This window comes from Melospiza melodia, chromosome 5, assembly GCF_035770615.1.
Source record: "Melospiza melodia melodia isolate bMelMel2 chromosome 5, bMelMel2.pri, whole genome shotgun sequence".
Classification (NCBI taxonomy): Eukaryota; Metazoa; Chordata; class Aves; order Passeriformes; family Passerellidae; genus Melospiza; species Melospiza melodia.
Window position 1 is genome coordinate 5,846,044 of NC_086198.1, and position 144,179 is coordinate 5,990,222.

Genomic DNA, 144,179 nt, shown 5'->3' on the forward strand with positions numbered 1-144,179 from the left:
AGATGACCGGCGCAGCTCCTTGCTTCAGTCCTTTTCCTTCACTGCCATGAGATGGGAAATAGAGGGCTTTGGGCCCCAAACATAGTAACAGTGCATCACAGAGGGCTCTTCTGCGCTCCAGAAATATCTCTGCTGGTACAGTTTGCATTCCAAGACTTTGTGGTCAGAGACATTTCCCTTCTCTCTGTCATTGTTTCCGGTGAATCTCACTTTGGGCCATTGGATCCTTTGGACCCCGCACGCTTAACGAATTTTTTAACCCAAATTTTTGATGCCTAAGAATATGGGAAATTTACATGAAAGGACAGATTTTCATTAGAATAATAAAACCCCAAGCAAATAAACAGTCACAATCTAATGCTAATCCATTTACCACCTTGTATTTATGCTTGTCATCTTGGTATTTATGATTATACTATGGCACCTTGTGAAACACTTACCTTAGGGACTTACAGTAAAGCAGAGGAAGTATTTTGTTAGCACAAGAGATTTCGTTAAGTAAGAACATGAGGTCATTTTGACAGTGATTTGAATTTCAAATGCACACCAAGAGACAAAACTGAGTACAGATTTTTAGTCAAACTGTAGGCTTTTTCTGATGAATATGCTTCAATTATTTTCAAACAAAAATCCCTACTTCTCCTGCTGGAAATCATCAGAGAACAGAAATTCAAAAAGCATCAGACAAATATTCAAACATGTTCAAAGTGACATTTTTAGCTCTAAAATATTTTATGTGGGAAATACACGTAGTTGGGTTGGCCTTCCAAACACCAAATTAGAGTTAGCAGAGCTTATTCATTTGAATCCATTTGGCCCTCTGGAGCATCCTCAAAACATATTGTGTACTTCAGAAATCTTTATAATGACTCTGTCCATTTTCATAGTACACTAATACTGACTTATAATTTTTAAATTAAATTATGCAAAAAAGCACTTTGACTTAAATGTGATGGAACTTGGCTGTTGTGAGATATTCTTTCAACTACTGAACCCAAATTTAAGAAAATTCAGGGCTAACAAAATCACAAGGCTATAATCTGAAGAAAATGATGGCCATTTCCTGGTATACTTTGGCCAGATAAATCACCTTTTACTGTAATTGCCAAGAACTATCGGAATACACAAGCTTATCTGGCTTGATATTACACAGGGCTCTTGGAAATGGAACTAACCACATTTTGTCGAGCTCTATTCTTTCTTTATCTCTTAGAATTTTATGCTTTCTCCTCCTTGTGTAGAAGGCACCTCCATGCCTTTTATAAAGTTTTGGGTAACATGCCATTGAGGTAATTACAAGAAGGGAACTATGATGGACATTATTCAGCTATCAGGCAGTATACTACCATTACTGCAATTTGTTGGAAGTTAGCCAAAATCCACATGCTCTAAGATGCCTAGAAATCCTTGTACAAAGTGTATAGTCCGTAATTGTATTTCTTCACCTTGAATTTCTTATGAGAAAGCAATCGGTTTAAATTACTTTCAAAAGGTCATTTTGGCTTATATTTTTCCACCTTGAATTTCTTATTATAAACAGTTTAAATTACTTTGGAAAAGTTTTTTTGGGTGGTGTTTCTTCAACTTTCAAACATTATTCTTCTTTACAGTTATGTTAACTAATTGATATATATATCAACCACTTTCACTTTCATTAATGACCACTCTAGTCTTCCCATCCCAAAAATAAAAATAAACTGATAAAAAATTAAATGTTTTGGAAATTATGCCTCTGATGATTGCACACTGCCAAATCTGCCTGATCTTTATTTTTGTCTGATTATGTAGCTTTATGGGTGCCTGAGTAGAACACCTAGACAGCTAATGAGTCAACATTTCTGAAAACAAACAAGATTTTCTTCACATACTAAATCTGTTTTCTCTTGAGACTTTAGAAGTGTAAAACATTTTAATTTCGCACACTGATAACACATTTTCTCAAGTATATTTTTATGCATGTAGTTTAGAAGGAAATTACTGATTTAGGGAAGTCGGTTGTGAATTCTAAGGATTACAGTTCCCCATTGTTGAATATTTTTTGTCATCAAGCCAAAAAACCATAGACATCAATTTTTTATAAGCTAGCATAAAGAATATTTCACTTCATAGAGACAACATATGTGACAGTGTTATGGTCTGTGAAGCTATCTTCATAAAGTTTGACAGCAGAAAGTAAAAAGTTACAGAACAAATTTGAGGGAAAAAAAGCACGGAGGGTTTTTTTTAAAGTAAGTGTCTTGTCAGTTTCTTAGTGTTTTGTATAACTTTATGTTATAGATTGAGGTGACATAGTCATTATAATAACACTAATATTGTTCAATATTAAAATACATGTTTTTTTATGTACTGAATGGATTTGAGCTCTATATATCACAGGAAAATATTGAGAAACAATAATTTCATCAAAAAACCTAAAGCAAACTTCTGCAGTGTAGAGAAAGAACTTGAAATCTCAGGTCAATAAATAAAGCTCTGAAGCTGAAAAAATGATCACTGTAGCAAAGATGCATCATCTTTTTCAAACATTCTCAAGTCATGAATCTAGACAAGTAATGGAGGTTTAATAATAAACCTTCCCCATAAGTTTGAGGGACACTTATACAACAGATAAGCCAATTCCTCTCATTACCACTGGCTTACAGAATATATGTTCTCCTGACGTTGCCAAAACTCCTCCTGTCCTGCAAAAAGATTATGAGTTGTTTAGGATAAGATGGAAAGAGACTGATTTTTCTCTGATTTCTTCAGTAATCTTTTCTTTGATGAGGTTCTTGAATATCTGTCTCTCCAAAAGACCCAACTTTTCCTTGGGCTTCCTGATTTGGGAAGTTAATTGATAGAAAACTAATTGGAGAAAGGTTTTTTTTTCTTTTCCTTTTCTTTAACTAGACCCTCAAAACGAAAAATAACTGGAACTAGAAGGAATAGATGGAATTTTGCACTGATGATGGTAAATACTGCTTTCAGATGAAACAGATTAGGTCATCACAGATTTTTCTCTTAGTTCTGTGATAAAAAGGTTTCTAGTGGGACAGGAGATTGAAGATGATATAGAAGGGATTTTAACTGTGTCCAGAGTTCTGATGGTAAAAGCTAAAGTAGGATTCTGTTTAAAATGGTCATAAGCAGAATGAGGAAGTTTGCTTCAATTTTCTGGTACCTTGCAGTTCATCCAGAACCCAATCCTCCAGATGGGAAGAAGTGGATATACTCATTCACTAGAATTTTTTTTCTGTTGAAGGAATATTTCTGTTGTCACAGAGATGATTTCATGATTCTTTGCAAGGAAATAATCCTGTCAAAGTATAAAATCGGAAGCAAAAGTTAAAAAAAATAATATCTCTTAGCAGGGACAAATATCAATTAAAGTATAACTCTTTGAGGAGTCATATTAATTGTATCATCTCAAAATAATTTTTTTATGTAGTAGTTTAGGAAAATAACACATCACTTACATATGTTTATGAAATACTGAATATTTATTTTCACTTTTAGTCATAAATTTTTCAAATAGTATGACTTCAATTAACTTAAACTGAAATGCAGCAGTCAGAAGGAAAAACAAATTTTCTAAAAAAAAAAAGTTCTTGAATTAGCAAATTTATTCGAAACTATGGATTAAAACAAGTAATCAGATATGTAATCATTCATTTAAACTGTCCACAGCATTTCTTTTGGTTAGCCACTTCTCTCTGTAAGAACAGAAGTGTCTATAAAAATAAAGGTGTCTACTATTTCAAGTAAACTTTTTGACCTTTCCTCATTATTCCTACTACAAATAACAATTTTTATTAAAAAGAAACCTATGTGAAACATATAGACATTATTTTCAAAGTGCAGTCATTTTTAAAACAGCTCTATAAGCTTTATTTTAATGTCCTTAATTCTATTAGAAAGGGCAGAAGCAGTAAAAGCTAAAGTGAACATTTCCATGGATTAAAGATCATCTTTCCTATACTCACATGACATTGTAAATTAATCAAATAATCTTGTTTCTTTTCCTTTTATTCTCATTCATGTTTGTTTTTTATTCTTTTATTTTTTAGCTGGACATACTTAAAGAAAATATCCTCAGTACTCTCCACATCAGTTAAAGGGACACAGGTGAACACTGCAAAAATTTTATATTAAAGGTTGGACTAGACTGTATGTTTTGGCCTTGATATTAGAGGTTTTTCTCTTTATGGTACCCTTGTGGAATAAATACCAAACAGTAAACCACGATAAAGGTTACTTGGATGCAAGCAAAAAGCAATTGAGAAATCCTCCTTTAACTATTGCAGCCTACTGAGTAACCCAGTGAAGTGTTAAGATTTCTTTCATGTCATAGTGACATGAATTAAAAGGAAGGAAGGCAAAACAGAAATGTTGCAACTGCAAGAATCACGTTTCAATTTTTTTGTGTGTGTATGTTTTAATTTGCTTACTTTATCTAGACGTTGAGAAGATTTCAGGAAAGCTGCAGTTTGTATCAGTGCTGAGTTTTGCCTGGTGATCTACAGTGGCATAGGAAACCATACTGCACAGAGATCTCTCACACTTTGGGTGCACAATGCTCTGTTACCTGTGCTAAACCCTCTACATTTACAAGTGATTTCACAAATCCAATTTTCATTGTCTCAGTTGTTTTGGCAATATTTAATTCTGATCATCTGACATAATGGAAAACGTACAAAGCCCAAGCAGGTGGGCAACACCTGCATGTAAACATAAGCCATTGCTTCTTCCATTTATATTGACAGCAATTGTTAGAAAAATAGTTTCAAAAGCTTCTTATTGGAAAAACTGAGCATTCTTATTGAGCATCCTGAGAGTTTTGAAAGAAAAAAGAAGATGCACATTTAGTCATTCCTGCTTAATAATATCTTCATCCTGTGATCCACATGCTTTGTAAATAATGTGGGCATTTGGGTCAAAGGAAAAGATGGAAAAAGAAGATATTAGTTTTATTAAGATTACTTTTTATTCTTAATTACATACAAAGTACAGAACAACAATTCATATGTGGACCTCAAATTGCCTAGAAATAGCACACCTCAGCTACGGCTGCTGACAATGTACAAAAAAAGTCACTGTAAAGAAATTATCTAACAAATTGCATTTGGTCACATTCTAATGTCTGACTCAATCCAAAACAGAGGTACATTATAAAGAGACGAGTTGTAACCTATTCATATAGCACCAGTAGGTTGGCTCCAAAAGCAACAGCATTCTTCACAGAGAACTGCTATTCCAACTTTAACTACCTTCAGTGAAGAGAATGTGTGGCAGATAACTGCATGATTTTATTAGTGAGAAGGAATGAATTGTTGCCTTAGGTTTTTGTAAAAATCCAGAAAATCCACAATAACTGACTGATTTGATGGAGAATTTTGTTTCTGGGGAAGAGAAGTCAAGTAAAGAACTGATAAAATGAAGAAGTAGTTCTTGCATACAGTGGAAGTTTTATGGAGATTCTGAGAGTTGGTTTACTGTTTTTTAAATTCTGATCCCAGTAGTTGAACCACTTTGTGCAGAAGTTTTGAATTGCTTTTCTGACAAGCTCCTGTGAGCTCTTGAGTGTTTGTTTTTCTGAAAGTTTAAAAATGCTAAATGACACACTGTTTTGAAGTGTAACATCATAAAGACTGAGATCCTATCTCTAAATAAAAATTGCTAGAGGTGAGCAAGAGGGGAACTATCTATGTGTTCATTGAAGTTCAAAGGTGTTTTATGTTTAACTCCATGCACTTTGTGAGCTTTAAGAAGCAGCAATAAAGTGGGAAGTTTCTGTGTCACTGTCAGCAGACTTTTAGGTTAACTGTTTTCTTTTTACACTCTCTTGGAGAATGTCAAACCCTACTTTACAGTGTTTTATAAGTATTAAATATTATTGTTTTGATGATAGGGTCTGTTGTATTCTCTTTCCAAAAGTTATATGAGAATCTCTGAGTTCATTTTATTTGGACACTGCAAACAACAGTCCTTGCATTTATATCATGTTTTTTTCAAAGCATAATGCTCTTGTACATGTACTAGTCAAAACTAAATGTGAGATTGTAAGAAAAAGAAAATGTGATCGTTTATCAAATTACATCAGAATCCCTTAATCTCTTTCCTTCCTTTTATTTGCTGTGTAGTAAACCCTTAATTTTACATAGTATGTGGGAGTAACTAGTTATATTGAAGGACCATATGCCTAAGGACAGTATCATATAGAATTTACTCTCCATTGCAGTCTCATACATATTTTCCACCCTTTTGAAGATGCAAGGAAAATAATCTGTACAGAGGGTTGGGAGGGTAATTTGTTTCCCACCCTGACTAAAGTGTATAGATTTCTTTTTTCTCTGTACACTAGTTGTGTGTAATGTTTGACAGTTTTGCTAGTATTCTCGTGATGAGATTCTTTATTCTTATTATTATGTTTCTTATTTCAAACCAGAAGTTTTGATTTACACACCAACAAACATTGCAATGTAAAAAGAGAAATATTTCAGGCTGTCACTGATCATTCATAGACATCTTTTATGAAAAATTCTTTCTTTAGGATTTTTCCTCTTGAGAAGCTGAGACGCCTCAGGAACAAAATGCAAACATTGATTATCTGCTGCTGTGGAATGCAACAAGTGGATCTTTGATTGGCCCATGCTGAATGCTTCTAATTAATGGCCAATCACAGCCAAGCTGGCTCAGGGAGAGAGTCTGAGACACAAGCCTTTGTTATCATTCTTTCCTTTTCTTTTCTTAGCTAGCCTTCTGATGAAATCCATTCTTCTATTCTTCTAGTATAGTTTTAATATAATATGTATCATAAAATAATGTCAGCCATCTGAAACGGAGTCAAATCCTCGTCTCTTCCCTCAACCTGAGACCCCTGTGAATGCCGTCACAGTGATCTTCAACTAAGAACACTTAGAGTGATTTTTAATTTCACTGAAATTGCTATTTTATATTTGAATAAATGAAGATGACTCTTGATTTATTTTTTTTTAATCCAGAACAAACCGGCATCCCTTCTGAGGAACAGCTGTTTTTAATAATAAGACAAAAAAATCATAAATAAGCTGAGTTGAAAGGGACCCACAAGGATCGAGTCCAACTCCTCATCCTTCACAGGACCATCTCCAAGAGTCACACCATATGCCCAAGAGTGTTGTTCAAACATTTCTTGAACTCTGCCAGGCTTAGTGCTGTGACCTTTACCTTGGGGAGCGTTATCCAGTGCCCAACCCTCTGGGTGAAGAACCTTTTTCTAATATCCAACTTAAACCTCCCCTGACACAGCTTCAGGCCATTCCCTTTTGTTCTGTCACTGGTCACCACAGAGATCAGTGCCTGCCCCTCTTCTTCTCCTCACAAAGAAGCTGTAGAGTGCACTGTGGTCTCCCCTCAGTCTCCCCTTCCCTAGACTGAACAGACCAAGTGACCTCAGCTGCTCCTCATATGGCTTCCCTTCAGGGCATTTCACCATCCTCATGCCCCTTCTTTGGACACTCTCTAATATCTTTATAACCTTCTTGTATTTTGGTGTCCAAAACTGCACACAATATTCGAGGTGAGGCTTACCAGAGCAGAGTAGGAAAATTGCCTCCCTTGACCAGCCTTGGTTGGCCCTCCTGGCTGCCAGGACACACTCCTGAATCATATACAACTTTCCTTTGAGCAGTTGAGAAAAATCTGTAAAATGTATTGAATTAATTTAGACACAAGTAAAAGTCAAAATATTTACTAGCGGCATAAACTCAAAGCTAATCAGAGAGAATTGCAACTTGCAAATGTTTTTCACTTCCTTTAGGAGGATACTGACTACTCACTTACTAAAATGCATAACACCTGGAACTTTGGATTTCAGGTATGATTTGTACAAGACTTTGTTTAATGGTGTGGTCACAGAATGATCAGAGGAATCCATAGCGTTAGTTGGTTATTTAGCACAAGATAAACAGCCTTTGGGTCCCAGGCAGTAGGTACCTGACCATGTGCATGTCAACAGATCACTGCAGAATGCAGACATCTTAGGAACGAAAGTTACGCACCAAATCTTCATTATGTTTTGATGATCTTCCCCTCAATATGCCCACAAGTACATTAGACATAGTGTGGCTGGGAACTTTGGATCTCATATCAAAATCCTGTCAAATATTTCCCCAATTATTTTTCCTCCATGTCATCCTCAAAGCACACCCATTGGGTAGATTACTCTTTGTGGATTGAAGAAATGCATTAAAAACGGAATATGATCTCACCCCCTGAAAATGAATGCATTCTGGATAATTTATGTAAGGTAGAGGACTGGCAGCTTCTACTTTTGCAGAGACTTGTAACAAAGGGCTACTTCAGCTTCAGGGTGTAGGGAAGGTTTATAATGCTGTTTGAAAACAGGCCTTTCCTGGAATACCATGTAAGGGAACTAAGTCATGCAAAGCAATAGCTTCAGTGACTTAAGATTCTCTTTGGTAGCTCATATTGGATAATTTATAAGACACTGATATCATCTTAATATATTAACATTTTTATGTCCTTATCTTAAACAGTTCAACTTCTAAGTTATGGGACAGGAAAAAACTTGATGCAATAGACACTATGCTTAGAAAACTTGTCCTTGCACTAAAGAAGAATGAATGGAAAACATGTGGAGCAGAACATCATGTGACTTGACTGAAATAATTTTAGTGAATCTAGAGAACTTGCTAAAACCCAAAAACCCTTAATTTAAAAAGGACAAATGCAAAATGCTACATACAAAAAAAAAAAAAATAAATCACATATATAAAATAAGTAATAAATGAAAAGGCAGAAGATGAGACAATACAGCAAGCTATTTAAGTCAAGTCAATATTGGTTTGTGGTTGCATGACATTTCAAACTGAAAGGTAATTTACTATAAAAGACAGAGGAGAACCAACTCTGTTAAGAGTTAGTAAGTTTACTGAAATACAGTCTGGTTTGGAGGTGAGAGGCAGACAAGCTTCAGGGATTCCACCAGAGAAGTGTGACACTAATTTTAACACTTTAAAACTTGAGGTGTGAAGAAAGAACAGATTTCTTTTCATCTTTAAAGGTTAGGTCTGCAGAGAAATATGTGGTAACACTTGCCGTGTAGTGGAAATGCTGAATAACTTTTTTGCTACCAGTGAAAAAAGAGGAAATAATTTTGTTGTTTTTTTAAGATGAAGGTGTGGTTTTTATTTGGATTTGGTGTAGTTTTTCTTGTTTAAAAATGGTTAAGTTTGATTAGAAAAAAAATTATTTTATTATGATTCAAAAGAGGTAAAAAAATGTATTTCAACAAATATTTTTCCAGAAACTTAGCAAACATCTTTGACAGATATATTTTTATTTCTACATGTTCTTCTGTTGGTTTTCTTTTTTTTTTCTCCATAAGAATAGTAGATTAACCAGCTATTTGTCAGTAACATCAAAGTTAAAAATCATCTCAAATCAATAATTTTTGTTGATTACAAATGGCAGTCTAGGCACTGAAGAAAGATGTAAATATTTCTTTGGGCATTGTTTAGAAAAGGACTCATTCTTCTCCCTGTATCATTTAATAATGTAACGAATGAAGAAATAAAAATTCACAGTATATATTTTATATACATTGTGGGATTTTACTGGCAGTGGAAATCACTATATTTGAGGGTACTCAAAGTCAAGATACTTACCTGGAATAATCTACGAACTGGAGTATATTTCATGAAAATGACATCCTTATCAGTGTTTTGAAACACAACAGATTTCAATGTGAGGCGTTTCAATGTCATCTGTGTGCCATTTGGATAGTCTTATCCGGGCAGTTATGTGCATATTGTGCAAGAACATAATCTCGCTGAATGTATCAAGTGGCAGTTCCAGGAGCTGAGTGTATCCGCACCAGAGACGGACTATCAATTTTGATTCACCGTGACAGGATGTGCAATAAAGTGCAGTTTGCTTGCAAACAGGATGTAGTTTGGATGTAAGCCTGGAAGTTCTTTGTCCTTGAGTCCGTGATCAAACACATGTCAAATAGCTCAGCGTTTCTTCAAGCAAATTTTCAGGCTGTAGCCCGAAGGAAACAACTAGCTTGAGGGTCAGTATTATACGATCTTTCTGATATGTCAGTTGGATGAATGGAAAGTTATGTGCAAAAAAGACTGACAGCAACACAGGACTCGTAAAAGTCTGGTGAAGAAATAATGTGTGGGGAAAGGATGATGTCACTGAGAGAGCTTTTTAACAAAATTATTAAAGAATAAAAGAACAGAGGAGCAAACAGCTTTAAATTTTAAAAAAATGAGTTTTGTGATTTTGGGAGGAAAATGAAGGCACAGGAGACCTCAGTGTGATTCAGACGCTAAGCAAACAATCAAATTATATGTTTTTCAATTCATTATTTCACACTGCATGGAAAGATTTGCTACTTTTCTTCAGAGTCCTTGAGTACCTTAGGATTCCCACTCATTGCTGGCCATTACTGCAGCAGTGCTTATAGTAGTATTTTACTTAAAGATCTGTACTCGTATAGCTGGTAAAGCTCACCATTCTAAGAAAATCAGATATTTCAGGTAAATAAGCTCCTTGCACTGAAAGAAATATGTATTTACCCGCTTTTCTCATTTTGCTGGAATTCTTGCCAAGAAGAGCAAGCAACAAGACCGTTTTATGCAGCTTCAAATAAACCCTTAGATGACAACATTATACAAATATTTGATAAGGAATGTTTTTCTGTGTTTTTGGAATAGTGATCCCCCTTTCTTTTTCAGCATTCAGAAGCCATAGATGTAGCTTTTAGGTATGCAAATATCAAACTGTCTTTCTTTAGAATCTTTTTACTGAGAATCGCAAAGAAAACAAACAATCCAATGGAAAAGTCTAGTAACTTTATATTATTTTTTTCCTTAAATCTCCTCCAAAAGACTTCTACAAAAGAAAACAATTAAAATGTCACAGAATCTTTTTTACCATGTTTTTTAGTTGTTGTTTTATTTGTCCCTGCACAAAATCCAGAAAACTGCCCAGAGCTTTCACCATGCTCATGTTGATTATGGGGCTCTAATCCTTTAACAAAAAAGAATGAAGAGGGGAGAAAATTGATACAGATATGTTCAGGGCAGCCTCCAACTCTATCTAAACATAAATGTGAGACTTCCCTGCAACAAGAACTGTGGGATAAAGCAAGAAAGAGGTGAGGAGGAGAGAAGAACCTTCACAGAAACTAGCTATACATACCTTCATATAAGAGTATTTGCAGTGTAGAAACTGGGGAACAGGACATGTAAAATCAAAAATAGACTAGGAAAAGATATTATGTTTCACATCTGCATTTTCTGCTTCCGATTCACAATTTCACATTTGGTAGACAATTCTAATATTGAGATCAGTGTACCATTGATGTATACAACGCAAAGTGTTTGTTCCCATAGTATAAAAATTTATATCAGCAGATCCACCAACCTCCGTGAATATTCCTATGAAATCCAGTCCCTTTACTTGGATAAATCACACACACACACACACACACACACACACACACACATATATATATATATATATATATATATATATATATATATATATATAATAGTATCATTGTATCTCTGATGGAAAATCAATGTTTTGGGACCAGCTTTGCATAGATATCTGGCACTAAAAATCCTTTGTAATGTGAGTTCTTTACATCATTTCTCAAAATATGAAATCGTCAAGTTGCTGAAAAACATTCATATTTTTGGAGAAAAGGGCAAATATATGTTTTTAAAATGTGTTTCATTAACAAATCAACATAGTGTAACTTTTTTTAAAATCTCCAAAAGTCAATTTCAAATGTATACCAAATATTCAATGGTTCTAAAAATATCACACCACTTTCACTTAGATTTATTTTGGTACCAGATGTTTGGGGTGTTATAGACACTGCATACTAGTGGACATTTTTGTCAAGCTTTCTTAGCTACCACATTGGGGTCTTTTTCATCTTTTTCTCTGCCTTCAATCTTGCATTGTTTTGCTAAATTTATTCTTTCAATGTGGTTAAACAAATTTACATAAATTGTCATAAACAGACAAAGCTGGCTTATATGTGGATCTATATCACCTAAGAATATGACTTAAATATTTTTTAAAACTAGAACATCTATCTATCTATCTATCTATCTATCTATCTATCTATCTATCTATCTATCTATCTATCTATCTATCTATATCTATATCTATATCTATATCTATATCTATATCTATATCTATATCTATATCTATATCTATCTGTATATATATATGTATTATAATAGGTCATAGACCACTTGAGTCTTCTTATGGATTTTCTTTCCCATAACTATAATTTAGTTTTTAAAATCCTGTGATATCACATTAAATAAATCATTGAGTCTTTATTACTTCAGGGTTTTTTTCTAGTTTCTGGGGCCATTCTGGACAACACACTTTCATTCCATTATTTAATTCCCACATTTAAAACTGTAACTGTAAATAATAACAGTATTTCCTATGGGTCTTTACATAAATCTGCATGTTTTTCTGAAAATTTAGGCATGTAGGAGCAGTACGATAGAGATATAAATAATTTTTTAGTAATATGCATTAAGAAAAATAGAAGTGCCAACATCCAGGTCAAGGAGAATTATTGCCTTGATTCCACTGAAAAATTAAAAAAAATTAAATACTGGTCTGTCCAGACAATATGAAATAAAATTGAGAAAAGAAAATAAAGAAATGCAACAGGAGCAATATTCATTGTACAGGTTTGGAGGAAATTTTTGTACACTCCTTTCAGGAGGCTTTCCTGGCAAAGAGTGGATAAATGCAAAGCTTTATAAGCATCAAGTAGATAAAAAAATAGTGAAAGGCATTCAGAGTACATAGAATTACATTTTTTCCTGTCTCTCACACCGGTACTTTTATAAATCCTATGGAGGAGGTTCAGAGTTTTCTGGTAATCACCTGAAGTAGCAAGGGCTGCACAGAACCTTCTGTGAACTCATTACCTCCTGCTGAAGTTCTTACAGGATAAAACCTATGTTTAGGACTACCTTGTGGACCCACTACACTCTCCATTTCTGGCAGTTTTAAGAAAGCTTGCATTAATAACTTCAACATAGAAAAGTCTAGGTTTAAGATAATCCACAGTAAAAAAATGTAAATATCTTTGCTTTTAAAAACATGTATAGTTGATTTTTAGAAGTAGGATGCATGCTTAAAATGATTGACAAATGTTTTGATGGAAGAACAGCTTGTTGAGTGTCAAAATTAAAATTCTGCTGATGCTGTTTGCTCAGTTCATGGATGTGACCTTTATACTGTTCCTGCTGTCTTCTAAACTTGCTTATTCTTTCTAAGGCCAAAAGTTATATGCATTTACATAAAATGCACAGTTATATAATTAGGTACTTTACGAATCCAAGCAATGCTGATACCAGAAGTCAACTGCAAGCCAGAAGAAACAGTGTTTTGTTCTATTATACAATAGTATTTTCTATTTATTTCTGTCATAACTTTAGGGTTTCTAGAGGCACTCTTATTCAACTGATAGTCTATAAAGTCTTACTTTCTTGTCTTTCCATTTTTAAATGAAGTAGTGTTTCTGTTTCTTCCTATGTGTCCCTATTTTAAATAGTTTTCATTTGTATTAGCATTTTTAAACGTGGTTAATCTTTTTGGCTCATAACACATATAATGTAAGTTTCAAAAGTAAATTAGCATATTTCATCTGCTGTAATGGACTTGAACATGTACTAAGTTTGCCATGATCAACTAAAAATATTTTATCTTTTTGTTATTCTCATATTTTTCTACAAATTAGTATATTCTTATAATTTAAAATGTCTAATCTCTTTAGGAATCAATTTTGTTTCAAACATGAACATGAATATTTGTTCAATCAAGTTTTTCCTGATATATATAAAAGCATTTTCTGTTTCTGCTGCTGTCAGGAGTGGGGATGTATTTTCCATTCTTTTTAAGCTTTGCTACCAGCATATTTGAAATCAACTCATATATCAATCACCACCCAAAATCTTAGGGAAAAAAATGACCTGGCAAATCCCAAACATTGCTTTGTACTTACCTACCTATGTATTTCTATATGTATCAATGGATTGATCTCTATTTGCTAGTTTTCATTAAAAGAATTTTTAGTAAACATAGGCAGAATAGGATGACAGAACACAGACTGAAATAAAGCTGAGTTTTCATATTCTTCTTTATATCAGGGACAAATACTGAACTTCAGACTGGGAAGTTCTTTGTCTTTGAAAGTTTAGATGGGTGTTTTTCTCTTTTTTTTTTTTTTTCCTTCTGATTCATACGGAAGGCAAAAATTATCAATATCTAGTATCTGGACCTGTGTATTGCATGTTTTACCTCTGACATCTTAGTCTTAGGGACACAACAGGTATTGTTCTGAAATCCAAATAGACAACTTAAACAATGTTGAAGCTTCTTGCTGGCATCTTTTACTAAGTGCGAGTTTTGTGTTATCCTTCTTATTTTTCATCACACTATTAAGTGTCAGCAGTGTCCTAGCAGAGTTTTTCATCTGTCCACTGATAATTTGCCAGGTAATGATGGTCTTCCAAAGAACACTCTTTTTGCCCTCATAGAGGATTGTTAGCAACTCTCATGAATATTTGTTTTGAAGTGAGGAAGTTGTATCACTGAAGTGTCTCTGGCGTAGTTGCAGGCTGAAAGGAAGATGAGAAGTTCAAAGATGATGATTAGTTTTAGCACTTTAGTTAATAAGATTGCATATGAAGATAAACATAGACTTTACTCTTAAAACATCATGAAATTTATAGGGTAAAAGGAAATAAAGAAGAAAAATTTTATTGCTAAACAATTATCAATAGTGCATTACTGCAACCTAAGTCTGAATGAATTGCTCTTAGGGAAAAAAATCAAACAAACAAAGGCTGACATGCTGTGTCCATTTGTAACAATCAATATAGTGAACAAACACGTGGAGCGCAGAATGGTGCCCACAGCTAGAATCTTTATTTGCATTTAAGCAGATTAAAATGTGGAGTTTCCTTACATGTAAACAGATTAATATTTGAAAACATAGATACTCTATTAAAATACATTTTGTAGCTGAGAATTTGGTAGCGTGTTATTAGCATTTGGGCATATTTGTTATTCAAGAGGGCTCTTGATTTACAAAATTATTTTCTATGATCTACAATCTACAGATTGTTCTTGAGATAATTTAAAATCAAAAGGTGGAGATGTTCCTATATATAGGATAATCTTGGCTGATAGTTTCCTTGATATAATATGTGAAGATTTATGGATATAAGATTTAATCTTTATATATTATAGGAAGATTATTTTTTCTGTATAAAACAGGAAGATTTTTATTTAGCAAACAAACATTATGGAAAATATTTCTATATTTTTTTCTCAATTGAAAATACCAAAACCATTTGGAGATGGAGAAAACATTTAAAAGCTCAGAAGAATAACATCTTGACATATATCAAAAGTTTGTTTTTCAGTACCTTTTTGAAGGAGTCAAAGGTTGATTTAGGGACCACTTAAGCAAACTGGACATATAGAGGACCACAGCTGGAGTGGTGGTTTGGCTTTTGTGCTGTTGAACTAGATGGTTGATGTCATTGCAAGTCTGTTCTCTATTCACTTGGAAATATCATGGGGATCTTCAATTTCACTGAAGACCGTAGAAGGCATAAATGCCATATGTGTCTTAAAGAAGGGAAAAAAAGGAGTATCTGGGAAACTATAGGCTTCGTCAATTATTAAATTGTCTTTCTCTTCACCAGTGAGTTTTTTCACTTTTGTTCTTCCTATTCTGAGCCCCATCCCACTGGGGTGGGGGAGTGAATGCATGGCCAAGTTAAGCTACAAGATGCTTGGTGGGCTGGGAGGTTTATGGAGTCCAACACAAGAAAATGCTACCTTCAGCTTCCTGACATATGAAAAAAATGAAGAAGAAACTAACATACTGAAATGTAAAGTTTGCCTTTGTTAAAATTAACAGGGATAAACTGACAGAAAGATAACCAGTGTCACCATTTAGGTCGCAACTTTTGTAACAGGATTTAAAATAGACTTCTGGAATATACTGGCTCAAAATTCTTAACACTATTTGGTCATATTCAAACTGTTGTGCCATCTCCTTATAGATTATTGGCTTGCTCACACTTTAGGGACTGTGTAATGTTCTGTGCCTCTATCTCAGGGAAAATATGACAGAACTGGAAAAGACAAAAGATGTAAGTGAGGTTCCAAAATAATGGAAGACTTTCCATGCAAGAATGGAAAGAGTAAGCTAGGACTCTGCAATGTGAAGCAGTGAAGCAGGTGTGACTTCCAGGATGTTTATAAAACAGGACCATGGTGGAGAGAGAGGCTACAGAGCAATCATTCACCAGAAATAGGTGACAGAATAATAACACACAAAAGTAGCAAACAAAAAAAAAAGTGGTTTATCACTAAGTAGGTGATAGACATACAGACGTCCTTATTAAAGTGTGGTGAGTTTGTAAAATGCTTGCCTGGGTTCAAGCAGAATCCATAAGAAGTTAACAGGCAAACAGAAAATCAAATTTTCAAGCCAAAAACCTGAGCTGGAAATAATTTGAAGCAGTAGTTGGAAAGAGGTATAATATATATAAAAGGAAAATGTTTATTTATAGAATATATAAAGCAGAGATTTTTAATGATTAATCTTTAATTTTACTTTTATGACTGCTATTAGAGAGCCCTGAACTCCTTCTAGCTTTTTGTGTTAAGTGGTCTAAAAAACTATGAGAATATTTGCATCTGTTTCCATGAAGACTTGAAAGTAAACTTTTTGTTTAAAGCAATGCAGAATTTAGCTTGAATGATCTCATTCAGGGCTGAAGTAGCCTGACTATTCCAATTTGATTTGAACCGACAGAAACTTATTTAATTCACCTTGAAACAAGAACTTAATAGCTATGACTGAAACTAAGTTTCCATAAGAAATATATTTGCTATATCCATATACCTAGTAAAGTTTATAGAAGTAGATATGTAACCCAAGCTCAAAGTAGTGTTAAGAAAGATGTACTTTCAGAGGCTTGGTTAATCAGCTCTTGCCTGAATAATTGAAAGGGAATAAAGGCAAGCACAGTGCTCCAGAGGTTATTATTGCTGCAGGAGGTGGGAACCTAAGTAATGATATGTAAAGTGAGAGTAAAATTAATTTCAACTAATTCTAACTCAAATTCTACTAGACAACAATAGGTCAAAAAAGGAAGTGCTCATTAAATTTCAGCAAAGTTTGCTCTTAATTAGTTTAAGTAAAAAAAGTACATTTTGCCTTAGTGTACATATAAAACTTGCCATTTGATATATAAAATGCAAGCCACAAATAACATAAAAAACAAATGTGATAAAATTTTCTGGTGACTGCGTTAATTCAGAACAGCCCCATCATCAGAAGGAACATACAGAAAAGGAGTAAAAGCTAATTTTAAACTTAACATAAGCAAAAGAAGTGACAAATGTTAGTCAGCAGGACTCCATGTTGTAGCTTGCTGAACCAGATGTCTCAGAGTTTTCCAAAACACTGAGAATAAACCAGTAACTTCTTACCTAAAATTTTCCATGGATCATATAGATAGCTATTTTACATCCAAAAACAAACCAGCATTTGCGAAGCTCTAATTTTTTGTAGGCAAAACAGTTGAAGTTGAAGTCCAAATCTCCAAATTATTTCATTAAAATCTCGGCTGTAACACAGAAATGCTACTGTGGTATGGCACTTTTGCAAAATGAGGCTGTGAACACTTACTCTATTGACAACTGCAGAGAAAGCAGACTCAGGGAACACTGACATAGGCCAAGGTTTAAATTTATTAGCAGCTAGTTATTACTGCAGCAAGAAAGCACTGCTTCATGCCATTTATAAAATAGATACAAAACTACTCCAACAGCACCACAGTGAATTCTATCAAGCACAAAGGTGTCCAAGTCAGTGGACATGGTGGTAGTTTTAGGCATTATATGAGCAAGAGCCCACATGTTGCTAATGAGATCCACACATGTCACTGTTTCTCCAAGTTTACTTCATAGTAAACAGATTATGTGGCTGAAGACAAGTCTGCCTTCTCCAAAAAAAAAAAAATAAAGAAAATGTTGTTATATGGAATCATCAAGTATGCTGCTAGGAAAAATAAAGACATATGATAAATAGGAATTAAAAAAAATAACTTAAAGTGTCAGTTATTTTCAGTAAGAATTACATCCCTAAATCTCTCTTCATTTGCATGACTCTTCAAAAGATATAAAGACTTTACAGATGGTCTAAAGTTTCAGGTAATGTAATGTCCATTGCAGAAGTCACCACCTATATTATTTCTTACATAGGAAATAAGTCAAATAACCTGATGTTATTATACATATTTGTTTGACAGTAAAAGATTAAACATTATTAGAGCATTGAAATTCCATTATTCTATTACTCCTTTACATACTTGACCTAGGGGAAAGGTTTTCTTCTGCTGTTTTTTTTTTTTTTTTTATATGGGTTTTTTTTTGGTTTTTTGAAGTTTTTTTAAATTTTTAGTATCTGAAATGTTATACTGCTGTCATTAATAGACTGCGTTCATTGGCCATCTTCTCAAAATGAGCGAGGTAGTGCACTGTGAAATGCACCAGGTAATTTCACCCTTCAGGATATTCTTCCCTTCTTTCAGAGGGGTTTTATGTCCTGATCCATTACCTTCAATCTTAGGACTAACCTAAATTAAGAGCTTACTCCCTGTATAATTAATGGAAAGAGGCTGAAAAATATATAAACAGTGAGATGCATTTCAGATGTCTATTAACTCTTAGAGGCATTTATCAATGTCTAGCAAAGAGAGGAAAGGAGCTAATGGTGTCTTTTTATCCTAATATAGATGCCCTGGATAATTGTCTGGGCGGGATGACCAAGTCCTTCCTTTACTTTCAAGACAAGCCAAAAAGTTAGACATTAATTAAAGGTACCCAATTCTCATCAGATAGGTTCACTGCATATCTATCACATCAAGGAGAAATGCAATTATTTAAATATACGGAACAAATATTATTTAAACTCATGGACAAAATTATTAATGCTTTTCCTGGCTGTACTTTAATACTTGCTTGAAGTGTCTTTAAACTCTATTTGGAGGGGCAATATATATACATTATTTTCTTGTGAATATAGGCTTTTGCTCTCCCCACCTCTAGACAATCTAATTTAAAAAGTTAAAGAGACTTAATACTAAGATCTGTGGAAATTACATACTTAATCTGTGTATAGTAAGTGGTAGGACTATAGTATATGGGTCTGTGCTGAACAAGATTCTGTGCATTCTTACAGAACTTGACTTCTCATCACCAGTAAGGACAATTATGTAGCTCTGCTAAGGAGAGGATATTCTAAATATGTATCAAGTTTAATTTATAAGCATTTTCATGTATGCTTAAAATAGACAAAATAATTGGAATGGCATTTGTATAAACAAGAATGAGAATGAAGCCTTAGAAGGAAGTATTTATGGAATATAATATAGCAGGAAAAGAAGTGAAGTTTCAATATACATTCTATGATGGTTATTTCAGACCATTAAAAATGAAGATTATATAGATTCATTTTTTTCTCAACAAATATTAAAAGGTTAGTTTTAGCTCTATATTAAAAACAAAACTTTCTTGTCTTTACAAGAGAATCCTAATCCATGTTTCTGCTTTCTTTGACCAAAACTCCCATGTTCAAACAGCCAGTAAATTTAGAGTTAAATCTCTTCTGGAATGTGAAGTCGAGATTCAAATCCTTAATTTTGTGTATAAACTCTCTTGTTCTACTTGTCTCATCCTGTATACATATGGTTTGGGAGTTTGGAAGTAAGATTATAACCATCACTGTTACCACAGTCTGTTTCTGCTATTTAAATGTTTTAAATCTTTAAACTAACAACAGCTTTAAAAAGAAGGAACTTTTTCAGGATGAAGATCTCTTCAATTTATGAAATCTGTATTTCTAACTCATCCGGTTTGCAGTAATTGTCAGTCTGCCAAAATGCTATATATTCATGCACGTACACGTATATATACATTTCTATGTGCTGCATAAATATACACATGTGCCTACACACGTGTGCAGCCACACAAACATATAAATATATACACACTGAAAAGTCTTGTGACCTTTCTGGATTTCTGCACCAGCAAAGAGGCATTAGGCAGCTGCTGAATGTTAGCTTATTTTATGCCCTAAGCTTTAGTGATAAAGCTGGAATAAAAATAAGCAGACTATTCTACATTTCAGTCATGAGTTTTAGTTGGCATTAATTAAATCAGCTTCCAGACAGCACATTATTTAGGGAACCTCCCCATTTGAATAATTATTCTATGTTTGTAAAACACATTAGTTCTGGTAGAAAGCCAAATTCAAAAAGAGGAGATACAGACCAGGTAAGTGTCACTCTTAAGTGCTCCTAATTGTTTTGCAGTAATTATTGGGAGCTTTTATTATGCAAGTGTTAATAGTAGTGCAGCTTTCTTCATTAAGAAGCAGTACCAACATGCTTCCAGAATGAACATGTCTCTTACACTAACAAATCTCCTAACAAAAACATGACAAATATGTGGAAGTGTCCAGAAACGGTGTTGAGTCAATAAGTCTTCCTTTTCCTGCAAAACTTCAAAGTAAATGATTTTTCATTTAGTAAAGCTAGAAAGTAATTTTCTCTAAAGCTTGTTTTGTTTATCACAGATACAATAAACTTTTGTGTATTTTTTTTTTTGGTTTACTAGTTAGTAAAACATTGTGTGGAAACTGCAAAATATTGAGGCTTGGTATATTCTGTTTGACAGACACGTTTCCATAATAATGGAACTCCCTTCATTTCCAGTTTGAGACTTAGAAAATAAAAAAAAAAAAAAACCTTCTTGCATGCTCTTTTATTTCTGAAATTAATCTTCATTCTGAAAAAGTATAGAGAATACAAAATATATTCAACTGGGTTTTGTTATCAGGAACATGACTTCTACCACCCTGTGAAATCCTCATTAAAACAGCTTGCCAACACACTGAAAAGATACGTGTTAAATTATTTCTCTCCCAACTATTAGTTCAGGATTCCTACACAGGAAAAAAAAAGTACTTTTAGGATCAAGAAGTTACAACTGAAATTGTTGGATGCATGCAGACCTTTCCCACCTGTAGATAATCAGTGAAAAAATTTGGTCTCAGCTTTCTGAGTGTTAAGATTTGGTAGGGTATGGTGAATCCATTGGCCTAGGCATAATCTATTTCAGCAATCTGGGGAATGCAATTCTTTTGAGCAACGAGAAGAAAACAGCTTTGTTTCTTTAAATCATTGGTGTGTTCTAGTGTTTCAGAAATGATAAGATATTTTAAAAATGGTAGAATCCTCCAATGCTGCAAGTTATTAAACCATTGCCACTTACCAAAACAAGGCTATGACTCAGCAAATAGATTAGCACAAAGAAGAGAACACAATATTGCTAGAAAATCTTTACTAAGTTTCAAGAGAATAGTGATTATTCAAATTCAATAACTTTTGAGCATAATTTGAATGAGTTATACCTAAGTTAAGATAGTATTAGTGTTCAGTGATTTTCTGTATTCAGTAAAAGAGAGGAAAATGTGGCAGCCTAATGACTCGTCAGCATCTAGAGGGACTCATTTTCATGAGTTCCAGACAGGATATTCAAAATTCAAGAATTTAAATCATGCTTAAATCAACACAAGATGATCAAGCTACTTTTAATTTCTAGCAAAAGTCCTCATATCATTTAGCAGACATGTTTTAATTTGTTTAACTGGTATTTACATTCAGGTTTTTTTCTTCATTATCCTTTCTCGAATAAATCTTGGTTTAAGGCAGTAGGGATTGGCAAGTTCACTGGGAAAAGTTGCTGTGTAATACTGCACAAGTGCAGAAAGACTGCCAAAACATGTATTTCCTTAAAGCTGTATTACTCTACTTCAGAACTGTCTAGACTTCAACCTGTGTTGGTTTTGCACCCTCTGTTTTTTGGTAGCAAGTGGGCCACAGAGGCGGCTCCTGTGAGAAGTTGCTGGAAGCTTCCACCATGCCTGGCAGAGCCAATTCCTGTTGGCTCCTGAAGATGGACATGCTGCTGGCCAAAGCTGGGCCAATGAGAGAGGCTGGTAACGCCTCTCTGATAACATATTTTAAGAAGGAAATCAAAACAAAGTGCAGGTGGTTTTTTATTGTCAGACAAGAGGAGGAGGTGAGAACATGCGAGGGAAACAACAGAAGCACCAAGATCAGTGGAGAAGGAGGGGAGGAGCTGTCCCAGGTGCCACAGCCACGATTCCTCTGCAGGCCGTGGTGAGACCAAGGTGAAGCAGCTGCGCCCCTCAGCCCTTGGGGATCCATGGGGAATGCAGAGATCCACCCACAGCCCACGGGGAGGTGTTCCTGCTGGAGAGGGTGGATGCCTGGAGGAGGCTGTGATCCAGTGGGAGCCCTGGTGGAGAGACAGGGCCCTGCTTCCCGGCTGGAGCCGCCTGTCCTTGGAGCACTGCGCCCCGTGAAGAGGGACCCACACCACAGCAGCTTCAGGAGGACTCTGTGCCCGTGGGAGGGGCTCACATTGCAGCACTTTTGGGGGGACTCCTGCTGGGGAGAGTGCACCCACTCTGGAGAGGTTCGTGGAGAACTGTTTCCTGTGGGAGGGACCCCATGGTGTAGCAGGGGGAGGACTCCTCTCCCTGTGCAGGGGAAGAATGCCTGGGGTGATGAACTGAGCAAACCTCCATGCCCTGTCTCCCTGCACTGTTGGTGGGAAGGAGGAAGGGATTGGGGAAAAAAGGTGTTTTTAAGGGCTTATGTTACTTCTCATTATGCTCTGATTTTTTTTAAGTAATAAATTCACTTTGTACTTTGAAGCTGAGCTCGTTTTGCCCTTGGGTTGTTTTCTCCCAGTCCTTATCTCACTTCATAAAGCATTCATGATATTTTTCTCTCCTCTGCTCAGTGGTGGCAGGGGAGCCGTGGTGAGCAGCTTTCATGGGTGCCTGGAGTTTGGTCAGTGTCAAACCATGGAACAACCCAAAGAACCTGGTCTGTAACCCTTCTCATCCAGTTCTGTAGCTCTTCCCACGGAGACTCTTTTCTCCAGGCATACGCTTCTGTCTGCTGCATGCTAAGAGGCTCTTTGCAAGCCGTGTACGTACGCACAGAAAAAAAACACAGCAATACATGTGTCTGATGTGCACAGGAGATAGGTGCAGTGCCAGGTTAAGCATTAATGTACTTATCAGTTCTGAGACTCTTGTATGATCTCTGCTGGCCAGCAAGTGGTCATTCATACCAGGAGTGTCACCTCCTGTAATCCTGGAAAGCCTGACCTTTGATCTTGCTGATTCATTGTGTTTGAGTTGCCTGCTTTTTCCTTAAGGGGATATATTTTCCACATCTGTGTTTTTCCCTTGTGGTTCCCTGAGCTGCCAACTATTGTCATTGCAACAATTTCTCTTCTGCCTGTGTTATTACTTATTTCATGTGGCTCCTGTTCATGTACTCCCAAAGCTTAGCAGCCACCTTCTTGTTAAGACTCGGCCAAGGTCACCCAGCTATGCTGCACCAGAGGAGCTCTGGGGTCAGAGAGCTTGACTCAGAGTCTGTGGGTTGTGCTCTATCTGTAGTGTAAGTTATCTAACTGCTTGCATTATAACAACATTTCAAGTAGCTTACAAATCAGCTGTCTTAAATTAAAACTCTGTAAATATTTCATTCTGTCGTCTTTATCAGATATGACAAAGAATTTTATTTATAGGCTATAGTCCTGAATTATTATTCTGTCTCTGAGAAAGGGAAACCCTTATGATGTCTGGAATATGTATGCATGTGTGTATATATATATATTTTTTTTTTTTTTTTTTTTAACAAATCTTTCTGATTTTGGAGGAGGGATTCAGTTACTTTCCTGACATCTAAAGGATCCTAAAATTATATGTTAGTAGCACATCTTAAATGTAAACGAATTTTAAGACTTTGGAAGTGTTACAGGACAGCACAATTGCTGTATTTCGTGAGCATTTTGAGCTTTACTGAGGGGGATGGGAAGGCACAAGGAGCATGCCACATTTTGTAACAATACTTGCTTTTCCTGATGGTGATTTCTAGACCTGATTGATCTAGACCATGTCTCTCATAAGAGGAGGGGAAAGATTCCTAATGAAGACTGTGAAGAGAATCAACTGTTTCCTACCCTTGAGGTCAATGTATAGGTGTAAAAAACCAGGTGCCTAGAAGAAAATAAAGAAATAACAGTAGATTGGTCAGCTCGATATTGGAATATGGAATAGAGAGGCAGGCTGGAGTGTGAAAATTAAAATGAAGAGAGAAGTAAACTTGGAACAGAATGGGAACAGCAGCACTAAATCAAAAGTACAAGTTCATGCAACAAGAACATTCTACTTCCAGAATGAGAAATCCTGTAAGTATTTATACCATGACAAAACATTGGACCTAATGTCCAGTTGGACTGTCTTCAGACATTTTTTCCTCTCTATGATATAATTCTTCAATGGGATTTAGCATGTGTCAGGCTGTGATTACATATGCTTGTTTGTTTTCAGTGAGCACCAAACTTCCAGCCAAAGTTTTTTGTTTTATTCTGAAAATAAATGCCTCTCTGTGACATTGGTGTAAGTCTGGCACTTGTTTCCATTCTGTCATAACAGACTGCACAGATTTCCATTTCAGCCCTTGGCAAAAGAATCTGTATGCCCAGTTCTCACTGATCTGAATGCATGTCAGGCATTTAGAGATGTTTCATGGGCTGAGAAAGTTTAGAAAGGAGAATGACAGATTTGTTTCTTTCCTTTTTGAATAGTGTTTTCCTTTTTTTTTCTGTGATGAACTTAGTAATGAGAAGTCTGTGTTGGTACTTATAACTTCTAATTATATTGTGTAAAACCAGCGTACAACATAGAAATATCTTCATGAAGGAGGAAGAAGGATATCTGTAGTAGTGGGAAAGATATATACCATTTATTGTTCAAAGAGCACTTTTCAAGTAGAAATTTGATTTTTCTCTCTTGGCATGGTGTAGAAATATATGAACAGGATTTGTCTTGGTAGAAAATTGGATTGTGCTGCAGAGGTGCATTGCAATGATGGCACATGGGCAGTCAGTCATTCTACAGCCAGTGTAAAACAAATGAAGGCCAGCAACAACTGAACAAAATCCTGGAATGTGTACAGCCTTTGTCTCAGCACAGCCACCGTTATGGGTCTGCACAACTAAATGTCTATAGTCTCACAATTCCATCACAAGAATTAAGTCTCAGCCAAAACACTTTACTTCAATTCAGCCCAAGCCTCCAAGGGGCCAGTTGCCTTGGGTAGATGAAGCTGTTATCTAGGGTAAGAAAACAGCAGGAATTAAATATTGTATCTGTCTTTTGTGTTTGTCTTCCAGAAAACTGACTTAACCTCCTTGTCACGGTGATGAGCTGAACTACACTGACTGAGGTGCAAGAGGAAACATTAATAATAATGTAGTGCCTGGCAGGGTCATGAGCCTGGTCTTAACCCCAAAAAAGAGCAAACAATGAACTCAATACTAGCAGTCCTTGACTGTAAACAGATATTCTGATGTTGGTAATTCAAGTATGTTCTCATCAGATCTGTCTATAAAATTCCAGCTCTAATTTGAGGTTGTCTGTTCATTTGTCAGACACCTAAATTTACATCTTCATAAATACTTTAAAAATTAATTCTCCTAACAATTCTCACACTGCACTTCCTGACTGCTGTAATCATTCAATAATGTCTTTCTGAGCATCTAATGAAAAGATTAGGACACTTTCCTTTCAATCTCTGTAAGTCACAGATTGGTCTCAATTTTTTTTAGTGCTCTAGATTTTATTAAATAATTTGGAGCAAAAGGTCTTGTAAAAGTAATAAAATAAAAATCCTATGCTGAGTTTTTTTATAATGAAATCATACACAAAGAAAAGCTGTACATTTCATCAGAGTATTTTAAAAAAATTTCTTAATGAAAAAAAGAACATTATGATTGGTGCATTTGGGAACAGTTTTTATTATTCATTTAAGAAGACAGCATTAGATTTATTAATGTCTCTAGAAAGAGTGACAAAAACATTTCCAGGTTTACTCTTCTCAGGTTCTGCTCAGCTCAAGTAATACAATTCAGTTATGACCAAAAAACCCAAACAAAAACTAAAAAAACCACCCAATATAAAGAACATTTTAAATTTTTCACAGAAGTGCAGAGTAAATATAAGAGAAGAAAAAGTACAGGACAGCTTTTTTTTTCCCTATGGAACAGAAATATCTCCATTGTCTAAATTTTGGGGTGAAAATATCAATTTTATTTTAATTGTATTAATCTATTTTTTTCAGTTTGGGGGATCTTTAAAAGGCTAAAAGTAAAATAATATATGATGAGAACTATATTTATAAAACTGAAATTTACAACCACAGTACACTTTTGCATACTTTTTCTGTAAGAAGCAATATCAGGATGGTTATATGGGTCGCTTTGGATCTGTTTCAGCTCTGTGACTTCAGCTTGTGACTTCTGATTCATGAATGAATATATTTATTAATCCAATTATAGATCATGGAGAGCTGCTGCTCGGCAACTCCAAAAAAATTTATTTTTTCCCTGCAGATATGTATGTATGAGATAAAGATATATAATGTTCATACAGATCTATAGTGGATTATGCAGAATTATTGCTCTGTAAGAGAAGAATTGTAGCAATAGATTTTTCATGTTCTGAATATTACAAGTTTCTTTGTCCCCTCAATTTTTTTCCTGTTGTTCAATTCCCACTAGAATCTGCTTATACTTAGCCCAAAGCTTCCCCCTGTCCATGACTGCCTGTTGTTTATTCCACATTTATTTTTCTATGGAACATGTAGTAGGAAAATGCTTTTGTGTTGAATTACACAACATGCAGTAATCACCATGTAACAAGATCTTTTTTTTTTTAATGAAAGAAAATTTTGTCTTGGTAATTTCAATCCTATGTGATAAGTATTCATTCTTTTAAAAGAGTAATTTCTTGATGTCACTGAATAATGCCTGTGGCTATAACATTCTCTGACCTTGAAACCAGTCATGCCCACTAAAAAGGTTACCACAGTCCTGTAAAAGGCCTGTTCCTTTGACAGGTCAAATACATCACCTTGAAAGTCTGATTTGAAATGAATAAATAAATAAAATTTATTAAGTCAACCATTCAAAATTTTAAAAGCAGTTTCTTAGTTTTAAAAAAAAATCCAAAGAGTATTGAAATCCTAATGATCCATGGATTCCCAGTTCTTTCAAAAATTTTGGTTCAGATGTAAAGCTCTTTTTTTTTCCTAGAATACCAAGTCAGAAATGCCTCTTTCAGTATTATCAGACTGACATCATTTTGGTTTGTTGCAGTTAGATATTCTTTGATCATGAAGGCTCTTATTGCATTATTAAACAAAAGTACTGGAGCCCTGAGGTGGGGACATGGGAAATTCAACTGGAAGCAGTTTCCGTAACTCCTACTTGATTAAGTTATTTCTGAACAATTTGTTAAAGCCCATTAAATGGAAACATTTGGGCATCACATACTTGTGTGATGTCTGACTTGGTTAATTGTGTCTTCAGGCCTCAAAGGTTTAGCTCAGTGCAAGCGCGGTGCTCCTCTGATGAATGAGTCAAAAGCAAAAGTGTAGGAAAAGGAATTCTGACTCTCTGCCTGCCATGTCCTTTGCTCCCACACTTCTTGCTGTGTATCAGTCAGCGACAAGTTGTTTCTCAAAGCCTTTCCGTGTCCAAGAGGTCTCAATCAGCATTTTGTGATGAATGTCCCTGTCAATTTGATGCCCACAGCCATCTTATCAAAACCAGTCATGCATGCATAAGCCAAATGCAGGATGATGGCAATAATTTGAAATCACAACAAGAGCCTATAGGCTTTTTTTGCAGTTAAAGAAAATTAAAGTAAATCATTACTATTTTTCTTCAATATTAATTAGAGAAATACAGTTATCAAAGTTCACAGAATGTATAGGTATGTGTGTATATTAGCTATTGGATAAAGTGTTGTATCTGTAAAATAAAATAAAAAAAAAGCAGCCTATCTTCATATGGGCAACTTAAAAAAATGTTGGTATCTGTGTGAGACGGCTATATATTTTCATGTAGCTAAAAAAAAAAAAATCTCATTATTTTAGTTGGTTTTGCAACAGACACTTTGGCACTGACAAACATGAAGGCTTAAGAGGGAATTGAAAGCACCAAGGCTGAGGTGTCAGAAAATAATTGCTTCATAAAACTAAAGTTTATTTCTCAGAGGTCCCAGCTTTTCTTAAAACAGACCTATCCTTGATTGCTACAGGGGACTTAATCTTTTAAGTTTTGCTTTATGTACAAATAGAGGTGATCTGCAGATTGCGCCTTTCACCTATGAGAGACTATAAAAAGGTGGGGGGAAAAAAATAAAGGCAATGTGTTTACCCTTAAGAAGTCATGAGCAAGACCACTAAAAATCTTTACATTGAATTAATGTAGCTGAGTTGTTAGTATATATAGCTTTATGGTTTGTATTAAAATAATCAATAACTTTGAGAAAAGCCGTGAGGAGAATAAATAAGTGCACTAAATGCCATATTATTTAGGCTGTGTAAGAAACACTGTGAACATTTGGGTCGGTTACCAGTGTATGTAAATATGTCCTGGAGTGCTGCTTCACCAAATATATGCTTTGGTACTTTTGTCTTGTTTTGTTTGTTTTTGTTTAGGGGATTTTATTTTATTTTATTTTATTTTATTTTATTTTATTTTATTTTATTTTATTTTATTTTATTTTATTTTATTTTATTTTATTTTATTTTAATTTATTTCATTTCATTTCATTTCATTTCATTTCATTATTTCATTTATTTAATTGTTATTGTTTCTATGTATAGATTGTGAGTTTTAGTACTTCATAGAAAAAGGTTATTATTTGACCTAGGTGACATTTGGTAGCAATGGATATATTCAATTTTTCCAGGGAATGAATGACTGGGTAGATACATCAGCTTAACCTCCAGTGAACCATTGCAAACTGTTCTCCTATAACTCTAAATTAATTTCTGAAATTTAATGCACAGTGCCTGAAGTTCTAGTCTGCTTTCACACTTTCTTTTACAGGAATAGCAGTTTTAAACTTTGCATATATTAAAGGTAGCAATTGTCATATCAGAATATTATTTTTGCCAGTTAGGTTTTGAGGATTTTGACTCAAAAAATCTAAAAGGCACCTAAAATTGACTGAGGGTAAGTGTGATTTGAAAGTGAACTAATAATAATTTCTGAACAATTTGAATACAGTCTTTAAATGAATATTGTACATGAACGTGAATATTCCTAAATCAGCAAATCTGAAATTAGCAGTTATTTTAAATATATTTCTTCCATAGTATAAGTTAGGCTTTCAAAATCCTTAACAACCAATTTCTCTGAAATTGACAGGTGTAAAATTGTGCAAAACACTCCTGAACTGTACATAAACAAACCCAAAATTAAGTAAATCATAACAGAAACATTAGCTAAATAGTTTGCTAGAAAAGGGGATCTAACTCAGCAGTAGGAAAAGTGCCTCTGGCAACAGACAAGTTAAAACTCCCTAAACTAATTTTTATCCTATATTTTGAAGCAGAAGCAGATACAGCAAGAATCTTTTCTCCAGGTTTACTAGTCAGAGGATTGATCCTATTTTTTATCAAAAAATAGAATGAAATTATGATGACAGTAAATAATTGAATCACACAATGAATCTGTGTGAGGTTAATTTAAAAGTAGCAAAGAATAAACCTGGTTGTTTTGAGGCAAAAATATTTATATCTAGGAGTGTGCTGCAGGTAACTCTCTCTAATTAACACCTCACATCAAACATGGACAAGATGGCACACAAGCAACCATTTGGGACCTATGTTAGATCCTCAGAAAAAGCTTTCTATCCTGGCAACTAATCACAGAGGTGAAGAGAGTGGGAAAAACACTTATACTGAAATTAGTCACACCAGTGAAACCTTTACAATTGAATCAGCAGTCAAGGAAAAAAAATGTAGATGGACTAGAAAAATGAACACATTTGTTTTCTAGTCATAAAGCAGATATCAGAGTACTAGATGATCTGCAGAGTATTTAATTGCTGTTGTGGTGAGCATCTATCACACATTAGTGCTGTTATGGATGTTGCTTAGGGTTTCATTCTAGTCAAATCACATAGTTGTACTTGTATGAGTTGTACTGAAATAGATGACATTACTCACCTGACTAAGCTTAGCAATATTTTACCCATTAGCTCTTAATTTGTGGGTTAAATTTCTTTTCATAAATAGTTTATAGGCATCGTGTTGCTTCTTGCACATTCATTTCCTTTATCAGAAATCGTCTTTGTGTTGGTTTATACTGAAAGCAAGTGGCCATTATAATTATTATTTGCATTTATGAAAAAATTACTAAGTAGCACTAATTCTGGTTTCCATGGTTAGAGGTTGTCAATAAATTTTAAACATGAGAACAACTGACCTTGGAGAAAAAGCATGGCTGTAAAGTATATTAAAAATTATGGTTATTTTGAACCATTTATGATTATCATTTCCATGGGTAGTGTGAAAGAGTTGATTTTCAGATTGGATGAATTTTTTCTCTTATATGCATATTTTCTTTAATAACAAAATTTCAATGCTAGCATTGTGAGTCAAGGTTCACTAACTGATTTTACTTTTATGCCTCTGTGGTTTGGTTTTTTCCTCCACTAAACTGTATTTTCTCCTAAAATAAAATGTAGCATAACTGACTGTTCCCTGGTATAAATAAAATAACTGTGTTTTCATTATGTGCACAGACACATTTTATATGATTGTTTTTAATATGTTTTCTCATTAAGTTGCAGATGACACCAAGTTGGGCAGGAGTGTTGTTCTGCTGGACAGTGGGAATAGTCTGCAGGGGGATCTGAACAGGCCGGAACAATGGGCTGAGGACAACTGTATGAGCTTTAATAAGGCGAAATGAGGACTCCTGAACTTGGATTTCAACAATCCCATGCAGCACTACAGGCTGGGGAAGGATGGTTTGAGGTTGTTCAATGGAAAAAAACTTGGGGGCGCTGGTCAACAGCCAGCTGGATGTGAGCCAGCGTGTGCCCAGGTGGCCAAGAAGGACAGTGTATCAAGAATTGAGTGGCCAGCAGGACCAGGGCAGTGATTGTCCCTCTGCACTCAGCGCTGGGGAGGCTATGCCCCAAGTATTTTGAATCCGTCACTTCAAAAAGGACATTGAAGTGCTGGAGAATGTCTAGGGAAGGGCAACAAAGCTGGTGAAGGATGTAAAGAGTATCACAGAATCATAGAATATTTGGAGGGAACCCACAAGGATCAAGTCCAAACCCTAGCCCTTCAACAGGACAGCCCAATACCCTGCAATGTGCCTCAGAGCATTGTCCAAACATTTGAACTCTGTCAAGCTCGGTGCTGTGACCATTTCCCTGGGGAAACTCTTTCTAACACCCAACCACCCTGTGTCTGAAGAACCTTTTCCTAATATCCCAACTTAACTTCCCCTACCAAGCTTCATGCTGTTCCCTTGGGTCTCCTTGGGTCGTTGCTCACCACAGAGAAATGTGCTTGTCCTGCTTCCTCTCATGAGGAAGTTGGATATCTCCAACTGCCCACCATCCCTTTTACAAATTCATCACTGTGCCCTCTTCATGTACTCCTCAAAATTTCTCATCTTTCTTCTGTGTACTGTGAGCAGTGGCTGAGGCAGTGAATCTGTGAGCCTGGAGAAGAGGAGGCTCAGAGAGGACCCTTCTGCTCTCTACAATTGCCTGAAAGGAGGTTGTAACAATGTGGGAATCAGTCTCTTCTACCGTGTCTCATGTGAAAGGCTGAGAGAAAATGGTCTTAAATTGCACCAGAGAGGTTCAGAATAGATATTAGAAAAAAAAAATTTCTCTGGAAGAGTGGGTAAGCATTGGAATAAATTGCTCAGGGAGGTTGTGCAGTCAGTCTCTGTAAGTGTTCAAGAGGCATCTGGATGTGACACTGTGATAGGTTTAAGGGTGTTTATGGTGGTGATGGGTTGACAGTTGGGATAGATGAACTTGAACATCTCTTCCAACCTTGATGATTCTCTCATTATGCATTCTCATGTGCTTATGTCCTTCAGAACAACAGAATAATTACTCTGAGTAGTACAGTAACGTGTGGCACTTTTAAATAGGTACTACATAAATATTTCCAAAACTTCCGTAAAGTATACTATGCTTGTATGCAAGAATCACAGTCTTTTACTTGAAACTCTTAGTTCCTTTAGTGAGATATGGTCTAAATCAGAGGACTAGTCCTATTTACTTAAGTGGTACTGCATTGCAAGAGCATGTGCAGGGCATGTGTCCTGGTTAAATTTTGTCCTGGGGTTGCTGAGGTAACAGCACACCAAATGACTAAAATTTAATTTTGTTTTCATAAAGACAGAAGATGCTCCAGGAGCAGATAAGCTGAAGGTTGAATTTTCTATCTGATTGTGAAGCTAGTTTTGAATACCTAATAACAGACCCTATAACTCAGTGCTGGTGGGTTTGATCAAATGTTTCCTTAGGTTGCCTAATATTGGAGCTATACTGCTTTCCAAAGGCTTTTACATCATTTTTCTCTAACTCCTGCAATGATTCTTCCTTTCACTCACTGTTTACTTTCATTTACCCATCATTTCAGTAGCTTGGCCCATTTAGTTTATGTGATGGCACTTGTTTATCCATGACAACTCATGTTATTAATTTCACATATAAAATGCACCATTATGAAAAATAATCTGCCAAAAAGCAGGAGCTATAATCAAATACTTCATACAAAAGTGAGTTATGTCTCTGAATACCATAAGAAAGAATCCATTTTTCAGTATCCAAGCCAGCTTAGAATTCATCCTTCATTTTGTTTTCTCGTGTAGTGTGGATACCAAATTATTAGCTAACAGAAATCTTTTACATATCATGTGCAAGTTCCAACTGGTAAGACAATTTAGCTCTACTATTAAAAAACCAAAACAACAATCCAAACAACTCCCCCTTCAAAAAAACCCAAGCAAGCAAACAAATAAACAAACAAAAAAATCTCTCCCCCCACAACTAGCCAAAGAAACCTCATCAGCATTTATTGTCATGTTTTGGTAAACTGTTTAAAATTCCTATTTTTCATAGCCAACTTACCAGTTGCTTATTCCGTTATGAATAAGTTCTGTTGCTTTTGCTCAGAAAATGCATATGACATACATATTATCATTTTTTCAACAGACAATACTCTGAGGTTTTGGGACTATCTTTTTGTAGAACATGCACTGCCTTACTGAATATCTCCTTTTCTTTGTTCCAGATTTAGTGAATCTAATATACTTAATTACAGACATTTCCTTATCATTGAAGGACGAAAATGTGCACAAGTGGTAATAGTATTCATTCCAATGGGCACACCTTTTCAATTGAAACCTTTATTTTCAATTCTGCTTGATTTTAAGCACCCTGGTTTTCTTCATTTTGTTAATATAACATTAGGATGAATCCTTGCTGCTTCTTATATATATATGTATATACATATGTGTTTATGTGTGTAAATACATGCAAAGCAGAGGTCTAGATTTTTGTAAAATACCTGGAGTTCCACCCACCCTTAGAGGAAGAAGCTGTATGTGAGTTCAAGGTAGAGAAGGAAAATGTGCAATCGGACTGCTGAAGAAAAATGTCCAGGCAACCTTGCTGCAAGGCATTTAGAATCGGAGGATCCTAGAACAGTTTGGGTTGGAAGACATCTTAAAGATAATCTATTTCCTACCAGTCTGCCCTGGGCAAGGATACCTCCCACTAGATCAGATTGCTCAAAGCCAGTCTGGATTTGAACGCTTCCATGGATGAGGCACACAGAGCTTGTGTGGACAACCTGTTCCAGGGCCTCACCACCCCCACAGTAAATGAATTTCTGCCCATTATTTAATCTAAACCTTCTCTCAGTTTGAACCCATTCTCCTGTGTCCCATTACTACATGACCTATAAAAAGTCCCTCTCTTGATTTGTTGTAGGCCCCCTGTAAGTACTGGAGGGCTGCTCTAAGGTCTTGCAGCCTTCTCTGCTTCAGATGGAGCAACCCCAGCTCTCTCAGGCTGTCTCCACAGAAGAAGTGATCCAGTCAACTGAGTATCTTTTCAACTCTCCTCTGGATTTATTGGTCTTTTTATTCTGGGGCTCCAGAGCTGTACACACTTTAGATGGGGTCTCATGAGAACGCAGTAGAGGAAGAGATTCAGCTCCCCAGACCTGCTGGTACCAGTAGCTTCAAAAAGAACAGTTTAGAAAGCAGAAGGGTACTGAGAAGAACTCATTTTACAATCAAAAGACCTGACTCTACCATTTGTAAAAGAATTACGGAATAACAGAATGTGCTGGGTTAGAAGGGACCCACAAGGATCAGCGAGTCCAGCTCCTGGCCATTCACAGGACCATCCTCAATGCCTCTGAGTTCCTGATGATACAAATCCTTATTGGAAAATATTTTCAAGTCATGAAACAATAGTAAACATTGTTTTAATAGAGCACTAGTGAAAAAAGGCATCCTGTTTAGCTCATGTCAGCTCAAGCTTCATTAATACTCATGAGAAGGAATTCTTTGTCAGAGCTAGAGCTGTGCATAGTTGAACCTTCATATTGGATGTTTTGTTTAAATTTTAACTGGTATTTTAAAAAAGATCATGGATTATGTCAGTATTTTTTAGGTATGATTGGTGACTTTAACTTAAGTCTACATTCCATTTAACTAGCACTCCAGTCCTGTCATCAATAAAACTTTGAGTTTTGGGGGAAATCCATGACCAGATTAAACTATTGGCAGCTCTGACAAGGCAACATTGTTAATGTTGCCATGGTAGAAATTCCACATAATTTAGTACTAAAGGCCTTTGTTGTTTTGGTGTTTCTTGCTTTTATGTATTGCCTGAGTCCTGTGTATGCAGAGATAACATTCATATGTATCACATTGCAACTCTTGCTTTACTTTGGATTTATAAATGATTCACAACAAACTCAATCACACTGTATGTCTTCAAAAGTGCGGTGCTCTATGAATAACCAAGTCCCTGGGGTAGGCGGAAAATTATTGCACATACATTTGAAATAAAATTCAGTATTATACAAGTGAGGATGATGATGGAGTTGTATGTTCTAGGGTGTAAGAATATGATAATGTTATATAGTAGTTTGAATAAATGATAAATATGCTTCCACTATCTTAACAAATGAAGCAATTTAAAATGTAAGTTGAACAACAATAAGGGCTCAGGAGGGATAAGACAAAGCAGAAAATAAAACCAGAGCTAAGACAGCAACAAAAGACTAAAAAAGCAATGAGCTCCAAAGGAAAAATGGAAAAAAAAAAGCCCCTAAGTGTGATCCCAGTGTGGCCCTCTTCACGATTATGCATACTGAACAGTGTTTATGGGTATTTCGAGCACTGAAGCATTGTCCATAGCTCTGACATGATGAGTCAGAAGATATTGTAGGTCATGGAAGTTACTGGCACCCAGACACTTCTCTGCAAAATATGACTGACCAGTCACATATCAAGGTTAACAGTTCTTTGCAAGGATGTATAAGAGTCTAGAAAGAAAAAAGCTGTGTTTAGCTATTGTTAGTATTTAAGTTTCACAGAATATGAATGTGTGATCACAATGGAACAAATACTGTGTATATATGTGTAAAATCCTTTTTCTTTTCTGTAAAAATAAGGGTAAATTTAAAAATTATCAGAGAAAAGAAAAACATCTCAAGGAGGAAATATATTAAGAGTTTAATATTCTTTAGATGATGAAATAAAACTCTCAAAGGTAAATCAACTTTTATAAGATTATAATACCTTCTTTTCCATTAGACTAATTATCTCAGTGTTTACCAAACTCAACCAGCTCCTAAGAATTAAAGTTTGTGTCTAAATCTTTCCAATGCACATTTGTTATTCTCTCTTCAATTTTACTGTGAAGTTTTGACCCACTTTTCATTTGAGTAAGTCCTTGTAACGGTTCAATTATAAGAGATGTGATAAAGTGGCTAGATTAGTGAATTAGAAGGGAAGTGTAAAAACATCCCTCCAAAGCACATGTGCTAGTGTCAGAAATCTAGCTTTGGGTTTACTACATTTAATGCTGTAGCTATTGGTAAAGCCCAAGTAGTTACAACTTTGGAAATTTTATTCTGTGTTGCAAAAAAGCCCCAGTATTGTGATAGTGGAGTCTCTGGGTTTTCTTTGGGGTTAAGATTAACAGATTTCCATTTCTCACATGAGAGAAGCAGGTAATCCTTGTTTTGTTTACTCCAGTAATTTTAACTCTTTGCTGCCCAGGAAGCATTACCCATCCTCTTGGCACTCCACTGCTTTAATACTGACTGGATTTCAATTTTGGCTTATTTATGGCCAGATTTTGACATCTCAGTAGCTGCACAGGGCACCGTTTTAGCAAAAGTTTGCTGAACTTGACTAGTATTTATAGTTTTAATTTTAATTAAGGGTCATAATGTTAATTCCTTGTCATCAGATGCCAATGCAAATTATCTGTCTTGCTCTTTATCAGAACAACAGATTCACTCACTATCTCTCAACTTCAACAAATGCAAAAAGTCTGAGTAAGAAGACCATGGCTTGAGAATCTTACAGGCTCTACGTCCTGCAGTTCTTTCCCTATGATTCTTTCAAGCACATTTCAAAGCTCCATCTGAAGCTTCCTAAAACAATCATGGTCAGCAGCAAGCAGCTGCTGCTGCTTTTTATAATTTTTCTCATTTGACTGAGAGTGCAATTCTTTCACCAAATCTTGTAAAAGTAGTATTGTTTTATTTTCAAGTTTCTGAATAGCCAATCTCTCTTCATCCCAATTTTCTTATGCCAACGCCCTTCCAGAGGAGGTTTGGAATTAATTTCCCCTCTGCCCCAGGTACGGGGGAGACTAACAAATTTTCAAGGAAGAACAACAAAATATTTTCTTTACACTAGCCAATCAGGATGGCCATTTTCTCAGAAATTCCCACAGAGGGAACTACACAACCCACACAAAAATTCCCTCAGAGGAAATTTGTTGCAAAATTTTCAAAGTTAACACAACCTCCTCAGAACAAAGAGATGGCAAGAACAGCATTCCCATTCTGACACCAAAATGATGTTATGATCCAATTATAAGAAATGACACTGCTCAAATTAAGGTGCAAAAAAGACAATGTGCTAAAGTCAATAGTTCAGACTTTATTTAATGGGAAGTATGAGGTAGAGATAGAGAGAAAGAGCTAGGAAGAGAGAAGGTAGGGAAAAGAGACAGTCAGAGAGATAAGAGAGATTAAGAAAAAGATATTACTACCACACAGATTCCTGTGGTATCCTGCTGGTCCTTCTTCACCTTGTCTTTGCTGTTAGAATCCCAAGTTGTTCTTCTGGAGGTACCACTTTTGGACAGTCCATGGCCTAGGTACTCATGGGGTGTAGATGCTGTTCTCATTATTAGAAATGGTGCGTGCATGAGGACTTGCTCCCCTCCCCCCAGGTGGGAATTTTTTTCCCAGGTGGGAATTTTTTCCAGATCCTAACCAAACCTTTGCCTCAGTTAGACCTGCAGTGCCTTTCTGCTCTTACCTCAAGTTCCATTGTTATGGTGGCTTACCTTAGGGGCATAGTGAGAAAGTTTTGAGAATGTAGCTGCATTCTTTAAATTTTCATAGTCTTTAATTACTTCAGCTGAAAAACAGTAGGTTTACTGTGATGGCTATCATATTAATTTTAGGTCTATATATGAAGTTGGGACGTTATTATCAAGCATTCATCTGTTATAGTTGTGTCTATGCGCCAGTGTGCTTATTTTTAAAAAAATATTTTATACTGGTTTATAGGTTTCCCTGGCCTGAGGAACAACTTTATAAAAATTTCCACTTATTTCCCCCTTTTTGTCTGTTTGAAATTAATTTCTTCACATTCAGCTGCAGTCACACATCTGAGTGCAATGCAATATAGCATTAGGTGACAGTTTCAGTACTGAGAGCCAATTCCTGAGGGGAGAAGGCTGCTGGTGTTTCTCTCCTTGTTCTTGTTATCTCCTTCACTGTTAGTGACCTTTGCTATTTTGACAAGTGCACAAGCACAGCCTTGTAACCCAGGGAGTATTGAGGTACAGCTGTAACAGGCTTAGAGGATTTATGTTAAACTAACATCACAGACTTCAAACACACTGGTCTTGACCAGCTTGGAGCTGTGTTTTAGCTTGTAATAGCAATGATCAAATGACAGGGGATTATTACACCCTTGGTTTTAGCTTTTGCTTACTTCTGCTTAGCTTTGTGGTGAAATGTCATGTTATATATCTTTTCTAATGAAGTGACGGTAATAGCAAGTATTTCCTCTTTGTAAAATATCTATGACCCTAAATAACACTGCAGTATTGGTATAGGCATGGGGTGATTGGAGGAATTTCAAATGTATGGGCACCAGCTAAAACTGGAAGCCTGAGAACCTCACCAATGAACATTACTAGTCATCAAAAACATGCATCATTAAGGACTGTGTAAAACCAATTTAAAGATCACAAAGTAATTTGTAAAACTCCACAACCCACATCTCCAAATAGGTAAATACACCATACACTGTAAATTCAGATACAATACAGACTTGCTAGCCAAAAAAGAGCAAGCCATAGAGCATATTAGCAAACATATGAAAGTGACTCCCAGCAATGCTAAAGTGAGGAAGAAGATACTATCAACATGATATTTATCTGGTGAACGAACTTGGAATTTTCACAGTTCACTCTACTCCCTTCCCAAACCATCAGCTTTAAGACCCAAAAAGATAGTAGAACAGTGACCATAAAATCAGAGAAAATTACAAAGGGGTTTAATATCTTTTTTATGTATTTTGAAATATCTTCTATATTTAAATTAATATGGAGTGAATTAACTAATTCCAAGAAATGTTTGCATTTCCCAGACTAAATTTTCTTAATGTTTGAAGCTTTCCATTTACCATTCTGTCAATGCTGCTCTTTGCTGAGTTAAAAGAACTGATTGTCTGTGTATTTTCGACTTCTGTTTGAGTTTCTTTAAAAATAGTCTCATTTGCTTTCACATTCAGACAAATTTCTCAACTTTCCCTTAAGCAGCTGTCATTCTATCTCAGAAAAAGACCGTATTTTTAGAGAACTTCTTTCATATCTTCAACCAACTTTTTTTCTTCGTTGAATTTAATACTTGTTAAGACTTGCCTGGAATTCCTGCAATCTCTAAACATTATTTACTACAGAAAAAAGCATTCTGTAACTTAATGTTTAGATTTTGTTACATTTTGATGTAGTTTCCCATGACAATGGCTGTGTAAATTATTTGTTTTTTATGGCAGATATTCAAACATTAGCAATAGAGCAATTTATGTATTTTATGTCTGTCATTCCCTATTCATAAAATATACGCAATAGTGTGTACCTACTGTGCAATTTATACTGTGGGAACCTATTTTTTTTTTAGAATGAAACAGGTTTTAGAATGTATTCTGACATTACATAGCAGCCCTTCCCATTCCTATGACATCGCTATACTCAGTGATATACCAGGCTTTTTTTCTTGAAAATGTACACCCAAGGGAAAAACATGATGAGGAGAAAAAGTATAATGGGGAAAAAACATTTTTACGTAAAGTTGGTATTTTTGATGGCCTGAAATCTCACATGATTTCCAGCTGATTGTAATCCCTCTGAGGCAGTTTGGTCCCCCACGTTATGTATGCTCTGTTCTCTTCATCTGCAAAAGAAGAGCTCCTGATTTGGTCATGATAAGCATAGTAATTTTTTTTCCTGATGTATCATTTTCTGCTATTTTACCACATTGAACTCTGTTAAATATTAATATCTTCCAACTGTCCGAATTTGTCACTAATTTTTATTTTGCTTTGGGGTACATATCTGATTTGTCTCTAATATTTCAATCTTTTCACTTTTTATCTTCTACAGAGACCTTAGCAGTGAACCGTGTAACTAGATTGCCCTTTACCTCTATAAATCTGTAACTTAAACTGACAGTAAACAACTTTTTTCATTAATTCTTTTACTTGTGTAATTATACAAATAATGGCCTGTATTAAAAAAAAAGGGAAAAGTTAGTTGGGGCAGTAGGCAGGATATCACAGAAGTGATCCATACTATAGAAATACACTGTTTAATGATGCCTTCTCCCACTTTTATCTGTCTGCTTATTTCTATTGCTTTTATAAATTGCACACATAAATTGAAGTGGGTTTGCAAGCTGTTCTGGTTTAGGAATGCTGCTCTGGAATTTTGTGCTCCCACTGAGACTCTTCAAACCATGCACTGCTTGCTTGCTCCCCTTCTTTCCGATCCCCATTTCCCCTGAGAAGGCTGGAGAGGAGAATGGGAGGCACAAAAGGTTGAGATAAGAATAATTTACTGGAAGCAGCAATAGGATAAGAAAATTACCAGTAACAGCAACAATACAAGAAAGTAATGGTTCACATGAAATTCTCCAACAATAGCCAATAGCCCTCTGTCTCCTCCACCACACACACTTGCCCTGAAAGGTACCCTTTCTTCTTGGAAGAGAGTGTCTCCCCCGTGTCTTTGAAGTGATGTGAAGTGGTATAGAATAATCTCTAAAAATCTCAGGTCCTAGCCATGCCCCTCCCAGCTGCAGCAACAATAAAGCCTGTCTTGGCCAGAACAAGGACACAGGCTTAACTTATTTGTGCAGTTTGAAAACAACTAGTTGCTTGTACCGCATTCTGGTGTCTAATTTTTTTGTGTGAAGATATGTTTTAACATTAAAGGTGTGGTTGTAACTTGAAAAAAAAAAAATGATACTTTAACTTCATTTTGGATTTTTTTTAGAGTATGACTGTTTAACTTCCGGCAATTTACCATTTTTCAATATTGGATGAAATACGCTTTTTTAATGGTAGACTCTGTGCCAGCATACATCCTATTTCGAGGAATTTCTTTCACTGCCATCCCAGGAAAAAGAAACCAAAGTGCAAGAATTCTAAGTAGGAAGAAAAGTCAATCTACTTATGTCTTGAAAAATTAAGTCTGGCAGACAGTTAAACCAGATGTACAGTCTATTAAACATACAGCATGTATTTATTATCAGTATTTTTCAAAACCAACTGCAGTGAGGAAGTTTGTTTCCAGCTAAAATATATGAAGGATACTGACAGCTGCCTTTGCATATAGTTTTAAGCAGAAGAAGCATTTTCTAAATATCAGCAGTGTTTGAAATACTGTGAAAGTTTTGCCAACAAAACAGTCTGTACTGAAAAATGGAAGAATGCATATCTATTGGCATAAATATTGTTAATGGGTTTAGACTTTAAATTCAACTAACTTTGAACATTTGTGATATACTGTATTTCTAAGAAGTTTCCTTTAGCTAAGTGAATTGAGTTACTGGTAGGATGAAATGTAAGACCATTATCCAGAAAAGTTCTCTTCTTTTTTTGCTGACAATTGCATGAAATTAAATGAAACATAGGATATTTTTCTGCAGTTTTAATTTTTGCTTTTTAGACTTTTGATTAGTAAGAAGTGGCAGTTAAGTTGTGATATCATGGACTGGATAATATATTAAGAATGGAACAAATTAATTCAAGTGGATATTTCATTTTGTAATAAAAATGGAAACTAATTAAATAGATACAAGTCATAATTAGATCCTACGAAATAGAGCTAAAGGAAGATTTTGATATATAAGCAGAGTCTGTCAGAATCTCAGGAAGCCAATATGTATAGATTATTGTAAATGGAGTATTATTAACAGATATTTTTAAAAATGAGACGAGGTAAAGAAAAACTATGCTAGCTATCATAATAAGCATCATTTTGTCATAGGCAGATTGACATATTATATATTGATTTCGGCTTCCTCATCAGGTTGGTTTAAGTCGAAGATAGTCAGCAAATTTCTGCTTCAATTGCAATGGAATTCCCAAATAGCTCAAGCTCATTAAGTTCTTCATAGCTTCCACTTTATATTTCTGCCCTTTCTTACCAAATTAACTAATAGTTCTTTTTTTTCCTACAGTTGTAATGAGGTTACTTCATAACCATATTACAAAAATAGTCTGTGCTTGATGACTCATTTTCATCAAATACCATCATTGGCCTTAAGAACGCCAAGATCTTTTGAGTTTAATGGAAAATCAGATTTTGAGCATAATTCAAATTTTACTTTTTAAAGATGTATTATTACACTTAGTGCACTTATTACAGAGCACATATTGTTTTGTTAGTATATAAACAATCATATAAACGTAAGCAGTAATCTTGCTGCTTGTATTTTTTTTTCTTCCAGTGCATACTTCATCTCTATTTTAGTTGGGTCTTAGCAAAATATTGCTCTAATAAAGTCATTCAGCCTTCAAACCAAGCCTGAATATGTCTTTTTATTTCTCTCTCCTTCTCTTTCTTTTTTTCCCCTTTCCCCCAGAAGAAACAGGGATCTAAACATAGCTCTGACTGCCTTTTCACAAGGTTCCAAATAGAATTTGCTGATCTAATACATAGAAGCAGTTTTCTAAGCTTTCAATAATAAAATGCATCAAATCAGTAAGTTTCATGTTTCATTGGTGCATTCTTTTTGTCTTCTTCAACATTCATTTTCATGCCTTTGCTTCCAGGACTTTGTTCTGTTCTGGACTTCTCTTCCAAACTGTCTCATTTTCCCCAACATAATTGTATTTCTTTTGCAACAAACACTATATTGTATGATTTTAAATTACTGGTAATGCAATTCTTTCTGGTTCATAAGTCTTGTCAATTCAAATTATTTTTATTTTTAAAATGTTGCTGTGAATGTTATCTCCTACATGCAACTAACATTTTGTTCATTTCATTAAAACTGTTTCATTCAATAAAGTTTTCTCGAACAGTCTTTGCAATCTGCTTATAGTTACTTCACCAGAGGAAAATGTGATTTATTTCAGTATGTTGATTCCAGATGGTTGCTAGTGAAGCATATGTAGCTATGAATCTTGTACAATCTTTTATATTGCTATAGTCAGTACCCTCCTGTGTGCATCTTCTTTTCAACTATGAAATTTAAGAAACGTTTATAACATCTTGAATCTTATGATCTACACATTATTAGATGGAGAGCCAGAAATATTAGATGTATAGCTGTAATTACTGGAGTTGAGAAGTTTTGATAATATAAGAGATAATTTAAACCAGGAGATTTTTATACCAAATCTTTATCAGAGCACTGTGAGTTTCTCTACCTGTGTTTGTTTTCCTTGTTGTGCTGATAAAAAAATATATATATACTTATGCTGTTATAAAATTACAGCTTAAAAGCTGTTGAAGAAACACAGGGGATTGTAAGTAACGTCTCCAAAAGGACAAACACGAAATTATAAATTGAAAATGCAAGCGTGGGGTGGTGTCAGAGGCTCCATGGATATAAGTAAATAAAAAATGACCAGTTTTGTGTCATTAAAGAAATGCAGCCTTGGGAGCTGTTTTGTTTTTCAGGTTTTGGGGATTTTTTTGAGGGTAGAGAAGTCAGAGAGGGAGGGATTATTCTCTTTTTTCCTAATGAAGACAGGAAAAAAATGTAAACCGTATCATAAAAAAAATTAAGATGCAATGTGGCATTATCAAGTAATGAAGTCAAAGCAACTATGCTAGCTGTGTTAGCAACTGGGAATGACCTAGTGACAGTGACTTCAAGAATGAGAAGGAAGCTATCATGGCATAAACACTGTATTCCTTCTGCTCATAGAAAGTAGACACCGCCCTAATCACAGTTAGCAGCAAGCTCCTTCCAGAGAAGAGCACAGGATTTTGATTTGTTGCAGTTCCTTCTTGTACTCCCTCCCTGGAGTTAAAAAGTTAAAATCACTGGAGAAAGGCATCAATATTTGAAAGTTTGTGTATTTCAATATTCATTGAGCCAGTATTGGGGATTATCTGAATTTAGACTAACCGTAAACTTTTGACTTTGTTTGGAGCTGCCCAGGTGATTGATCTGGTAAGAGTGGCCCAGAGGGCAGGCTGTTAACATGAATGCAATGCCTTTTTCTTAACAGGAATAATATTTCTAGCAGGCAGTTCATATATTTGCAAGGAAAATGGTCAGGTGTGACCTTCTGGAAGCAGATAGCATAATTTTGCAACAATAATGATAATTTCCAGGCTTGGGGTCCTCTCAATATTTTCATACTAAAAACTAACAATCAATTTTATGGAAAACTGATAAATACCAGATCCTGCTGAGAAATAGTGTGTTTACATATGAAGAGATTATTACATTACACATATTTTTCTCATTCATAATTTTTTTCCATTCCCTGATATTGTAGTTGGTGAAATTAAAAGATTATAGTTCTCTGTGATACATAGAATTTGCCTTCTCTGAAAAGTCTACAATAAGAGTGATTTCATTAAAATTATAATTTATTCGCTAGCATTCATAGTACAGTAAAGAACAATAAAGTTTTTTTTTTGTTTTGCAGATGTTTTCTTAAGTACAGAATTTGTAGGCAGTGGTCACATGGATCCTTAACAAATTAGGATAAAGGTAAATGGCAGCTCTCTAGGATGGAAGGATGAAGTTCTCTCTCCTGTTTTGAAATAGGTGGTGCCACCTGGGACTCTTGGGGTGACCATTACTGCTGGATGCAGGGCTCCAGGTGGGGTCTCAGCAGAGCAGAGTGGAGGGGCAGACCTGCTGGCCATGCTTTGTTGGTGCAGGACATCATGCAGTGTCCAGGACTCAAGAACCACCAAGGTGGAACCGAGTCCTTGCTCGGAGTGTTTCAGCTCCTTAGGGAATATGACCGGTGAAGCGAGGAACACAATCATCTGAAAAGTCTCAATAGAGTTGGACCAGCTGTTTTCTATAAATGTTCAATAGCCTCCAATAAAAATAATTTCAGAATTTCATCTGGGGAGACAGGATGTTTCTACATGTAACTCCTTAAAAAGCAGGATATATATGTAGCAGGCAGTTTATCCCTGTACTGTTGTAAGGGAGCACTAATGGCTACCTCAGGAAGACACAGTGGGTAGGGTTCCTCTTAACTCCCTTTCGACCTCTGCAGATAGTGGATTATCAGAGACTTCCATTGCAGTTAATTGAAAAAACCCAGCATCTTAAGTGACTTATCTGATTCTGAAACTGGTATTTAAAACCGCTTGTACTACAGAAGTAATTGTCTCCTCTTCTAACTGTAAAAGGATGAGTAGCAGAAAAATAGTATGCTGTGATTTTTCTATCTCCCATTTGTGCAAAGTGTCAAGAAATTCAGTACTCCTTTTAAAGGTTTGCATTTTTTTCCATATATATCAAAATGATATCTGGAAAAGTAATTTCCTATACATATAATGTAATCCTGGTGAGGGTAACTTCACAGCAGTCCTATAATATACACTCTGTGTGCTGCAATCAGTCCTGTGAGATATCATACAAAAAGAAAAGGTTTCTCATACACTGGAAAATATTTAGAAAACATTCAACAGCCACATTTTAGCCTTCTTTCTTTTTCTTTCTTTCTTTCTTTCTTTCTTTCTTTCTTTCTTTCTTTCTTTCTTTCTTTCTTTCTTTCTTTCTTTCTTTCTTTCTTTCTTTCTTTCTTTCTTTCTTTCTTTCTTTCTTTCTTTCTTTCTTTCTTTCTTTCTCTTTCTCTCTTTCTCTCTCTCTCTCTCTCTTTCTCTCTCTCTCTCTTTCTCTCTTTCTTGAAAACTTTAAGATACCTTTGTAATACAAAATTATGCATTTCCTATTTTTATACCTATTTAATGGGATGTGTAAATTCCATTAAAAAATCACAATATAAGGACAGGTTTCTGGGTGTTTTTGTCAGCTCTCTTGTGTTTATAAGGACCTAAATGTCACAGTAATCCTTGTGTCTGTAGCTATATGGAAATAGGATGCCATTGGCTTCCAGGGCTGCAAGTGCACGTTGCAAGGTCATGTCCAGCCTCTCTTCCACCAGCACTCCCAAGTCTTTCTCGGCAGAGCTGCTCTTGATCTGCTCATGCCCCAGCCTGTGTTAACGTTAGGAGTTGCTCCAATCCAGATGCAGCACCTTGCACTTGATCTGATCAATCCTCATGACAGTCCAATAGGGCCCACTTCTGGAGCTTATCCAGGTCCCTCTGGATGACATCCCATCCTTCAGAGTACCAACAGCACCACTCAGTTTGGCGTCATTGGCAAATTTTCTTAGGGTGAACTCAATCTATTTGTCTATGTCATTAGTGGAGATATTAAATAAGCCTGGTTCCAATACAGAGCCCTGAAGGTCACCACTTGCCATTGGTGACTGAGCTCTTGATCACTACCTGTGGAGGCAATCATTCAAGCAATTCCTTATCCACTGAGTGGTTGACCCATCTCTCTCCAATTCAGAGAAATACGTTGTGAGGGACTGTGTCAAAGATTTTATGGAAGTCTGGATCAATGAAGTCACCCCATAGCAGAAGGCCACTGGCTTAGTAATGTAGAACTTGCCTCCGGTGAAGCCATGCTGTCTGTCTAGAATCTCATCCCTGTCCTCCATGTGCCTTAGCTTGGCTTCTAGGAGAATCTGTTCCATGATATTCCCAAGAACAGAGGTGAGGCTGACAGGTTTGTAGTTCCCAGAGACATTCCTTCTACCCTTTAAGTATATGGCTACAATACCCTTTAAGTATGTGGGTACTTTTTCCAGTCACCTGGGGCTTCACCTGACTGCCTCGACTCTTAAAATACCGTGGAGACCGGCTTGCAACTACATCATCCAATTCCCTTGGGACTCTGGGATGCATCTCTTTGGGTTCCATAGACTTGCATACATTCAGGTTACTCAGGTGGTCATGAACCTGATCTTTACATACAGTGGGAAGCATTTTTCTCACCCTGGTCCCTGCTGTCCATCCAATCAAGATGCGTGAAAAGAGAAGTTGCTGCTGAAGACTGAGGCAAAAATTTTTGAGCACCTCAGTGTTCTACTCATCTGCAGTTCACTTCAGCTGGGCTGTCAGCCTTATTGCCTTTATAGAGGAAGGGTGCTGAATTCCTGTGAAATATTTCCCTGGTATTTCCCTGATATTTTCCTGGTTAGTTTGCATTATTTATTTTAACTTATAAATATTTAGTGTTTAAAAAAATTAGCATATAAATTCATTCAGATAACCATCAATAAATTGTAAGGTTTGTCAATCATCAGCTCTCTATATTTAGCTTTTTTCACTTCATCTATTTGAAAAAAAAAACTTTGTTGAAGAAGATTAAGTAGGTTTCCATTCTTAAATCTGAGTTCACTGAATCTCAACTCCTTTTTTCCATCATTTTACCTCAGACTTGATGACAGTAGCAGCCTGCAGTTACGAGGGTCACTTCCCTTATTTATTAAGTAGTTATATAGTTACATCGGTCTTCAGTCTGCAGGAAATTCCATTGTATTCCAAAATTTATTAAAAATGTATGTCATCATTAAATGTTTACAACATGTAGATATTGTTTTATACCTCTTTGCTCACTAATGGATTGGAAAGTACTTTATCTTCCTTGTGTGATAAGGGGATTCATCATGCTGTTTCCTTCTGAGTAAAGAATAGAAATATACATTTCTCTTCTATCTTCTTCCATCATTAACTGCATTACCGTTGTATTCTAGCATTTAGGTTTTTTTCATGTATTTTTTCTTTCATATTTTTCACTCACTTATTTCTGTTTTCTCTGGTCCCACAGTCCATTGATTTCTCTTTGGTAGTATTTCCTCCCTTAATCAATTTTCTGAAGTGATAACTGCATTTTCTTTGGTAACTCGTGTATATTTCTTTTTTAATTAGTTGTAGCATTTACCCCCTACAGAAATAGGCTATTAAGATAAGTCATATGGTAGGATGAACAAGATGTTACGTTTAGATGTGTTTGTATAAAACCTGGTAACAGGTCTGATCTTCCATAGCTAGTAAAATGATTTTGTTTTCCAGTTCCTATTCAAACTCAGGAATGTGGCATATTCAAGGAATATTCAAGGGATTGGTTATTTATAGTTGAAAATACACATAACCTCTATTTAAAACCAATTGCCTTAATTTAAAATTTTAATTTTCTTTTTTGGATCTGCAAGATGTTAAGGATATAAAACTGTATTTTTCAGTATTCTGTACTTGCAATAATCTGGATTAAGTTAGAGTGAAGGAAAACTCACAGAGTCAATCACAGAATCATTTAGATTGCAAAAGAACTCCAAGATAAAATACAATCTGTAATCACCACCTTGCCAATTTTACCAGAACACTAAGTGCCACATCCAGCTGTTTCTTGAACACCTCCAGGGATAGCGACTCCACGACCTTCCTGGGTAGCCTGTTCACAGAATCACAAAATCACAGAAGTTCAAGACTGGAAGAGACCTATAAGATCATCAAGTCCAGCCGATGTTCTAACTGTTCAACTAGATCATGGCAGCAAGTGCCACATCCAGTCTTTTTTTGAATTCTTCAAGGGATGATGACTCTACCACCTCACTGGGTAAATGATTCCAGTACCTGACCACTCTTTCTGTGAAATATTTCCTTCTTAATTCTAGCTTACATCTCCCTTGACGCAGCTTGAGACTGTGTCCTCTTGTTCTATCCGTTGTCGCCCGGAGAAAGAGGCCGACCCCCAGCTCACCACAGCCACCCTTCAGGAAGTTGTAGAGAGCGATGAGGTCGCCCCTGAGTCTCCTTTTCTCTAGGCTAAACAATACCAATCCTTAACAACCCTTTCCATGAAGAAATTCTTCCTCGTGCCCAACCCGAACCTCCCCTGACACAGCTTGAGGCCATTTCCCTTTCTCCTGTTGGTGGCTGCCTGGGAGAAGACTCTGACCCCCATCAAAGCCTCCTTCCAGGCGGCGGTAGAAAGCGACAGGGTCTCCCACAAGCCTCCTTTTCTGCAGTCCCAACAACCACAGCTCCCTCAGCCACTCCTCAAATGACTTACAGGAGATTGACTCCTACCATGTTACAGGCTAATTGCGAATTCTTAGCAGTGCAATCTTCTTTCCCAGTTCCTTTGCATAGTCCCAGAATATAGTGAATACACAGCCATCGTGGCAATCTTCCATCGCACTTTATTGAGTGAGATTCTGGTATTGTATGCAGGATAAAAAGAACCACTCCTAATTAAATCATGGGCAGTTAAAATTCTATTTAGTATTGATCATGCATTTAACAGCAGAGACTCCAGGATACCAGATCACTATCTATTGACATCCTAGCCCCTTGAGAGGTAATTAACAATGAAGCCAGAAGTATCGGATTAAACATTTTGCCTGTGGTTTATTCTCTGTGTGGGATTTTCTTCTGGCCTTCTTTGAAAGGACTGCACTTGGGAATAAACCGACAGTTTTAAGTTAAGTTGCCATAACTGTCATATCAAATAAAACACTGTAATTTCTTTTTGCACTGATTAAATACTTTTGAAAATTTAAAATTATTTTCAAAAGTATTTTTACGAAATATCTTGAATAAATAACAATTTGAGTATCTTCTAAACATTTACATCTGAAAATAATTTAGTGAGGAGAAATAAGTTTTGTATTTAGGAAATCTATTAACATTATTTAATAACCACAATGCAATTAAAGTAGCACTGTCAAGATAATTTTGTATATTCAATATATAATTATATTACATTATTTATTTTTCAGTAAGAAATTAAGTGTAAAAAAGTGGCAATATATTCTCGTGATTTCATTTATCTAAATTTTGATCTGTATTGTTTTGAGATTGATTAAAATACAGAAGAGAAGCACATATTAGAAAAGTGATAAAATATTACATACTTGCTTCATGATGAAGCAAGAATGATATGTAATTCAAAGCTTTAATTATACTCATAATGTATTTAAAATAAATATTTTATTAAGTTTTAAAATTAATCATTTAGTAATAACATATATTTTAACATTTTCAATCATGCCTCACAGAATAATTTGTCTGTCAAGAAATGTATTTTTCTAATAATAGCAAAAACCGTGTCATAATATTGAGAACTGAAAGAAATAGAAAAATAGAAAACATGATTATGTCACTAAATAAATTCATAGTTTAAGCTTGACTACTGTCTGATGTATTGAAACACAAAGCAAAATTGTTAAGAAGAAAAAGAAAGGAAAAGGAAAAGATAACATTATCAAATGCGGCGAGCTACCTGTGAGTATCTGTGAATAAATAGATTGAGACTCTTTAATATGGAGAAAGATGATTAATTGGTGGGTATGTTAGAAACCTAGAAACTCATGAAAGCTGGGTAAGGGTGGGGAAAGAGAACAGGAATAAAGTGTTCATTGACTCTTCTATACAGAACTAGGTGGCACTAAACACAATTAGCGAGGGAAAAATTCAAAATAAACAACGGGAGGGAGTTCTTCAGACAAAATGTGATTAAAATTGTAAAACTGTTTCATCTGAATGCTAGCCATCTACACAGTTTAAAATCCTGAAAGAAGAATCCATCAAGCTCAAAAAATAGCAATGATTTGTTCAGAATCACCAAAGTGTGCATTGTGGTAGGCTGAGAAAATATTCTGGGGAAATATCATTACATGCTTGTCCTGTTTTACTTTTCCCTACACATCACCCAATAGCTAACATAATATTATGGACCATGTAAACGTCTAAGTCTGATGCGGACATGCTTGTCTTTTTGATCTAAAAGATTTACTGATCAGACATGTAATTATTACCGCCCATGTCTTTAAAAAGAAAAATCACTCAATAAGCTTTTGACTGAGTTCCTATAGGATCTTACCTGTTTGTAAAATTAAGGTAAAATAGACTCAATGAACTCTATATACTCATTCAAAAAGGCCATAACCACACTTCCCTGAAAAGCTCATGAAACTTTAATTCCTAATTTTAAAGATGATTGTCAAAGACTGGAGAAAATGATACTGCCTCAAACCAACTAATGTGTGTGTGTGTGTAGGGGAAGGCATGACAAGTCCTGCGTGTGTGGAATAGTGCTCTGCTTCACACCCTATCCCCCTGAAGCCTCCAGCCCAGCCACAGAGTGGCTATCACACCAGAGGCGTAGCTGAAAGGCAGGGTCACAGACCACATGGATTTTACAGCAGTTGAGATCATGCTGGAATTCAAGCAGCTAATATTTATCTCTCTCGCCACCTCTCTGCCCTCCATCTCTTCCCATCTCCCCTTCTTAGAATCTGGGTAACTTCATGTTGGGTGGGTTAGAATTTGCTCAGTCAACAGTTCTTTAAAAAATTCTTTATTTTGATTGAATGTTGCTGTAAAATTTGCCAAGTACCTTATCCTTTAATGCTTGCTAATAAAAGTTTGTTTAACCTCCTGAGAACTTCGCTGTGCTCTCCCTTGTGCCTACCTCAAGGAATCAGAGTACTTAAGCCCCTTTTGAGAAACTTAAAAGGCGAGTTTGAGGCTTTACAACTTTCAGCCGAAATCATGTAAAACTTTTAAAGTGTTGCATTACCTTCCCAACTATATTCCATTTACCTGAGTACAGAAAGTATTTATTCAGCCAAACAGTTGTGAGGTTTTAGTCCCATGCTTCTTCGGTCTCATGCTCACCTTCTTTGTGGCTTCTTTATCTTTTTTATTTTTTTCTTGAAGAAATGAACAGGTGCAGTGGTTTTGGTTTGCCAATCCTGGGCTTACTGGCCAGTGCACCAATTAATGTAGTGGGTTGAGAGCTGGCCAAATGCCAGTGCATCCACTAAAATGATTTACCCATTTTTGGTATGAGATAAGGATTCGGAAAAGAGCAAAAGCAGGCTCAAAATTTAAAGGGTATAAGGACAGTTTTATTAATAGAACTGAAAGAGAAAATAATAAGAAATTAAAATAAATTTTAAGAATACTTCTCTTCCCGCCAACTCTCTGAAGGAGAGAATACATCTGTTCTGAAGAAAGGTCCAAAAAAATGGAGAGAAACCCCCAGAAACATAGCAAAACACCATCAGAAAATATCCTCAACATGTGATTTTATTTCATACTGGAAAGAGAAAATGAGGAAAAAATCTGAAAACAAAAAGTGGAAGGGCCTACTGAAGTTTATATTTGAATAGGTGAACTGCTACATTTGAGAATAGTTTCAAATAAAGCAAAGATTATTTAAGGAAAACAAGAGTCACAGTCCCTAACAATGTATATTTTTGCCTCTCCTTTCAGACCAATCTAAAAATCAGTATTGCAGAGACTATGTAGTGGGGTTTGGAGATAAACAAAGCTTTAGGTATCAGGAAAAAATTCCTTATACCAATAATTTCAAGTTCATTTTGGGTCACCTGGCTGAGATGTTGCTTCCTAACATAGGAATTAGTATTTCCCGAAACAACAAAAATAGTGTAACTATTAAAAAAATTTTAACCTTTTATATATTCTGGTTGATGAAGGAGAGATTCTCATGTGGTGCTAATTGACTGGTTAAATCTTACTCAGTTGCTCTGTTTGTTTCTTTCACTATTTATACCATAGATGCTTTCCATTTTCTACCACATTTTTGGAAATGAGTATTACCAGTCTGGAACTGTCCTGATTAATCCAGAGGAGATCCTTGACTTCCGTGGAACTTCTGCATCTACAGCAGTGTATGCAGCAACACTGAATTTTGATTCATTCTTCAATCCAAAGTATTGTTCTTTGCAAACTGAGATGACCACAGATAAAGAAATCAATTAATTATGGGCAATATTGCTTTTGACATTCATATCTGAGAAGTCTGATTGACTTCCAACTCAATGTCTTCTTGTGTGAATAGAGGAAATAGATTTTGGTCCAATCAAGCATGCTTTTTTTTTCTTTATAGGGAAACATTTAAATAACATCCTTAAGACAGCTACACAAAAGAGAGGATATTCTAAATAAAGACTTCCTATTGAGATTGAATTCTATTGTTCCGAGACATTGCAGCACATTTTATCTCTTCCTACTGAGATCCACTCTCCCTCCTACTGCATTTACTAATTGGAACTGTTTTGTGGGAAAAAGTGACAATTCTGCATTAGGGTTTTAATTTTAAATGTCAGCAAATTGTGTCAGTAAACAACCTTCAGAAGGGCATTTGCATTATTAATTGAAAGTTTCCTATGAATAGAAAAATGTTTAAGTATTCATTTGTAATTCCATTGGATTATCAAATTTGGCATTTCAGGGATAAACACTCTATTCTCTGAATCTGAGGAGAACTGGCTGAGAAGCAGTTTATGAAATTTTTAAGTTTGCCATTTTTGGGTTATGTCTGCCTGTTGTCCAAGAGATTAGTTGGGACATGCTGTTCACAAAAATTTCAATGGTCATCCCATGCAACAGTATTTTGATCAAAAAAGCAAACAAAACCGAGTGTAGGTCTAAGGTAGCTGAATGTCCCATGCAGAGGAATAGTGGTCCTGCCTTCAGAGAGGAAGCCAAGACACATAAACATTGGGGGTGGCAAGGACATCGTGCATTTTGTGTGTTGCATTTTGTGTGTCACATCACATAGATATAGCCTAATGCAATCCCTGGATGTAAATACACGGGATGGCACTAGGAAGACAATCACCTGATCTTCTCCCTAAATATTTATACATAAATATTTGCCATATATTGGCTTACTATACATTTATTGTATAGATCAGGCAAGTATTGGAAACTATTTGTGATGATTGCCATTGAATCAATGAGTAAGGTAAATAAGGAGACATACAGACATTAGTTTCTTGGATTTGGAGAGATTGAAAGGACCACATCTATTAATCTTGTCAAAATGAAGAGGCGATTTGATTAAAGCCCATAAATATTTTCTCAGGCTCAAAATATACGATTAATTAATTTAGCAGAAAAGGGCATAACAAAGCTGGCAAAAAGATGAAGCCAGACAAATTCAAATACAAAATTAGAAAATTAATTGCGTGTATATTTAATTCCCTAATAGAATACATGGGGAAGGAGTACTTCCCAGTACTTCCTGTATCTCTCCTGTTTCAAGGAGAACGGTAACTCTCCTAAAGATAGGTGTTTATTACTGTTTTTTGTGGAAATCAGTTCACTGTACTCATGATGTTTTAAAGTACTTATTTCAGGATAAATAAATTACTTTTCTTCGGGGGTTTTTCTTGGGTCTGTTTCTTTTTCTTTGCTTTTGTTTTTCTTAAGTAAAATAGTCTACTTGTAGCAGAAGAAAATGCTATTTAAAGCCAACTTATTTTTTTAATATTTAGAATCACTATTATTTTTACTTTATATTTAATTATTTTAATTTTGTATTGTAATTTCTTTCATTTTTTAATTTTATTTCATTATTTTTTGAGAATAATCTCAAAATACATTATTTTTCCATTTAATGATTTTGAAAAATTAAAAAAAGAAATTAAACAATGATGAGATGGTTTTCCTATGCTCTTTTCTTTCCTTTTTATTAATCACAAACATAACAGAAAAAAAAAGTGAAGAACAAAATAAAGATGATCGAAATATTCTTATTCCTTCTGAGAAAGAGATTTGGTCAAAAATATTTTCCGTACTCTGGATATTTTAAAGTTTTGATTTAGATTGCAAATTGTTAAATTCAAGCTACACAGAAATTTAACAGCAAGTCCAGCTAGTCGAGCTTTGAGACTCTTTGGAAAGTGGAAGAGTTTGTACTGGAGATGTTACTAAACTCAAAAAAATAAGGGATCCCATTTCCAGGGATTACAAGTTGTTTTACAGTATGGTCTAGTGTTCTGTTTCTCCTCTGTTAGTCCTGTTAGTCAGGCTGGAAAAAGCTACAAGCCTGCTTGTGGAAGGGCCTAGGCTGTATGTATACAAATAATATTTCTCCAATAGTTAACCAGCCTTTCTGTTCATATTTTTACCAGAAATCTCAGATACATTGGCTTTTATTTTACCCTCTTCTGAGTTTCAGATCAATACAGGCAAGGGTTTCGTTTATGAAGCTACTGGTCAGATGGGCTCTGGATAATGCTGTGGCACTAATGCCTTTTTAAAATTCTGCTGTGCTGTACTTAGTTAATAAAGCTGTTTAGTTTGCAGTCAATAGAGATGAAGGACTATTTCGATGACGCTTGTGAAGTGTTATGAAAGAAAGATGCTGAGACAAAGGAATAAGTATTTGCTACTTGTGTCTTTCAGAAATAACATGGGCCAAAGCAACTTCTCTCTGTAGAGATCAAGATGTCATTTCTCTTTCACTGTAATTCATGATAATCCTTTTAAAAATGAGGCAGAGGGCATTCTTCTGAAGAACTCTCTTACTATTTCCCAAACCCATCACAGTGGAAGAAATAGTGCACAGCGTTTGCAAAAAGCCTCAGAAAAGAGGAGTTTATAGGAAAATAAGATTACTAGGTCTCACAAACCTTTTTTTTAAATGGAAGAAAGAAAAGTAATATTTTCAGTGGAGTAACTGTATTCTTCTCAATTCATATACAGTTGTGGCCTCTGCCCCCAGTCTTTCAATAACTCTGTGGACAACATTTGAATTTATGTGAAAGAGAGTTAAGAGGAGGAATTCAGAATTCCTGAGGGAATTTTCTAGGAGAATAGGTATTCTCTAAGTAGACATATGAAAACATTAACAAAAATTATAACTGAGTATAATATACTTCAGCAACTATTAGTTATTAAATTCACAGGTCAATCAAGGTCTTCCAGGTTTATGCCAATGTAGCTGCATCAACTCCCGAGACAATAATTTGGACCATTAATATATTATCTTAGATGATTCCTTAATGCAAACATGCAAACACGCATTGCTAACACTGAACCGCATTAATTAAACTATGTTTTATTAATTACTTGTAGACTTTTAAAAAGGCAGTCACATGTCACAGATACGAGTTTATAATCTTTAATGATGCCCTGTTATAGGAAATCCTATTATGCTGCCATGATATCCTCTATAAATTGAATGTTCAATTTAATTGGTACAGCAGTATTACAGATCCTGTTCTGAATGTGTGCTGTTCTGATCTTGCATTCTTTAGAAAATTTATACAGTCTGAAATGAGTGTTCATGATGAAAATTTTTTCTGACTTGTGGGGGATTCTCTATGAGAAAGATGAAGATGTCATGGCATTACATACTTCAGTTTCAGCCCATTGTAGCTAATCCCATCCAGTTTTTCCACTATCTCTCTGTATTAAAAGAGAATCTGCAAGATCCCAAATAAGAAGTTAATGCTAGCACTACTGAAGACCTATCAATGCCGTATTTCCATACTGTCCTTTGAGACCTCTACATTTCTTTAACACCTAGAGCATTTTACTATATTTTGTTATAAATGAAAAGGACCTCTTTTCTCTCAAATTTTTTTCAATATAATCATGAGAATAATTTTAAATTCCTAGCCTGCAATTTCTAAGTACTTGAAGCTTCATGTTCCTTTCCACTCAATAGATTCTCTCTATAAAAATATGCAGTTATAAATTTTGCCATGTTTAATTTAGTGTGTAACTTCTGCAGGACAGAGGTGTGTCTCTTTTTTATACATGAAAGAGGCAACACACACCTGGGATATAGTAAGATTCAGTATTAAGGCATATTCCCAGGTGTCAGAGACTGAAATGGTTCATGCCTTAAACATTGTCATGGAGGAGTTTTGCCCATTATATCAAAAACTGCTGCAAGAGACTGTCAGACCCCCCTGCAGGGGTGGTGCCGGGGCACTCCCACCTGGACTGAGGGAGCATTGGATTCTATGCTTTCTGGGGGACCCTCAAGCGTTGGATTCTATGCTTTCTGGGGGACCCTCAAGCGTTGGATTCTATGCTTTTTGGGGGACCCTCAAGCGTTGGATTCTATGCTTTCTGGGGGACCCTCAAGCGTTGGATTCTATGCTTTTTGGGGCCCCTCAAGCGTTGGATTCTATGCTTTTTGGGGGGACCCTCAAGCATTGGATTCTATGCTTTTTGGGGCCCCTCAAGCATTGGATTCTATGCTTTCTGGGGGACCCTCAAGCGTTGGATTCTATGCTTTTTGGGGGACCCTCAAGCATTGGATTCTATGCTTTTTGGGGGGACCCTCACCACCAAGAAGACCGGCTGAAGAGAATCATAGGGATGGCAGTGGGATCCAGAGAGTGATGATATTGTCTTTGATCTGTCTCTGTCACTCTCTTTTTTTATTCCCTCACCTCTTTTCTATTTCTTTCTATTTCTTTTTTTTTTATTATTTTTTTTTATCTCTCTCATATTCACAATTAAATAAAATCCATACTATTGACTTTGGCATGTGGTCTCATTTGCTCCTTAATCCAGGCAGAGATATTTCTAATAATTTAAAAACTGGACTGCAACACCAGGCTAAACTCTGTGTTCCGAGATGTTTTTTGCTTTTTATCCTTGAACAAAAAAAAACCTATATTGAGATTACTTTGTGTATATGTTTTAAAATTAAAAAGTACATTCATTTAGTAATTTAGCTCATATTTCTGAAACAAAGATAGAGGTGATAATCATATGAGAGAGTGTGAGAGAGGAAGGTGACCAAAATAAAATTTATCAGGTTTTGTGGGAGGTAATATTAGAAGCTTTTTTAGACAGTAAAAAAGGATGGCTTTCAATGGTCTGTTTTTCTTCTATATTTGAAGAGGAATGAGCACAAAAAAGAGTTTCAATTATGTGGAAAAATGATGAGACGTTAAACTACATTTTCCTGACATAGTGGGACATAAAAATCCCATTTATAAAATAGTCATTAGGATGATTATTTATAATGAAATCATAATAAAAATAATAAGGATGTGAAGAAAGAGGGAAAGGTTAAATCTAGATTGCATTTTGCATTGAAAATTTAGCAAAAAACTTGATGTTGTGAATTTCCTATTTTTAGAACTTAAACCCTCACCAAATTTTGCAGAGTTCTGTGGGGACTCACTGCAGTCACCTCAGCTAGTGGTCAGTTTGAGCCTTAGGAATGTATAACCATGTAACTCTGTTCCACAGTGCTGCCATGGCTTGAGATGGCTCACGAGGTTTGCACAGAGTTTGTAAGGCTTCAGGGCTGGGTTTCTCCTTCTTGCTCATCGTGAACTTTTTTTGACCTGCCTGCAGCTTTGTTTTCCTTGCTTTAGCTGTGGCAGCAATTTCTTTAATTGACCAGATGCCCAAGGCTAACTTCTTTCACTTTTTAGCTGTTTATGTTACAGCCATACGCGGTTTTATTGAGCTAGCAGTGCATACAGCTAGATTTTTGCAGGTAGCAATAATGAGTGTCGGCTGTAGGAAGAATAAGGTATTTACCACTCTAATGCAGTGATGTTTAGAGTGCAGAGACATACCAGCCTCATATTATAGCAGGGCTTTTGAGGAGACACAGGGTTTGGCAGAGAATGCTGGCACCTGGGACATAACAGAAAAAAAGAGTAGGAACTCAAAAAAGTGTGCATATCAATTTTAACTGCATCACTATGTTTTCTTTTTGTGTTACAATTATATCTGGACTAATGGTGATTAGACTAGGTTTCAGTTGTTCTGACAATAGTTTTGGCTTATAGGGTGTTTTGCTGCTTTGCTGTTTTTAGCTTAACAATTGCTCTATGATCTGATCTTGTAAATCACACTGAGAAGCATAACTCATGTCATAAATACACAGATATGTCACATGTGGTATATTTTTATCAATTATTTTAAGATATAACCTAATGTTTTTTAAAAGGTAATTTTTAGAGGTAAAGAAATTGGGCTCCAATATTTTCTCTGATCACAATGAAAAGAGCTTACTTTTAGTCTTTCTTAAGTCATTGAAAACTCTTCCAGATCATTGTTAAGTAAGTAACAACAAGGAGGAATATATTTTTCAAGATTTCACTATAGCAACTAGTTCCCTTTTCAAATATTTGCATTTCTTTCTTCTGTTGCTGGCGACTTCCCCTGAAAGCACTATGGAGACTTTAAATTTGGCAAATGCAAGCCCAAAACATTAACTTCCACAGTGCCATAAGCATTTCCCATATACACACTGCAAACCACTTACAGACACTTAAGATCACTCACTAGATCAGATTCAAGTTTTTTCTGGGAAACACAATGAGCACTGCTTTCTGACATGGTCTCTTTCCAGGGCCTGCTGGACTGCCATACGAATGTCTCTTTGAGTAAAAAGACTATGATGATTTTCTGCTCCCTGTCGGTGGGGAAAGAGGTAGTTTATGAATGAGTTATAAGAAAATAATGCATTTGAACATGATATACCTGAAATAATTTATAAATTTCTCTCATGTCCTCTGGTGGTCCCTGTACTTTATGGACACTTGAAGCCTTGGATTTAGATAGACAGAAATGCCAGGAAGCTATTTTAACAGATTTGGATTAAAAAAATGGTGCATTTCTTAAAGGCTGTAATTAAGCCTGAAATCCAAAGTTTCTGCCTTTCTCTAAATGCTAATGGAAGGAGGATGAAAGTTTATCCCAAATAGAAATGTCCGGATTCTCATACTATTCGCTTAACAGCAGTGCTCATTAAAAAATCAAACCAAAGCAAACCCAACAAAAAACAAAAACCAACAACAACAACATAAAAAACCCCCAAAAAAACCACCCAAACACAAACGACAGCAACAAACACAAAAAACAAAAAACCCCAAAAAAATAAACAAAAAAGCCACAAGGATCCAAATCTATTCAAGGCACTTTTTCCTTAGTGTGGTTGTACATATTTCTCTAAAGATGTAGAGAGGTATTATTATCTGCATTTTACAACTGGGTAACAGAAAAACTCACATTTTACTGAAATTATTAATAAAACCCTGACATCATATACACTTGCATTTTCCATTAGCTCCTGTAGTGCCGCTTGGAACTCCTTTTCAAATCAGTATGCTGAGTTGCATTGATTTTAGTGTCAGATTACATTGCCTCCAGAATCAAAATCAGGAGCCAAAAAACCCACCTAGTTATAAGATCTGTAAAGAATCTTTGATTCAGAGTATGGAAAAAGTGTTTCCTCTGCTGAACTGCAAATACAAATCCAAACTTATCAGTGCACCGCTGATCCAGTGGAAAAAAAACCATTTAATTCCATGTAAATGTTGACTAAGATATTTCTGTACAGTTTTGTGGAATTTTCAAACTGCGCAGTTTCAAGGAAGAATGGATTATCCTTATACTTTCCAAGGAGTGCCTGGTTTGTGGCACTAGAAACAGATCTGTGCTCTGGGGTTGTTTCTCATCATGCAGAAAATATTATTCTATTATAGTAAAAAAAATCAGAAGAAAGATTCAATATTAATAAGCTAGACATGGAGAAATATCTTGACTTTCCTTTCATCTGGAAATTATTCACTTATGTGTAAATGGTTTAGAGTTCACCTCTTTTATGAATTTTTGGCCCAGCTGGCAAGCTGTTGCAAGTTAGAAAAGTGGTCTAGAGAAAAGGATCTCTATATCCAGGCTTCTATTTAAGTTACCAGGTGTTCATAATTTTCTCTTATTTTACCATTTTTTTATTGTTATTTAGAAAACAGGATTGGATAATTTATATACTCCATATTTTGTTCTGTTTTTCTTTTATTTATTCCAAACCCCAAAATACTGGGTTATTTCCAAATTGCGTCCCTTTTTTGCCTTTTATTTTGAGCTATTGATTCGTGGTGGTTTTTTGGTGATTCTTTTTGTTTGTTTATGTTTTTTTTTTTTTCCGTGTGTGGTGATTTTTTTGTTTGTTTTTCTTGTTGTGATTTTTTTCTACTATGCATTTTATATGAAGAGGTTCAGGAGAAACTTTTGGTGGAATTTGAAGTCCATCAAACATTTTGATTTAAAATGACCCTTGTGTGATTTCACTGCATTCATTAGTGCTATGCCAGAAATTAATTTAGCCTCCTGAGTTCTTATTTTGGCAAAGAAAATAAATTATTAAGATCTGTGTATTCCTGGAACTGTTTCTTAGTGAAATAGGGAAAAAAATGAATATTTAGTAATAACTTTGCAAATTAGATTCTTTCAGCACTATTGTTTTTTGGTATAACTATTTATGGGGCCATTACCGAGAAGTTCATAGAATCAGCTGGTTTTTTCATCTGTGCCTTGACTTTCCTTTCTTTTCCCACCTGATGTAACCATCCCATATTTGTCTTATGAAACACTAATAAAATTATTTTTCCTTTTTCAAACATCAGAAAGTATATTGAACTTCTCCAGAGAAGTTCACACTAGAGATATATGAGAAACAGCAATGTTTTCTTTGACATTCTGTCCAATGATAAAATCATGTCATTTATCATTTTCCTTTCTTTAAGGGAACTATATCAGGATTTTTAATCGATAGTTGCCACCTCTAATTGCATCCTTTGTTTTTCCCATCTCTATGGATTCCTAATAAATCATTTAAAAGTCATATGCTGTACCATTACTCATAAGACTACTGTGAAAATAGCGAAGCCCCTAGGTGTCTTGTAAAGAGATGGATAGAAACATAAAAGAATGGCACATTTTCTAGGTTTTGGTACAAGTATGTTCATTAATTTTTTTTAAGGTTAATGATTATTTTAGCCTTACACGAAAAGCACTAACAATGTGTAGTACATGCTGATAATGATCTCTGGGAGAAGGGACTTAGGAAAGGAGAAGTTTGCTCAAAAAGTGACAGCATAAACCTAACGAGCGCAGCTGTATCTATTACTACTTGTTGAATATTTTTTCTTGAAAATTAACCTTTCAAAATAACATAGCTTTGAGAAGGTAGAAGAACTTTATTTTTAGCTATGGTCGTTTCTTGTTAGGTAAGCATTAATCCCAGCAGGGTGAAAATTACGTGGGGTTTTTTTTCTCCCTCTAATTTGATGCTAAACTTTCACCAGTGAAAGCATGATCATAAAATGGTCAGTTGTGCTGTCACAAAATTGTGGGTTTGAACCTCACAATCAGTCAAACACAAACTCTTGTATATCATAAAAAATATATTGATGTCTGTGAATTAATTACCTTCTTCTCCTGCTAATTCACCAAGTATTATTTATAAAGCTAACTAGTGGATGCCAAATGTTAATATAATTAGATCATAATACAGTAAATTTACAAGCTAGTCGTTTTATGAATTTTTTATCTTGGAAAAAAATGTAGATTAAAAAAACCTAATTTTTTTCTTATTAAAGGGTCATGCCTACATCTGAAGGCAATAATATGTGACAATAAAATAATAAGTGACAATGTTAAGTCTGCAATGTCATGACAACTTTGGACAAAATTATTTTTAAAGTTACTGTTGTGCCATGGTAGTAGTCTTGCAAAGTTCAAATATACTAAGATACATAAAATTTTAGCCATAGATTAAACAATAATATATTTATTCTCTGTAAAGCCCTTATATAAAAATCTATAACCTTATTACCAGTATCATATCAACCTGCAGTAATTTACCATATGTTGTCAATTATATTTTACACCTTAAATAACATACTGATTTCATGTACTGCCAGTGGTGGGTTGATGCTGGCTGAACATCAGGTGCCCACCAAAGCTTCTTTATCACTCCCCTCCTCAGCTGGACAGGGGAGAGAAAACAGAACAAAAGGCTTGTGGATTGAAACAGGAGCAAGGAGAAATCACTCAGCAGTCACCATCAGCAGAAAAAGACTTGGGAAAATTATCAAATCACAGTAAGGTAATGAGAAATAAAACCAAATCTTAACAACACTTTTCCCCCATGCCTCCCTACTTCCTGGGCTTGACTTACCTCACGAATTGTTTACCACCTTTTCAGCAGCTATGCAGGGAGATAGGGAATAGGGGCTATGGTCTGGTCATCACATGTGATTTCTGCGGCTCCTTCCTCCTTAGAGGAAGTACTCCTCAAACTCTTCCCCTAGTCCAATGTGGGTCCCTTCTGGAGGCTGCAGTTCTTCAGAAGCAGGCTGCTCCAGTGCAGGTCCCTTGAAGGGTCACAAATCCTGGAGCAAACCTGCTCCTGGGTAGGCTCCTCTGGCCACAGGGCCACCGCCAGGATTCGGCTCCAGCATGGGCTTCCCACAGTCACCGCCTCCTCTTGGCATCCGTCTGCTCCATCCCTCTGCTCCAGCACCATCTGGCTCCTCCATGGGCTGCAGGTGGATATTTGTTCCATAGAGGACCTCCATATGCTGCAGGGATGAATCTGCTTCATCACCTGAAGCACCTCTTCCTCCTTCTTCACAGACCATGAGCTCTTCTTCACAGACCATGTCGCTCTCACACATTCTCTCTCCAGCTGCAATTTGCTCTAGGACAGTAAAGTTTCCCCCTTCTTTAACTCTGTTATCCCAGAAGCATTAACACCTTCACTGCTGGGCTCAGCCTTGGCCAGGGGTGAGTCTGAGGCATCTGGCATTGGCTCCATCAGACACAGGGGAAGCTTTGGGCAACTTCTCACTGAAACTGCCTCTGTCGTCCCCCTGTTACCAAAAACTTACCATACAAACCCAATAAATACTGTCCCATCAGAATCATAAATGTGAAGGTGTTTCTTCACTCAATTATTGTAGGGTAATTAAAAACAAAGATATGTTGCTAGTACGATTTTGACAGCATTTTAAATTAGAAATAGTTGATAAATTTGGTAGATCACATGTGAATGTTACTGTCCTAGTTCAAATTTCATATTGAATCTAGTTAAATAGATAAAATTAATACACTGTAAAAAATAATATCGTTGCATGACAGATTAGACTAGAGGTAGAGTTAATTATTTAGCTTACACATTATCAATGAATTCATAACATGATGTAAAACTTTCAAGTTCATCTAGAGCAGTTTCTTTTAAACATCCAGTGAAATTGTAATGTACCCAGATAGATCCATCAATTTACAAGAGCAGAAAATCAAGTAAAAAAAGCAACCTTATTTTGGTGTTCTTTTTTATCATATATGTGACAGCTGCTTTTCAAAAATTTGGTTAAGGGCTTCATTGACATATGATGTTAAGACTGTCATCTAGATGCAGATAATTTTCATAAAATTTGGTATACATCTATTTATTTTGAGTATGACAGTGGGCGGAATTAGATGCCTTTAAGGCTACTCTTTTAATCTAGAATAAAATTAGAGTTGTAGCTATAATCCCTGTTGTCAAAGTATATTTTTCCTTTTCATAAAGAGTGGATGGATCACATAGCTAGAACTGTGTCAGGCATGGAATCTGTACCTGTTTCCTCCACAATTGAGTGTGCTTCAGCCAATGTGAGTTCAAGATGACTATGTCCAAGAGTTTAGAGTAATAAAGTCAATAATCCTTTCAGACAGCTCAAAGAGTGTTGTTTTGAACTATAGCTTCAATATGTTCATCTATCCAGCCTGGGAGATACGGCATTTATCTGTGTTCAGGAAAAACATCTTTATAGGCAGAAGGAGTATAATTCTTTCTAAATCCTACAGTTCTGTTGTGAAAAAGAAAAATTTCTATTAAAATATGTATCTCTTTCACTGTAATAAACCATAAAACAGTGCTATCACTAATGAAGTTGTAATGCGTGCTATGTTTGCATAAAAAAATTGTGCTGATTCAATAGGTTTTTTTGGTTTTTTGTTTCAGAATTCTGTCTTCTGTTTTAGACTTTGATAAAGGCACTTCAGTGAAAAACAATCAGTAGTTATCTATTATTTTTTGAAAAACATTTAGTTCTATTTTTTTCCTTTTTCTTTTCCATTTAAAAGAAAAAGAAAAATGTCGCAGCAGGCCATTTGTCTCGGTGCTGGGAAGGCTTGGGACTTTCAATATGAGTGTTCAGCAAGCTTCGTTTATTGAAAAGAACATCAAACTTTTATGCACAACAAGTAATAAGCTCATGCATATTCTGTAAGCCAGCAGTCTATCGGTTATATACAGATATCAGCTTCTTCATTCCAAAGGAGTTACGTCTGCTTTTTCTCATGTCTCTAGCCTCTCAACTGCAGCACTTTGTTATGGCAACACAGCGATGCTCAAGGATAGTGTCCTTGCAGGTGCAGGACTTAGATTAGCTGGGTTCTTGTCACGTAGCTATTTCTCCACAGGAAAACATGGTTTATATACTTTGGCCTTTTTAGAACATCACACTTACATTGATGACTCCCTGAAAGCAGGTAATTAGGAGTCATGGAATCACATAAAATTTGGAAAGGACCTCTGGAGGGTCTCCTGTTTCTGGCTATGTCCTGAAGTGGGGGCAGTGGCAGGTGAGATGGAGCTTCATGTACATGACTATTGAAAAGCTCCTGCGTAGGTTTCCCATATTGTCTGGGAAGCCTGGCCATGCTGCAGTACCCTTGAAGTGCAATGTTCATTCCTAATGGTTGGCAAAGATCAAGCCAACAGTAGGACTGACTCCTTAACTGCAGGCACCAACGTGTCTCGTTTTACTGTGCCCAGTCCTATGGAAACTGTTCAAATTAGACTCAACAGTGGAAGAAGTGCCTGCAGTATTCTGCCCAGTTGTTAATTTGAAGCATTCCACATGATTTATGAAGAAATCTGAGGAAAAATTTTTCCAACTGATGGACCCTGGTCCAGCTGAGCGGCTTCTACAGAACCTCACAGCCATCTCACTTGTAGATTGCTTCACTTCTATGAGCAGTGAAACAATTTTTCATTGAGAGATTATTGAAAAGCTGCAGTACATTGCTGAGGCTTCTTGTCCTTTGGAGCACAAACTGTGCAGAAGGTTGGCACTTCCCTCACATATTGCTAATAACTGTAGGCCTGTGAGAAAGAACACAATTTTTCTCTGTAAGGTAGGCACAAAGTAGTACAGATAAATAGAATTCATAAATTATTTGTAAAGTGGAGTAGAAGAATTATGAACTCAGTCAAGCCGTCTTGCTAGTAGTGTCAAGGAAAAATGGTGTTTTAAATGCAGTTAGTCTTTCATACCTTCTTTAATATTCTCATATTGCCAGCTATAGTATTTAACACTTCAGGCATCCCAACAAAGCATATATAGTCAAAAGGGTTGATACATTTTCTTGCAAAAAGCCATTGAAATATATTTCTGCACTTATGGTTTGAAATTTGTTTTTATTTGATGCTTACTTTCCCCCTCACCCCAGCTTTTTTTTTTTTTTTTTTTTTTTTTTTTTGCAGAATAAGGCATATGTGGAAAATAGTGAAATGAACATATAAATAAGATCATGTCTTTTATAAACACATGCATACACATTTTAGAAAGGTTTAGAATGCAAGAAAGGTGTATCAGTGAATTACTGGGTTTCTTTTTGGTTCAGGATGCATATTAGTCTGGAGTCAATTTTATATCTGAGTTAAAAATTCCAATTAAATAATAATGACAATCTCATTCCACCATGAAATTTATTGTAAATTCAGAAGGAATTCTCACCTTCGTCTCTTCAGATTAAAGTTTTTTGACATTAGAACTGAAATTCTCTTCTTTCTCTTGGAAGTTAATTTTAGTTTGTCTTAAGCTATCTCCATTTAGAAAGAGATATGGTTTACCATTTTGGGCAGTGTTACATGCTTGTAAATCTAATCACCTTTTGGATGAGAGGTTACTTGTGTTTGAAGGGTTTAGAATATATAGGATGACTGGCAGCTTGCACTAGATCCATTACTCAGATAATTTGTAATTTTCACTATTACTGGCAGGTGTATGAAGAAATTGGCTTCTAATGTCGAAGAACAAATCTCATTGAACCTATGTCCTGGAGCTATGTTTTTTGTCAAATTAACAAAAAAATAAATTATGGGACAGTGTTTGGTTTTATGAACATTGACTGTTATATCTGTTTACCTGATAGAGCACATAGAAGACATTAATTCAATATTGATGTACCATAAAAGCATTATGTAATTGGAGCACCTGTTTCTTACCATATGCGGTAAAGGAAGACAAGACCAATTAATATATTACATATAATCATACAGAAGTTAAATACTTAAAAGACACCAAGGTGTGGAAATTTATTATGAAATTTTGACTGTTTGATGACTAAAGTGTGAAATAGGCAGGCTTAAGTAATTTCATAGTACTTATAATGAAATGGCTTTGAAAAGGGACATTCTGCCAAAACTTCTTTCACTTTGCGCCCCATACCACAGCATATCAGTCTTTCAATGTTTATACTACCAAAATAAAAAAATGAGCAGATAGGAAAGCTTTTTTGAGGTTAAGAATCTTAAAACATTTTTAAAGCTGAGAAAAATAACTGCAGCTCAATGGTATTTTCAAGTTTCTGAAGAAAAAAATGCTGGATTAAGGAATGTAGATTTCAGAGATAGGGTAATAAAACCATCTCTCTGTTTATATCACATTGCTCCTTGGAGAGAATTAGGTGGCTCATTTTGCTGGTATTTGGGGCAGACCACATAAAAGGAAGCTTAAACCACTGAAAACTCTATGAATCAGTCAAGACAAGGCCTTATGACATTTTATAATATAATGTAATTTTATCTTTTTTGGTAATATGCAAAAAACAGGAATAAGTAGATGGAGAAAAACTGGCATCTGCTGGGGATTAACTGTTCAAAGCAGAAAAGCAGATTTCTGAAGCTGTTGGTGAGGTACATCTTTGCTATTTCTGTCTCTGATTCAGGTTTGTTTTCATGTTTGCTGTTCACTGCTACCCCTTAATCTCTTAGAGTGTACCAGCTTTCACAGTTCCCCCCAGCTGTACTGTCCTGGTTCTGGTTTATTTTTCCCCAGATGCATTATTGTGTTCTTTTCTTTGTCTATATTGCTATTTTCTACTTGTGCTTTTCTGACTTCTCATGTCCCTGCTGTTGTCCTCAGCTAAACGTACAGTACTTCCCAATTAATACTATGTGTGAACTTAGTTCTGCTTATCTTCAAATCATTAGTGAAAATGTTAAATAACAACAGGCCTAATATTGCACCTACCACAAAAATACATAGGAAATTTCAGATGACCCTCCGTGATTTATGATTTATATAGACCATTTATGATAGTATTAAATTTTTGTTTCAGTTACAAAAATATGTGCAGGTATAAAATTGCACAGATGCTATCTAAATGCTTTTATTAAAGATGCACAAATATTATAGCTCTTCTGTTTCTGCATCTTAAGAAAAAAAATTACCTGCTTCTGTATAGTTAATTGAGCTAGTAATAACTTTTGAACATGTGGGTTGGTTGTTTCCTGCTTGAAATAATTACCCAATGATGCTTATACTAGGGCTACCAGCAGGAAGCTAACAACTGGTGTATTGGTGGAAAGAGTTTATAAAGCATTTCTAGACTTCTTTTTCTTAATTTTCTTTTTTTTTTTTTTTTCCTTTGCCAGACGGAGGAACAGATGGATGTGTAATGCACACAAAATCTAAGCACATGATCTCAGCTCTCAACCAGCAGCCACAGTGAAATGTACAAAAATCAGGTGAAGCTACTCTGCAGTTGCTGGCTGCAAAGGAATTGACCCTTTGCCTTAAAACAAAATTTCTAAGATTAGTATTTTGGTTTTCAATTTCCAAAAACTCAATTAGAAAATTCATTTCTGAGCAATAGAGGTGTCACCATCATTAGTGGGATTTATGATTGCAAATCATCAGATAAGTGATAGCCTGCTGCTTCATTAATTCTTTAAGGTTCTTTTGGTGGCTTTCCATAGGTGTTCTGTACTTGTAATATGCTTTCATATTTCTAAAATATACATCTTTAGTTTTTATATGTTCTCAGTGGTCATATGCCTATGCTTAGAGTCCTGATTTTAAGCAACAATAGTTTAACTTTCCAGTATAATCATATATGTTAATTTTTTTCTTCTATACATGCACTATTCCCTCGTCCCCAATATAATTGACATTTCAATCTCAGCACGGTAAGAACACAATCATAGTTGTAAATGCATTGTCAGATTGTGCTTTGGTTTGCCAAAACTGTTCCTATATTAATCTGGGGTCATTGACTGTTAACAATATGAAATGTCATGAATATGAACTAAATCAATGTGATTACCACAGTGGAAAAATTAATCACCTAGCTTGTCTTTATCGTTTGACTACCAACAGATAGGAATCTATAAACATAAAGGCAACTAAAAAGCAGCCAGGTACGCTCTTGCATATTTATAATCTTGATAATAATATCTTTGAAAAGAAGGCTGTAAAGGACACATTCAACTTTTTAATGTAAAAATACTGAGAAGTGAAAATATATTAGGTAAATTAACATAATTTACAATTCATTTTCCAGCTCGTATTAAATATTAATTATGCTAAGTCATAAAATACTTCAATAAAGAGTCAAGAAATAAGTAGTGAAGGTGTAAGAGAATAAACAAAAAGAAGGCAGAAGTTTTTTATGCTGGTAAAATGGTGCCTTTTTTGTTTCCGTGATCACCTGCAGAAAGAACTTAAATATGCATTACAAGACATGATAAGAGTTTAAGGGGATTTCATTTCGAAAACAAAGCCAAAAGGTTTTGGTAGTATTTATGTTACAATGGCTGCTTAAAAAATAAACGATGATTATATATTTGGATTGTTTACTGAATGGGAAAGCCAAGATAATTACATGGAAGGATGATTCTGTATTAAACATAAAAGCAAAGGAATTTTGAAAAATAAATTTCAAAATGTCTAAAAGGCAATAGGTACTGGATTCATCATAGGTGCACTATGCTTCATAAATAAATTCTGGTTTTTGGGCATGAAATGTTAGATTGTTGTACGCATTGCTTAGTGATTGTAATTTTTGTGCTTGGCTTTAATTACTAAAAAATGATCATGTGCTACCTTTCAGTGACCAGATCAAGACTTTTGAATCAAGACCTAAACCAAAGTCACGTGAATGACTAGCTATAAGAACGTGATTATATTTGAAAACAGGTATTTCCTGTCAGAATTGCTATCAAGTTTTAAATACTATAAAAAAGAAACACTGGAACTTGACATCTGAAAAATAAAATAACGGTAATGTTCATATAACAACATCAGGGACGCCTACAAAATTCTTTAGAAATACCAAATGAATTTGCCACATGTTAAAAAAGGAAAATTTAGAAAGGAAATATAATTTTATTATATTATGAATATTCTTAATTTTATAATATTTCATATATTAAATGGGCTACTAGCATTTTCATATATTATTCATTTAAGAATTGTGGGCAAATTAAAATATTTTTAAGAATCAAAAGATGGGAAAGTTAAATATGCATCTCTTCAATATTTCTATAGCAGAAGTTGAGCAGCATTTGATTTCTTCTTGAGCAAAGTTTGGTACAGGCACCTGTGTTTCAAGTTTTTGTGTCCTCTTGTGCACAACTTGGTAATTATATTTTAAACAATAGATATTTTTAACATTCTGGGGGTTTGTGGAAGGGAAATGCTGCATCTATTGTTTTCCTGTAATGCAATACAGTTCAAATATTTAAATTTTTAGTATTATATAGAAACATTTGGTTATAAAAGAACTATGACTTTTATACATTACAATTTATTTTCTGGTGAATATCTGACCTAAGAAAAAAAATCAGAATCCATTTATTGAAAATTATAATATCATTGATTAATCTGAGAAAAACTAGTTTAACAGCTAGTTTTTCAGACTAAATATGTTCTCATACAATTTTTTCCTATAATGCAAGTTCAAAGAATAGTTTGTAAAACTTCTTTGCAGTATCCAAGGATCCTGTCCTAAATTGGTCCTTTTTTATTAATTGAAAAATAATGATAAAATTCTTATTTTATTCATCATTTGCTTGGGAATTGCTATAAGGCTCCCTTAATTCAAGGATATGAAAGTGCTTTGATATTTTTGCTGCCTGAAATTGAAAGACAAACTTTCCAAACAATATTAATGGTGGTAACATAAACAGTAGTTCTTTAGTAAAATTTTTCAGGTGCAGAAAATATGGGCATGTGTATACATCGTGCCGGATTATTAAAATTTTTATAAATTTAATAATTAGACTCTCTAGCAAGTACATCCAATAGGAAGTAGATTGTCCTGGTAACCCAGGCATGGGCTTGCCCCTTGGAGTCTCTGGAAGGACTTTTAACCTTAAATTTTGTTATGTGTCCGAACTGCTAGTGCAAAACAGGGTGTCCTTGTTAGACATTCTTGTTTTTGAAAATGAGAGTAAGCAACATTTTAGGAAGATGGCACTGAGTGCGAGAAAGGGTAATCTACTATTCTCAAGTGTGAAAAAGTGTTTAAAACAATATAGCTATATAACAAAAACCTAAAAAGTTACAGAGATATAAAGAATGTATAAATAACCAAAAGTCTTTAGGCATCAATTTAATATTAATCTATTTTTCTACAGTCTCTCAATAAACCTAATCTAAGTACCAGAATAATATGAGCAAATTAATTGGCATACTACTGGCAACAGTATGTAATTGTCATACTTTCTTTGGAGCTTTTTCTATTCCTTTTACTTTTCTATTATTTTCATGCACCAAACTTTAGTTCAGGATTTCAGAAATTCTATGTGTGGTAATATTTAATGCCATCAACACTCCTGAGAATAGAGAAATATTGTAAATATTATGGTTAATTGCAATCAGTGTTAAAAAAAAAACATTTGGAAATGGGAAAATGCTATTTCATATCTGTGGTTTATTGAATATGTATCTGAATACAAATTTCCTTCATACTTCATCTAGAACATTTACGGCTAACAACATCTATTCCTCTTATTGTCTTTGTACTCTGTTTATAGTTTGGCTTTACTTACCAAGGTTCAGTTTTGTGAAACTCCTTTTTAATTCTCACTCAACTTGCAGTAGTTTCAATGCACTATATACACAACTTACATTGATACCTGGGGACTAGGAAAAGGCTAAAAAAATGAAAATCTGTATTTTGCCATCCACAAGTTCCTCTTTCATTCATGGACCTCTATGTTTGCTTTTTGTTTAAAGTGTTCTCAGTTCCAGTTTTAGTTGGCTTTGAATGTTTTCTCTATTAATGCAACATCTGATATCTTGTCTCTTTTATAATTTTTGGAAGATTAAAAATTTCTACTTAGCATTAGTTTTACTGTCAGTCCCCAATGCTGCATTGACTCTGAGAAGTTGAACTAATTACTCCCTAGATCAAATCCCAACCATGTGAACACATATTCACAGATCACCTCTCTAAGACACACCTGAATATGCTATGAATGTATATAACAAACAGATTTATTCCACAGAAAATCCATGGCTTAAATCATATTGTATTATGAGATCCAAATCCAGGATCTGAAAACTGAATTAACATTGGTGGGAAAAAAAAAAAAAGGAGAAATTAATTTTTTTTTTTTTTGGTGGTTCACCACTATGAATAATTTAGGGTCTGATCATGAACTAGTACGTGCTTTTATACTGACTACGTAAACTGAGGAATCCAACATATTCAGAGTTTCCTGATGGAGTGGAAACTTATGATTTCCCCACCTTAAAGATACAAATTACCTGCTTCAAAAATAATTCTAGCATCAATAAGTGACATGCAGCTTAAGATTGAAGGAATATTATTATATAATATTCTAGTATCAGATATCATTTAGGAAGAAAAAGGGTCAAATATGAGAAGACACCTATGCAACTTTGATGTTTCTAGTGGAAGTCTGCATGTTGGATGAAATTGTTGAAATCCAGTGTCATTTTAACTAAATGACTCAGTAGTAAAAATTTGGCAGTTATAGGTACTTAAATATGACACTGTTTTCACTGAAGCCTAAGTCAGTGAATATTCATAAAGGGTTACATTATAAAATATGACCGCATGTATTATTTCAAAATATACTCCTGGAATCTGTATTCCCATTAGGAAGGCTCTTCATGGAGACAACTTGATATGAACTGGGAGTTTTACTCACATTTTTGTATTTAAGCTACATTTTTACTTACATTTTTTTTAGTTTGAAAGCATTTGTATGCTAACCATGTACAGCTTGTTCCATTTACTCTGGCCACTTTTTGACTGTCCTTTAACAGACCGTGTTGCCGTAGGTAACAACATGAATAAAGAAAAGAGACTGAAATGAGACAGAATCAGGGCAGTGTCCCCTTACCAGGGTAACTTTTTCTCCACTGGTCCGGATGGTAACTTCTTCTCCACTGGATGGAAATGCAGGGGGCCAGGGCAGGTTGTTGAAGCCAAAGATAAATATGGGGGAAAGGCATTTGGGCTAGAATGGAAGTAAAGTACAAAGGGGTAATTTTCCCTGGAGCAGGATTATGTACATGGTGTGCTACATTTCATCCTCAACACTGAAAATTAGTTGTAGGAAATAGTAACTATCCTCTACAGATTTACTCTAAGAGCCTAAAGTTCTAATGCATATTCATGAAATCAGGCAATTGCTTTAAAGTAACAAATTAAGGCTGTTATTCTGTGCATCGATACTTCATTAAAAGGAAGTGAACAAGAAAAGTTCATTCCTGTTTGAACACTTCTCCTTTTGTACAGTGCATTGAAAATTTTGTCTTAAAATTTCAGAGGATTTTCTGCAATCAACAATTGGATATGTCCTGTTGGAATGTGTTTTGTTCAGTGTAAAGATCTTATACAGTAGTCTTAGAAAAATAACAGGTACATCAAGGACCGAGAAAGCACCAACAGAACTAAGCCAACACTAAAACCAGTGAGAAAAATCGCCAAACCAGCCAACCAACCAAACGAACAACCCAAAGAAATAGTTTTAAATAAAGAAGGAAGCCAAGATGTTCCAAATTTTTGCCAGAATGTGCTTTTCTTGTTTTGTGCAAGGTATATGGTTTTCATCATCACTATAACACAAGCTGGGCTGTAAAGACAAGAGAACCTGTGTAATAAATTTCATTTAGAACAGAAAGATTCGTATTCTGTTATTTGCCCATACAACATAAATGTAAATATTTATAGTCACAATTGTGATGTATTTTTTAAAATTATTTGCAGAGTTGACTCTTGTCTGTGCGGATGGGCATATAAAAATAAAAGTATGGCATATAAAAATAGATACAATGGTATTATATATTCTCTTTTTAACAGTGAATTTCCATGTCTTTTACTGCTACTACTAAGTACTTATAGTCAAATAGAAAATTACTCAAAAATATCAAAAGTAAATTTCTGTTATTGTGTGGAGTTCTTGACTATTCCAAACCAATGTTTTTGATAAACTCGAGTTCCATTTTAAAAGTGTAATTCAAATATACACGAAGTTAAAGCAAAAATCTACATACATTACAATGTGTAGGAATTGATAACTAAGGAATAAAATCCGTTTTTCCCATCAAGACATGCTTCACCATGCTCATTCACTCACTTCTGTACCTAGGAGGATCACAGAGCAGATCCTCATCATGGAAGCAACGTTAATGCAAGTGCAGGAGGAGATGATCTGAGACAGCAAAAGGAAAATCATGTCTGACCAATCTGGTGGCCTTCTGCAGTAACACAGCATTCAACAAGCTGATGTCATCTACCTGGTCTTCTGCAAGACAATGACATATGATATCCCAAAGTCCAAATTGGAGAGACATGGATTTGAAGGGTGGACTTTTCAGTGGATAGACCAACATGGATTCATCCAGGGAGTTGCAGCCAATGGCTCTACATTCAGGTGGAGGCCAGTGACATGCGGCGTCCCTCAGGTGTCTCTGTGGGGACTGGTACTCTTTGATATCTTTATCAGTGACAAAGTGAGATTGAGAGCAGATTACATGAAAGTGCTAGTGAAGCTGACATCCTGAAGGACAGGATTCCATCCAGGGACATGTGGACGAACAAAAGTGGGCCCATGAGAACCTCATGAAGTTCAACAAGTCCAAGTGGAAGGTGTTGTGCCTGGATTATGGCAATCCCAGACATAAATACAGACTGGGAGAAGGACTCATTCAGAACAGACATGCCAAGAAGGACTTGGGGATTCTCATGGATGAAAAGCTGGACATGAGTCAACACCATGTGCTCACAGCCTAGAAGGCCAGCCACATCCTGGGCTGTACCAAAAGAGGGGTAGCCAGCAGGCTGAGGAAGGTCATTCTTCCTCTCTACTCTGCTCTTGTGTGACTCCACCTGGAGTACTTTGTCCATCTCTGGGATCCTCAGCGCAAGTCAGATGCATCTCTATTAGACTGGGTTCAGAGGAAGACCATGAAGCATCTCAGAGGGCTGGAGATCTTTTGCAATGAAGGCACACAGAGAGCTGAGGTTTTTCAGCCTGAAGTAGAGAGAGTGCAGAGAGCTCATGGAGGCCTTGCCATGTGTAAAGGGGAGAGTGACCTCCATGCTTACAAAAAGGAAAGTGACTTTTTTCGCAAGCAGAGCATGCTAAGAAAAGAGGGAATGGTTTTAAATTCAAAGGAGATTAAGATAAGGTGTAAGTAGGAAATTCTTTACTGTGAGGGCTGTGAGGTACTGTGACCTGTTGCCCCAGAAAAAGTGTGGGTTCACCATCCTTGGAGGTGTGCAAAAACAGGTTGTATGGGAACTCTGAGCAACCTGGTCAAGTGAAAGTATCTCTGCCTATGGGATCAGGTCTTGGTTATTAAGAACGCAAACCTTTCTATGATTCACAATTGTCTATCCTGTTGAGGACAAACATATTTTGAAGACTACAGTAGTGGATGTCCAAGGAAGCCATTTCTCTGCACTAATTTGAAAACACTGATGTTTTACTTTTTACATCTCCTAAAAATTTTATTTTATGCTGCTCAGCTGGATCTAGTTTAAATATTGATTGTAGAACAGTGGGTTATGAAGAATTATGTGCTGAAAGTAGTGGGATCTATAACCTCTCAATTCTGTAACAGCTTAATATTCTGCTGCTTTTTTAGAAAAGTTGCATAATATTTTTGAAAATTGCAGTATTTTTTCTGTTGCCAATTTGGTCCAATAAACAGGCTTTCTGCCTTTTCTTATATGGAGCTCCATATTAGCATATATATATATATATATATATATATATATATATATATAATCATTGGGAGATAACTGCATCAAATTCACCATATAATTACTGGAACTCTTGGTTGAGAAGTAGCTAAGACAATGGAAAAAATGGCAATTTTCTGGCAGTAATCCATAACTAACAAGAAATGGTTTTCAGAATTGAACATATAGAGAAGCAAGTAAATATATGATATTCAGGAAAAATAGATAATGAGTTATTTCTGCAATGAATTTGAAATTACATATCTGTAGAAAAAGATTACATCTACTTTTCAAAATCATAGGTAATGTAATGTATTTAGTTAAAGAAGGATTTTCATCAAAGAAGTAGCTGGTATTACTTTGTTCACATTTCTCAGTTAAAAGACTGTAACATGGTGTTTCTGACAATCAACAACTTTAAACATAGAGTTAATTCCTTGATTAGAAGCTAGTGAAAATTTTTAAGATTATCATAGAATAGAACATTTTGTCATACAGCATTACCACAATCTTTCTTCATATTTTCTTTAAAAGTGTGACAGCAGGTTTATATATTGAGTTTTTGTAAACAGTGCATTTAATATAGGATGGATTTCAAATCCCTGAGTCAGAAACACATTTCTTACATAAAATCTTTAATTATGTAAATTTTCTTGTATGAAGAAACACTGAATTAGAAAGAAAGTCAGAGAGAGTTCACGTTTCATAGTATTTCTTTTCCCTCCTTTTAAACAAAGCCAAAATAGAGCTCTTTCCTCAAACTAATGTGCCTACCTACTGCTGATGTAAGATGAACAGAGAGAGGTGCAGAAAGCATGATTTATAATTAAAACTGTCGTTCAATTATTATGATGGACTTAGCTTTTCTGAAACAAAATTTTCCAAGGAAAAAACCCAACACCTTGTTTTGAAAGCCTCTTAACATATTCTATATGATGTAGGATAAAAATATAAAATATTTTTAAATATATATATAAAATCTGGCTCGTGTAGATATAATATTTATGTCTAGTATTAATATTGAAGACTTCTTTGTTTAGTCTATTTATAAAAAAATAAAAACAACAACCAACCAATCATACTTCTTCATATGGCTTTGCAGAACAAAAGAACAAATTATTCTGTTCTTTTCATGGTTTAAGATGTGAGTCTTAAAGGCAACATACTGGTGAATCTGGTAGTATGACCACCTGTATTTAGAAGTATCTAAATTCCCACCATGTTTCTAGAAAATTTTTGAGTCTACAATCCCTGAATGAACACGGTATTATGCAATTTACCAGGAGAAATTTCCATTAAATATTTTTACCACCAAGCAAGAATTTAATGGGTTTCACAAATATCACTATTAAAAAAATTGTCAATCATCCTCTGCCAATATTTTTGTTCACTTTAAAGATTAATTGTGCATATTTTTTTCTGGTTAATTTTGTTACCAGTTTTAAAATGTATGCATTTCTCCTTTTTTTTTTAACTCTTAACTTTCTGGATGGTAGCCAGGAGTATTATTAACAAACCAAAAAATTTTAACATTTAAAAAGTTTTAATATCTGAAACTTGGGCCTTCTGCCTAGGAGACATCAGCAAAAAAGAAACATTGTGGAAAAAATTTAAGAATGGAAGTGATGTTTCCTTACGGTCTACAAAATGTGTAACATTTTAGGAACCATAAACTGCATGAACAAGGTTTAATAGAAGTTAATATGCATTACTATTCCATACCCAAGATGTTAATTTGAAAAAGGTTGTACTTTTACTTCTGTGAGGTGTCTTTCAAATGAAAAGTAATTTAAAGGCTAAAATCAATTGGCTACAGAGAAACATGTTTTCTGATGGGAATAATAGAGAAAAGATGATTGAAAGGTGTTTTCTACAATGATAGAGTTTTTACTTCTGGTTATTATCAGCTCATACATTCATCATTACACACTACTCTATTTTTTTATTATATTGATTTATTTTACTGCCTAATAAGTTTGTACTTGTAAGAAATTCAGAAAACATTGATTTACCTAAATTATTCAATGCTTTACTATATGGCTATTATGTAATTTAACACTTTAGACAAATCAATACACAAAAATTACTTTCCTTATTCAGAAGATTTACACATGTACTTTTCTGGACTCATTCATTTGTTATAAGGTGATGATGTTTTATACATATTCTATTTTAGGACGATAAGAGGTTATATATATATATATACACATATATACAAATATATAAATAGCACAAGTAAAATGAATTATTTAGGCTTGCCTAAAACAAGATGTAATGTAGAATATGCTTTTACATTTACAACATTATTCTCAGACATATCATGATATGGCCATATAAAGCTATTTTGTTTAACTTGCAATCATTGCTGGATGTTAAAGTTTTTTCTTCCAGTATTTTAAAGATCAGAAATTTTGACTTTTAATAGGGAACAACCTTCAGTTATCTGGAAAATTCTAAGGCAGTAGATAAGTCTTGAGCACTAATGGATTTTTGCAGTTGGGTTACAGATGAGAAGTGTGTGATCAAATAGGATGAGTGAAAACATCACCTACGAGTTGATAACTCCATCATAAAGAAAAAGAATCTGTGCCATGTTCTTACTGAAATGCACAGTTCTGAGACAATGTTTTTGTACACTAAGGCCACTGATCCCTTATTGCACATACACAATCATGGTGCCTAAACAAAAGTCATTTTAGAAAATAAAAATTTTCCCATTGACTAAAAGAGGCATTGACTCACATCAGAAGAATTCATATTTTTAACCAAATATATACTAGAAAAAAGAAGATATTGAACAAGCAGTTTGTACAGCACTATTTCTCTGCAAGAAAATCCTTTTCACCTGCTAAATAGAGCAACGAGGAGCTTAGGTTTAATTCTGCGAGGATTTATTATTTAAATTTTATTTATATTAAGAAATGTGTTCACAACGGTATGCAAGCTTTCATATTTGAATAAAAATTAAGAATTTCATTAGGTCACTTGTTTAGACCATGGTGCTAATAACACTGAGGTAGGTGTTATAACCACATAAGGACCATTCACTTTACAGTTGGATTTGGTGATCCTTGTGGGTCCCTTCCAATTCAGAATACTCTGTGGTCTGTGAACATTTCTGTTATCTCCTCCACTGCAAAAAATATCCAGGAAAATGCAAAATCACATATTTGGGCTCTTCATTTGTTATTTACTTCTTTAATATTAAAGTGCCTGATGAGTGTTTTGATTGGATAGTTCAGTTTTTCATTCTCATATTGGAAAGCTGATGAATTAGCAGGATATCATTTTTTCTTCTTGTTTGAAGTTCCTTTTTTTCTCACCTATTTCAATCACAAGGAAAAATCCACTTTGCCTGTCAATTAACAGTTTTACTTCCTTTGTCTCATTCCTTTTCTTAGCAATGTTATCTCCCATAGACTTGTGTTAAATCACATTAATGATCTGGAGCTATCTTTATATCAATAGCAGTATACAAAATTATTTCTAAAGCTTAAAATTGTACATACAATCCATATGCATAATTCATTTCCACAGAGGTTTAAAGTTCAAGCTTTCTGCATTGTAAGATTCCTTCTGTTTTGCTCCAGGCTCCATGAAACTGTTTTAGATCTTGAAAATAAAAATACTCTGTTAGTAGATGTACAGATCAGTTTATTCAATAAGCAGTCCTACCTGAAACTGTATAATATGTCCATTAAGAAACACTTTTAAGAACCTTAAACAACCCCATTTCTAGAGGTCAGGATGCAGTTACATTTAAATAATATTGTTTAAATTCTGAAGGAATTGTCTAGGGTTTTCTGCAGTAACATATATATTTTCTGCAGTATTTGCCATATTATTGTTATTTTTTCAGATGTAGAAATATTTTTACAGGAGGGCTGGAAGGGCTTATACTTCGGAATTATTTAACTCTTAAATAATTATTATTTAATTATTTATGCAGAATCATATCTATTTATCCTGTGTGGTGCTGTAAGGAAGCACCCTATTGTTTCAAATATCAGAAAAAAAGTGGCTATTTATAGGCACTAACTGTGCAACAGGGGTATACACAATAACGAGTCAAAGCTGATTGTGGAGAGCCTGGTTCAAACATGGCTTAAAGAAAGAGGCCATGAAAGTATACAGCTGATGGAAAAGTAAAAGGCAGCTGTAAAGCAGCAGTTCCCAGGCTTGATTCTGTAAATAATTAGGTTCTCAGGCACATTTTTTATAAACAGCAGGATTCTCAGACAGTCTTCTCATAACAGGTAAACATTCTGTCCTTGGCTGCTCTGGGAACAGATGTGAAGGTTTTGAGAACTTTTCATATCACGGTGAGAACACAAATCTTGGTTTCAATAAACAAACCACGGGTATTGTGAACAAAAGGAGGGGTTAGAGTTTTCTCTGTAGCCTATCGTGAGCTCGAATTTTGCAATATGCATGAACTTAATTAACACTGTTATAAAAAGTGACTGGTTTGATCAATAAATCGGAGTCAATGCTCATCAATCGGATGGTCGTCTCCCTTCACTTCAATAGCTGATTCTGCCCATGGCAGGTGGGACAGAATATCTTTAAAAGTCCATTTCAACCGAGACAATTCCATGATTCTGTGATCTCCCCTCTGGCCATGAAGAACTTTTTCCTGACTTGGGAGGACACAGAGAGGAAATGCTGACTTGAAATTCCCTCTGCCTTCTTGTCCCACTGAAGGACAGTCCTAAAATGACTCGAGAATCATAATTAGAAGACCTTCTCTTCCAAGAGATAGAAGGTGTAAGCTACAAAATGGGTATGTCATGAATTCTGTGAATTATATGGTTATATAAGGAATTAAAATTTAATAGTAATAGTAATAGTAATAGTAGTAGTAGTATTATTAATAACAATAACAATAACAATAATAATAATAAAAGTTCTAACTGAGAACACGCTGCCAGTGCTGCAGAAGAGACATGCAGATTTTTTGCATCTTTGCTGGGCATGTCCTTCAAACACACATAGAATATATAACAATATATGTTAAAATATCCATGGGCTCTTAGGGAGTTTTTACTTTTTGCTTGCTGAAAGAATGGTTTCAGTAGGAGATTTTACACACAGGGTAGCAATGGCCTTGACTGATTAAAACAGAAAAAAACACTGACATGTCATGGTCTGAAAACCATGAAGACACAAGGAAGAAAGTTGAAACTATCATTCTACCTCATAGTGGTAGATTTAATAACAAGACAAGAACAGAAAACTTATCCAAACCTTTTAGTAGGGGAGTGGAATAATTACTTGGATTTCTAACACTAGGAGACATTGACTGGGTAAATCAAACAAGGACACTTATTTCCTATTTCTTAAAAATCCTTTCCTTATAACCAGAGCATTCCAGTGGACTGAGCCACCAGCAGCCTGGTTCATTCCATGTGTAACAATCAGGACCTAGTGCACCTAATTAATAAACAGATGGCAATAACCCTGTGGGTCTTTAAGTCAGTAAGGGCTTTTGTGCTCCACTGGTTATGTCACAATATCCTTTCTTAAGGGATGCATATGCCAAGACTGTATAATGGCACAGCAGATGCTTCATCTTGGTTTCAGCAAGGCAGGAAGCCTGCCAAGATCCCAAGGTAGTGTCCAGACAGTTATGGAATGAGCTTAATCTTGTTACAGCGGGAGGCAGAGTCTGCCCCAGCAGCGATGAGGAGAATAATTCAGCATGGAAGTGATTTTGCAATTCAGACAAGTAGGATTGTAGTGGAGTGACCTCTTTAGGTGACACAATGCATGACCAACATTCTAGAGAAAGGCTTGGCGCCCTCTGCTCTGATGAGTGTGCTGTGGACGTTTCTAGTTCAGTTCTGTTTTGTGGCATCCCCAGATATTTTTTGGGGAGAGCAATTCAAAACCAGCTAGGAAGTTTCTGTCCTAAATGTGGGCACCAGAAAGAGGAAGTGCCATGCTGCAATAGTGAATATTTAGCTAAACACACATTAGCAGCATGACTGCTACCTCTGCCTATGGTGGAAAATATTGTTATTATTTAAGTTTGGATTTATGATGGCTTTTTTTGGTGCACTCAGCATATATGATTTCCAAATTATTGGCAAATAATATTTTGGTTGAAACTGTGAAAGTAAATATTATTCTGTGCACAAAAATGGAAAAAAATCATATATATAAAAACCTAGAAGATTGAGGGTTACTACCATGCCAATTTAGATTACTTCTGTGCCATTCTAATATTAAAAAAAATTGAGGACACTAGTTGTCAAGTAGCACACTGTAAGAGAACCCTTCTTTTCTGATTTCAGTTTTCACCAAGAAGAAACATCTGCAAGTGTTAATACCACTTATAACATCATCATGAATTTATTCTAAAAAACTAGGTACATTTGTTCCTTTCTGTTTGTTCACGAGGGATCCAGCTTGTTGGAATGGCTATCCAGTTGCTACAGGACAGGCATATGATCCATAATGATGCCGGCTTAATTGTAGCAGCCCATGAGAACTGAGACAAAGTCAGAACTGAGACCACTCTGCAACTGCAGGAACTTCTAAGGCAATGATTGCTAGCCACAAAATGGCCCAAAGTATCTGTAATTATTTAACCCAGTATAATATCAGGATGGACCAGATTTTGGGGGGGTTCCCTATAATAAAATTGATAGATGTTTTTTCTCAAACAAGTAGAAAAGCCATTTATTTCTGGTTTTGGCATTCACAGATGTAGTTCATGTTTTACAGTCAGTTTTATTAAATTTTTTGAATAGTTGCAAAGAGACAGAAATGAACCCAAAATGTGATTGTTTAAACAGCTACCGTGCTTTGTGGCAAGCTGAATTAGACTGAAATATAGAGAAATCTTTTACTGAAGAAGACTTGTTACCTGCAATGTCTGCTATGATTTCACTGTTAGAGAATGGTAGGAAATAAGGAAGACAAGCAGAAAAGCCTTATCATTTCCTACCATATCCACTTCTTCAGTAGCCTCTTGCCTATGACTGAATAATATCCTCAACAGGCTACTGCGTTTACTTGATGCAAGTACCACCTGCAGAATCATAAGTGACAAGTACTGTTAATGCCATAAAGCTCTAGGAATAAAGTGTGTGCCTAGATCCTTCCTTTGCTATTCAGGGAGAAAATTCCTCCAACTCATGTTAAACATCCTTTTATAAGCATGAAAAATTCTGCCTTGGTTCTCATAATCTTTCTTCTTAATTTAAATTAATACTGTTGACTGATTCTGTTTAAGAATCCCATGCAAAATTATGCTTACAAGTCAGCTTTAAAGATCTGAAAATCGCTTAATGTAGCATTTGGGCACAACTGTCTTTGGAATAGTCCTGTAATTACAGGGGAGGATAGAGTCCATCAGTTCCCTGTACTAGAAGGAATGCTCTTTTTTTTTTTTTTTTTTTTTTTTTTTTTTTTTTTTCCCTTCAGATGTGTTAAAATCAGAAAAGGAGCTGACCTAACTGGAAGTGCTTCAGCAGTCCTGGGAGTGTATCTACACTAGTGCTTTAGCTGAGACCAGTAATGCAGTTATGAAGCAACTTTCCCCATCTTCCCACTTAGTTTATACTTGGTCTCACATTACCTTGCAGCTGCAGAGACACACAATACACACAGAATCCTTCTGGGAAGAAACTAAACTGGAAGACATGTTCCAGGAACATGCCTAATGCTTTTTACAGGCAGTCTGTACACGGGACCAGGCTGGCATTAATCTGAAGTGATTGATTTGATTCCATTTTCATTATAATGTCTTTATAGACTTAAATTTCTCCCCTCTGGTATCATAGTCATGTGGTAAAATCTGTTACTTTAGCATCTTTTAGGCATAACTTTATGAAATTCCATTGTGTGAAAATATTATCCTTCCCGATTGCCTTTTTTCAGGTGGTATGCCATGATGGCAAAACTTAAATCCCTCGCCCAGTTGGACAAGTCTAATTACAGAGTCACCATCAAATGTCACAACTTCCACATAATCTTTCACTTTATTTGAACAATATCCTCAGCCCCCTAAATTGTAGACTTTTTTGGCTGCCCTTTAGAGTGAGTGAACACATAAATTCTATTGAATTTGGCATATTAAAAAGGTACTATCTCCTCTATATTCTTTTCTATTCCCACCTTGGGTTGCTTCTATTAACTACATTTTCTTTCATTTGGGGATTTTTAAAATCTTCCATTTTTTATGTAGCACCAAAAATGTTCTCTAATCAAGTAGGCACCAGAGGATCTAAGATAAGATTATTGCAAAGGCAGGGTGACAACTTCTAAACAGAGAGACTTTTGAATGGGATGTCAAATATCAGGGGTCCTGCTTGCCAACGCTGCCTCTGCCTGCTTCTGTGGTAACTGGGAAGAAGACAAGAACAAGAAATGGGATTCTGCATCATAAGAATCAAAATATTTTATTAGCTATTGGACTTGGGCTACATGATGCAGGTCATTTATACAATACAGATCAATGCTTAGGTTTAATTTCTTCAAAACCAGTGTAAATGATATTTCAAATGCTTCAAATGGAGAAGAAATTCACCCACTTGTTGGGTAAGTGTCTCTATTATCAGTGGAAAAAAGCTTGCCAGTACCAAACACTTTTATATCACTCTGACAGAAATAGAATAGGGAAAGAATAAGCTTTAACCAACAAGGAAGAAATGCTCTTGTGTATTTATTTAATGAAAAATAACACTGCTATCAAGCATTTCTCAGTAAGGCAAAACTGGAGGTGAGTCAAGATATTCACAGAATGCTGGCTCCTGCCTGGATGGCAATTAAATGCATCACTGAATTTTGTTACAGAAAATTTACAAGAGATACGCCTTGTGCTGTATCTCCTAATAATTATTTTGGCTTATCAATGAGATAAACACAAGATCTTCACAATATCCTTACCATAGTGTGCCTGATAGCCTCTAACAGCACAACAATCAAGTGGCTAAAAGAGGCTTCTTATAGCCAAGTTCATTTTTCCTACGAAACCACACAAAGATAAAAGGTTTAAACCAGCAATGACTTTTATCTCTTCCCCCTTTACCTCCAATTTACGCTTCCATTTTAAAGCTCCCAACTACCTCTATTTCTGATTGACAGAGCTGAATGCAACCTCTCATTGCAATGAACTTTTTTAATACTTTCTGTTCTTATTATTTGTCTTTCTTTCAGGATGAGAAATCATTTTCCTTTGCCCTTTCTCTCCAACTCAGCAGATTCAATAATAAATTTAAGTATTCTCTTTGTTTCTTGTACCTATATCTGGTACGGGGCTCCAGCAAGAGACTGATTTCTCTTTAATTATTTGACTATTATTTTCAAAGGACATATGATACAAAGATAATACACCATACTTAGCAACATTTTATTTCCTGTGTGTCTCCTTGTTCTTTGCCTCCTCTGGCTCAATGCAATACTTTATTATATTCATATTGACTTGGTCCTAACAGGGATAGAGAAATGCTTTGATATTAACCTTAAAATACCTTAAAAACACTTCAGTTCTGTATTCTTGCATTCTGAATGCATGTAATTAATTAATTTAATTTGTAAAGGGGTTACTTCAAAGTAATCTCATTTGAGATGATCATATTACCAGATAGACTTACACGAGACAATCTCATTAACTGTGCCTCAGAATGTCACTTTAGATATCTCTTTTTTACCCAGATATAAATTCATTACATGCTTCAAATTGGCTTCAAACCTTAAACTGACAGGTGTTTTGTATGATGTGTGTTAACCAGGTTTAGTACATTTGGGTTTGCAGTTTGTGAATATAGATACTTCCAGTAAAAAATTAAAGAATTTAAATGCAAGTAGGGATTTAAAGTACTGAACAACCATATACTGGAATTGCTTTCTATCCTTGCTTAACATATGCAATCCATATCTTCAAATACTTTAGATATGGTTGCTCAGACTTAGTTTTTCATTCACTTTTTTTATATTGCTGCAGGAATCTAATGTAGACTAGCTGAAACTAGTAGTAGAAAATTCCGTTGATTTTGAGAGGATTTAAAATTAGCCCTTCTTGTTCCTGATTTTAGAAAGAAAATTGTAAACCAAATCAGACCAAAGAACCCCCAACATCAAGTGATCCTCTGCTTATTGTAGGAGGAACAGACTTTTATTCCAAAATATATGAGGTGAGACTGTGTTATGTATAACTGAGCAGCTTCAGACAAATGACCCTTCAAATTAAAAAAAAAAAAATTATGCAGTTATCAATCCTTTTTCTTTACATTGGGTTTTAAATGCAAGAACCCAGCTGTCTTCTAGATATTCTTCTAGAAAAAAGAAGAGTAATGTTTGGATTTGAACCAATAGAAGAAGAAAGTTGATACTGAACTAAGGAAACATGAAGAATTAATCCACATTCCTTGGCTATGACTTTTAAAGCCTTAAAAATATTTCCCTTAGCATTCTGTAAAGCTGCCAGTGAACTATAGAGTTACACTGCTCTATCAGTTTTTGGTGGCAGCTGAATTTTTGGTGCCAATATTTCTACTTCAATGAGCAATCTGGAAAGGTTTGTCAAATGGTTATTTAAGTTCCCTAAACTAGCAATCAAATAGAATGACTTCATTCCCCCTTCAAACTTTTAACACAAAAGGGTGGTGGTTTTCATTTTTCTCTTTTCAGTAAAAACTAATATATACATCAAGTATGCTATTTATTTTTAGTTAATTGCCACAAGATATCAATTTTAAATTTTTTTGTAAGAGTAAACTATAAGAAAATACAATATTGTGACATATAATGTCACAATTTTAGGTTATCAGAGATGATTTAAACTTCAGAATTTTTGTTCAAATTGTACTTCTGATATATCTGAAAGGAAAATATTGCAGAGCAGTGTGAGCCTTGCGTCCCTAGAGGAGGGCAGTGCAAGTGTGAGAAATTGCATGTCTACCACTAGCCTCTTCTGCAGGACTCTGTAGTGAAATGTAAGATTTTAGGCTGCTGTACCGAACATCTGCATGCAAGCAATATTAGAATTGCTCCAGTGACATTCAGGCAAGTGTCCCCATTATAATGATAACACATAGCTCCGCTTTGTCTTTATCTCACAGAAGAATTCCACTGCCACAAGAATGGTTAAAAGTGCTTGAAAAGCTGTTCTTGATGAAGAATGGCAGACTGAAGCACTACCACAGCAAGACAGTGATTATAGTGGAAAACAAAGGAAAGAAAAATTGCCGAAGTGTTCTAATACCCTGTTTGGAAAGCACAAAGAACAGCTCATTAATTTAGTTTAAGGTTTACATAAGGCAAAGCTGAGTTCCAAAGCATTATATTCTATCAGTTCTGGTTGGCTGGGAGACACTGCTGCATTCTGGAAACTGGGCTTGTTTTGTGGTATTTATGTTTGTTATTTTGTCAATTCTTGGCAGGACCAAAGTAATGCAATGTGATGAAATTCTAAGCTAACGTGCTGGAGTTTATCCAGTCATCCCAGAAGTGTGTGAGAACAGGGCAGCAGAAACTCTTGTTGTAAAATATTCTAACCAGTGGGGCTGGTACTTCAAATTTGTAACATCTAGTCACCAAAACTGACTTTCTTAATTTATTTAGTGCTGTGATAGTATAGAAAAAATTTTACCGAAGAGTTACTCAAGTCTTTTTTTTTCTTACAAAAATATTTCAGACAGCCCTGCTTGTGTTAGCTCCAGCAGCATCATGGTGGGAAAGACACAAGTCAGAGAGACAAGTCTCAAGCCGTATACATTTGTGTAACTCCAAAGAGCATCCTAAATCTACACTGAACGCACAAGAGACAAAAAAATCAGCAGTAATTTCAGAAAAGAGTGTGATGTAGTACAGAGCTATGTAATATGCTAGATCTATTTGCCTCTAATTTTAGACTCTGTGTGGATATGCAGCGCAGCCTTATAACCTTGATGCAAGAGTGGCAGCAGGAAGATCAATACTGGAAGAAAAGACTGTAATACATTACTGAGCTGTGGAGAGAGCTTAGTGAAAGACGATGACCTGAAAGCAGAAATAATTAAACAGTGGTGACTGATTGCAGATGAATTCCACAAAAACAGTGTAGCTGAAATTATCACCTGTGTTCATGGGAGAAGAGTTCCCCTATTTTCATTGAATTAACTGATTTCAAATTGTAATTTTATCTGTAAAATGCTATAAATGTCTGAGAAATATTCTTTTAGGCAAATCTCTACATCTGGCTGACCACCAAGGTGGACACAAAGCAACAGTGTGTGTCAGTCCCCACATACACATAGAAACGCTTTTTTCCCCTCCGTCACAGTTATTGGGGAAGTGCATGCCCACATTTGAGAGCACATTAGGAACATCTGCCTCTTTATATGTGGGAAGGCATCTTAGCTTGCTTCGAAATTTTATTTTCTAAATATTTGTGTTCTAAGGGAATAAGATGTTTGGTTTTGAAGAACGGTTCATTAAATGAGACTCAGAATTATATGCTCTGTTTTAGCGTATGATGCTGGAACTTTATCTGAAATATCTAAGAAAGCTCTAATATCAAGTTTTATGGTACAGGAAATGAAAATTCCATTACTTTAGAGAAATAATTATGGCAAATTGACATTTCTATAAAATTCTTGAAAGAAGGGTTACAAAAGAAATTCAGTTAGGCTTTTAACTATGATGCTGTTAATGACGAGTGTTAAATTGAAAAGAATTGGGGTCAGGAAGCTAGACTTCCTAGTGAGCTATGTTGGGAGAAGTGGCTTTTAGCCCTTTTGGATTATGATTATTAACCCTTGAAGGAAAAATGTCTCTTAAGCTGACAAAACAGAAGCAGGAAAGCCCCATAGTACTTACCCTAGGTGCTGTGCAGACGCATGGTGAAGTGCAAGCTGCACCATGAAATGTTGCATGAGTTTTGTGGGGAATAGCATCAGCACAGGCCATCCAAAAAAACAAATGTCATGTTTTTGTTTCTCTGGTTTAAGTCAACTTATTAGAGATATTCCTCCTAGTGCAGTACTGCCCTACGTGTTGAGTGACATGTATTAACATTGGCCTTTTATGTCATGATGCAGCATTTGGTTCTTTTACATAACAGAACTGAATTTAATACTCAGTCCTGACACTCATGCTCCCTAACTAGGACTACCATTGCTAAAATCATATTACATATTTGGAAAATGCCAGAATTTGCACTTTTTTTATGCCACTATTATTCATAGAAAATGGAGTTTTCTAGTTCACTAAACTAAAAATATGTCAAAATGAATACATAAATTTATTTAGTAATTTTCAAGGATTTTGTTGTATTATTGTAAAAGTTTAGTGAAATTGTTTGCTTAAGGGTTCTGATGAGATAGTCTTTTGCTACACTTGCTATTTTTTAGCCTAGAGTTGTGCAGTAATTACAGTATATAAATATCTGAAGAACAGTCTGGGAGCAATTGCAGTTTTCCCTGTGGACTTGATAAAAAATTGAGAATCACTACCCAAAAAACTATATTACCTTTCTTTACATCTGCAGAATTTTTCTATCTATCCAAAATGTCAAAAGGAAATATCTTTGAATTGTATCTCTTGCTTTTAATAATTTAAATCTCAGAAATATTTTTTTATAAATAAAACAAAAACTGTAGCAGAATGCTGAAACTTTAATGTCATTGTACAGTGAGCTCAGTCTAACATACTGTTCTGCAGAAATTTCTGTCTTACTGAGTTACTTCTTGGGCAGCAGAGCAAACAAGACAAGGAGAGTTTTTTCACAAACTAGTCTTCCACCCAGTCCAAACTTCTTCCCAGGTTTTCTCCAGTTCACCTATACCTTTATGTTTATTGTCAGGAGACTCCGTGGCTTTGTTTTCCTCCCTAGCATTCAATATGCCATATGAACTGGAATTCTGTTTATTTCTGTGTTTGCTGCATGTTTGCTGCAAAGTGCCGTCTAACATCTGTCCTCATATGTCCAGAAGCACAACTTTGATCGTTCACTCAGCATTCATTTGTAGTAAAAGTAGGCACTACAAGCCAAAAGACATATTTTAGCTTCATGTATCAGCAGTGCCAGCTGTTTGTTCTCATGGATGTTAGCAGCTGCATGGATTGGCAAAGTTTGGTTGTCCTAAAGAGCATGGCCTATGTTTACTTATTTATTCACCCTCCCCACTTTCAATTCTGCATTTTTATTTTCTATCACTAGATTTAAAAATGATTACACATTTTTACATGTTACTGATCAATTGGAATGTTCATTCTTTACCTCTGTAATTCAGTTCTTTTCCGATCAACTGGATTAGAGAAAACAGAATACTCAAATCCTGAACTCCCCTCACCAAATGCATATCACAACCTCAGGTTTCACAGTTTGGGACACATAAAAATCAGCATTTTCCCCCTGAAATCAGAGCTTGGTCCATAGATTTAAAATAAAATGAAAAAAGAATATAATATAAAAACACATCAGAGCAAAGGATATTTTTGGTCTTCTGTGTTTAATATACTCCAAAAGAGTTTAATGATTAAGAATATTGAATTATTGTGTCTTACAATTATCTTTTCCCAGCATCTTGTTCATGGTAGGTTTTTTAATGAATTTTATGGAACCATTAGTGGAGTTGCAGCTTTGAAACCTGATATATGAAAGGAAATTGAAGCTTCTAAGCTACATTCTTTATGTCAAAATTCTTTATGTATTAGGCCACAAATTTCTAATATTTTTTTCTGATAATTTTGGTATAAAATACATGAATTAATATGGACATTTGTGTTGACTGCATATAGAAAGTAAAAAGCAACAACCCACCCCAAAATATACCTAGTTACTTGAAAACCCTCATTATTATTGTCTTTGATAAATATTTTCTCTTGAATGAAGAATGATTACACATCTTACTTGAAAATTTTTTTGTTGTTGTTTTGGAGCTTTCTAATAATTTAGCAAGCATATAATACAATGGCAAGAAAAAATATTTGTGCTACTGGTAATGCATTCCAACAGAAGCAAAATTTCAGATCCAACTGCTGTTGTCAGAGATCTAATGTTTTCATCTTTTTTGTCTTGGTACTGAACCTTTCAGGCAAAAATTCTCATCTGCGCAGCATTGTCCTACAGCAAGGAAAAGAAAGCTGTGTTGCAGGTGGAGCTCTTGTGAGGGAATCTAAAGTGATGGAAATATTCTGCAGATTGTCATCAGCTTATCTATTCTGCAGCTTTAGCTGAGGTAAACATCTGATAAAGTTGTGGGTTTTGACAATACATTTCTTCTTTTTATTTGCCACATATTGTCTCAATTATCTTGGCCATTTGTATGGGGTCATCAGATCTCAAGCACTGAAAATGATGCACTAAATATATATAGAGGTATATGAAATTTTTTGCACATGCCATAAATTTCTGAATTGTACATACTTCCACATATTCAGACACATTGACAGTTAGCAAAGTAAAATTAATCTTAGCAACACATTCTCAATTCCATTTTCTCCTGAAGGAGTTTTTTCATTTCCGTACTCACAAAGGTTATATGGGGAAGTGAATAAAATTATTTTGAAAGTAGCAATTGGAGCTATACTAAAGTATAAGAAATAGGAATATCATTCTGGTGGTTAGTGGAAAACATACAGAATTCTTTTCATTTTCCTAATTGTAGATTTTCTCAGACAGAAATTGACTTTTTTAGACTGATTAGACTTCTATTTGCACTTGCATCTGAAAATGTGTTATTTTTTTAGGATATATTGCTTGGCAGCATAGTCAGTACAGCTATTTTATTGATTTAGTTATTTATTTCTTTAAATCTGTGAATTTTGTTTACATATATAAGTGTAAAAATATAAGTGTTCTAACTTCCAAAGTTTAGTCAAGAGAGAAAGAAATAGAAAAGGAGGAAAATATTTGACAAAAAGTAAAAGTTCCCTATTACCATGACTGCAATATTTCCTTTTATATTGTTTTTGTAATGGCACTTTAATAACTCCCCAAATGGTATTAAAACATTGTAGAGATTTTTTTTAGAGTAGTATAATAAACCCCACACCTTTCAGTGGAGGATTAATAATGAAAAATCAATAAATAAAACTTACCTAGGTAAATTTACACAGTATATTGTTATCATGGTGTTTTCTCTATAAATTTTAAAGGAAGCAAGAAAGAAGTTAACTGTAATATCCCTCACAAACATTACATTTGAGTTATGCTTTAACATAGTTCTGTGGGAACTACAGAATGAGAGAAAATGAATTGTTCTTTAGCAGGGTATCTGTCTTTAGCAATCACTATAATGCCTTCTATTTTTGGTACTCTATTATAATTACTACTACTAAAGTGACAATGCATTTTAACTCACGTTCCTATTATTATTATTTTAAATGCTTTGCTATTTCTTCGTTGCAAAAGAAATGAAGTTTAGCTTATAACATTCTTGTTTGATTTCTGCTTGTTTGATTTCCATTCCTATTGAAAATAGGAAGATTTGTTTAAAGTACTCTCAATCACTCACAAAATAATCTTTTTTTTTTCTTCCCCTCCCTTGGGATACCTGGCACACACGGTCTGCAGATATTTTAACAAATGACTACTTCAGAAGAGATACAGTACAAGTGTGTTTACTGAACTGTTTGGTTGCCAAGAATCAGATATTAATTCCTTTTAGTGGCAGGTATATTGTAGATATAAGCCTCTGGAAGCATGTGCACATAAATATGATTTTCCTATAGTTCTGTGCAGTAGTCAGGACTGCGTGTAGTCTTTTATGTACATTATAATTATGAATACACAAATACTTGATTGCTCCAAGTTTCCTTAATGATACAAACACGGATAAAAGCAGCACCCTGAAACCCATTTGCAATCTCAAGAGACTTTTTAATTAGCAGTCACATCTGTGTAAGAATACTATATTTTGCAAAGCTAGCAGCAACCTAAACCATATTATTAAATTTTGGAAAAGATTACAAATCTCAGTAGACCCATTTAATGATTCAAGAAGTAGTGTGGAATGATATCTCTGGCCTCCTGAGTCTAGTTTGAAAATAGCTAAATCTTCCGTAATGATGTCATTAAATATTTAATAGTATAATATTTTGAACACCTTTCCAACATAAATGACATTAAATTTTAACCTGTTTAAACTGTTAAAGGTTATCTGAGAAAATTTCATTAGAATATACTTTTAAAGCAATTTAAAGATACCTTGATATTAAAAGATGGCTTTTGTGAAGAAATGGAATTATGTAAACAATAAAAAAAGATCAAAGTAAACAGGGAGATTTTTAATGAAATATTTAATAAGATTATTCATTGAAATTATGAAAAAGAATATTTTTCAACATGTTTCTATTGATTTTATTTAATCCTGATCAGAATGTAGCTGCTATGCATCCAAACTCTATTGAATCAGAACACAAGCTGTAAAGAATCATCAAGATATGAAGAAATAGTGCCATTTTAAGATAAAGCAAAATTTTATTATGTGGAAAAATCATCTAAAATTTTTCAATAAAATGAAGCTTTAAATATGAAGAAAAATCCCTTATTTTTGTGTGGTCAGGGCATAAATTTTCCACCTGATTTTGCTTGCAGGTACTCTAATGGGACTCTGTGACTGCAGCTTTTATTTTGTATTTATTTTTTTAATATCCCATATCTTTGCTTCTCCATCAAAGTTCCGATGGCAATAGGCTGTGAGAATGCACAAGAGATTTTTATTGGGGTAGTACTGCCTTCAGTGTTAGCAGAGTGGCCAAAAGCAGCTCATCAAACAAGTATCTGCCTTCAGCGTGTTGATGCTGATTTAGAACGCCAGCATCTCCATGTAATGGTTTGGTATTTCACAGAATGGACAGAAAACAACTAAAAATCACACATCAGCAGTGCAGAAGGCAAAAAACCCTCAACCACAGAAGAGGAAAGGTAGAATTTCATCTCAGCGGTTCCGACTTTAAAGATCTCCATCAGTTTGACAAAGTGACCTTCATAGTGAGCTTAAACATTTTATGTTTCATTTTAGGTAAAAAATGGAAATCTTATGGTAGAACCCCATGTCTTCTAGAGTCTTATTCTTGAAGAAGAAATAAAAATGCTTAATAATAAATTATTTTGTTTGTGACTTGAAATACAGTTGCATGTATTACCAGTTTGACTCTTGAGCTGATACTGGTCAATTAAAACAGCACAAATGCAAACCTTTGTGAGATTACTGTTCAATAAGACTTGCAGTCATTCTTCAAACATTTATGTATAGATTCAATCTAAATAATTGTATTGACTTTAGTGGGTTGTTCATGCATACTACTGCCAGAATCAAGTTTTATTATTAAATCTATAATGTAGTCAAGGATTCATGATATTAGGTATTATTTAATGTGCAGAATATTACAGTCATTTCTCTGATAGCAAAACCTCCTATGCTACATTCATTTTCGTTTGAAATCTAAACAGGGGAAAAAGTTGCAAAAGAATCATGGACCATGAATCACACTCACAGTGGTACCAAATGACAAAACTTTTAAAGCTCACATAAAATAATTCAATTTAATTGGAACATCAGTCACAAATTTGAATACTGTTATCTTTAACTTAACAGGACAGAAGCTCAAGCAAAGAGCTTTTGAGACTTGGTTCTACTGAAAATCCTACAGTACAGTTTAAATCCGTTCTGTGTGGCTCCTTGTACAAGAATGGGTTATCACCAATTTCATGTCAGAGACTGTGAAGGTCATAGCTGTTAGGCCAGTCAAAACACTGGGTTTATAGTTGGTTGGTAGATAGAGACACATAAAAAAAGCACTGAAAAAATCAGTGTTCTTATAAGTACCAATTAAAGGCCATTTTCTCTGAGACTACCAGCCTTTTAAGAGCTTTAATTTTAACTAACACAATATTTTGTTTTCCTTCCATAGACTTTAATTTGATGAAATAACAGATATTCCTCAAGATCCTTGGGTGTTTTGAACGCAGCATCTTGTTTGACTAAAACATATTTAAGAACTGACCACAGGCAGAAAAACTTTTTGTAAGGTACATGAGAAATTTGAGCGACTATACGTGGTAAAATGACAAGACATTGTCTCCTACTGATAGAACTTCCTCCTATGACTCATTCCTTTTAGTTTTGTATTCATTTCTGCTAAGAATGTGTACTCTTTCCTGTGGGAAGCAATAATTCCTTTTGGATAATATTCTCTGTTCTGCAATTCTTAAATAGATCACAAAAAGAAGCAGGAAAAGTATAACAAATTTTGATTATGACTGGTTTCTAGATTTTTTGAAGAGGATCATTTCCATGCCAGATGAGCTTTCATATTTCTCCACAGTAAAAAATCTTCTTTAATTTTCAGGGGTTTTTTTTCTGATCAACAATAACCTTTCTGCAGCACTTCTTTCAAACCATTTTCCTATTTCCTCATGGGTAGCTTCTCTTCCGTACTCACTTCTCTCCATCATGTTTTAACTTATTAACTTCTGACTTTCCAGAAATAAATGTATTGAAGACAAAATCTGAGGGGTCATAATGAGGTTTTATTAGAGTTCAGAGCAAACAGTACTGTTGAAATTTGGGCTTTCATTTACTCTGCTAAGGCCTGCTTCTTCAAAACTTGCTGTTTGCAATAAGCCCTTTTTATGACAGTCTGTGCCAGATTTGGTGTTTAGTTAGTGAGCTTGCCTCTAGCTATATAATTCTTTCCATTTCTTTCTCTCTCTCCTTCTTGCTTTTCTTACAGAAATATTTTAATCTGTACTTGCAACTATCTTGACATCTAAATTTTTATATATATATATATATATATGCATATATTTGGAGGTAGTTTCCCATTATCCAACCTGGTCTTTCCAAATTTATTTTTATTTATTTTTTAAAAAAAATTGCCTATGTTGTTCTAAGTTAGCATTTACTCTAAACTGAATTCTAAGACAGTGAAAAATCAAACTCTTCCTTCATTAAGTAAACTTATTTGTATTTATAACATATGGTATTAATTATTTATTAGACAGCATGTCATATTTTAGTCCACAAGAAACTAAATGAGTTTCACACTAGGGTGTCAGCATGGGGTTTGCCTAAGGGAAACTTGGTTATTTGAACAAGACAGAAAACCTATTGATTTAATGCTCAGGACTCCAACAATTTATCTACAGCATGATACTGAAACATTGTGTGAAGCTCAACATTAAACTGAACACTAATCTTAGAATTAACCAGCAGACATAGGAAGAAAAAAGGCATGATCCTAATTACCTCATCAGTTATGTAATACAGTGCTTATTCACTTCAGCAGAAGTTATATACATAGAAATAGATGAATGACATGGAGTTTTAATTTTCATTTTTCATTGTACAGCTATCTTTATTGTTGAACTGAGCTTTTGTGAAAAAAAAAGTAGCTTTGATTTGATATTGATGGGTAGGAGAAAATATTTGGGATGTTTTTGCGGTGATATGCCAACTTTGAAAAGAAGCAAAATATTTTAAAGCACGGTTTAGATTTAGTTCTATTTCATTATTTGTATTATTAACAGATTCTTCTTTTTTCAGAGTAGCACAAGATATATGTTCATATGTGTAAGTCTTGTTGTCTCAGAATTACTCAATAGAACAATCCATTATTACTTTTACCCCCCAGATATTCTCACAGCTGCTATGGTACAGCTGTAAAACAGACATGGCTCTAACCAAATCCCAAGTGACAGTGGTCAGGAGCTTTTGCAAATGGGGATGCAACCTGTCTATACCTTCTCTCTCTTCTGTTTCTGCTTAGCCCTGAGGTTAGAATGATGAAAGTAAGGGGAATGGGAGTTGTAGCTTTAGTAACTCTAATATGTAGGTAGCTTTATCTTGTCACATTATGGGATTAGTAGGACAAGACTGTACTTAATTTGGCATTTCAATATAATTTGATTGGCAGATTGTACTTATATTCATTTTGCCTTTTTTCCCCTGGATCTTGGAGAAAAAGAATACTCAGATCTAAATACAGATACTGGTTTCTTTTTTTCAAAAAACTCAGCCTCAATTATTTGCTTTTTATGAATGGAACTCTATACATGCACAAATGTTTTCTTAAATCATTGATTAATACACTGTTTCTAGCAACTGCTACTTCACACTGCAACTTGTTAATTCATAAATTGGTTCATTGAGTCTGGTACAATGGAACCACAGTGGTCATATATTTCTTGAAATAACAGAATGATACACATCATCAATCTCAAGACTTCCTCTCCTCTTTCTGTTGTAATTCAGTGCCCACCAAGCTTCTGTAAAAAAATGATTCGGACCTTTTTCAGAGATCTAGGCACTATCATTAGCATCACAGGCAGTAAATTACACTGTCTTCTATCAGATTGACAAATGGAGGTTCTGATAAAGCATCTGGCATGCTTCTATTAAAAAGGAGATGCTTTTTTTCACATGGAAAAGCCTTTCAAAAAAGTCCATCCATCATAGCTGAGCTCATTGCATCTTGAGATCTTAGGTATTATATACTTATTCTTTTCACTTTGTTTTAAATTGATTACTGTTCGTAGACCAAGTAATTTTGACTGCTATATCCTTTGAACACACTTCTTTTTATAGGCCCCTATAGAGGGAATTTTTTTGAGTAAAGGAGAGGGCATTAGGGAATAAAATATATTTATTCTCCTTTAAAGATTTTTTGATGTAGATATACAATTTTGTGTGGGCAGCTACCACAGAACATGACTTAGTGTAGCTGTTTTCCTCTATCTCTGATGAACCAGTTCAGTTAATGTGGCCTAAAATCCTAAGACTATAATGCATGAGGAGGAGATAACAACCACGAGAACATTATTTTTTTGAACTTATATTTCTTAGATATTTCAGCATTACTTAATTTAATCACCATATCCCTTTGTGTTTTCTTTCTTTTGTTCTTTAAATATAATAAGACCTCATTTTTCTAATTATCTATGTAACAATACACAACCTCTTGTATTGAAGACCTCTATATAAATTTTGCAATTGCATAACTACAAAATTTATCTACCTTCATGTGTTTCACAAAAACCTAATTTGATAATTCACTAGCGGTTTGAAAAGAAAAATTATTTCAGATCAGATCATCCAAGACTAAGTAGGAAGAAGACAAGAATAATTTGTTTCTTCTAAACTATGATTCCAAGAATGGACTTGAAGTAAAAGTTTCTAAACCTGAGATACACACAGGTGTTGGTGCTTCCATTGCTTTGAAGATCCAGAGAGACATAAATCTAAATGAAGAAACAATCTAACCAAAATTTTACAAGTCACAAGGAGGCAAGAAAAATTGGACTTAACATGACAGAACTGCCTGAAGCTTGGATTTTTCATTTACTAGATTAGTGTGCATTAATGAATGAATCTTTAAATACGCTATTTGTGAGATATTACAAAATAGCTTCTTTCTTATCTTACATGGCTTCTCTCAGAGCAGCAGAAGACAGTCTGCTGATGCATTTCAGAATTCATCTATATGAATACACATCCTTGTGTTTCCCAACATCAAAAATGCAATTATAACTAAAGGTGCTGCAGAATTATGTTGAGGTAATCATTAAAATAGTTATCTCAGCTGGAGGTTCCTACATTATCTTTACATTTGAACACTAACACTGTTTGAGATATCCTGTTAAAGATTACTCAGGAATGGATGTTACTACAAGAGGTTAGGAATGACATTTCACCTCTAGATATGAGCTGAGTGATAGCTGCCATGACAGCGCAGTTATCTGTGCACAAGATATCTTCAAAATCTAGTTTCATATTGACAAGAACTGCCAAACTCCTCTGTGTTTATGACCACTTGAAAAAGCCTTTGTCAAAAAGGACTTTGACAAGAACTAGTAACTTTCCTCAGTGGCAGGTCTGCAGGAGAAGTAATTCTAAAAATGAGCATTAGGGCATTAGGAAGATGTTAAGTCCAAACTATGGAATTCTAAACACACAGATGAATTCTTCACAGTAAGTTTTGTATTTTGTGTTAAGTATGTTCCACTGCTGAACAGCTGTGGGTAGCTCTATGCTACCACATAGTTACAAATAATAACACGTGAAATTGCCAGTGATTGTACACAGTAGGTGACCGTACAGATTGAACATTTACTACAGAATAGAAAAATACTTGCTGTTTACATTTTGAGTATAGAAAATTAAGCCAAGACTTCTGTAAGAAGGGAATGCAAGGTTTACAGGCATTTCCAAGAACAATATATCCTGTACCCTTGTGTAATGCAGAGTGGTTATAGACTTATATTTCCTGTGGAACAGATATTTTCATAGGAATTCTTGCAACCAACACTCATTATTTTGGCAATGCAAAGATCACCTGGTTCCAAAAGCTTTTTGAATCACCTCCTCTGTGCCTCTGCATTCACTGCTTCTTTCTCTACATGTGTTACCTAAGCATTCTTTGAATAGTGTTAAGGCAACGTCTCTTAAAAATTAAAATATATCTCTTCCAAATATACATCTTCTAAACAATGTATTATTTCATATGCTGGGCCACAAAAAGGGGGAAATAATATTTCAGTGTAGAAAAACCATTTTTTTTTTACCTTCCATTTCTGCAATACAGCACGGTATTCTCTATAGACACAAAATACATAGGTCTTAAAATTAGCTGTGTGATACAACAATTTCATGTATGCCTGTGTTGTGAATGATACTACAAGGTAGAATTTTTTTTTTAATTTATGACAGAATAATAAAAAAAGTAAGAGTTGTTTGGTCAAGCGGAAATAGAAATTTCACATGACTGCAGTTATATGTGCTTGGAAAGAAAATGTTCAAAATATGGATAGGTATGATTATGGCACAGTATAGAACTGGAATCCCTAAGTTTATGCAGCACCCTTGCTGTGACAAGAATGAAGCAGAGATCTGGGCTTCAGTTATGATGAAAGGAAAAGGGCCAAAGAAAGAAAATTCTGAGGAGTTTTCTGAAATTCAGAAAGTCAAAAAACTAACCAAACCCAGGCCTTGATAAAAAAGGATCTCCTTGGAGAGACAGAAGTTTAAACACTTTTACCTGTTCTGTCTTGCAAATTTTTTTTCAAATTAACTTGTGAAATACACGGGATGGTCTCAGTTATATTTATGTATCATGGTATTTCGTCTTGCCTTGTTTGCAAATCAGTACTGAGCAGAGGGTACATATCCTGTGTTTGCTTGAAGTTTGGCTGGCATTTATGTGTATTTAAAATGAAAACTTATTATAGAGAAATTTTCGAACTGTTGCCTCAATAGTTATGAAGCTGTATTGCAGTTTGAGAAGATTAACAACTTAGTATTTGAATAACTCTCAAGAAATATCTTCACATATCTGGAAAGACTCTATGGTAATTGAAGCAAAATCTTGACCAAGAAGGAAAGGTCAAAACTCCTTAGGTAAGTTAGGACTAGTGATCCTGGAGGGAGGTGTTTGCATTTGAATAAATGACTAGAAGCCATTACACAAAGGTATATTTTTATATATACAAGAATAACGCATATAATAGGAAATACAAAACTGAAAATTACTTGTCTGCTATGGCTTTCAGCCTAAATTTATCTTTAAGATTTTTTAAATGCAAGCAGATCGAGGATATTTAGGAATAGGGTGTTTGTTAGTTAGCTAGTTAGTCCTGTTCTTTTCTTTTCTTTTCTTTTCTTTTCTTTTCTTTTCTTTTCTTTTCTTTTCTTTTCTTTTCTTTTCTTTTCTTTTCTTTTCTTTTCTTTTCTTTTCTTTTCTTTTCTTTTCTTTTCATCTCTTCTCTTCTCTTCTCTTCTCTTCTCTTCTCTTCTCTTCTCTTCTCTTCTCTTCTCTTCTCTTCTCTTCTCTTCTCATCTTTTCTTTTCTTTTCTTGGCTTTGGTCTGGCTAACCAATACTTTTCCCCTTTTTCCTTACTGGCAGTTGTATGCAAATAGTTTCCCAGGTAAGTAATTAAGAGACAATTTCATTGCTTTGGTGTGGCATTCTTAAATGTGAATGTCAGAACTTTCCCCAAACACTGTTACTGTATATTACACCAGAGGGGTGTAAAAGGCAGCATGGTAACTCTCAGAGGCATGGGTAAATATTGGGCCTAAGACATGCCCCTAAGATAAGGTATGTGAGAAATGTAAAGTGCTTGAATAATACAGGAATCTACAAAAAGACACTGTTGGTACAGTTTAAGCTTTTAAAAATAATCTAATTTCTGTAATTATCAGAGTAAGAGCTAAATTAGGCAGCATCAGTTTATTTCTAAAGCATTTTATGATTTCTTTTCCCCCTCTTTTAACCTTTATTCAATAAATGTCTTTTTCTTTTTATATATCTCTTTACCTTATATAAATATGCATCTATTCAGCAACGCTAATGTATGTTGTTTCTTACCAAAGGCAAAATGTATTTTTCACAAGTACATAGTAGTATGGAAACACTCTTGCAGGATTTTTCACCCCTAGAAATTAATTCCTTAGTTGCAATAAATTCTGTAAGCATGATAGGACAATGCAGTAGTTCATTATGTTTATTTTCTTCTCCCAAAAGCACATTTTTAACTTACATTCTGTTGCTTTTGAAATACTTAACTACCTTGGCAAAACATAAAACACTCAGTAGCCTTTGGAAAAAAGTGACAAAATCACCTTGTGATTTCAAAGCACAGCAATTAAATCATTACTAAATCAAAGATTTGATCTTCTCCTGCCTCTAATGTAATACTGATAGTCAGAGGAAAGTGAAACTCTACTGATAAATTCATCTACCTATTAAATATAGATGACCCGGATGTCTACTAAAATATCTTGTAATAGAGTCAACTTTAAAATGTTTTTAGTCCAAATAAATGCAATGTCTCACTGAAGAGAAGAAAAAGAAGAAAACAAGTGGATTTATTTCCAAGCAAATGAAGAATCAGATTCTGCAAAGAGAGAAATAATCTAATATTGGCATTTCCAGCAAGAATTTTAAATTCAAATACTTGATTCTTTCAAGTTCAGCACTGCATCAGCTAACTCTCAGCTATCCATTTTCCAAAAAGGAATTCCTATATCCCGGTTAGTTTTCCAAATATACTGGACTATTCATGCAGAGAGTTGTGAGTCCTCACAATGCAATTCATATGCAGAGCCATTGCATTAAATGTCTAAATTATCTTATCTGGACATGTGAGCAGTGTTAGGTAGAGGAGGTGTTCAATTTCACTTGCCTGAGGCTGACTTTATTGCTTTTCAAGACCTTGAAGGATTTGTTAGATTAGTTCAGCATTCACACAGCTTTGTGGGGCTTGATGTATATCTATTCTGTCTACAAGAAAGCAGAAAGTTTCTGGTTTCTTTTTAAAATTTTGAGGGATGGAGGTGCAGTTTTGCAGAATGAGCTGGTGTTAGGCCGTTCTCACACACATATTAGTGCTCTACTTTGTGTTAGTATATATTAAATAAAGTGTCATTTCCTACAACACCTAACAATTAGACTTCAGGTAATTTTCCTCTCAAAGCTGTGCCACTGTGCAGAAATAATTTAAGCTCATCAGACCATAACTTTCTAGCTCAATGAGTAGAGCACTTACCTGAGGGAAGGTTAGACTTGGATTTGAATTTCTCCCTCAAGCTAGTAGTGAAGTTTTTCTTCAAATAAACATTCAATAAAAGATTGAAATGCATTTGTTCAAAAGATGAAAAGCTAAGACTCTTACAATGAGACCAAGAGCCCCCTGTGAGACTAAAGCAGGTTACTTAGGGTCCATGTTGCTAAGCAGCTGAAGGCATTGCAGCTGGGGAGATGGTAGCTGCTGGTCTGTGCTATCTAAAGTTAAGGGAAAGAATGAAGTTTCATTTTTTTCTTCCAGATCAAATTCTCCAGCTAGAATTTTTTTCAAATTAAGAAAGCGGCACCCTTATAGTTCTTCCTAGTATGGATTTTTCTTTTTATTTATTTTTTCTTGTTTTTTTTTTGATAGAATGTGTTGGGTTTGTATGGCCAAGCTTTGGCAGAGGGTCTACAGGAGTGGCTTATGTGACAAACTGCCGGGAGCTCCCTCCATGTGCAGCAGAGCCAACACCAGCTGGCTCAGGGCTGGTCACATCAGAAATGGTTGCAACAACTCTGGAATAAGATATTTAAGAAGAGGATTAAAAAAATATTAGTTATGTGTAGATGTAATTGCAGCCAGAGAGGAGCAGGGTGAGAACATGTGGGGGGAAGGACTCTGTAGACAAGTGAGGGAGGAGGGGCAGGAGGTGCTCCAGGTGCTGGGACTGATGTCCCCCTGCAGCCTGTGGTGCAGACTGTGGTGAAGCAGCTGTAATCCTGCGGCCCATGGAGACCCGTGGGGATGCAGAGATCCACCTGCAGCCTGTGGATGCCTGAGAGGAGGCTTTGGGAGGCTTGTGGGGAGAGGAGCTCGTGCTGGAGCAGGTGTCCTGGTAGCACTTGTGACCCTGTGGGGGACTGATGCTACAGAAGCCTGTCCTTGAAGCCGTCTCTGTAGGGATCTGTTGTTAATGGGATAGACTCATGCTGGAGAAGTAAATGAAGAACTGTCTCACATGGAAGGAGCAGGGCATGGACTTTCTGCCTGAGCAGCAGAAGCCATGGGTGCTGAACTGACTGTAGCCCACATTCCCTGCATCACCACACAGCTGGGGGGTAAGAGGCAGACCTGGGAAGGAGGGAGCAGTGGGGTGAAGGTGTTTGTAAGATTTATTTTGTTAGAACATTACTATTTAGAACATTATCTTGTTCTAACTTTATTAGTAGTAAATTCACTTAATACCTCTAATTAAGTCTGTTTAGTCTGTGATGGTATTTGAGGAGTGATCTGTCTCAGTCCTTATCTTGACCTATAAACCCTTTGTTATATTTTCTCTCCCTTGTGGGAGAGATATATTTTCTCCCAATTGTGCAGGGGAGTGATAGAGAGGCTTTGATGGGTCAGCCAGCGTCAGCCCACTACATACAAATATCTTTAGCTGCATATTTTATCTGGAGGTCAGTGAATTTAAGATGTTGTAGCTGTTCTCAGACCAGGTTAACTACTCAGTCTTTCAGAGAGAAAGAAAGAAGACTGCCTGCTTTGAAAATCACCGTTCTCCAAAAATTGTGCTATTCAGACAGAGAAATGATCACTGTATGCTCTCCTTGAGAAAGTGCTAATAGATAAAGCCTGGAACTAAAGAACTTGTGGACTTTTAGACCATAAATGTTTCTATTTAAGTACTCTTGACATATTTTACTTCTTTCTGCTCATCTTGGGCTATATATCCTTTTCCCTTTGATTTTTGCAATATTCAAGGGCACTTAAAAGAGTAAGCATTTGTCAAAGCCACACATATGTTTCTTGTAATTCAATGATGAATTCAACGAAGTGTATCTCCTTAATATCAATGTGGTAATCAGTAAACCCTGAGATTTACTTATAAATAATTTTATTATTTATATCTAAATAAGTAATATGACTCCAAGTAGGTATAATTGTAGAATTTATTTTCCACTTGTACTCTTTGATAATTATAGCTGCACACAGCTCACATCTGCAGAATGCAATGGCTTCCTTCCAAGCTATGCTTGAGTTTCCCTGCAGGACAATAAATGCAGTGAACAAGCAATGCCTTAAAGGCATTAACATGGAGTTCAGGACATTCTAGAGATGCTCTCCAGAAGCAGTAAGATTAGATGCCATTATCTACAAAAAGCTTCTACTAAACCTATTTTGATACATTTTCATAAGCTTTGTCATCAGCTCTATGGTCTGACCCTTCTCAGAAAATTTGACAAGCTGTCACTTGGACACAATATTTCTGAGGCAAAAATTTCTTGCTTGATGATCTAATATTATTGGGATTGGGAAATAAAGAGTTAGGGGAAAGAAAAAGCTGAAAAGTAGAAAGTTTTTCATTCTAAATTGAACTAGAAAAAAAATTTCTTTCTCCATGATAAAGAAAATAGGTCCTATGCATAGAATTATCCCAGAAATAAATAAATGAAAGTGAAAAATTCTGAAACTGATGTAATTGCAGAGCTTTATTACCTCAAATGTTTAGGTAAGTCCTATTTTGTTTTTATCTTTTAGTTGTAACCACCAATAAGAAGTAGTTACTATGCCTATTGTATTTAGTCTTTCATTTGGTACACAGTGTTTTTGGCCCCAAATTGCCATTTTGATCATTAAGATGAAGTTGATAAACACACTCTTCTTTCATCTGGAGAGATTTAAAAGTAATGCCCAAATGCAAGATGTAAAATCATGATTCTGGAAGCAGAGCATCCTCTTGTGTGAACAGAGTCTTACAGGAATAGTTAAAATGCTGTGCTTTAGAATCTTATGGTTTCTGTCACAAGCACAGAAATTAATGTAGCCCATGCTTTGGAGATTTTAAGAAATTGAGTCTGTCTCCAGACAGAAGAAAGCCATCAGAAGACAGGATCTATCTGTACTCCAGAAATCTGCCACTATAGTTTTTCCAATACCAAGGCTTCAGATCAGGTACCACTAGAGACAGTATGGCTCTAAAATACTAATCAATTGTAACAAACTTCCTTTTTTAAATGTTGGGTTATTTTAATGTAAATCATCTAAAGCTGGAATCCCCAAAGCAAAAGCTCCTGAACTCGACCATGGAAGCTCTAAAGCCCATTTAATAATGCTCTAAAGAGTATTATTAGGAACAATAATCTCAAAAAGTAGCTATATATTTTTAAATTTGTTTGGATTTCTAGATGGTAATGAAAGTATTTATCTACCCCTGTCTATCTGTCTACCTATTAAAAATACACTTCAAAACATAAACCCAATAGCAAAGAGCATAGCAGTAATTAGAATTATTAGTGATATCTCAGTTTGCCTCTGCATTTCTAACTGTACACAGAGCTCCTGCTGTGGAATAGTGTTTGGGTGAAGACCTAGGTAATACATGACTGAATTACAATGGAAAAAAAAGTTTCATATTACCTTAAAACAGCAGCACCTCTATTTCCTATGAAATATCATATATGCCACAGAAGAGTAAATGTAAAGGTGGATCTCTTTTAATAATCTTTTATAATAAGAAATTTTCAAATATTATTTCTTGAGACAGGAACATACCTTTTAATTTATCATAATTTATAAACTCTTTGTAGCTTTCTAGACTAATGTGTAATTAGCAGGTTGTGAAGTCCCACCCTTAAGGGGAAGGAACCCCCCAAGTTCTGTAGGCACTTCTAGTCAAAAGGAATGATGGAAGTCACAGGATGCACACAATTCCACAAAGATTTATTAGTAAATTGCAGACTTGGCATGGAGATAGGTATGCTATCTTTATATAAAATTATATTGGTAAAAAAATAATTTAAAAAAAAGAGAAAGGAAGAAAGGTACGTTAAGCTATAAAATATTGTCTGAGGAATCATTAGCATGATCTCTGGGAAATAAGAGAAAAAAGATTAGAAAGCATAAAACCTGCTTTCTTTATTATCTACTTTGCTTTTTTTGTGCATCAGATATCTTCAAGGAGGTCAGAAGATTACTGTTGCTTTCTTTCCCCTTTTTTAACAACAAATAAAAGTAGCTGTGATATATTTACTCACAAGCCATTCTTGTGGTCTTCTGTGAGTCTTCTGTGTTTACTTTTGCCATTTTGTATATTTGCATTCAGTTTTGAAGAAAGCTGCAGAATGATTTTTTGCCTGAAAAATGAAAGAATCTGAATTAAGCAAAAATTCCCTGTTACCTGCAAAGAGTATGTTAACTGGCCTTTTTTGAAATAAGCACAGATTAAGAGAGAAGCATTTTTTAAAGCTGCATTAGACTAAAATTAAGATGTACACTACATATACATTTAGTCTCTGTATACAAAAGAAACCATATATAGATTAATTGTTTAGCTTTTTTTCAACTGAAAGTGGCAACTATCATCAATATTAGACTTAGTTTGTTCACAAAACTCAGGACCACTCTCCACATTGTGTAGTGTTAAATGTGATTGTCTGACCCTAGGTGGACAAAAGGAGCACTATGTTATCATGTGCATATTGGATGTTAAACCCCAGGTTCAAGGGGATGCCAGAGATCCAGACAATTATTTAGGCATCTAGATTTAAAGGGAAGGCTGTCAGAGAGAAATAAGCTGCTGCTATCACTACTTATCTTGCATTGTTGTAAAGAGATTATGGCAATTATTAAAGGAAGGGAAAGGGAGAATTGTTGGGATGACTTTTGCTATTGCTTTGGGTTTAAGATCTCATCTTGAGAAGAAGTGATAACACTTCATGAAAAAATCTATGATTTTGTAATACTTATTACAATATCCCTCTGGCAGACTTTATTGCTGTTGGCACTGAATCAAACAGGAGCAGTCTGGCCTTACCATTTCTTTGCTCCTTTCCTAACAATTTGTTCCTGCTGCTTTTGAGATATTGCACCAAAAAATTCACAAAATCTGTACTGCTACTCACATATCCTTTAAAGCTGGATCTACTGTTCAGACTGAAGTGACAGGGAGAGCTGTGTACTTTGAATCTTAATGTAACAAAGCTAATAAAGTCAGTTCTAATATTTCAAGACACAAGTAGTGATGTAGAAGGTCACTGTACACATGAAGTTCCTCTTTGGTCGCTGAATATGGAGGAGTACTAATAAGAGCTGGGATTGCTGTGTCTCACCACTGCTCTTATATTCTACCTGAGGGACATTGCGTGGAGGAATTCAGCCAAGATAAGATTTGTGTGCATGCATTGTGTATGCAGTGGCAAAAATTATGCATCCATTCATTTATACAGTATTCATAGAAACAATAAAATAGCTAATATTGAAAAGGAAAACACAATGCTGTACAGTGAACAATACCTTGTGGCAGTTCACTCTATGATCATATCACCTATATAATTCTGCCAAGGTCAGTGAGAGCTTGAGCTACATGTTGCAAAAATACTGGAAATGTAAGTTAAACTTCCTCCTGGGTCAGCTGCCATCATTTTTATGCTACTTTGTGAATTTCATCTGTGAATGAACATTCCTATTGTGCAGTGCTTTCCCCTTCTGCTGAATTTGTGGGTCAGTTTCAGCTTGTACCTTGTCTCACAGCAAGGAGATCTGTCCACATTTCTTGCTCTGTAATAAAGAAAAACCCAAGAAAACCCCAAATCTTGTTATACTGATGAAAGTGAAGTAGATAATGAAAAGACAGTGCAAATTTTGTACTGTTGTCATTCAGAATGTGTTTATGGTTCTAGCTTCTTCTGACCAAGTTGAGGAGGAGGTCATTATCCCTTTCATTTTCCTATACCAGACCTATTTTTTACCTAAAGAGAGTGTGTAAGTTTACTGGTCTGTAGCTTAGGGTCCATTCATTGTCTTTCTGGATACAGAAGTATGTCTGAGATTTTTTAGAAGGTTTGACAAATGGAAATATAGCTACCTTCAGCACCTGGCATCTAAGAAAACAAGGTAGTGATTCACTTCCTGAACTCCATCAATATTTGGTGGCAGGGTCTTGAGCTTTCATCTGACTTCTGGGCAATGGTTTCTGTCTGCCAGTTCCTTAGAGAGGGCAGAGAAACTTCTTCAGCCTAGGGAAATGTCTCATTTTCTCCCTTTTTTCTTTCCTAAATGACCGAGAATTAGAAAAATATTGTCATCTAGGAATATGTAATCTCTCTGTTATGCAGCTATGAGTGAAATATCTTGTAAAGAGGCTGCAAATTCAAAGTGATCAACACATTTTGGGGTTTGTGTACGGTCAGTGGGAAATAATAGTAGTGATCTGCTAAAAAATAGGAGGTACTCTACAGAAATACATCAGAGTGGCCTTCAGACACAGATATCCCAGCAATTTCCTGGGTGGATGTGGGAGCTGCCTTTGCTGATGCTGCCATTTTGCAGAACCAATTGAGAAATAATGGCCTGCTGGAAAAGTTACATTAACACTTTCTTTTAGTTGCCTGCATCAGCACTGCCATAGAGAAAGGCTGTCAGGGAAAGGGCTCTTAAAAAAAAATCCTAGTAGCATTAACATTTGCACAGGTGAAATATGAAATGCAAAAATAAACACTAAAAAAAGCACTCCAAGTACCAGCGCCTCGATTTACAGGTCAAATGTGAAGAATGTACACAAGTTTTTCAGAATTCTATTTTCAAGAGTTTTTTTTCCATTGTATTATACGTCTAAATGCATCAGCAGTTCACTGAATATCACCAAGGTCACTTGCTCAGTTCAATTAATATTTGTTAATATTCCCCTACTCTCCTTTTATCACTCAATGCTGTTTTCATAGATATTGAGATACTTGATAGAAAGGTCATTTGATTTTGAAACTCTGGCATATTTCAGTACACTGAGTGTTCCCATGAATCAAATAATTAATGTGGCCTGTAAGCTTAATGTGAATGCAAACTGCAGCGTCCTGGCTTGTTTCTAATCAGCATTAGAGATGTGCCAAACTGTCAACAGCTCATGAGCAATATGAACACTACAGTTCTTCACACCCCTTTGAGTTCATATCAATCATTTGAAAATAACATTTTTTTTTCAGGATGAGCTGTCACTATCAATTTGAATGGTAGCTGTTCAGCTGGAATTTGTCCAAATTTTCAGCAAGCCATTTGGTACATTATGTCATGAAGCAAACAACTTGCAAAAGCAGATTCTTTTCATGGTGCTTGTAGGACAGAAATGCATGTTTAAGCATTTCAAGCTTCCTTTGCCAGGTGAGGCTCAGACTTTCATCTGTAAAATATAGAGATTATTTAAAGAAAAGAAACTTCTGAGAGTTTATCTAGTATATTATGATGCACAGATTTTTAATTTTTTTTCACTACTTAATATTTTGATAGAATTAACACGGCAATAATCAAATAAGAGCTCTGTGAAATGGTATATATTTCTTCATCTTGTGCAACATGTAGTCTGCAAATTATATTAAACATTAACAGTTACTGTCAATAAAACAATGTGGGAAGAATCAAAATATTTATCCTTGAAGAATACCAGGACAGACTTTTTATATCTTTCCAAGAGACATATCAACAAAAAATATTAAATCGATGAATTTTCTTGCAAAAACTATAAGATTTGTTTATCAGTGTCTTAGAGAAAAATCTTCTAAACTTTTTTAACAAAATGATTTCATGACTTCTGTGGCATTTCTGACAGACCACAGAAGCAAACCATAAGCATCACACTTTTTCCTGCTTTATCAGCAGTGAAACAGGGATTTGGACAATGTAAGAAAGCTTTTGAGGCTTTATATCCATGCTCATTTCATTTTTTTTTTCCAGCTAACCAATCTAATTAGCCTGAAAACCTTGAAAATACTTTAATGACATGAAAAGTATGACCTGTTTGTCCTTAGATATCTCATAAATATGTGAGCAAAATTCTAACAAATTAATTTGATCTTTTTTGATACAAAATCTATTTTATCAAAACTTGAGAATGAATCAGCACTAAGAGTTATAGCTCACTCTATTATGCCTTTTTTGAAAAGGAAATTAAAAAAAGGAAGGAAGAAACTAAAAAAGAAAATAAAAGATACCCATTAAAACTACTCAACTTCAATGAACTGATAGTATATTGCTTGATTATTTGAAAAATTGGATTGTACTTGGGCACCATCTTTTAACAAGTAGTCTAATTCTTGATTATGCAATACTTGAGAATTCCAGTCTCTGATTTACCCAATGAGAATAGATGCAGAATGAAATACAGAATCAGAATTTTTATTGTCTCTATACTAATATTTAATTTTCTAGTTATGTTGACCATATGAAAATGTTTACTGAGCACTTACACTTTTCTGTGGGTACAAAATAAAAAAGTCTATTCAAGAAATTATACCACTACAGACTTCTCCTAAGCAAAACTATTATCCACCAAGAGCTGTTGGAGCATAAGTGTTAAACTCTATTGTAAAATTATTTCACCAAGCTTAACCCAGTTTTATATGATTTTGAAGGTGGGAGCATCAAAGGAAATGTAGAAAACGAGGTATATAATAAAGCATCTAATTAATCAGGTTTTCATAAATAAGGATCATTAAGTGTGTGCATAATAAAGTATATTTTCTCCTCTCAGTTCTGTCCTCTTTGATTATGAAAATGTCTTAATATATTCATATCAACCTATTATTGATTTAATAGAATTTTACTATATTTTCAATAAATATTACAGTGATTGCTGAGTGTGACACCTTAAGGCAAAACCCCCTTGTATTTCAGCTATTAGATGTGATTTGTATATCATCAATTATTGATTTACTGTTCCATCTAGATAGCGTAATAGTTGATTTGAAATCTAGCAAGCATTTTGAAATTTATTACTCTCAAGAGAATACAGTAAGTAATAGGAAACAGCTTAGTCAAATAAAAGAAATACAGTCTGCACTTCTTCACTAAGTGAAAATTCCTGTAACTGCTCTTAGGACAGTGGTGAGTCATGTGATGCAGAAAGGTCATGCAGGATAGCATCATCCCAAACAGCTGAATGGATGTATGAATATTGTAAACCAACAAAATGTCTGTGCTTGCTGTAAGGCCTAAATTTAAACGCGATGCAAAATTGCAGGAAACTCAGCAAACACGCAACAAAGACAAAATTAGCTATTCAAAATATTCTGAAACAAAGAGCATGTTGGAAAAAGCAGCAGGACAGTTTAAGATGAAATTCTGACCCCTGTAAGTTCTCAGAGAGGAAAACTTTAGCAGCTGGTGGCAAAACCATTCAAATTTTCCACTGCTAGTCTGCATCGTTGTTTCGAACAGTTCAGGAGATGTTGTTGTGCTCTTCAGGTACTGGCAGCCTCTCAGAAGAGACACAAAGAGGAAAATCCTAGGGCCACATAAGTTTTTCAAGGGATGCCTTCCAGCATTTGAAAATGTGGAATTACCATGATCTAGGTTCTGTCCTGGTTCTTTCTTGTGGGAAAATATTTCTGTGCTAAAGACATACAGTACTGTGTGTCGAAAGGGTGACAATCTTGCTGCATTGTTTCACTTCTGCCTTTTGTATTTTTGATCATGAGGCTAAATAGCACTATATTTTGAGAAATTCGATATTGTAGTGAATTACTTCCTACAAATACTAGTATTAATCTGTCTCTATAGGCACTTTACATGCAGAATTCCTTCTGAAATAGTATAAATAATTGCATTCCCGTGGAGTGTCTAAGACTTTCACAGTGTCTGTTAGTCAGAGTATATTTTTACTGGAAGTAAAAGCTGGTTGGCCATATTCTGTAAGGGTATTTTATTTCATACAGTTGATCATTGTATGCAAAGTTGCTAATTAGAGATCTTTTAAAACAGGTAAAATTCTATAACATCTCACTGTTTTTTTCAAGGTTAAAAAGATATCTTTGCAAAATTCTGTCCTGGTTTACAGAACCCCAGGACAGATACCAGACTAAATAAAAAAACCCAAAAACCAATAACTCCCCAAAACCTTAAAGGCACTCTTTAGATTCTCTCTGCAACATAACTCATCCTTTATCTGCTCTTTTAAGGTCATTTATGAAATTGAACCTCGACACACTGAGAATAACTGCATTTTTATAAATACCTTCTTCTGTGATCAACTGGAAAAGATCACTGTGGATTTCAGGGGACTCCACTCCGGCAAAGTGTCTTTTCTTGCCCTGGCAATTAACTCTCTGTTCTCAGAGCATCTTCACATCACTATGATTAAACCTGAAAACAGTGTAGTTCTAATTTTAGAATAAGGAAATAAACTAATGCCACTAGTAAAACCCTTTATTAGTAAAGAGTATGTTGCACTAACACACCTTCTATAGTTTTATTGCAACAGAACAGTTAAAAGTTGTGGTAGATTGGTATTATTAGGACACATCATGCTAGGGTGCATTATTCACCTTTTGTTATACACCTTAAATACATGAAATTTTTTGTCAAATATATGAATTAACCTTTTCCTAGTGATGATCAACAGTTCCCACACCCTAATTTTTGTGGGACTCTGTCTCAAGGGCCAAAATTTTATAGATCTAGGTTGCAGTAACTAGATTCCAGGAAGTTTTTTTATTTCAGTGCAGACATGGGTTGATTACAATAGTTTAATGTAATCAGGTGCCATTGTGTAATAAGACTTTAAACGTCATATCATGTAAGAGTTCCCTTTCTTTCTTTCTTTCTTTCTTTCTTTCTTTCTTTCTTTCTTTCTTTCTTTCTTTCTTTCTTTCTTTCTTTCTTTCTTTCTTTCTTTCTTTCTTTCTTTCTTTCTTTCTTTCTTTCTTTCTTTCTTTCTTTCTTTCTTTCTTTCTTTCTTTCTTTCTTTCTTTCTCTCTCTCTCTCTCTCTTTCTTTCTTTCTTTCTTTCTTTCTTTCTTTCTTTCTTTTAAAAGCAAAGTCTGATTACCTTCTATCTTTTAATGCTTGTCATGCTGGCTTTTAACATTCTTTTCTTGAGGATTTGTTTGTTTGGGGTTTTTTTTATTGTTGTGATAAGGTTTTTGGGGGGTTTATTTTTGTGAGGTTTTTTTAAGATTATTCAAGTTCTTAACTCATTGACAGTTACATTTCTGCATGTGTGCCTGAATCACTGTTTCACATAATTATGCAAGATATGGTTTGGCGTATTCTTGTCAGTCATCCAATTTTACTGACTCTGCCAACATTTCTGAGCTGGTCGTTCCTTCTCTAATTGTGCCATGCCAACACATTCCAAAATGCTACAAGGATGTGTCCAGTTGCTCTCTGTGTGGCTGATCTCCTGATACCTTGCAGTCTACTTTGCCAAACTTTAGTCTGTTGTTTTTCAGATGCACTTACCTGTTTGATCTAGCCTGGCTGGATGTTTTGGGGTTTTTTTCATTTGCTTTGGTATTTTCTATTTGTTAGCCTGTTGCATTGCAGTGCTGAAAGTCCAGATTTGAGCCTCAGATGATGAGGTGCAAGTCCAACTACATGGCCCTGTAAGTTAATGGATAACAAAGAAGAACACTTCCAATGAGGGATTTCTCATAGTAATCAAAGAATACTCAGTAGCTGTCTTTGTTGGAGAAAGATCAGGTACGTAGTAACAACTGATGGAAAATCTTTGCTGCTTTTTCTTAAAACGATATGACAAAATGTGCTTCATTTATTAAATGGAATTTACAAAAGCATTATATATATAAAAAAAGATGAATCTTTCTGTTGCAGGACAGCTGATGAATACCCTGGAGGTGTTTAGTAACTTCCTGAATGGTGATACACACAAAATTATTTGAGAACTTAGCATGAAGTAGAGAGTTACATTTTAGTAAAAGCAGCTCAACCATTAAAAATTGTCTTGTGCTCAGAAACTGCGATTTCCACAAACGCAATAAATATTCATAACTCCACATTAAAACAAAAAATAAATACACTATGTCAGTTTCTTGCCTGTGTTCACTGTTGTCTCTTGTGCAGTTTATATTTCATAATAAATTCCTGATACGCTGCAGGGTTACCGACATCGTCTTTAATGTAACATTTCTCTTTGAAGGACTGAAACCAAGTGATATCTCCAGGGCTTCATAAATCTTAGTTTCCACTTGGAATGTAGAAACAAGAAAAAGTATAAAACAATATTTAAGCTTCAGACTAGACTTATTTTCAGTATAAAATGGGATTGTTATGACAGTAAACAAATGAGCAGACGAGTAAAGATTCTCCAAATTACAAAACCCCGCCAGAAAGCAAAAATAGGTGACCCTGGAACCCTAGGGGTATTACATGATAGAGCAGAAAACTGAAATGCCCATAAGGATTTATTAATCTTTTTGAGGTGCATGTCCATATAAGGGAAAAGTGCCTGGGTTCAAACACTCTGTATAAAAGTTTAATGTTGACTATAAATAACTTCTATTATGTGTTGTACTAGTGCATAACATGATTTTAACAGATCAGAGGTAATTTTGTTAAAAATATGAAATATCTATCATAGAGTTTTTAAGAATTAGGTAGTTTTAGATGGTGTTCACTAATTGCAGACACCATGGTGATAAATTTAAGGCATTAAAGCACAGCAGGAGTCTTCTGAGACACAACATTTTCTGTAAGCCCTTTGAACAATTTCACTAGTTTAGAAGCTCTTGGAAAGTCAAGAAAAAGAAAGGAAAACAAATCTTCAAATTGCTCAGGTCCCCAAAGTTCTGTCATGTTCTTTTTCAGAGGCCCTCTAGGATTTCTAGCTGACAACAAAAGCGGACAGGCTCACAATCATCAAAGGGAAGGCTAGAAAAATCATCTTTTTGATAAGATAAGAAATATGTTTATGTTTGTTTAAAGTATTAGTATATGTCTTAGCAGTGGGAATACTTTAATAATGGTGTGTGAAAAAGCATGTGTGTGATGGGGATAGTGTAGGCTTTTGTGAATCGCTATGAAAAAACACCATATTTGGCCTCATTTTGTGCTGCTGGAGATTGCTTTCTTAATTTGTCTACCACTGCAAAACAAACAAAATCATGAAGAACTAAAGTGGTTTTATTTATGTTAACCATCTCTGGGTTTAAAGGCTCATTGACAAAGTAGCATGCACAAGTCCAATTTTCAAGGCTGCCCAAAGATAATTGGAAGCCCTTGGCCTGCATTATTCCAGTCATTTACTTTCTACCACACTGAATTATTTATATGGATTGAAAAAAGCATTGAGAGTTCTAAAAGGTTCCAATAAATTTTCTCCAGACCACATGGAAAGGTAGTATTGATTCTAAATTCTAAATACTGTGACGAGGAGAAATTCAAAGATTTTCATTTACAATGAAAATTAAAGTGGAAATATTGTTCATCTAAAAGGAAGAATTGCCACAGAAGTAATATGGGAAGATATATTACTTCAGTGGAAGTTTTTATTTTTGCAGTCAATTTAAGCAAAAAAATGAAAGCAGTGGACATCTTCAGTGGCATCATACCTGAGTTAATAAAAAATAGAAATTGCTCAGCTGGGCTGAATGTTTGTTTTGATTTTAGATCTAACATTTTTAAGACTAGAGTTTTAAAATCAAACATATTTATTAGTCTGTGTTAAGACTAATGTCAAAAAGGGGAAAAAAACCAAACCCAATCCAATCAACAAAAAAGTGAAAAAAGTGAATAAAGAAAACACTGTAACGGAAACAGTAACAGATTTTGAGGAGCTATTTCGTACTCAAATGACTCAATTTGGGTTGGAATGTTACCCATATGATCTGCAGGGTGTCTGTGAGAAACAGAGCAACAGCTGAATAGGAAATGGCATCTGTGGCTCAGGGAAAGTCTTGGCAAGAAAAACAAACAAACAAACAAAAAAGTTAAAAAATGCTAAATAGCCATACAATTGCATTCTTCTGTGAAGCATTGGGGTAGTCTAATTTCTCAATTTTATTTTCTGCTTTTAAGTAAAGATTGCTAGATAAAAAGAGATTCAAATTGTTATTTCCACTGAAAAATAACATCCTAACATATTTTCGTCAAACACTTTTAAAGTTTTATTTTATGCCTGGTAAAGTACACCAGTAAGGAATACAGCTTTGTGGCTTGAGAACACAACACATAGAAACGTAAATATTTAAACTATAGAATGTGCCACCACATCATTATGGATGTGTAGAATGGTGGTAAGAAAGATCAAGCAAAATCAGATACATGGAAGTGTATATAAAGGGGGAATGTAGCAATCATTACTCCTGACAGTTGTAAAAATCAGTGTAATGTAGGTAATTCTAAGATCCTCTGAGAAGAACACAGTACTTTTCAAATATCCTGAAAATCTCACATGAAAAACAACCAAAAAACTGAACAACAAAAAACCAACAAACAAAAATTTCTAGTAAACATACAAGCACCAGCAAAAATTTAAAGCTGATCATAAATCAGTGCTGGGAAATGATATTCTCTTATTTCTTTGGAGTTCAGCAATTTTGACCATGGAGGGTAGATAGCTGTCTTTACCCATCACAGCAGCAGCACCCTGAACAAAATGTGAGGAGACCACAGATTTGTTACAGAGGCCAGGCAGAAGTAAATTGCAATAGCAACAGTATGATATAATGAAAGCTCACACAAAATCTTATGTGTGTGGTATGTATCTCACCTAAATTCAGCCAGATACTTAGGATGGGGAAGGGAGAGAGTTCTTATTCAATCCACATATCAGAGGTGTCTATATTGGCATTTTATTTCAGCCTCTGGAGAAACCTATTGCCTTACAATAATTAGCGCAATTGTATAGACTAAATAGATAGTATTGTTTTAGTGGGATTCACAATGCACTCAGTTTTTCACTAATAAAAAAGGTTTGATTTCTTAAAATATTATTTTGGTACCTCCAGTATTATACAAAAAATATAAACATTAATAGATACAAAATGGACAAAGCAGTAAAGACACCTGACTGTGTCTATTGAGGGCATAAATGAATACGGCTTTTTTATCCTTATCTTTCTTTTGATGACATGCAAATATTGGAAGAACAATATATATGATTCAACAGCAAGTGCACATCTGCATTAACTGTGACTGTGAAATCTTACACAGAACACGAAAAGAAAGGCTAATTGTATGAAAAATGCACAAAACAAAAGGGCTAAAAACCAAAGCTATAGCACTGATAAATTGACATAATACTGGCCAATGCTAAAAAATTGCTGTTTTAACCCCAGCCATCATCTGAGTACCAGGCAGCCACTCACTCCCCTCTGGTTGCAAAGGGAGAGAGAATCAGAAATGTGAGAAAACTTGTGGGATGAGATAGGGATAAAGCAAAAGTCACACATACAAGCAGAGCAAAACACAATTCACTCATTCCTTCTCATCAGCAGAAAGGTGTCCAGTCATTTCCAGGAAAGCCAGTTCAGCCAGAATAAAAGTTATTAGGGAAGGCAAACGCCATCCCTGCAGACATTCCCCCTTCCATCTTCTTCCCCTGGGTTTTGCATGCTGAACGTGGTGCTGTGTGGTGCGGGATGCCACCCCAGTCAGTGGGCTCAGCTGGCCTGGCTGTGTCCCTTCCCCATTCCTGTGCACCCTCAGCCTCGCTGCTGGTGGGGTGGAGTGAGGGGCAGAAATGTCCTTGATGCCGTATAAACACTGATCAGAAATAACAAAAACATCCCTAAACTGGGGACATTATTTCCAGCACAAATCAAAAACACTGCCTCTTACTAACTCCTGTGAAGAAAATCAACTCTACCCCAGCCCCAACCAGTACACAAATGTACAGTGTAACTGGTTAAAGAAATGCTCTTTGTAGAAATGTGAAATATGTCACACATGACAAGTTTCTTATCAACATAGAAACAAAAGCACTTAATGAGACAACATCCTGACACAACCATGTCAGGAAATACATAAGTAGCTAATCACTAAGCTTAGATTACAGCCTTTAACAAAAGAAAATTTCTTGGCTCTTCTTCTAGGAGCAATTGTGCACAAACAAAATTTCTAACTGCCAGAAAAAACTGAGAATAATGACAGGAAGTAAAACTTTCATAGGTTAAGTGAGAGTGTTTGATGCCTGAAATCAGGTTATTTGGTCCATGCTTAACATAGAAGAGCAAGATCCCAGTTCCCTGTTTGTTGGTGGCATGACAATAAGTAAGTCATTTAAAGCCCTCAAGTAAGAGGAGAGGGAAAGCATAGCCCTCTATGACACACAGCAATGGTTTAACCTTATGTGATGAATGATTGGAAAAATGTTAGTGATGACATTACAAATTGAGCAGGAAATAAAAAAAGAATCCAATTAATTTAGTCCATGAAGTTTGTAGGAAAAAAATAATTTCAAAGAAAGGCTGTAGTCTTCTAGCAGATCCATTATCATCTGATTGTACATGAAAGCTCTGTATTCACATTACTGGAAAAATTGAGACAAAAGCTGATGGCTGCTACATAAATAGTGCAAATCTGTATGAATCTTGCAAAAAGAATTTAAAAATAAAGTTTCATAGAAAAAACAAATAAGACACACACGCACTTTTTTCTTTCTTCCAGCCTTTAATTTCGGAACAAAAGCTAAATATTAATGGTGAGCTTAATAGGAAATCCCATCTATTGTGGCTTTGGGGAATTTTAAAGTTATTTTTGTGTATGTATTTTTTCCTACATATTACAGCCACCTCTTTGTATTATCATCTTCCTATGAAAGAGTTAAGACTGCAGTATATTTCTTTGATGTCTTGACCCCAACTATAGTTATGTTGTTTTGATACTGATATTCTGTCACTGTCATAAGTAAACCTTGTGTAGTAAAGTAGATATATTGTCTTTATTTTTTAAAAAAATTAGCAAACTTACAAATCAGAGAAGACAATTTCCTTGAAGATGAGACAAAGTTTATTAATTTATTCAATTTGACATTAAATCTTTCAAGATGGAGATCAAATTATGATGTTTAACAATAGTAACAATGTAGGGTGTTTGCAAATTACTAAAACAAAAAAAAAAATCTGTTTTGTGGTTATTTGAGTAAATTATTATAGGAGAGAGCTCACATATAATCTAAATGCAAAAATATCTTCATATGTGTAGTCCATCAAAGATTTTAAATAACAAAATGCATTAATAAAATTCATGAGTGCTCATTGACAATTTGCAACCACACTCAGAAGCCAAATTCAAGGGATTCATTGTTTTCAATGAATAATTCAATGTATTCTGATTGTAAGCTCTTTAAATGAAATTTTATATTATGAATAGTTTACTGCTTTGCAGCAAATTTTATTTCATTTCTTGTTTTTAACTGCCTGTAAATTCAAATTAATCAGTTTCATTTTGCAAAGCAATCAGAAAGACGAAAGTAAATAAGTTCATATTTGTCACCAGGCCCTTATGAAGAAAAGGTTTTTTAACCAGTCCCTAATAAAATTTATTCTATGGGGACAAGCATTTACTCATTTAATGTTTCTATTAAAAAAAAAAAAAAAGGAAAAAGAAGGGAAAAAAGCTAAGCTCCTTCATATTATTGCTTGTAAATGAAATAAACCTAACCTGCTGAGTTTTTAATTAAAGTTTTACAGTTTGTTTGGTTTTGATTTTCAGTTTTTACTTTCTAATTTGTGGAAAGGTTCCATAAATTGCATTCTGTAACTGCTATGTACATAATAATAAAATTAGAATTATTAGTTTTCAAATGGAAGTAAGAAATTCAAAAAGTCCAGCTCTAATACAGAGAAATTGCAAAACTTAATTTAGAAGAGTGTATCTAATTTATTCTGAACTTGTCATTTTACTCTTTTTTACTATCATATTCTGTAGTTTCCTGATAACTAACCGTAATTTTGCACAGTTCATTTGAAGAAGAAAAGATCCAAAAAATAAATGCTTAGAATGGAATTAGACATAACAGCAACGGCACCAAAAACTGTTAAGGATGTTTCAAATAAAGCTTCAATAGGACTAAGTCACGCTCAACCATAAGAGAGACTAATGAAGATATGCATAGGCCTTGGAAAAAAAAAAGGAAAATAGGAAAGACAGAGCCAGAGGCAAGTGTCTGGAGGATATTATGCCACTAAGTGACATCCCTGAAAGGTTTTTTACAAAGAAAATCTGACAAGAGTAGCAGACCAAGCAAGCTCTAACTCAGTTAATTTGAAACAAATTTTCTTGAAACTTACAGATTAAATACCAATATCACACTTGTAGGAAAAAATATGGAGAAAACAGAAGCTCACCTGCCTGTTTTGCACACTGCAAAACAGGAGTTGTTCAGCTTGGTTCAGAATGTTATTCAGTTGTTCAGAATGATGTGATGTTAGTGTTAGGAAAGTGATCTGTAGGAGTAAAAGATAGCCAGCTCTAACAGGAAAAAATTAATTACATGCCTTAAATGTTTTCTCTTTGACAGTGTATAAGATGTGCCTGCAACGCAGGCAAGTTTTCTGTTTCAGGTGAAAAGGAGACAGCTGCAGGTGGAAGCATCAATAAAATATTTTGAGCAGCATAATAAAACAACAGTTCTGATGAAGAGTTTTTAAAAGTCATGACCATGTCTACAATGGAAAGGAAACTTTTGGGACTTTGTAAATAAGGTGTCCACTTTCAATAAGCCTTACCTGGAAACCCACTCTCAATAAGCCTTTAATGGAAACCATCTAGCACACCAGAAAAGCCACCCAATTAGGAAAGCATTTTAAGAGACCTAGAAGAGTTTTAGCAGACAGGGGGAGCAATCAACACAAGAGAGAAGATATAAGCCCAGGAAAATATATCAGAGCAGAAGATGAGATCTCTGCCCTAGGCACCTGCACTAGCTTTGGCAGGACGAAATGTGATAAACTATAAAGACACGCTAAAGTGAATGTGGCAGGTCTTTAATCCTGATATGATTCTTTGTGCTTTTGTAAAAAGATCAAAATTCAACCCAAAAGGACCAGAAAAGTAATGTCTGCTGGAACAGGGTCTCTGCTGGCATTTTCAATGGGCTGCACACTACCCACGTGTGTAGTGTCTGTGTCTGAACACCAGATTCTCAGTGGATTCCCAAGAACCACTGATTAGAGATGTCTAAAACCAGAGCATCTTCAGAGGTTTTCCCACTTTTTGCAGGAGTCACAGACCCTTTGGTAGCTTGGGGCCTCTAGAAAGTTCTGTTATTTGTGCTCAACTATCTTTGCCCCCTCCAGCCTCTGGTCCTTTGCTGAATGAAATTCAACTATGCTCAAAGATTATTACCCATAATTTTTGATCATGAGATTTCCAGTGACATTGCAGAGCAGTGAATGAGTAAAGTGCGGGAAAAAAATGTTGAATGGTTTATGATGAACTTAAGCTTATATATAGTCATATATTTGAGATATATTCATTCAGCAGACATAGAATAATTTTAAAATGAAAACCAGAACAAAACAAGAGGTTGACATACATCTCAGAATTTCAATGATCTGTTAAATCTTAATCTGGAAATCTAACTGTTCCTTTTCTTATGTCTGTTTATAAAGTTAATGTTTTCTGTCTCATAGACTGCTATTTGCATTTGTGGGTATGGGGCCTCACCAAGCAGCCAAGAAACAATGAAGTACTCAATGTGTTTTTCATGATCCAGCTTATTCTGCAGTCAGGATTATGTTAACTCACAAATCTTAAATGCTAAAGGAGCTGCAGTAGCTATTATTCTATCTCTTCTGAAGTACAGCAGAAAAGTGGAGCCAAATTCAACTGTGATGAGAAGGATAGTGTCAGATCAGCCTGTGCACTGGGCTAAATTTGTGTTAGAGTTGAGGATTAGCTAATAGTGAAACAAAATAGCTAAAGGAGTTGACTTACATTTCTAATCTTTAAGAATCTTGGAATTGAAAAGGATGAGAAAATACGTGTGACCTTAAGCCTATTGACATATCATATTATGAAAAGAGTTTCATTTGTATTCAACACAGATTTGCTTTCATGCCCACATCATGCAAAAATAGCAGAAGTTATAAAGTGAGAAAAATAGTGTTTAATTTGAACTATAACAGAATATTTTCATGCAAACTTCAATGTTTTCATTTTATAATAGAACAGTACTTATGCAGGGTTTTTTTTTAAGCTCAATGCATATTTATGGAAAAGCTGATGAGAAAGAACGTAGATTTTTTTTTTAATAGGGATAATTAATCAATTAATTCAAGTCTGGAAATCTTCCAAAATAAGAATATATTTTTTCTCTTATTTTTTGGATGAAAGCTTAACTTTTTAAAATTATGTTGGATTGAAATAAATTGAAATATAGTAAAGGATAAGATGGCTGCATGTTTTGAATTTTTGTTTGACTTATTTCCATTACTTCAGTATATATCATCCCGGAAATTAGATCCTAAACCAGTGCTAGTAACTGAGGGTGAAGACTTATCTCACGTTGTCCTGGAGACAGTCTTGTACATGTTTATGACAGTTTAATATATTTAATATATAAATAGGTATATCTTAATATTTTAAAGGCCAAATATGAAGACCTGACCAACAGAACTTGTTGCAGCCCAATATGTTTTTATTTGGAATGTGAAGTTTTGTCTACCTAGGTCTTTTTCCCTGGATAACAAGCATCTCTTAAATGTGAAATTTGCCTTGAGTCCCTACAGAATAGAAAATAACAATTAAGCATATGTCAAAAAGCTGGGAGAGAAGGAATGCATGTGGAAGTGTAATGCCACAATAAGATTATAGGGCATGCAGACACTTAAGAAATGGAGTGTGTAATAGACCTTCAAGACCGTCAAAACAACTGTGATGGCCAGGTTGTGACATATAGATGTAGAAACAGAATAAATTCAGAAAATAATGGAAGACAGAACAACGGAGTAATAGATTTTAAACAGGAGAGAAAGAAATTTTTAAAAATGGTAAAGAGGATTTTGGGGTTCACATTAATAAGCAAAAATAAGTGAAAAGAGTTTCAGATCTAGAAAGGAAGGTGCTGCTAACAATGTAGCTGCAGATGGCCTCCCATATGACAGCTCCTTTACAAGATCCATTTTCACTGAATTGCCTGACAGCCATCTATCACTGAATAAGACTTATGTGACAGGAATTGAATAGATTTTCAGAACAAATCATGTTCTTTCAAAAAACCACAGGGTTGATGTTGCTCTGTATAAATTGGTCACTCATAGCTGCTGATAACTTACACTCCCCTTAAACCTGTAACAATTACAGACCTCTCTAGAGGACACTCTGTGTGCCCTCTGATGATTACAACACAGATTGGTGCAATAGTTCTGCAGAAAGCAGTGAAAGTTATTTTAATGTCTTAGGTGACAACCAAAAGGAAGTGAGCCAATTAATGTGCAGCCCTTTATGTTCAACTTCCACATTGGTCTCATAACTAAAAATAATCATTTCTGCCATGAAATGAACAGACCAACTGCTGTCCATTCTACATGCATTGGTACTACAATTACACCACTGGATGGTGATATGAATCTGCTATGACACGATGTGCCTGATCTTAGGAAGGATTGTACCTGCACTTCAGCTTTGCCCTCAGCCTGCTGTTGACTGGCTGCCTTGGGGCTGAGTTCAGAAAAAAATGTAAGACAGTTTGATAGTCCTGCCATGAGCATCATTTCTTCAATGCTTGTTTTCCCATTCCTCTTTTGAAAGTTCCTTGAAGGCTCTCTTGATAAACCACAACTACATAAATGAGATTGACATTCCATTTTGGGACAAAGTAGTTGATGGAGGACAGCTTTTCTCAAAGACTGGGAAAGAAACAAGCATGTGAATGTCCCATATAAAAGATGTTTTCCTTTAGAATGATAAAGGGGCAGTTGTGATGGGGCTAAGTGTCAAAACAAAACCTGTTCAGCATGCAGCATAAATGTCTTTGGGATGCCCTGCAGATAAAGTATGCAATGGAGCACTTAGTCTGAGTGCCTTCCACTGAAGCATCCCTCAATCATTCCAGAGCTGGATGTCTCTTTTTATTTTTCCCTATGCTTCTTCAATATCCTGTAAATTAGCTCTTCAGTAGTTACCTCTACTTTTCCTCATATCTTCCTACCTTCATTCTTTCTTCAGGGCCTTCAAACTCTTCTATTCTTAAGGTTCTTCTTTGGTTCCTTCTTCCCAAATAGTTTCTTCTTCCCATATTCCTTTAGATGAGATATTCAGCTTCCAGATGTTTCCTTTCAGCTCTCTTGTTCAGTCAGACTCTTTTCACACATGTAGACTTTACTTTTTCCCTTTCTCTACAACAGTGATTAAGTAATCATAATCATTCTTCTTAAATAAACAACAGAAAAATTTCTTTTACAGAACTACATTTTTTTTTGTTCCAGCAGTTAATGGAAGTGATGGTGACTCAGAGAAGTCTGCATGCAGTTTTGATGTGAAATGGGTTGCAAGAATATTTAATGAGATCAAATAAATTAATCTGAAATTATGAAGAACTCACTGATTACACAGGTATCAGAAAGATTAAACAAAGCTGGTTTATAATATCAAGATTTATAAAAGTAGCTTCTACTATGTCTGTGACTTCCTAATCCAGATGTATTTCCACTGTGTAGTCCCCTGTATATCCATTTCCACCTGTAAATGGAGCAGCCATAATAATACTAAACCTTATTTCATATCCTTTCTGAAACCATGTAGATGGATACACCGTGGCATTGAAATGTTCACATATAAATATGTGCATATTGCATAAAGATGTATTTGCTTTCCAAGTGATAAAAATCTGCTGAAGGCAAAGCATTAGCATAAAGAAAGTGCTTTCATTCCATATATTGAAAAGACAACAGAATGTGGCATTTCCATGACATCTAAACAGAGGATATTCTCAGGGTACTGATGCCACCTATGAGATTAGCAGAATATTAAGGCATGAGAAACTTATTGCAAGATTGTTAGCAAGAGTTAATAGAAACTTGTAAAACTCTACATGAATGAGTAAGGATCAATAATTAAGATGAAACGAGCACTTTATTGATCATATACCACTTTCTTCTATTAAACAATAAAATAATTTAATTTATTAGATTTGTGAGAGTCCTGAAGAAAAACCATTCTGTTGGAGATTTAGACTTTATTACCATGTCTGTCTAAAAGTCACACTGTTCTTAACCTGCCCAGTGTCTCTGTGAATTGTTGTGTTGTGTAAATCTATTTCAAAATCTCTATGACAATCAATATAAAAATACCTAACTCAATATTTCAATTCTAGTAATTTAAACATTTTTATGCCATTCTTTAAGCAAGGATATTACCTTCCTCCTAGGAAGGCACTTGGGCTCCTTAAGAGTCTTTATCCGGTATATCTATCACTAAGAATTATCCTCATGATGATGTTCTTAACTGCATATATTCATTATTTAATAAAGTAGCTATTTTTATGATGGAAATGATCTGGACATGACAAATAAATTATTCAGCATTATAAGGATATTGTCATTGGCACCAGGTGTGAGTTAAAATTTTTAAATTAGTCTGCTAGCACTTTTGACAGATCATGCATATGTTCTGTAAACTTTTTGCTTACTTTACTATTTTTACTAATTCATTAGTTTCTCTTACTAGGATGCCTTGTAGAATTGAAGAAATATTTAATAGAAATAATAATATTTAGCTGATTCTTTAATTACATTCCAATGTTTTGAAAGAGCAAAACATTAATTTTATAATTCAGAAATCAAGAATTTAAATTAGTAGTTAGGAAATGTTTAAAAGGGGACAGGAGAAAAAATATAAGGAGTTTAATTTAATTTTTCCCTAAATCATTTTGCATATAGGCATTATCCTTTATGTTACACTTTTTGTGTCTATTTAATTTTGCAACTGAAATAAAACACTTTTGTATTTTTTTAGTATAGTAAGATAAACAGTAAAACCAGTAAAGGACAATGAGGAGATTTGACTTCATTTTCCTACTCCTAGCCCAGTCAGAGATGAGATTTACAGTGGAGTCACTGCGTCAGCAGCACTGAACTTTCTTAATGTTGTTCTTGATGGTCCTACTGCTCTGTCAATATTGCCACTGTGCACTGCATCTGAGAGAAGCCTGGGGCAGGCTTCCTTACTTGCTAAAGCACTCTCCCTACTTGGAAACTTTATAAAAAGTACTTTGAGACTTTTCTGTGTCCCAGGTGATTTGCTTTTGTCCCTGAGGCATATATATATATATATATATATATATATATATATATATATATATATATATGTGTGCCTAATAACTATATCTTGAAGTTTCTTAGAACTAAGTGGCAGCAGCAATAATAAGGCAGCATGAGGTGTCCCACAGAAAAGCTTTTAGGGTGACACCCTAGATATGTACAGGGAAGTGCAGGGCACACCATGAAGGGTTATGAAGGTGCTGGACATGTGCAAGTGTTTGTGGGATTTTGGAGCATTGGGAGGACTGGGATTTTCCCTTTTGCAAACAGCAAGAATTTATGCTACCATTCGGTAGATGGCTTTTCAGTCCATTGTGCCAGTGTCCTCTTGGAGGGAAGGAATCTCGGTGGGGATTGTGAGTGAGCTAAAATTCATGCAGTGTGCATAAGGAAACTGCAGCCTTGACCAAAACTAGAAATAAGTCCCATTGACAGTATTGACACCTCCACAGATGGAACTGTGAATTTCTGAAAGAGGGAAAAAAAAGGGGGAGAGGAATCAGGAAGCAGTGAAAAAATAATCGGGGAGCCAACAAGGGCACTTAGGAAGAGGGAAGGTAACTTCCTAATTATGTAATTGTCTTTCTTCTTGCCTACTTCATTGCCCATCTTCTGCCTGTACTATTAAGAAACATGTGTCCAAGACTATTGAAAAATGGCCAGCTATATGACATAGAGATTCCTGTGTAACACATTTATCATTCTGCAACTGTGACAGCTGTAGGACTGCCTGTTCATTAGTATTTAAATCAGTTCATAAATATTTCACTCTAAAATCCGGCTTAAATAAGCCTTACATCTGGTCAGGGTAATGCTGTAGTTTAGCGTCTGTTGTAAGCCTTAATTCTAGCCTGATATAATGCTATTGTGTAGTTATACCATTTCATAAGGGCACTTATACAATAAAACAGGGATTTAATGGAGCACTTCATCTTTTTGCAATTTTTAGTTTCAGCTGACCATAGCAAGTGAAGCTAAAGGTTGTATAATATTGCACATCTCCCTCTGGCAGAATGACTCTTTGCATAGAGAAGTCCTCCATTTTAGGAGAAGGATGTGATGTTTTGGAAAGTCTTAGTGAATATTTTTCCCTAAGAAATGGGAATGTATTCCTCTTATTTTTTCCAATTTCTGTCTTTAATTTAATTTTTAATGTTTTAAGTGATTACTGTGAAGGTGCCAGAATGATGTGAGTAATGCCATTTTCAAAACACAGAGAATCTTCAGGACTAGCAGATACAAAGGATATTTTAAGTCAGTACAAAAATCAGAAACTGAATATAAAAGAGTTACCCTTATATTTCCTCATTACTCTGTGTTAACCAACATTAGAACCTATTCCACTCAAGTACCCAATCTCCATAATTTTCTCATTCTGTATGAACTTTGGGAAAATAATTAATGGGAGGACTCAGAATTTGTCAAATGAAGATTAGCAAAAGAGAATAGCAGAAATGTCACCATTTTTCATTAGCAGTCATATATGTGCAACCAGTTACTTCAAAAGAGCATAGGAGGAGAAAAACAGTGGTATAGAAAGGTCAGTAGCCATCTCACTTTATAGAGGACAAACACCTGCAGAAGGCTGTCAGAAGTTTGGCTTTTAACTTTGTTCATTATCACACATTACAGTATCTCAAATCCAGTGATTCTCTCTAGGTAACTCAGACATGTTTGTTTTTCTGTAACCTGAGGTAAAAGGGCTAACACTAATGTAAATTTGGTGCAATAAAATCAATAAAACCCTGTGTTGTGTAATAGCAACAACAACAACAACAATAATAACAATAATAATAATCTGTATTTAAATAACATGTTCCATGTTGTAATCATAGCTAATTTTAAAACATTAAGCCAGTAAACTCTTGTGACATTATTGCAAACAGAAAAGAAAACAAAGCACAAAAGGGGGCAACTTTCCCACCAAGGTATGCAATTTATTTTCTCTGACTTAGTCCCTCCAAAAATTAAATATCCAGTAAAAGCTCTAAACTTAGTATTCTTCTATAATCAAGGCAGGGAAAGAAATATTTTCAGCAGTGGGTTATGCCATCTATCTACTAGGTAGGGATTCCATGGCAGGTCTTCCTTCAACATCTATGGCTGAAGCTATAGGCATCTTTAAAGTGAAAAAAGTTAAGTGATTCGATTCTTAAGTAGCTAAATGGCAAACTTTTAGATATTTATATCTAAATTTTTTTTCTCCAACTGCTAAAGAAAATAGTTAGTTGAATATGTTGCTTGCCAGGGCTTTTCACTGTCAGCCTCTACTGTAGCATTACACTAATTATAGAAATGCAGCATGGTAAGTCAGCACCAGGTATTTATAAGTGGCTTTTGAAATGGTTGGGACATGTTTCAAATTGCTGGGAGTCATCCTCTGGTGAAATATTTTGAAATTTTTCAATACTATTATAAGCTAGAGTTTTATGGTCTGATTTTTCAAAATTGCTGGATATCCAATCTGCTGAAGTCTTATGAAAGCAGGCTGCTTACTCTGATACTAAAACTGGGAGACGAATTCCAGGGAAACTCTGGCTGAGAACATTAATGCTGAGCTCTCTTTAAAATACTAGAGATTTAGAATAATACAAGGGTTAATGTAGCTGAAAATATGCAGAGCCACAAACAACCAGTGCTTCCTTCATGTGAAACCACCCTTGTTGAAACAGGAAACCTCTAGTGATTTTTAATACTTTCAAATTGAATCAACATGCCAAATTTATCATATCCTTTCCAGTATTATTCTATTTTGCTTAGATACTAACATAGATTTGGTGCATTAACTTTGCAGCTGAATGGCTGGAACTTGGTGATTTAATTGCCAGTTGCTCCATGGTTTAGTAGATAGACTCAGCAGCTGTTGTTTTGTGTTGGACGTGGTTTGGAGAATTTGCAGATACTTCAGCTCTTCTTTGGAAGCCAAAACACTTTGACCCAGCTGCACTATGAAAGAGAACTGCCAAAATTTCTCTTCAAGCAAATATATCCAATTCATTCATACTCTGCTCACAATATGTTTGAGACCAGACGCTGAAACAGCAGAAATACATGATGAATAACAGACCAAGATCAAATAAACTCGTAGTAGTATTGGCTTTCTTCATACTGCTCAAGAAGTCATGCTTTTTACTAAGACTTTGGCTATTTTTGATCTTTCTCATGGAGCTATTCGAGAGTGAATTCTGATATTAAATCTGTCCTGACAGATACTAGGAATACACTTTACACATAAAGGAATTTTTTTAAAAAGTGAAAATAAAATCACCATAGAAGTGCAATAGCTCCAAAAACTGTGAGAGAAAGCATATTGTTTATCTGTTTAAAAAAATGGACCTGTACTTCAATGAAAACTTAGAAGCAATTAAGAATGGCCTAGTATGTAGAGTGATAAACATTACATAAGTAGTCTTATGCAAAGAAAAACATTTGTTAGTTCTGAAAACTCCAGATGTAAACAAGTTTCACAAACCTTGTAGTATTTCTAAATGCATTGTATGATAACGTTCTGGCTACCAGAATACACTTTTGTTCCACTGTCAGTATTGAACATCTGTAGGTTCTAATATACGTGACAAAACTGAAACATTTCTTTGCATAAGATGCAGAATCTTACGAGGGATGTATAGATTTTAAAAGTTAATTTAGTGCATTACTTGCACCACTCAGGTCAATGAGTGTTCCATTACTAACTCAGTGAGGACCCACCATCTGCTTGCTGAGCTGTTCCAGTGAAACATAACTGGAGGATTCTTGCCATTATTTGGGACTCATGACAGATTACTTTATGTCCTGAACCACAGCTTTTACAGAATAAACACTTAATGCCAGATGTACAAATTCCTGATGGGTTTCTTGTTGAGTTACGGAACCATAACTTGAGATGTACGTAGGTACATCTCAATTAAGAGTTGGGTAATAAGCAGCTTGAGCTCCTATAAAAATAATTTACTAAGAGTAGAGGGTTTCAGAATAATAGCAGGCCATACACTTGATACATTTTTAATACAACTAAAGAGTCATGAAAGGAACATATTAGCCTTGTGTAAACTCCAGTGACTCTGAATGAATTTAAGGCTAGGTCTTGAAGGTATAGCAGGATGAAATATGTAGGGAAGTGGCAGCTCCAGCTACTGAACTTTTTTTCCACCTCTACTGCTTGGCACAGATTAACCTTTGAGCTTGACTCTCATACAGGGAACAGTTCAATTTTTCCTGTATTTCTGGACAAACCAGGTCCAGATGGTAAAAATACAGTTTCAGTTAGTGCTGTGGCCTTTCTTCAAAGTTTACATAAAGTAGAAAACACATTAGAGGGCAGGTTAGTGAAATATACACTTAAAACCAAGGAACTGATAGGAGACCTGAGGTCTTTCAAATCTTTCCCATGTGCTGTTACATAAAGTTCCAGCATAAGTTTCAATATTGTTCCTGGAAAAAGAGGTGTAAAAATATTAATAATAATAATTTGAAGTGCATTCACATTCGTACACAGAACTATTTAGGAACTGACTGCAGAGAATTTACATGAATATGATGAATATCAGAATAAAAAAAGTATACCTAGTTTGTTGCTTGAAAAAATGACTAAAAAAAGAATCTCTGCATGAAACTGAACTGACAAATCAAGTGTTTTAGGGTTTTGGAAAGACATAAATTTAAAATTTGAGGTTCAGGACCTTAGAGATGGCATCTGTTTCAACTCTGCTGCCAAATGTGTAATACAAGTCCCCAGGTTCAAGTGGGAGTTGTACAGAAATAATGTTGATGATTTTTCTTCTTTCTGAGGGACAGATTACAGTAGCAATATTTCTTTCCATAAAAAAAAATGAGTGAAAGTGCTTCCCAGCAACACAATTCTGAATAGAACAAAAATATCAAGACAGAAAATAGAAAATAGTGAAACAAAACACAAGCATTCTAACAAAAAGAGTTTTTTTAATGACCAGTTGTATTATTTAACTTCATTCAGACTGTGTAAGTTGTGCTAATACTGTTAAAACATAGAATAAAATAATATTTTCTGTACAGAACAGGAGCATAGAAGTAATTTTGATCATAAGATACAATCACAGAAAATTATGCCTGTAGCTTTCCTTTAATTATTTTGAATATTATGGTTCTAGGAAGATTTCTTTGTTTTACAGAACCACTGAATGAGTTTCCTGTCTGCCAGGAAGTTGTTCAATGGTGAATTCTCAGTACCCAGGTTTTTAATATTCCCCTGCAGCTGTAATACATGACAATATTTTTCTACTTCATCTGTTATATGTTTCATTCATCATATAAAAAAGGCATTATGCAGGTTTTGGAACTGAGATCCTGAAGTAATTTATTTTGTCTGTTATGTGAAATGTCACATACATGGAGTGAAAATCTGGCCTCACTGAACTTAACAGAAGTAATTTCTATTGGCCTTCAGAGTGGCAAGAATTTTGTCCATAACCATCAATAAAGATGTCAGTATTCGCTAACAGTTATAAGACAGCTTATTAATTCATTTAATTATTTATTTATTTGCAACGACAAAAAACTGAAGAAGCTTTGGTAACTGTGAAAATTGTTGTCAAATGGTGACATTTATTAGTGACTCCTATATTGATCATGTTAAAATACTACAAATATTGATTCTTTAATATTTTATCCTTCTCAGCAATGACTGGGACAAAGTTTCAATTGTGTTTTTCTTTGACATTTAAATTAAATTAATGACAATGGATACCTATAACAGATGCTGAATAATTTTATTGCCTGAAAAAAATTACATTACATGATACATTTTTTTTAATTTTAGCATTTTTTTCCCTGATTATCTTATTTTTTTCTGCTGAACAGGACCATTTTTATATGGTCATTTTTGAAAGACTTATGAATGGTTTGAAAAATAGTAGGTGACATGCATTGGCCTAACAGTAGTTCAAGTACTTCAATTATAAATATACATTAATATGTCATAGTGCAATGACTAATTACATTGAAAAATGTTAATTAATTATCCCATAAGATTTCTATACTGTAGTATTCTCACAAGGTGACATCTGCAAATGTAAGCATGACAATTTGATAAGGAAAGTGGCTTGTAAATGGAACCTGTACCATCAAATAGTTGCTCTGAACAAATCCATGTGAACGTGTTTTGAGTTTTCTGTATCCTCACAAGACTGAGACCCTTCCATTTTATCTTCTTAAATTTTCTTTTCCCATTCTTTTCAGTGAAGCAGCTTGTAAAAGCTTCCAAACTTAAGAAATGTAACCTCTGTTCCCCCTACTATCCCAGAGAGCATGACCCCACAACAAAGAAGTAGCTAACATTTCAGTTTCAGGAAAGAGAATAAACTTTTTACATGATCATGGCACAGTCAGTGTTGAGCTTACATCACTAAACTAAAAAACCCAATAAATAATCTTCCAGTGTTAGGGATTTACAATGTAAAAAGCACCTTGTTGATCCAATCTCCATTACTATGTTCACAATATCATAGGATTCAGTGCAGACTCCTTAAAACATCTCAGCAATTTTTTCAGATTTGCAATGACAGAACTAATGAATGCACTTTTTTCCATCAAATTAATCCAAATAAATTGTGGTGATATAATAGTGTTTAGCATAATATTCTAGTCTGATGCCTTGTAAAGGCTGACCTAGGACAGACGTTAGACAGAGCTAAAAAATAAAGCAGGCATTTATTAAAAGGCCTCAATGGACTCACCATGGGCAGTACAAGAACCCAGACGGGGCAACACCCAAGATGAACCCAAAATGGTCACAGCAATGGACAACCAGTCACGAGGTCTCCCACCTTCAAAAGTTTTTTTTCCATTAGCATATTGGAGTTAACAGTCCAGTTGTAGCTTTAGGTTATGAAGTCCCATCCTTCTTATTTTCTCTCTTCAGTCCACGTGATTTATGCTCTTGGACCTCACATTTGGGTGGTGGTCCTTGGTCCCAAGCTAGGAAAGGAATTGTTTTGTTTAGCTACTCTGTGAAGAGAGCTTACCATCCCTTAAATATGAAGCTCAGAACTGTACACTAAAGCAGTACAGAATCTGAAAAATATAAAAGCTAAAACCTAAGGCAACAGTCTCTGTGAATATTATGCAAAGCCTGTATTGATTAAAAACAAATATTTTGCTCAAATATATACATAAATAAAACCCCTAATGATTAGTGTGCAATAACAACAAAATATAGCACGACATCAGAACATCAACAAAATACTATATTATTTTAATAAAATGTATTACAAGGAAAGCAACCAAGCTATTTAAAGAACAGAAAATGTTTTATTTCATGAACTTGATATTTTTGCTTGAAGCTACTTTCTTGTATTATCAACTCAAGATGTCAGTGTTCATACCTTTTGTAGGGGAAAATTATACTAAACCCCATCAAATTCATTTAGTTATTTAGTAGATTGAAACAAATTTCATAATAGTTTACATCCTTATGTGATTGAAATTAAAGCAGGTAAGTTCCTGTAGCTTTCCAAAGGTAGTTAGAATGAAGCTATATTTTTATTATGAATTCAGGTGGGAAGCAGAAATTCAAGAACAGGGGAAAGTGAATAAAGAAGCAAAGAAAAACACAGATCAGGGTTATAGATGTTCTGTCCTGGACATTGATGAAACAGTCATTACAGACAGAGATGGCATCCTGTGAAGAGATGAATTGCTGCTGCTGCTGCTACTTTGCTGAAGGTGCTTTGAAATGGAAATATTAACAGGCTTGAATGTCCTGACCAAGCAAGGTTGTGTGCAGAAATCAGAGCTGTACTTGGCAAATGATAAGAAAAATTGCAATCAAAGCTGAGTGGCAGAAGTGCAACATGCATTTCCACAAAAGAATTAGAATTAGGCAGTATGGCAAGGATCTAGAAATGGAAGTGTTCAAACGCACACATGAATTGTCTTTGTTAGAAAGAATTCAAATCTAATCTTCACTAACACAGGAGTGCACATAAAAGATATCTGCCAACATAATCAAATTTGGATTTACACCGGCATCTGCAGGGGCAATATTTGGGCCAGCCTGCTTTTATTTGAAGAATATGCTGTTAGACTGGATGAAACCTTTCTGATAGACACAGAGAAATGAATAGGGAAATAGAAGGGAGCAGTGCTGACAAAATTCTGTAAGATAGCTGCGTGAAGCAGTGGTGGCATCTCTGGTGCTCATAGTTACTGAGGAGCTTTGTTAAATGTGCAGTGTCAAGCATCTGTATCAGATGAGCCATCAATTATGTTGAGGTTCTGGAAATGGAAGAAACTCTAGTGGACTGTGGAGCTGTCTTTAGAGCTATGACATCCTAAAAGCCTGTTCTTGAGCTATAGAAATGGAAACCTGGCTACCACATTAACTTTCTGTCCAGGTCATGAAAAGGCAGAAAATGTCATTTGTCAAAAATGACAAATCTGGGACTCAACCAAGAGCTGGTTTTGAGTGAAATACTGCTTATAGTGCTAAAGTTCTGTTCAAAACTAACAAGCTCTTAATCTCCTTCAGTCATTAAGAAGCTGAAAGCACTGCAAGCTCTGCTTTGAAAAAGAAAAAAACAACATATCTGAAGTATATGTAAGGCAAGTATGAGGAAAATTATATCACCAGTTATTTTGGGGAAATCCTGTGGAACTGCAAATTGTGAAGCAGACTAAAAGTGAGGTGAAAAGAGGGCACCACTTATTGTAGAAAAATACAAAGAATAGATTTAAGGTCAGATGAAAATTTAGTTTATTCTAATAGGAAATAGATCTGTGAACAGGAAAAAAAAAGTATTCTTCCTTAGAAGGAACTTCCATTTTTTTATGTTTTATTCTACATGGCTACAAATTTTAGCTGATAATTTTGTTCAGAATGTAGAACAATATTGTGTGTTCATTCTGTGGCAATTTTCCCAAAAGAAATATCTTTTAACAAAAACATTTAAAAGAGTATAAAGTATAAATACTGACACAACAGATGTCACTTTGCTGTTGTAGTACGTTTCCAGTAAAATTATGTGATGAGAAATTTTGGAATGTGTCCTGTTTCAGTTAATATCCCTTTCATTTTAAAATAAGAAATCTACCAGGCCTCATTAGTGGCCTAAAATAATTTGCAATTAATTTGAAATAGAGTTTGGTGTGTAAAGTTTGTTTATCCAAGTGCTGGCATTGTGTCACTGACCTGTGGAATGCAGCAGACACTACCAGAGGTTTCCAGAACAAACTTGAGCCCTCTGGGAAGTGAAGAATAAATAATAAGTTAAAGAAATTCATTAAAAGCCTCATACTCCTTCCTTCCCCCTTTTTCCTCTCTGTTTTCCCCTTTTCCAATGTCTCTGAAAATTTTGATGTCTTCAGCATCGAAACATTTCTTCAAAGTCTGAGAGGTGCAAAGGCAAGGGGACAAAGGCACAGCCTGTTGAGTGCTATCTGCACAAAATAGATTGGGAAGTTGTCCACCACCTTCTCACTCCTTCCCTTTCCCCTGAAAAACAAGCCAGGCTGTGTGAGGATGCCCATCAGGGTGGGTGCCTTGTTTTCATGGTGCTGTGAGGAAGCCAGGCCAGGGCAGGGCAGGTGAGCAGGCAGATGGCAGCAAGCCAGGGCCATGGGGCTCCTCTGAGCCAGCCCTGCCAAAACAGAGAGTGAGCACTGGCGGGGAAGCAGCCCTTGCTGAAATTCAGAGTTCACAGGGTTGGTGGGTGGGTGTAGCTGGGTGCCATAAAGGATCTGAGAAAGGATTTGATTGAATGGAGTTGTGTGTCTGTGTGTGTGTCTGTTTCTCTTTTTGGATGGGGAGGGCAGGAGGTGAAGTCAATAAATTCTTATATTCAAGATTGTGAGTTAGGGGTATAGAGATTTAGGTATCTAAGGACTTCAGGAAGGTCAGAGAAAGGAAGAAGTGAACTGAAAGGGGAGTTCTCAAAAGCACCAGGAGTCCTGGTGCTACAGTGCATTAGCAGAAAAACTATTTCTTTCTTACCAAAAACAAATGCAAATGATGTTTCTGATACATCAGTCAAGATATAGCTGTTTGGCAGAGAAAAATGTCAACATAAATAAAGCTTCATAGATTTGTCTGAAGTGTATCTATGCAAAACAGAGATAACTGTTAACATTTTGAAGGGTTGTGACAGGTTTTAATGTAAAAAATTATTTTATCATTTTTTAATGCTTTAAATTTTTTAAAATGTTTCTGCTTAAAGATAACTCTTTCAAGTGTTGACAAAACAGGTATGCAAAATTGAAGAAAGGAGAGCGTGGAGTGAAACAGAAGCAGATAACACACCTCAGGTACCAGCAGTGATCTTTGCTCTCACTATTTCATCTTACAGCTACTTCTGTATCTTCTTCAAATTTCTACTCACTGTGTTTGTCTTCTAATCACAAGTTCTTTACCAGTCCAAAAATATGACCAAGTGCAGCACATACATTCCGTTCATTGTAGATTTCTGATTTATACTGCCACTCCTCACAATACAGAACAAGCTGGTAATTTTGTGATTTGCTTCTTGAGAAATGCAAACAATGTTCTTAGTAGAGCAATGGAATCTGAAAGATTGTTCATTTTACAGTATGATGTGTGAAAATATTGCTTAAAATTTTACTTTGATAATGAGAATACTTAATTGTTGTATGGCCTCATTTACCTCATGCTTCTTGAAAATCTTGATAATGAGGGAAAGAAAGAAGATGGCTCTGTTCACCCTGGTTTGATAGAGATTTACTTACCTCATGTAAAGATGTTTTCTGTAGTTTTTGTCTTGACTTCTTTAGGTGTGGAGTTTTTAGCTCTCTTCCAGCAACATACGCAAACAAAAGTAACATATGTGCCGTAAGATAGTTTTAAATTAATTAAAGCTCTCATTTAATTTTTGAAGCATGCAAAACTGTGGAATCTAACAGACTAAATAACATTTTCAGTTATCATTATCACTAAGTAACTTGCAAGCAGAAATCCAAAAAGCCTAAAACAAACCCACAAAACCTAAGCCCTCAATAAGCCTTAACAAAACATTTCCTGTCCCCAAACTACTTTCCATTTACTCTTTGAATTGAGCCAAATGTCTGAGTGCGGCCCAGAAAGACCAACAACAGGGTGTTGTGTTTCATTCAGACAGTGATATTTTAAGTTTCTGTTGTTGCATAATCATGCATGTCCGTGCGCATCAACACTAAGAGAATACTCAAAAAGGCCCCATCAAACTATTCTAACATTCATAATGGATTTCTCCTTAGTTTTCAATGTAAAAACTTCTCTCCTTTTCCACAGTCAGGAAGGCAAAATAATTCTCATGAAATGCAGTCTCGGTTTACACCACTCAAGACTACCTGCATGTGAACCTATCCCACTTCAGGTCAGAATGTGAGGCATACATTTTTCTATGTGAGTAACCTGGAGAAAAGCCAAACCTTATCAAACCTGTCTACACAGGCAAATATAATTGGATTATTTGTATTCCATGCTGTTAAAGGGAAACCTCAAAAACTTGCAAAGAAACTATACTTAACAAAGATCTCCTAAGGCTGTTTACTAAAAAAGTTTTGTTTCCTCAGTTTTCCTACTCAAAAATGAAAGAGTGAGGTTATTCATAGAACATTCCCATTTGTTGTAAAGATTTTTCCTTTTAAGAGCAAAGAGGATTTTTTTTTTACATACTAATTAATTGTGTGAAGGAAATAAGGGAAGAAAATCTACTTGTGTACCCTTCATGTTTTGCATATAGATCATACTATATGTTAGGAGGGTTGCCCCTCTTTTTTTACGTACATAGAAATACTCAAGTTATTTAGAGTTAAAAAAGAAGAAAAGGAGAAGGCTGTAGTAATTTGCATTTATCCTGAATGATTTGATTTAGCCAATGGGGCTCTCATTCTGGATGAATGCACTCAATTGTAGTAAAAATGGTGCATTATATGGATGTAAGATTTATCCCACCAGACACTTTAATCCAGTACATGAATAAAACAACCATGAATAAGACAACCTATTGTGAATTTGTGAATGAATGGATGATACAATAATGGAAAAAAAAAAAAAAAAAAAAAAAAAAAAAAAAAAAAAAAAAAAAAGGAGAAAAATCCTTTCTAAAGACCAACATATTTTTTATATCATATATATTTAAAAAAATGACAGATTAGAGCAATTCCAGAGATGAATCTGTTCTGGCATTACAGGAACAGTGGCAGCACCAAAGCTCTCCTGTGTGGAATTTCTTTTGTAATCTCATAATTTTTTTCTATGGCAAGAAGATTTGAAAGAAACTTTAAAATATATCTTGTCTTCATAGAGGATCAGTATTACTTTTATGGATTATTAAATGAGAGGGAGACATCTTGGAAGTAGCAAACCTGGTGTGAATTTCCAATTGATTCCTTTTTTTCATACACTGAGATGTAAAATAAGAAAGTTAATGTGCAAATTTCTGCTGTACTTGAACCACTCTCTTTTGTAAATGTCACTTCCAAATTCTGTGTGAAAATTTTATTCTTGAGATGCTGTAGACAAGGATAAAAAGAAAAGGACAAGAGGAAAAATAAGAATATAAAGTTTGAAAAAATTATTTAAGAGTATAATGATATTAGTAAAACTCAAAACAAATATAATGTATTAAAATGGATGATGTGAATAATAAAAATATGTACATTATTTTCTCCCTTTATCTTTCCACTGTATTTGTAAGAACAGACAGATGGAGCATTACATGGCACACAACTGGATTCCAGCACTGACATTAGTGATGCATGTGACTTTTCATTGGGGGAATTTAGGCAACTTTATTGATGTGAGCCTTGCTGCCACTATTTGACATTTAGAGAGGTGTAGGAACACCAGAACAGAGCTCAGAGAGGGGACATTTAAAGTTATTGTTAGGTGTGAAATGACTTAAAGAGAGGGCAGCTCAGACTTGTATTTTGGGGCAGGTATGGGGAATGATACCAGGTTTTTGTCTCTCTCATTATTATTTCAGGTTAAGGTTTTCTCACCAACATCTTCCTTGTTCTCATTGTTTTCTTATTTACTTATGACATATGCTCAACTGATGGTCACAAATTAAAAGGCATTTTGAACATATTTTTTGCATCCCAAGTGCATTAATCCCAAAGACATTGCTGTGCAATATTGTCTTGACAATCCTGATTGTCATCAGAAAATGACACCACTCTCACAATTACCCAAAACTGAAATATTTTTTCCTTACATGATTTTATAATCCCTGTAATTACTGTGAATTAGAAAAGTAAACAAGCTATTTCAATAAAATGTGATTATTAATTAGGCTACAAATAATTTGGGCTGTTCTGCTCTCTGACATCTGGTAATATGGGAAGTTACTGGAAGCCTAAATTGTCTGTATTTATTAATTCCTGCAAAAACTCCTGAAACAAATTCCAGTGACCAGTATCAGCACGTGAATGCTCATAACCAGTATGTCCATTAAGAGCTTTCCAGCTGCATCTTCCCATAATTTACATTTTTTTCCCACATGCTCCATGTACAGGTCTGTGCTTGCACATTGTTGTGAGGTCAATGAGTAGACCAATCTCAATGACTTTGTCTTGTACCTGGAGAAGTGCATCACCAGGGGAGTCCTTTTGTTGTATGCAAAATAGAATGCCATCACAGACTGAACACCTCTTCAGCTTTTCATGTATGCCCCAAATTATTGGAAAGGCAAAAAAAATAATATTTACAGCTCCCATATGTAGTTCAGTCAGCTCTAGTTGCATGGAGCATGTACTCGGGAGGATCAAGATTAGGAAATATTCATTCAGTCAGTGATGCAAAGACAAGTGTTTGTAGAAAGGGGAAGGCAGAGATATGCCCTGAGGCAGAGTAAAAGAAATGCAAGTCCTGTGAAGGTCCAGCAGAGGTAAATAATCCTTTGCTAAGGGAGAATCTTTAGCAAGGCAGCAGGACTCCTTAGCTCCATTAGCCCTCCTGAACCCTGCAGTGAGCAGCAAAGCAGGCAAAAGACAGCTGAGATGACACTTGCTCTTTCAGAGCTGAGGATTTTAATGAATGCTGGGTGCCAGCCAGGTGTCTCACTCAAATTTACTATGCATGATAGAATTGAAAAGAGAAGAAAACTGAGCTACTCATTAGATTTTACTATCTCTGGTTTAATTGTGTTCTATCTTTATATATTTGGAGTTTTTTTTAAAGTATATTCTGATTAAGAACTTTGGTTAGGTTTGGCTTATACATAGTTCTGCTGTTTAAAAACTCTCATTGATTGCTTGTTTACAGCCTAATCTGACCCCATTCTTGGTAATCACTGTTATCTTTGCAAATTTGACAAAATTCCCTAGTGGTTGAACCTGACTTTGAAGTCTGTGCAGCTGCAACAAAGGAGGAAGCAGCCCAAATTCAGAAAGATTGTTTTGCAAAACCGATGAAATTTCTATGATTATATCCGTCCTTCCTTCCTACAGGAATACATTTCCTCTTCTGAAAATCAGACAACACAAGGAAATAGAATATGCTAGTGGTGTAATCAGTTTGAAATATGATAATTTCTAGTCCAATAAATTTATCTGAATTTGTTACTTTTTTTTTTTCTTTTGCTTTAACTGTGTTGTTGGGCTTAGTCCACATGGAATTCCAACACTGTCCACCAAGCAAACTAGGAATTACCACCTCAGTTGATATATCAAAGTTCACCTTTCCATCACATTTCAAAAGTTGAAAAATTCAAGGTAGTAGACAGAAAAAAGAGCAAATTAGAAGAGAATAATAAAGCTTGGAAATTACTGCTGGCATTTTGTTAAGAGCTCATGGCAGCAGTGTAAATGAAATGCTGCAGCTACAATGAAATAGTGATGGTTCTATGGCTAATTTAGGTTCTAGTCCACCCTCACTTTAGACAACAGAAACCTGGGTGCCACTTTTCCTGGGTACCTTAACTCACACAATACTGTGCCTTTATATATCACTTTTCTTTTATGCTCCTTTCTGATGGTCTGAAAGGTGCATCAGATTCTGTACCAATGCAGTGTTTCTTCATGTTGAGGTTACTGCTCAAAATCCTTGTTACTGCTCAAATTTGAGGTTTACACTACTCAGACCCACAAAGAGTTATTAGCGTGCATATCAGATCAGGTTAATGTTCAAGTAATGCATTCTACAAAGAGTGACAAGTCAGGGATAAGAAATGTTGTTGATAACACCAAATTATTGAGGATAATTAAGACTGTGCAATACTAAGTGGCAAATGGTAGATATAGACTAATAGACTTGTATCAGAACAAGATATTGCCAGTCAAAGCTTTGAGTCCTTTTGGATGTCTGGAGACATGCAGTCAAAGATGAAATTATCAAATAAACTATTTTATTGTTGAGTTTTTGTTGTGTTTATTTGTCTGTTGGGGTTTTCTAGGGGGGAAGTCTTGTATTTAACACTAGTCTTAGGTGAAAATTTAAGGGATTCTGAGAGAAAACTCTGTAGTATGATAAGTAAGGATGTATTTTAAAACAAAGTTAGATAGGTGGTATCTTATTTTATAATAATACTAAGATTTTGTCTATATAACTGTAGTTTTAAAATATCATTTAAATAAAATTCACTTGATCTACTGATTTAGTCATACATATGCATACAAGTCCAAAAGCCTTGCAGTTTAAGACAATGAGGAAAAAGATCTGCAGACCCACACATTATGCTCACAATTAATTTTGCTGCCCTCAATATTTTGCTGCTCTAGTTGGCAACCTATTCTGCTTTTATGGCAGAGTCAGCCCTGTTTTCATGCTTATGACCTATTATTAGTCCATTTCCTTAAGGAAAATAGTTGTTTGAAATTAATCTTTAAACCAGCTGACCAAAAGCTGCAATATTTGCATTCTTGCAAATCTGATACACAAAGGCACATTAATTCTACTTTTCTACCAGCTGGCCAGATTTTTTACATTTTTTTTTTCCATAAGTGCACATTCCAATGTTATTCTTTGCTTACCTTTTCCATTTATCGTACAGGTTTATAAATATGTTCTTAGGGGGGATAGGGAAAATGCATTTCAAATGAATGGGCTTTTTTTTCCTTTTGTTCTTCAGCAACTTGTTTAATAAATCACTTTCTTCATACATAGGCAATAAAGAAGTTTTAATATTTCAGAAATCTACTTCTCTGACTTCTCTGATTCTGACACTCATTACTGTGTACTGAAACTCTTGTGTTTCATTAGTGATAACTCAACTGACAATAACAAGTTTTTCATTCTTAACCACAAGCTTGAAGCTTTCACTGACAAGATACTTCAAATACATCTCTTAATCTGGCTTGTATCTCCTGTAAATATTAAACCAAATAACTAAAATGCTCCTGTAAATCATAGCTTATATCTCCTACAAATATAATGTCTGTGGAAAACATATACATATTTCAATATTTCTTTGCATTCTGACTCTTATTGTACACTCTCTTATGCTTCAGATGTGCAAATTATTTCGACTGGATCAGTACATGAATCTACTTACAACCCCACGGATGTGGGAAAAAAAATTATTGAATGAACCTGTTGCTATATATATTTTTTTTTTAAATGTATTAGTAGACTTCAGAGTGAGATTTCTAATTTGTGATAAGGACTATCAGAATAATGATTATTTTTTAAAGTGTGAACAAGCTTATTATCATTTTTTTGCCTTCTAAAACAACAACACATTTTGAGGATTAAATTAAAAAAATATTTAAATGTAGACAATGACAGCATCTGTAGACACCAGAGAAACTTACCAGGTGCCAGATTCCCTTGGAGTATTGGGCATAAAAGTAAAATATTAAAAAGGTAGCCATAAATGATATATATGGTCTTTGTCTAAAAAAAAAATCAATCTTCTGAGATTTCTGCATTTCAGAACAGAGAGAATATTTCCAAACAGCCTCTGAGGTCCCAGGTGCAGGAACTGAATAGGAATATTCCTGGCTGAACAGGCAGTTTCACAGTATCCATGAACATTCGGAAATCAAGAGGTCAGGCCAACCTTAGAGCCAACTCATAAGTGAATTTAATGTTAGCCAGTTTCAGCTTGTGTAAATTAGAATAGGTACATTCACTAATACCAGCTGTTGCCAAGCTGTTTCTATATAGTTTGATTTTCAATAGCCCTGGTTTGTTAAATTTGCCTTTAACATTGAGCAAGCATCACTATCACTTGTTCAAAACTACTAATTCTTCCATGGATTTATTTATCAGCCCATTCTTTACCCTCCTGACTCTGTTAAACATACAGAGCTGGGAAATGACTATTTATGGAAGGTTTTGTATTCAGATTCAATGTTAAATTCCTTCCTGCTGCTGTTCAGCCAAAGTCTTGAGCCTCCTTTTTGGTAGAGCCTTCATTTTCACTCAATTTATAGATTTATATATATTTTTTTGACATAGAGGCCATGTTTTACTGAGAGAATAAGTTTTAATCTGATCTCTAACAACATAAGAGGGCTACTAGCTACTATTCCTTTTTTCTTATGGAATTGTGTTATATGTACAGGTTCTTATGGGTGTTTTAGATGTGCTCTGCACATGCCTTAACATCTCTGAAGACATTCAATTATTTCTTGTCACTCTGGTATTTCCACTGACCCTCACTCTCAGTGTTACTCAAAATTCATTAATACCTTTAGAAAATGTTCTTCTGCTATGTGAGTTCCATTATCTAAGCAGACATTAAAAACAAGCAAAAAGCTACTCACCAAAACTAAATCTTTTCTGTGTAGCTAATTATAATTAATAAAAAATATAGTTATTTTCTATGTATGCATTAGTATTTCTGCCCGTCAGAAGGCAGCAGGGGTAGTAGGAAAACAAAGAGTGAGTGACAGCTTCCAAGATTTTCTTTGATACAAAGATAATTGTTACAAATGGAACTCCAGCATTTATTTTAGTTTCTAAGGAGCTCTACAGGTTTCCTAGTTTATCTTCAAGACTAAAAGAAAAGTCCCTCTCTACTGCTGCCACATTTTTCTCCTTGAA